Here is a 117,498-nt window from a genome sequence, read left to right as displayed (position 1 = left end):
CCGCTAAGGCCCCTAAAGACGGCACAACGAAAAAAAAATAAATAAATCCCGTCATCACGGATCCAGAAGTCAACGTGTCATCCGCGTCAGCTTATGATTTATATTTTAATCTACACTCCTCGACCTCCGTTTCGTAAACAATTAAAAAAGCGATGGATTCGTTTTTTTCCAGTTTCGTATCATTGTGTTTTTCCGCTAGACCGAAACGCGGCGGTCGGGATGGATAAAAGGCACGCCCGCGTATAATATTATGTTACGCGTTGCAGAAGAAGATTATTATATTACATGTTGTTCGTATATTTGAGGCCAATTTTCGGGGGTAATATGTTAGGGGTTGGGTTAAAGAAACGAGTACGTGTAATAATATATTATATACACTGTAAATTAAAAACAATTTCAAAAGAAAATGGAAGAAAAAACACACTTTAGTACATCATAGTAAGTGCAATATATTATATTACGCTTTCATTATAAAATATTGCTCGGATATCGGGGCCAATTTTTGGATGTAGTAGTGACATGAGTGCTCAACTAGGGTGCCTCGAACAAAAATTGAGAGTGCCTTGAAATTGTTTAAAATATAAATTAATCACTTATATTTTTTTCACAATTTAAAAAATAAAAATGATTTATGAAAGATATTATACCTATAATAACTAATAAGTGAGGTGCGTAGTGTGTGTGTGTGTGTGTGTGTGTGTGTAATATGTTCGGTTAAACGTAGCTAAACAAAACCGAAGTGTTAATATGATTTTTTAATCATAATATAAACACACAAATGAACAACTACAACTACTGTCTCCTATAATGCAGGGTGCCTCCGGATTTCTAGAAAATACTTTAGGGTGCCGCGAGTCAAAAAAGGATTGAGAACCTCTGGGTTAGGAGAGTTAACGCCTTGATGGGGGTTATGAGGACCCGTATTTCACGAGTACATAATGACGATAATACATATTGCACACTGTGAATTTAGTATAAGCGTTGTCGAAAGAAAACGGAAAAACGAAAATACACACTTTCGCGTGTATTATTATTATTTCGCCCTCTCGAAGTATACGTATTTAGGTAGTATATAGCTGTTCCATATACCGCGCATACCGCATTGCTGGATTTGCGATATCTAACACACACACACACACACACACAGCGCACGTTGCCTCATACCACGATTCGATTTCATATCGTACAATAATAAACCGGCTACCGTATGTGCACCTATATGGTATTATATTGGTATGTATATGAATTAAACTTGCTTGCTTCACAGCACACCGTGGCGTAGTCGGCATTTATCGTTCGCGTTCATATCACAAATTTTCTTTTGTCACACGCTCGTGCGAGCGCGCATTCGTTTCGGGAGGTTTATTTCGTCGTTCTGTTTTGTTTTGATATTTTTTTTTTTTTTTTGCTTGTCGTAACCAACAATAAACGAACACATACCTACGACGCATTACAATAACAATAACGTATTAAAAATATTATACCTATTTATATTGTATAGGTACGTTTTCTCGGAATGCAAAACTATGTATATATATATATATATATATATCAATACCCGTATATACCTGTACAATATTATGTGATACGAGCGAGCGCGCAGTGGGTTAAAAAACGCAATTAAAAACGCTGCTAATATTACCGAGGTACAAACTATACATTACCGCGTATTATATACCTACGTTACCTGTGCAGTGCCCGTGTGTGAAAATATATACCTGCCGAACACGGCGGCGGCGGCGGCGGCGGCGCATAACCGGGGGGCGACCCGCTGGTTTTCGGGCCGGCGGCCCATTACGAGCGATATATCTGTACAAAAATAAATATATATATAGGTATACAATATAATGTCTATATATATATATATATATATTATAATAGAATATAATATAAAAGACACATTCCGCCGACACGTTAAATTAGCTTTTGGATCGGACGGGCCGGAGGAACCTATATAATATTATGTATATATATATATACGGAGGTAGGTATATATACTGTGCAGTACAGCTGTTGCCGGAGTGCCTATTTCATTTCTGTTTGACAGTTAATGAAGAACGAAAAAAAACATGTACGTATATATATATATAACATCAGTATATAAACGTATAGGCCGATTGACGCTGCCGCGTGACCGATAATATTGTACACGTAACCGTATATGGGTAATAACATGTACCTACACGTATCATATCGCTTATTGTATTTACGACATTATTATCGTGTAAATTCCAATATAATATAACACCTAAAGGTGCAATATTAATAATAACATGTGGATCGGCTTTTGACAATTTTTGGGTGACGTGTGCAATTCCACAGAGAATGAATCGATTTTGATTATTTTGTATTTATTTTGTACATTTTTATTGGTAACAGATATTATAAAAACATGTACGGGATACTCTGAAAAAAGTTCTACGCGCTTATATATTCTAAAATCATTAGATTAAATTTTGTATTTTGTAAGAGGTAAAATATATCTCCAAAAAATGAGCGAAGTAATAACAAAAATAAATAACTATGGTTTTAATTTGGAATGCTAAGCTTCCCCTCCCCCCAACAGCACCATAGCATATAAATGATATCAAGAGGCTTCTGGAAGTTCAGTACAATAATTATCTTCGTTTGATTAACGTTGTCATTTTTACAATATTTCAATTTGTTTGCAATTTATAAGACGTACCTATGTAGTATGTAAAATATTGGAATTTAAAAATACTCATACCTCGTTTTTAAATTGAAATATCGTAAAAATCGAATGTACATACTCAGATAATGTTCTTGACTTTGTTCGATTGACTATGTTCTTGACTATGTTCGATAATAAGTCAATGCACTCCACACTAAATCGAACAACGAAGTTAATAATGCAAATATGCCATGTAGCGAGTTGGTCGGTGTACGCTGACACTAAGAGAGCAACGTGCGCTTTGTTTTTTTTCTCATAACTTAACATAACTTGCAGTAAAAACTTTCGTGCCTATCGTACAGTCCGTACAGTGATTCGATTTTGAAAATTTGGTTGTTTTTTTTGAATAGAGAGAGCAAGTTTTTTTACATATTGGCGAATAGAACTTTAATTTAAAAAATTATATTCTTATAAAAGTAGTTTGAATTCGACCAATTTTCACAAATTTTTCATTTAGCAACTCAACCAAGTACCGTATTCCAATGCACCCTGTCATCCTCTTTATATCATTACAAAAAAGTGAGACGTCTCGAGACGCTTGGCAGATGTGGAACATCGAAAATTATTCTTTATTTTAAAGAATTTTTAAAAAAAGTTATTGAAATCTGAACACTTTACGTGAGAATTTTTCCTATTAACGCATGTTTTGAGCAAAAAGTCGTGCTTTCCATTTTTATTTTTGCAGTGCTGTTTTAATAGCATTGCTTATCTAAAATATATCTAACGATAAGAACAAAAGTTTGGTGTGCCGGTAATGAGATTACATATTGCTTGAATTTGGTTCATTTAATAAAAATTCACCCGGGCAGCTCTTATAAAAAACCTTTCTTAAAAATCAAAATTGAAAAAACATTATTTTTATTTTTCATTCATTTTAATTAAAAATTATATATGATACTGTAAATTTAATCACGAAATAATCTGCATCTTTTGGAAGGGTGGACAAAGGCGTCCATTGCTCACTAAATGCAGTATGTCCCAAAAGTCTAGTTTAGTCCTTTATAATAGTACCTATCTCTGAGTGACCGCGATTCATAAATATATTTAAATGTTGTTTTTTGACCATCACCTATAAAAATTAATTGTTTTTCTATTTAATGACACATACATTTCCTATAGATCACTGTTGAACATTTTAAAACCCGTACTTAGACAACTAAAGATATAATTATATCTTTAATCACTAATTTAGATAATTTATGGGCGAAGGAAGTCTGTGCATTGCTATTGTTACGAATAACTTTTTTTAAGAAATGCCAGAAACTATAGGTATTGTTATAAAAAGTAAAATGAAAATAGAGCCCAAAAGATAGAATAAAACACAATCTTGTAAATAACTTTCAGATAAACTAAATACAACAGCGCTTTCCAAGTCCGATAATTGGCTTCCATGGATTTTACGAAATTTGTCTGCATTTATTATTTATTGTAATGTATATTACCTTAAGGTATTTCGTGCACCGGTTGAGCAATCATATAAATTGATCAGAAAGAGAGGGTCTCGATAGGAGCGTGTGACAGAAAGTCATGGTCCATGATAGTCATTGGCGTATCTGAGGAGAGCGATGGGCGGTCCAAAGGGGAATGGGCCTTGGTTTTTTTTTATGCATTTATAATTGTTCCTATAATGATATAATTGTCAAGTTAGTATTAAGTAAAAATAAGAAATAAATTACTATTAATGACGTCGAAAAAAAAAATGAATATTGCCGTAAAAAGAAAAAACTTACAATTACTTTATTATTTATGTGTTACACTGTGACGAGGAGGGGAAACTTTCATAATCAATAGTCGTATTAAAATAATTCCCCCCCCCTCTCCGTTGGACAGTCTAACAATACGCCACCGATGTGAGTTTGTAAACGAACATGAAAAACCGTATAGGCATCATACCTGTAGACCTCGTACGATTTTTTCCAAGCCACTATATATGTATATATATATATTATAATGATATAAATATTATACATAGGTATGCCGTGTGTGTGTATAATACATAATAATATACAAACTGTGAGCAGCTGATGCTGATGCCGCAACGATCGTAAAAATGCATACGTTTTTGAAAAAAAAAAAATATTAGAATATTTGAGGCTCAAAACTGCGTGAAACCGAAACAATATATTATTGTTATTATGATATCCACTGCAATACGACAATAATAATAATAATAATAATATTGTTATTGTTGTCGTCGTTTGGTTTTCGTTTAACATAGGACGCGTTTACGTGACGGGTACCCAAACGGAGTATAATACACGCGGTATCGGTATACGTATATAATACCACATGCCACGGGTGCATAATATTATTATTGTACTCCTCGACTTCTCAAATCATGTTTTTTTGACCTTTGTCATTATTCTGCAGGAGGACAGCATGCAGGCCACGCGAAACGCTTTTAAGAGGATGCGCCCGCACGTGTAGTCTCCGTCTGAACAAACGCGTATATAACGACAAATGTCGATGTCTCAACAGAACGCGTATACAGCTTCATTAGCTTAAAAATTAGAGTGAATCGACCCATTAAGAAACTTGATGGTAAGAACAATGGTCTGTAATCTTACTTTGTTTTTTTTCGATACTTCAATTCTTAAGCTAATTGTGAGCATTTTTAATTTACTCTATAATATTTTAATATACTGTATATAACTGTCGTAAAAACCCCACAAACACAAACAATTTTCTTACAATCAAGTTTCGTAACATAGGTCGATTCACTCTAATTTTTTTAAACTATAACGAAGCTCCACGTGTTCTGATGAACGTAAATTCGCTATGCAACGAACTTGTAAGACGGAGACAACACAACATTCGGATTCACAACTTCGTGATGTGTTGTGCCTTGTCGATCAAATCATTTTGTGAATGGACGCTATTTTTTTGGAATCGTGCAATAACCAGAGTCGCAACCGAGTGTACCAAAAATTTACTACAGCTCAACTTTTAAACCACATTGGTTACCAGTTGCAACCATCGTTACCACGGCCTCACACGACACGACACACGGAGTAGCTGCGAATCTAGCTCAAGTGATTCTCATCAAATCGACAAACCGCTGCAGTACCCATAGTACGTAGACATGGGTTAATACCACTCAAATACCAATAACATGGTAGACCGAATCGTTCGAGAATCTACCACGTGTCGATACAGTTTTCGCGCTTCAGTGCATCGCGTAGTGGTTTGTGTGGGAATATAATTTTAGGCACATATTATTATTATATACATACCTAATAGATGGTATAATACAGCTAAAGTGAAACGTCAAATGGTAAAGTGTTCACATAAATTATAATTAATATTATACTCATCTGCAGGTGTAGTACATAAACATTATACATACATATATATATATATATAGTGTCATAGTGTACAAGTGTACGTACTTATATTTTTATTTACCTTTTGTTTTAGAACAATGTATTTCGGATGCCGCCCTAGTATAGTACGTTGTAACAAATATAAATACTTGTAAAGAATGTAATTGTATACAAAAAAAAGCCAAATCCTTTTGTACTCGTCTTGTACATTTTGATGGTATGATAATATAGCCATATATAAGTACACGTACACTATAAATGGGTAATGTGAAATCTTAATATATATTTAAAAGCTTTGATAGGCATAATTTAAAATAACCGATGTCAGCGCAGAAATCAGTAACAATTGTTAATAATTTGACTCTAGTAATATGTACCTATACCTATACATTTTAAAATAGTTCTGCAACACATAGTTTATACATCATATAATGTCATCTTCAGAGCTAAAACAATTCAATAAGATAATAAAAAGATAGATTGATCAGCTAAATTTTCACTGGATAAACTTGTAATGTACAGTACAAAGTTCATCTTTTCCGAACTAATAATGTACCTAATTTTAATAAACTATTTTGTACAAATCTACTTTTGTTATGTTAGGTAAACATAATAATTTGATACCTACTGTAAACCATAATTATCCATACAAACATTACATAATTAATTTAGCAGATTGTCAAACCACTTTCGAAACCACAATGTTCAACTATTGTAGGAGCAACTTGATGTAAGAAATGTAATATTGACTAACAATTTATACAATTTTAATACTCATAGTGATTTTTAATAATTTGATAAAGATTTTCTTATAATCTAATAACTTAACGGTTGATTAGAAACACGTATTGTGTGTTTGGCAAGGATTTTGTAGCTAAAAATCCCAGGTGGTCACCCATCCGCGCGAGTTAGCACGCCGGCCGGTGTGTACACTCAGAGCGCATACGAAACTTAATGCAGGCACCGCGTGGCATAACATGTTTATATTGTATGATTTTAATTTAATTTATCATAATTTTGTCTAGAACTTAATCCTCAAAACAGAAGCAAAAAAAGGAGCGCTGTAGAGCTTTTAAGGAGCGTTATATCAATGTTAGTTGTACGCTGTATTTGTAATTAAACGTATCATTGATTATTACGATTTTCAACAATTTGGTGTTTATTTTCTTTTTTATAATTATAAAAAAACCGTAATAATGTTAATTCACATGTTAAACTGAATATTCATTTTCTTAGAAATATAATTATTTTAATATTATTATTATGAAAATTGGACATCGCAGAGGTTTAAAAACGCACAACTCAACTTCTATGGGTAATATCCCTAGGATTCACTTAATAAGGTGAAATAAAAATTCTGTGAATCAAGTATAAATAAATTAACATAATTGTTGTCAATAAATTTGATTCATACCTAATTTAATCAGATTTAAGTAGGTATACAGTGTACAAATAATGCAATAAAAATTAATTGATTTGTTCACAGTGTGCACAGATGTCAAATAGAATAGCCGTAAAATATTTAAATTATGTAATATAACTTACACAAACGTTTTATAACGCATAATATGTTTCAAAATATTCACAAATGTTCGAACGTTTAAGACTTCATGATATAGTGACAGTAACGAGTAATAGTAGGTACCTATAGTAGAAAGTCTTGTAAAAAAAACTCAATACATTCATTTTGTAATAGTTTGAAGGAGTTAAATGTATTATGGATGAGACACTAGCAAATATGAAGGAGAGTAAATATGTTACTTTAAATCTATATTGAATTGAGCCTTTCAAATTTCATGTGGACAAAACTGTAATAAGATTGCATAACAATCTAATATAATACTCCCCCCCCCACACACACACACACACTCACACACTGATCAGCATGTGTGTAATATATGAAATTTAGAAGACCCGCTCGTAATTTATTGTGTTATTATATTATCTTTTAGTATTATGCAAAGAAAAATAACTAGGTTCTAGTACTAAATAAATAAAAATAACTAGGTCTAATTTAATGCGAGACGATTACAAAAATAATGTTAACCCGTACTTACATTATAATTTATTTGGTCATCATTGTTTTCAAATCTCATAAGGTAATGCCTAGTTAAAATTCTGACGTTACCCCTACGACATACCGAAAAGTACCGAAAACAACCAAAAAATAATTACAATTTATTAATTAAATAATACTGTAATTTAGAGTGGTTATAATTTAGCAATTTTCTTTAAACTTAACACAAATATTTTTGAATAAAACTCACACCATTCGAAATCCATATCTAGACTAGCTCTGCTCATAAAAAAAAAATAATATATTACAATTGTTTGTAATAGTAAAACAAAAAATAGGAGGGAAAAATTTATTACTCAGTAATTACCTCACATTCTGGTTCTCTGGTTTTTTTCTTTCTCTCTATCTTTGTTCTCCCTCCGTGTGTATAAATGGGGGGTTTTAGGGCCCCACACGAACATGTTCTGTGAGTGGGGCTCATTATATCTCCAAAAAGAATTAGTTCATAAGTTAATAGATTTAAAATGTATGCCACGATCTATTCTATTTTACATAAACACATTTTTCATTTCTGAAATTAAAAATATTGTTTTAATTACCTCCTTAGAACACCAAATCGGGGTATCAATAGTTAATATTACAAGCAATAACTAAAATATTTTAAAAAAATCTTTAGGTATCAATTTTAAGCTATAGGTATATATTTAATTCTAAAAGAAGTTTTAAAAATGAGTTGAGTTAATACATTTTTAAAAAAATTATTAGTCAATACAGATAATTTATATATCTTACACCACTTGCCATAATAACATATTTATTAATATCTATCGAACAAATCATTTTGATAGTTTGTAATTTTGTAAGATTTTTAATTCAAACTTTATAAATGTGACAAATGGAAACAGGTAAATTAAAAAACTACGATACAACATTTTGTGGTTTATTCATATGTGTTTCTTAAGTAATATTATAAAATATGTGATATAATTAACTGTTTTTTTTTTAAATTTCTGTCCATATTTTAGCGAAAAAATGATTATTTTATCTTAATAAAGTAATCTTAAAATTCAATTAATATTAGTTCTTGAAGCTAGATTCCAAACTATTTTTTAGAGCTAATCTTATTTTCAGTTGTCGAGGTGACTCAAAATAAGTGGAGCTATGGATGATGTAAATTATAAAAAGTGGAGGAATGCTTTCCTACTCTGTACACCCTTCCATAAGTTGGACCACTGCTTATTATAAATATACATTTACGCAAATTTCATTCAAAAGTTTCGGTAAAATACAGAAAAGTAATAGATAACTTATATAATGTGTGTGAAAAACGATACAAATTCACTGTTTGAATATTACTTTTATAAATATCAAACAATATAATACTTATATTCAACATTCAAAATGCTTAGAACTCTTAAATTATATACTACATAAAAATAACACGCAATACAGTGTCGTAGACCTGCATATTATCTTTATAATCTTGTAACTATTTTTGAGTTGAGTTCCTTTGATGCCGTTTATAAATGTTATCTAAATACTAAATAATATAGAAATTGATAGAAATTCAGCTGCTATTCGAATATAAACAGATTATACACCAATCTAACAATAGATAATAAAGAATTATTTATTAGCTGTGTGGTACTAACCATGGACTACTATAAACAAAGGAGAAAAATATGTTTTTCACATACCCATGTTATAACTTATAAGTGATTTATTTTTAATAAAATGTTGATGCAATAAATAAATTTTGTTTTGTTTTCAAGCAACCATCTGTTTGTACACACATTTCAGTAAGCAACAATCGTTACAGAAGAAATCAGTTATCATTTATGATTTACCGCCAAGTACCAACAATATACATTTTGTGTAACGACTTTTGAAAAATTGATCTTTCTTTATTTTTCAAGCTTTCAACTTTAAAGTGAAAACAATCTATCTTATTTGCTTATAATATTTGTGTATAATTTTATGTCGAACACGTAGTACCATAGGTATACGTCATAATCACGACATCTTACACTGTATTACAACCATGGCCAATGGGCCCATATAGTATGGCACATAATAATTTGCATAATCTACGCATAATATATAAGATCAGAAGACCATATTTCATTCGAAAAGAGAACTTTACATTTTAATATTTAATTATAGATTGCATAGGTATAGGTACTTAGGGAGTTGTGGTTTTTTTTAAACCAAATAATATAATAGTTGTTTTAAAAAATATTTTTAAAAAAGGAGAAATAGAAGTCACTAATCAGTATGCACCATTTAACCAATATAACATTGTTGGTGGCGTATAGATCATAAGTCATAAATCACTCATAACCGGGGCTGTGAATAATAATAATAATAATATTCTTGATATATTAAAAACCAGTAAGGCTTATCCACGCACCTATATACCTAAAAATACGGACATATGCAAAATAAACTTAATGACATGTTAGGTACCTACCTATAAATTATATGCATACAATACTTAAAAATATTTCATGAAATGTATAAATTAAATTAAAAAATGATTCAAGAAAACAATTTTGAAAAAACGAATGAAAAATTATAGATATAGGTATATTTAAAATATCTCAATCTTTAATATTCAAATATTATGTATTGGCGTAAAACGCCATGTTGCCATATCCATTATTTCCTCCAAAATATGCAAAACCAGTTTTATGAGCTTATATATGCTTACGCTTGTGTTTCAAATAGTATTGAATTGCATCAAATATGTATCTCGCTTATTTTTGTATTCAGAATGGCATTCATCGATATCCTATCACAGCCTTGCACATAGGCAAAAATGCATTTTTTACTATTACTTAGTATAGGTCTAAAACAATGTTTTTCAAGCACGAAACTCGTTTCATACATCGGTATTAGAATAAACAAACGAAATTTTTACTTTTCATTTTTTTTTTTTAAGCATTTTTGGTGTTTTCGGGTCATTGTTCATTTTTTTTATGTATAAGATATAATAGTATTAAATGAGTAAATTTGGATCAAATTGTGTCCTACAATAAAAAAATTAAAAACCTTTCAAAATTTTTTATTTTGCTTTGGCATATTCACTATTAAATTCTGTCAACAATGGACTACCTAATGTAAATAAATCCTGAAAAGCGACACGTACTCAGTTACAATACTTAGCATTAAGTAAAATAAAGACTATTTATCGTTAACAAACGATGAGAAAATACATTTTTTATTTTATTAAGGCATTTTTGTAGTGCACCGATTGTTTTTTTAGCATTAATATAAGTGTCCTAGTTATAACCGAATTCGCGTACTCAGTACCTGACCGAGTTTATTGATGTGAAATATAGATAACATTATGGTACATCATCAATGTCTCGAGACTCGTAATGTACAATTCATTTTTGGGGGCCTTTCTTGTACAGTTGTAGTGGATACCTTTAAGGTATATGTCGTAGGTAGTAGGTATATATAACACGCAACTAATAACATAACTCTGTGTCGCCCACGCGTTTGAATAATGAGTTTTTATATTTTTGTCACACGGGAAAATACCAACAGCATATTTTCTTTTTGGGTACTATAAAAATTCCATTGAAAACACATTTTGAATAACAAAAAATATCGACTATATATATATATGGTTAACTTACTGTATGACACCACCGGCACAGTTGAACAACAACAATATAATAATAATAATAATAATAATAATAATAATACAATAGACGAGTATCACGAAGAACGCATTATAAAGGCGCATAAAAAAAAAAACACGAAGGGATGATAAACAACAATCGGTGGCCGTGGAGAGGAGACGATTGCGTCGGAACGCCTCGTCGGCATCCGCAGTGTATATACCGACGATAGAGTTACTTAACCAGTATTGCAGTAACCATTAACCATGTTTATTTTATTTAGATTTCCACAGTGTTTCGACTCCGGTCCCGGATCATCTGGCCACCACCGGCAGCGCCAAACGTTCGTCTATTTAATCGTTATGTTAAAATATGACAAATACAATACATTACGGAGGATTAATTTTCGGCATAAATAATAACAAGCACATGTTATATTATGATGCATGCAATTGTTTATGTACTGCAATATTGACCAATAAGAGCTAATGCTCTTTCGTCCCTCCCTATGTGATTTGCATTACTTACCACCAACGATGGAGCCCTTCGAATTTTTTCTTTTCAAAATATTCTTACTAAAATACCCAGTAAATCTCCGTGGACAATCCTGGTCTCCTCCTCGACAAAACGGGCTAACGAGATTAAATCAAAAACCTCAGACTACGCAAACTAAGACCACTTTACCAATCCCAAATCTCTCAAAATAACAAAACATAAATTTGCAAACAAATACCTTGTCCTGCAATGACATATTAATACATCCAACTCGGGGCAACCTCAAAAAGCTCAAACCTTATTCAATTTTAAACGTTTCAATCGATAGCTTTTCATGTTCTTTCTAATGCTCCCCCTCATACGCGCACAATCGTACCTTGCATGATGACTTCAACATGCCAAAAATATCAATAATATCCACCCTTGCACTCTCAAAGCTTATAAATTGGACGTAACGTCGAGATTGACGGACGATCCATTCACTCAAGCTGCCGCGTAAAGTAAACAAAAACGAATGTCAACCTATTCACTTATTGTATATTGTAAATATCTTTCATAAGAAAAGTAGGTACTTGGCCGACGGTAATTTATTTTAAATTATTTTAATTAAATAAATATATGATCAATACATAATACATTTCACATGTAAAAATTTACACATTTTTCATTAGTTCATAAATTTCGGGTTTTGGATACAACAACTTGAAAAGTGTGTGGTCGTTGGATCGACGTACAAAAGCACCAAAATCCCAGATACTTGCTGTGTGCTTTATTCCAGATATTAAATTTTGAACCACGTGGTTAAAAATCGATAAATGTACAATCTTAATCGATATTGGACAATAGCATTGTCTGATTAATTAGGGATCGGAACTTAATGCACTTAAAAAAAAAGCACTAAATATGTAATATGCAGCACTTATGGGCTTCAACAGTACGAAATATGTGCACTCGTTATTTTTTACTCCCAATTTTCACAAATACAAATATTTTGTAACTTGTACTAAATATTTATTAACAAAAATTGGAAATTGTACATCAATAAAGGATTTGAAAAACACGATACAATAAAATACCTATTTAGTGAAAACTATCAAAATAAATATACATCAGGTACAAAGTGTTTACTTATTTTATACTGTCAAATTTTTAAGTTATATTATAAACATAATATCATTCTTTATTGTTCTAAAATATGGCAAGACTGAGAAATATACTCTTATAATAGTACAAAGTAACTAAATTTCATGCAAAAGCATGCACCATACATACGCTTTTAATATTTGTTTCGTTATGTCGTGAAATTATTTTCAAGCTTACAAAAAACATGCAAATATGCAACAACTCCCAAGCCCCAAGAGTGATTACTATCGATCGTCAGAGTATTCGTGTTATAACATTATATTTTAAGTAATTAATGCTTACGTCAGAAACAGCAACCAAGTACGAGATCTGTCGGAACTTCGTGACTCGGGTGGATCGCGGGTCCATCGCTCGTCTCAGGCGAGGCAGCCCTTTTAAGTTACTCCTCTGGTGGATCTTCTATAGGTTGAAAAAAAGAATAGTTCGGAGCAAGCTTGATGACCTAGATAGGACCGACTCGATGGCAGAGGGCCAGAAAGCAGATCTTGTCATCCTGCTTGGCACTGGTCTAACAGATGGAGTCGCGGCAATAGCGTGGCCCGGACGCAAATGATCCTTCCAGATCTGGGGAGACGGCCTACATTCCTCAAGTTTCCTGCAACACAGGATTTTGCAAGACTCTGGTGTTTCAGGCACTACCTGTACCGGACGAAGCGCCTAACTTTGGTGCAATCGACGTTTCTTTTTAAATATATTTGGCGCTCATGTCATAAATTAGGTATAGGTACCTATGATTTTGTATTGGAGCTATTAAGTCCTATACTCTGATTTTGGAGCAAAAGGTAATGTGTATTTTTATATCTCTAGCGCTTATGCACATCATATTATTGCATAGTCGCCGATAGACGATCAGAAAATCATTTTCCGTATACAATTGAATCTCATTGAATTCTGTTTGAATTCAAATCGAACACATCCATTTCACTGACCTTTACTCAATGACGACACAGATACTCTGCAGGACACGTGTACTATACACAGGAGACTGCAGAGCGGTGTACCTGTGTACCTACCCGTTCCCGAGTTTGAGCACAGTTTCTCAACATCCGTCTGTACGGATTCACACAGAATATTCTAACTACAGCAGTGGTCGAAATCATCCGGTTGTCCGGTTCGACCGACACTGTCCTAAAATAACCGCTGCGGCTGTCATAAACCGCAGCATGTTGCGGTCGACCCGCACGGTTTATCACCGCTACGAATGTAAAAGGGCAATGTGTTCACGCACATACCAACGAGTAGGTATATAACACACTGATGATTAAAACCTTTGTACGTCTTTTGAAAAACTCGAGATAAGTTTTTCTCAATCGGCGACGACTGCGGCTCTCTAAAAATGCAGTAGTGTGTCGATAACTCATTTTCGTGCGCAATGCAGTGTCATTAAGTCTTGTTTGAGGCGAATAACCCGAAAAATACACAAGTCCAATAATTTTTTTTCATTTCTTGAGCGATTTGATTTATCGAGACACGACTGTATTCAAGTCTCGAGTTCGACCGTCATCGATTGTATGTGACGCGATCCGGTCAGAAAATCTATCTAGGACGGAAGATTTTTACCGACACACGATGAGGTACAGGTATAAAGATGCATATATGTATATTATAATAGTACGTAGGTACCTCGGAATATGAGACCATATGAACAACAAATAGAACAAATTTTTATTTCAGTAAATCTTTTTTTCTTTATTGATATTATAGTATAATATTGACCTTACAATAAAACGAATAAGTACAAAAATATCAATATAATGTGTAAATAATAATATATATATTGTTACATGTTAAAAGTTCGTAAATGTATAACCACTGCCTAACAACATGATGCGGTGGTTATCAACTTACAAATTATTATATGTGTAATTATATAATATGTTCAGATAACTAAGAATTTTTTTTTTATATAATAAAATGCTGCGCAAATACTTTTCGCGTCGCCGAAGACTCGCAAAATACGATTAACAGACATTGAAAAACGAGAAAAAAAATGTATAATTTACTTTTATATAATATATTATGTGTATAAAATAAAAATGGTTTATTAATGATGGCAATAGTATACCATATTAATGTGAATTTTGTTTAGGTACTATTATATTATGGCACAGTAAAAAAAAAAGAAAAACATAGCAAACATGACCAGATTGACTCAACTTATACATCTAATATGGAAAGTCTATGCGTTTATTGTATATAATATGACCGACATAGATTTAAAAGAAAAGAAAAACGTAAGCGTATTTTCAAACGAAATTTTAAGCGTTTGAGTCTTATCTAAGTCCTATTGTTTTCTTTACGGGAACACATAAAACTTGGCATTCGATGTACGAATTCGTTAGTCTATAAATATTTGTACTAATTATTACCATTAAAAAAAAAAAGTTAAAAAGTTAAATAATCATAGCTTGATTTTTACGGCTTGTATTAAAGAAGCACATGACAACATAGTGAATATAATAATAATAATATATCATATACATATACATAAAAACTGTAATATAACATTGGGGGAAAAAAAAAAAAAAAAAAAAAAACAGTGTCTTAAATCTTTACTCAATATTTTCTTTAATATGCCTATCAACAATATTATATCATATATATGTAAGTAAATATGCGTATAATATATATTTGAGGACATATACCTAATACAGAAACAGATGTTTTATGTTCTCTACAAGACCAAAAATATTAATATTTACGATTACGATATACTTTTAAAAAAAAAATTTATAAATATATAATAAATGAAAAAAATGAAAACATGGTATTATAATCTATATTATATTCCAAATATTTATTTGACTATTTCGGTTGGTAACAATTCTAAAATGTATTTCCACTTCCTTGCAGACACTCAACAGTCGTATAAAGGCTGTAGAAATAAATCGGGAGAAAATAAAAGTTGAAATAGCCGGTGTGGAAAAAAAAATTTAATATATATATATATAAATGTAATAATAATAATAATAATAATAATAAAAACAACTGCGTTGATAACAGTGCAAAACTATAGAGATTAGTAGCATTTTTTTTTTATGTTTTATTATTTATATTTATATAGAATTCAACTTGGGTAGTTATATATGTATATATATATATGTTATGTATTAAATAATATTATATAAATTTTTCTCTAAGCAACTAAAATTCACCAAATGGTATATATTTTATTATATTTTATCATATGTATTATACATAGAATATCATTATAATATTACATAAAAGTGTGTATGTGTTTGTGGTGCGACTTACATTCTAAAATAATTATAACGAGGCCGAAACGTTACGTTCCCCCCCTTCCACCCGATTCACTTTATCGGATTTTAGCCGTCGGGACGGAGTTATATTATATATTTTTACACGCGGTTCGGGACACATCCAGGACTTACATATTATTATATACGTTACTATTACTATTTATTAATATTAAGTATTATACGACTACTTCTACTACTATGGAAAAAAAAAAATAATAATAAAAAATAAATCAACTTGGAACTGAGGTATGTATGTGGTGTGCGTGTACAAAAAAACACGTTTTTTAAATTTTTTTTCGTGTTTCCTTATTATTTCGTCCCTCCTTGTCCGAGCCGTTAACCCACGTCCCGTCGGTATATATATATATATATGTATTATCCACACAACGAAGCTAATTTGGGGGGAGTGGGGAAGAGACAAATCTCGGGAAGCCAATGGCTTCACGCGGACTTGAGGCCTGTGGAAGACGTGATTTCTATCGTTTTTCTTCGTAGATTTCTCTCCGAATTTTTAAATAATGGATAATGGAGAGGGACAATGTGAATAATAGAACAACGGTGTATGCTACATACTTAAAAATACTTTTTATAAAACTCTTACCGTTAACGAAAAAAAATATATATTATAATAATAATAAAAATAATAAATTAATTAAATTATATCGGTATTCCCAGTGGAGCAAACAAATCTTAAATAACGGTAATTTTCCTCTTTAACCATATTATTTTTTTATTATGATTTTTGTACTCTTTGAAAAACGGTGAATATAAAACTAAAATTAAAATGTGTGGAGAAGCCTGAAAACTGAATAACACGTTCTTCGTGTCGGAATCGGAATCAATATAAGTATAAGGTATGCGATTGTCATTTAAATATAATATTAATTATTGTAAACAAAACTCATGTAAAAGTGTATAAACGTTCGGAAGTACAAAGAAAGCAAAATCGTGAGTGATATTTTATCTATCAATGGAAACTTGAGCTTTTTTATTAAAATATATATATATATATATATATATATATAAAAAAAAGACTGCCGACACAAGAGATCTTTAAAAAAAATGTCGCACCAACCATGTGCTAAACTCTGGGTCGGCGAGTCTACCTTAAACGCTAGAAAAAAAATTGTAAGTAAATATAATAAAATAATATGTAATAAAATATCTATCTATTTTGATATAACTTAAAGGTTAATAAAATTTTAGGAATATGTTGGTTATATAGGTAGCCTTACCGGCGCACTTTACTGTACATTTAAATCGAATCTCGGTGGCGTATGAACGGAAACGAATAAAATATAAAACACAATGTCGTTCGATGTATATTATAAGTATCCGCTAATACCCCTGCCGCGATCGGTTGGGATTCACAGAATCTATTTAGGATGTTTCTATGAAAATTGAATTTTTTTTCGTTTTTGGATTGCGTTGAGCTGTTTAATGAAAAATTGGTTTTATAATATTATATTATGGTATATAAACAATCACCATTACACTGTTTAATAAACCGGAGCTGCTGTGGATAATAATAATAATAATCTTATTGTAATAACATTATATGTACGGAAACATGAAGCGTATTTTATTGCCTTCCCCATTAAAAAATAATAATAATAAAGTCAAAATAATCATAAAACCTAATCTTAAGACTAAACTAATAATCTTATTACAGTGCTTCTGAAAGTCAAAAATCTTACCATATCCGAGTACCTTAAACAGTATATAGGTATGATATAGCGTTTTATAATTATTGTTGTGTGTAAAATGTGTAATATATATGGACCGATGATTTATCACCGATTGGTTTGGTTGCACCTAACAGGTGAAATTTACTGTAGTGGAGTATAATAATAATAATATAAAATCGGAATAAAAATTGTTTTGTTTTGTTTTTCTGTGCAGTTTTTTCCTAGCAAATTTTTTTTTTTTTATAAGTCTGACGACGATCTCAAATCCAACAGTTTGTATTATCGTCCGACTCGGCAGTCTTGTCGTACGGCTTTTCGTACATTTGGTAATCCAATTCTTTGCGTTGTCTCTTGTGGGCCTCGACCATTGCTTCGATCTGCTCTTGGCAAGTCTTCAAAACCTCCTGGAGAAAAAAAAACGACCATCGCGATTAATGAAAAGCCCTCCAAACGCATGCCAGTTGGCGGGGATGGAGTGGGGGCATCGTTTTAATCGAAAGTGATGACGGGGGAGGTTGAGGGACGAATGAAACGGATCGACAATTAATATCGCACTGCCGTGTGGGAATAATAAAATATTGCGACGGTTATTGGGGCGTGTTTAAAGCGAAGATTTAATCAATTCATAGTCATCGGACTTACCATTAGCGCGAAACACGAGGTCTGTGCAGACGGAGCAGGAAGAGACGAAGAGTTATTATTATTCAGTGTATAATATTAATCACGTATCATTATATATTATGTCCGTATACCTCTATTATAAACGAGTGTGCGGGGCGACGATTGGTGGGAGGGGAGAGCTCGAAATTTAAATAAGTGGAATGGCGACGAATTGCGACGGCGGCGGGGCAAAAGCAGGATTGTGCTGTTAATTAACTTCCGATTGAAGTCGAATGAAAACATCACACACGGGCGGCGATTGTAATATGGTAATAATAATAATTATTGTTACTATTATAATTATACGGTCGTCGTATTGTAAATTATAATATTATGCATATGACTGAGTCAGTAGTTTGCCTATATAACATACCTACGATGATGATATTAAAATATTTCCGTTTGTGTGTGCTAAAACGGATGTTTAGTACGCGCACTCGCTTATCATTATTATTTATAAATCATCTTGGGGGGAGGGATAATGAGAAGGAAATCTCACATTATGTTAACAGGTAGAAAACGAAAACATGATATTATGTTAAATTCAGAAGAAGAGATGAATTTTGGGGCGTACCCGCCTTGTAAGCTTGCGCAGTTGTGTAAACCATATTTGTGTCAATAGGCAGATTAAGTCGGTATCCGCGGATTACGGCAACGTTATTGGTTATTAATTTAATATCTAAAACATTACGATTTATTTAGGTGCTACAATCGCGGTTGTATAAAAGTTATACGTCCGTTCGACGTTCGACTAAATTTACGGAGTAATCGTTTTATATATTTTTTTAAAATATTTATACAGTATAATTATTAATCATAATTCAATAAATTATTATTAAACATAACTTTGATGTTTTTATATAATCTGCTTCTTTCTCTAACATACGAAGCGTAATCGTAATTCAGGAGGTCAAGGTAGGCAGTTGCGCCCCTACATTTTATAGTGAGGGCAAACATATTGTTTTGTCCCCGGCCCTGTTCAATCTCTAATTTACAAAACTACTTTTTTTTTTTGTGCACCTTGTGATTGAATATTATTTTTCTTGTGCATTTTGATAATAAATTATATTCTGTAGTCGTTAATGCTATATTAAAGTAGTACTTATTAAGTACTTATACTTAATGCTATATTTTCACTAATTTTATAATCCTACAAAACTTCAAGGACGCATGTATTATGGACGGATTTATTTTCGGCAATAATTTTTTCCTCGATAGAAGGGCGTCGTTTTCCTCTCCCACTATATTTTTAGAGACAATGGATAAAAAAATATACATTATGTTTCCCGCCACCCGAAAAAAATTACTTTAAGCTACACAGGCAAAATCGGCATGACATTAATGAATGTAACGCGTTTTATCAAAAAATGTTTTTTTACATTTATTTCGCATATATATGCGCGTATTCCAACCCTTCCCCGTCTACACGATCGATTTGATAATATATTATTATACTGTTGTTAAAAAAGGCTTACCTTTTTAGAACCAGTGATGGCGTGCAGCTTATTGAACAAGTCGTACTTGTAAATGGCCGCGTATTCCAGTCCATTGAGAGCAGCCGCGATGCTGGCTCCGGCGATCACGCTGGGCTTGTACGAGCAAAATTTATAGTCTGAAACACAACAGCAAACGACAAACGTTAATATATGTTTGAAAAATAAAATGTTCAAAATAACAATATGTAGTGCGAGACCTATAGTAATGAAATACAATCAAATAATATTATATTCCTATACTACAACGTCAAAGAATACCGACACACTGTATTATGCAACTACACATTATTATTCTACAATAAAATAATACATGCAAATGCGAGGTGGGTATAAAGCATGTTAATAATAATATTATTATACTACGACAACATCATGGTGTTTTGTAAACGCAAGACGAGAAAAATAACGGAAAAGACCGCGCGGCACAGATATTTCGCGGACGCATTTGCCGCGGAGAGGGAATCGTCGATAGAAACACATTTTGACAAACAATAAAATATTATATTATATGTTTTGCTCTCACGTCACCCTTCGGCCGAAAACCGCTATTAAAAAAAATACGACGGCAACCGTGTATTATGTACGAGATAATATTTCAACGTTTTCGTATATAATAAACTTTATAACGTTATTATTATTTATTATTATTACGTTATTATTATTGTTGTTATTATTATTATTATTATTATTATTATTATTATTATACACTCTATACCGAGACGCGGCGCCCGGAGACACGATCGGCACCGGCCTTCCTCCCCGCCGCAGCGGACCCCCAGAACAGACCCCCTCGCGCCCGCCTATTAACGGCGCTTCTCCGGGGGGCACTCGGTAACGAGACGAGATGCTTAGATGTATAATATTATTGTTATTACGACGTGTATATGCGTATTTACTATTATTAATATTATTATATTGTGTGAGCTCGTGTATAACCCGCGTGGACGCGATGTGGAAATCGACCGGTGCGTGTACAGTACATAAATATATTACACATTATTATCATATTTATAATACACTCGTCGCTGTTGTTGTTGTTGTGTGTGCGATGTATAATATAACCAACACGTGTTGTTTTTTCGGGGACTCGGACAATCCGTCAGCGGCCGGCATACCTATTATGCTTTTCTACATTATGTGTATATAATATAATATATTATTATAATACAAGCCGTCCGAGTGCTGTGCCGCTACAATAATAATAATAATGATGATACGATAATAGACGCGTGTGAGTATATAGCTACGTAAAATAATATATTACACGGAGCGGCGCGGCGTCGAGTTCGTCGACGACAATAAAAAAAAAATTAATAAAAAACTTGTCGGTTGAAAAAAAAATCTTGTACGGCTATGTATACGGTGTGGTGGGAATCTACCATTCATATGCTTATCTATATAGGGGGTGACTGGAGGGTTTGTGCCATCCCCCCGAGGATGAGAACATCTCCGGATTGCTACTAAGGCGCAGACGGTTAAACTATAAAAAAAAGATTATTTATTGCATTCCCTAACCTCTTCAAAACGGTCTCAATTGAAAAAGTTATACATCATAATAATTAGAATCACTTTCGAAACATCTAGATTAGAAAACGAACGATTCGTGCAAGCGGCGTTTGTTGGCGGAGTTCGCGCTGGTGGACCGAATATAGAGCTTGTCCCGTGTCGTCTGCAGGAAATCGTGCGGATTGCACGGCCAAAGAAATTCGTCGGAACTGTACAGATCGGAGGCTGCGGGATGGGGGGCAGCATATAGTTTTTAGACTGTTGTTTTCACTCCAATTCTCGTCGGACAACGGTCTAGTCGGGATACTCACACACACACACACACACAAACGCATAATAGTCTAGACGCCCGGGGCCAAAGCGGTTCGGTCTCTCTCTCCTATATACACCACGCATCTCTCACTCAAAGCAGCTCACACACACATACACACACACTATATCCCTGTCCCTCTCTCTTACACATAAACGCACACACAAACGCACTCACTCATTCTCTCTCTCTCTCTCTCTCTCTCTCTCTGTTTCTCTCCGTCGTATACGTATATGATATATTAATATATGATGCCGGTGGTCTAAATCATATGTTGCGCACCGCATTCTTCTCAACGACCGCCGCCGCCACCGCCACCACCACCGTCCTTTGTTTCGCCAACTCGATCTTTCTCCATGTTCTCTCGCGCGCGCCAGCGAGAGATCGCGCACACGCACGCGCACGCACTCGGCGGGCGCTCACTCGGGGAAGTCGGGTACGTGACTGAATTTTTTTTTATCAACGAAATATTATAAATAATTATATGAAATACGCGCCACGCCATAGGAGGGAGAAAAATATGTGCCCGTGATTACTTAATAAATCTCGACGATATGGGACCGCCGCCATCGCCGCGTTAAGCATAAAACGTATGTAATAAATGTGTGCTTGTGCGTGTGTGTGTGTGTGTGTGTGTGTGTGTGTGTGTGTGTGTGTGTGTATAATATAAAAACAATGCGACGCAGCGCCATAAATTTCCACTCAGACGCGCGAGCGTGCACCGGTACTGGTTAGTGGCCGTCACTTGTAGCGGAGTCGTGGTCGGAGGCGGCGGCGGTGGCGGTGGCGGTCGTCGGTAACGGTGCAGTGGCGGTGCGACGGTATTGTGGTAGCGCATAGCGTTGGGAGCCGCCGCCGCCGCCGGACGAGAGATAAACGATCGAGAGAACGTCGTGTGACAACTGACAACCCCCGGGAAAGAGGGGAGGTGGTGACGTACCGCCGCGCCGCCGTTCTCCTCCTCCCGCCCGACGAAGACATCATAATCGGCGGCGGCCACGGCGACGGAACACCACTGATGAATCTCCGCCCTTATACTACTACCACTCCTCCTGCCCACCACCCACCACCACCACCGACGACGGTATAATGCTCGAGGGAAACGATACATAATAATAATAATAATAATAATAATAATAATAAAATAATATAGAGGTCGTCTTCTTCTTGTCGGTGGCGCAAAACAAATTAAAACCACCGCCGCCACCACAACCTGCACTCTGATGATCGGGGGAACAAAATAAACGAGCTTCGCAAGAACAACTCGCCGTCCGCGTGTAGATCGTATTTGCGCAGGATACGAATACGGGAGACAGAGAGAGAGAGAGAGAGAGAGAGAGAGAGAGAGAGAGAGAGAGAGAGCGAGAGAGAGAGAGGTCAAAAACGGATTCGAATGTTTATGAGCGCTGTAGTGTTTGTTTTCTTATCGAGAGATCCAAGTGAAACCGCAATTCCGGACACTACATATTATTATGATATTAGGCAGGTTTTGTTGTTGTCGAGCATATTATAATATTACATATCGTGCGGATCGACGGGCAACGGTCAACACGGTTTTTCGGCGGCAATGGTCTGTCGGCCGGGTATATATTATCATTATAACATTATATACTTTTTAGGTATTTAGTTTTTTACTCGAATATTGCGCAGTACGTATTCTGTACGGCCATGGGATGATCAAACGGTAGACGACGGTGCACACCGCCGGCTCACTAACCGGAGCGGTGTATAGGATAACCTACCTACCACTTTCATATATGATTAACTGTTGCGCGTATCGTATAGGCGCAGGCAGGGGTCGTCTCGTTTACACGCGTCGTTTGGGCTAAAATATCGTCTCCCGGTTTCGTCCAAAAAACGTCCGTATACCGCATACCAGCACCTCCGCCGCCGTGTAATATAGAATATATATTTATATTACCATATTATATCGTGTATATCAACCACGCCACCGCCGCCGTCTAGAATAACCCGTGTATAGAGGCCAGCCACATAATTTCGTCGACTTTCCAAATATCGTTTCGCCGCGGTTCTCTTTGTACTCGTCCCGAGCGCGTAAACCGATTTCGTGAATGAAATGTTTGCATAATAATAATAATATTATCGTAAACCCTAAACCGTATATTAAACGTACCTGTGTACGTATTATATTATAAACCGACAGCATTATGTTAAATATCTCGATATTGTATTTCACATGCGATTTGACCAGAATATTCCGGTCGGCGATTAATATCTAACTCTCGTCTCGGACGAGAACAAGTGGGAGGGCGAATAATATTGTCTAATAACGTCGCGTTCGATTGTATTCCGATCGTTTCTCGTCGCAGTGCAAACACTACTCGTCGGCCGCATAAAATAATATATTATATAGACATAATTAAATTCCTCGGGAACACCGCCGAGCGATGTTTTTGTACACGACACGACACTGGTTAGGTTACCATTTGTGTGAGTTGCTGATGTGACGATCGTACATTATGCAAAGAAGCGGTGGAATTGTTAAACACGAGCTTGAAAAAAAACAAAGTAAAATTTAATCTTTTGTATTCGGCGCAAATCGAGCAGTGTTTACGACGATAAGTCTTCGTGTTTTCATCTTCCAAATAAAATTTTTTTTTCCACCGCAGAATAGTTTATGGCCAACAGGGTTTTAGCCTCCGGGATGATAATCGCATGATTGCCTAGACCACAGTTACCCAAAAATGCACGGGGTTTGGTTACAGCAAGAAAAAATCATCGTTTTGTTGTGGCAGGGTGCGCCATCGGAGGGTGGTTGGGTGGGAACGGTTAGGCGAGGAATGCCGAAGGACGATGCGGTCGACGACGTAGCGGGGGGGGGGGGTCAGAACGACCTAAGGGAAAAGCGATCGTCGAGCGCACAATCGTATAATAATAATAATTATAAAACGTAATAAATCCCATGCGTGGCCCCCTCCGCCGCTGTAGATCATGCGCAAACATCACGGACGGTTGTCGCGTCAACCGGTGGGGAAACAACGGGAGGAGGGCGGTGGCATTACTGCATGGACATAAAACGCACGTACAAAGTAGATGAAAAAAAAAAAAAAACGTTTGTCATAGTCAAGAAAAACGGAAAAAAGCACACCGAATAACACTTAAAAACGTGTATACTGTCTTCGATGTCCGTGCATAAATATACAATATAATATACAGCAACAAGCCCTTCCCATACACATACACATCGATCAGCCCAATCCCGCGGGCACACAATCGTACGATTTACTTCTGCATTTATATGTTACAATAGCGAGAATGAATGTAATGAACGCAGTCGTTCTCCCCAAAGGGCCCCCCGAGGACGACGTCTGGCGGGCACGCAAAAATGTAAGCCCTTGCGCAAGCACGTCTCGTGTGTCTGTGCGTCGCCCTTGGACCCGTTGCCGCCACCGCGTCGAATATATTATAACACAATGTACCACGCAGACACGCCAATCAGAATCGAGAGAAAACAACGAGCGGCTCGCGGTACTGGAGCTGTCAAGTCAGAGGACAACACACGCACGCACAACCCGTGTTTTATGATTTTATGTATGTCAAAAGCGTATGTTATTGGAGGCGCCAACTAGATCGTATTGTTATTATTATTACGTGGTGCTATTGTGCGTCGTTTTGTTGTGTGTTGTCCACGTCACGAGCATTATTGTGTATGAGACGGTTAGTTCAGCTGGTTAGACCGACCCACCAACGAGACATTTTTTTTTTTTACTCGATTTGTACGTTGTACATTTTTCACAGAGAACTGCACGGTCGTGGGGTGAGCTGACTAGCGCGCACCTCGCAACATAGTTCAGTGAAAAAAAAATCATCAAACTCGACTTTAATAGCCCAACGTATTGTATTTACGCCGGCGAGGAAGAGGGTATTGTAGAGTTACAGAAAACTGTGCACAAAATATCGTATTTATTGATATACTATACAACATTATAGCAACTCATTTAACTTTTTTCGAAATTAAAAAATAAGATACCAAATTGAAGCGAGTGTTCGGTATATACGACGTTTACAACATAATATTTATAACATACACGCGGTTTTTAGTATACCCAAATATTATGACGATAATGTAAACCGAAATGTGTACAAAAAAATCCGAATTCACTACATTGTAGTGATCATGTGTGTTCGTTCGTGTTTTTCATATTTTATGTTGTTTTATAATGTCTAAAATAATGTAATATATTAGTGAATAGTGATCATTAAATGTTTACGTGTAAGGAATTTATTAAAATATATACACTGTTTTATTATGTAGTCGGTTCTAAAATATTTGATTATACTTTCTAGAATTTCATTATTTGATGTTTGAATATATTAATTTTGGTCGGAAAACCTTGAAGCTCGTCCAAACAACTTTTAGTTAATAAACATTACCGAAAACAGGAATGTTTTTATAGTTGCCCAAAAATACGATTCACTGATAACTGACCTGTCACATCATAGGATAGTGAGACGTAGCATTCCAAAATGCGTACTTCCGTTTTAAATGTAACGTCTGATAAACTAAAATGCTTATCGCAATTAGTCGAGATAGAAAACTATGAAAAAAAACTAATTAAGTATGTCATCTAGAGATTTCACGGATAATAATCAGAGTCGAATGATAACAGTATTTACGACAAATGTCGACAGTAAGCCCATATATTTCTAATCTATATATATATATACATATTACATGCTCTCCCAAGGGCCCCCACATAAAAAATGTATACACATTTTATTATATGAGATACTCTTGTAATAAAATACACGTGTAAGCGGCTCGCTTGAATGTTATTAGAATTTTATTGGTCACATTTTTGTGATATTACCTTGTAACCCGCACTGTCTCTGATATACAATTATACGCTTTATTTAAATCCGACACGAATTTTTTTTTACAAATTGTTAATAATAATAAAACACACAAAAAAACTAAGAGAATGCCTCCAGAGATATTTCTAAACGATTAAATGTGAACGGCGCTATATATTTATCCAGGTTGTCCCTGATAATTTGGCGTTTCGGGTCTGGGTCATGTTGCCTGCAATTCAACCCAGATAATAATTGGGTTAAGAGTATTTGCAGTCATCACGGACGGGAAAGGTATTTGCAATAAAAAATAAAAATCAATAAAAAAAAATTACGTTGTTTTGTTGGACTAATACAGTTTTTTTTTTGTAGATAATTGACGTTCGGACATATGTGCAAAATGTTACCAAAGAACATTATAAAATATCGAATTTATTGTGTCGATCAGAATTCAAGCAAGTACCAATATAATATAATACTGTGTAAACTATTGAAACAACCAAAAACGTGTCCACTAAATATTATACCTCTAAATTATAATATTATGAATCGGTAATCAAAAAATCAAAAAGCTAATCACGGCATGTGTTTGGCTAAATCTATACACATTCCTGTACATTTTTTTAATACGTACACACAATGAATAATTAACAGTGACTACCGTTTTTGTTTTCATCACTTTTGCCCACACAGACGAATGGAATGGAATCAATGAGCTGATATTGGACTTGGAAAAGAGGGCTATCCGGTTTTTGTTTTGCCCAACTATAACTAACTGCTACTGATATGATTAAAAAAAAACACAATCGTGAAAATGTCGTTAAGCACTGGACTCGTTCTATTGCACGGTTAATATAGAACTTATAATAAGTATTGGTATCATACAACTGCAGTTTCCTTGTTTCTCGCCACGCGAATAAATAAATGAATAAATAATTTATAGTAAGTAACGCGTAGTATTATATGATTGTCGAAGTATAAAGGAAAATTACAGGCAATATTTTGTAAATGACCTTTTAAATATTGTCTTGTTGGATTTCTTTGGGCTGTACAAATTCTATACAAACGCACAACACACAGAAACATTGTGTGGTCGCAATGTCATAATATGTTTTGAGAATGTCAGTAGGTTTTCCAAGCTATATCATTACGCGACCGCCATTTTGTTTTTGGGAGACATCCAAGGGGGTTGTAATGCGGCGGCAATGTGAAACCGTTGCACCGAGCGTAATAGTAATAGTAACATATAGGTAGGTAGGTAGTACAATGCAACGCTAACAAGTTATTATTATGCAACGCACAAATCCTGTAAAAACAAGCGAATGTTTACGTTGAGCGTGCGTGTAAGAAGAAAAAAAGTGATATCACGACTTTTTTTTCGAAAGAGACCTTGAAGGGACCATATAATATATTATATTATGGTACTTTAGGTAAAGGTATCCACCAACTCCCGGACGTCTGGAATGTCAACAAAACCTGAACCCCGTTCAAGGACTATAGGTTTCCGAACAATGCCACCACAATGTCTCGACTATTTTCAGAAGTCCACCGTCGGCTGGCTATATTAGATCGCATTCCAATTTATCGGTAATTGTACGTGTGGCTTTTTTTTTCATCTTCTTTTTCATTATATAATGCATGCGTATATACTAGATATTATTATTATATATATGTATATACGTACAGTGTATTTATTAAACCGAAAAGGAGAAACTAGTTGCCCGGGCATCGCCACTGCAGCAGTGTCAACGTACTTTGCCTTATTATACGTAATTGACCCTCTTTGGATGCATAGTGATATTATAGAAGATGATATACTTACTTAGGTATATATAAATAATAAATATATTAAATGAACGATGTCGATCAAAATTTATTTTGCACACATATTAAGTACTGATAGGCATAAATACATAATAATATATTTATATATTATGTACATCCAAATGTAGGGGGCCAACATTTGATAATGCTTTAGTAGACAATAATATACTTTATCATATGTGCAGCAGTGAATTAATACGTTGATAATCAAAACTAACTATTATTATAATATATTATATTGTTTAATATTTTTTAATACAGTTGTAACCCTTTACCACGTGTATAGTATGGAAAAAATGCTGACATCAAATATTGAATTCAAGGTCTGAAAGGTTTAATAGATTGAAACGAAAATGTCTATACGTAATAAATAAAACGTTGTATGTTTTTTACAGGACCGTTCTGTCAAACATAATAATATAATACGTACATAATATAAACACGACTAAAACGTATCAACAACTCAATTGACGCAAGAGGAACATCGCTTAGCATGTTCGACGCGCACATAGGTTTCCTAATATCCCTAAGCTCGTATTGTCATATTGTTATAAAATATAAATTCAATGACAATAAGACGAAACAAGCTGTTAAATTAAAACACAATAATATTTCTTAATATGCAGTTTGAAATAATAAATTGTATGCGTGCGCGAGCGTGTTGTGCACTTAGTATTTTATATCTATATAATATACATAGATATATAGATATAGGATTATGCCGGGCACGGTCGTTATCCGAACAACACAAACACCTTTAGTCGGCCAGATAATAATCCTGGGAAATAAAAACGGATAATTAACACGAATAAAATTAATATTTATAATAATAAAGCCGGAGACCACCGCGGTCGCGGCTCTATATGCGTATAGTACGCAATGTTCCTGTGTACCCCGTACGGGCGCGGAGTTGCGGGGCGGCCGCGTTTGATGCCATCAGCATGTGTTGTGTGTCCCGCCGGGGTAAGACAACACACACACACACACACACACACACGCACACACATATTATACGAGATAACGACAACGTGTGACACAAAAAAAAAAACGCGTCTACTGCCGCCGATAACCCGTGAGTGTATTTTGTGGTCGGCGGCTGTGTGGTTTAATATTAATAATTATTATTATTATGATAGCGGGAATCAAACGACTACCGAAAAACCGCGTGGTAAGCGACGACAACAGAACGGCAGAGTCCATATAATATTATAATATTATGATGGTGATAATCTAGAAAATCTAAATCGTCGATGGAAATGTGATCAGAGTCCATTGCGTAAAATAATATTATAATAAGTGGACGAAAAAACAATAAAATAAACGTGGACGTCAAAGTAAAAAAGCGGCGCACGTTGGTATATATATATATCATAATCGTCATTGCTGCATGTTAGTGATTAACAAATGGGTATAATAATATTTATATAAGTGCACGTAACTATAATAATATGTGGTTCGAAAAGTTTATGGGAAAAAAATAATAAAATGTAGATGGGAAGTGTAAAAACTATAACCGTCACTTTTGAGTAAAAAATATAATATGGATTATCCGAGTATTAAGTATACATTTTTTTATTGAACAGACAGCAACCGGAGACGACAACCATTTAATTTACGCTACTGCTATTCGCACGGCCCAAACACGCGTTGCAGTCGGATCGAAATGGATTTATTTTTTGAGAGGCAACGTGAAAAATCTATATTATCATATATTTTGTAGTAAGTTTTTTTTTTATCCGCGGCTGTGATGTGATATAAGCCAAAAACTGGTGTGAAAACTTGTGCCCGATTATAAGATTGGAAACGGTAACGTTAAAACGATACCGCATTATGAACTATGCAGTGTATGATGTATATGCACTAAATTATGTATTTCGTGAAATGGGACCTCAACCAGTCAACAAACCGAAAAAATGTCATTATTTTTTTTATTTTTTTTTCATAACGTGACGAACAGAAGAGAAAAAAATCGACGGGCCACGAGCGTTCTGCTCGATTTTACGGTTTTTCACTAGGCCCCATGGACGTGCGTTGCTGCTGCAGATATGACATACGACGACACAATATCACATAAAAACCGTGCAACGAGCACACATGTTGGCCGGGCAAAGATATTCCCAAGATGACTTGTAGTATATTATGTGTAATGCACACACACAACCGTTGTATGTACGGTGCAGCAACACATGTACGAGTAGAGGAAGACATCGGAGACCGTATCGTATGTTATTATATATTATGATATATGGAAAAAAAACAAATTGAAACAAAAAACAATTTTTTTTTTTTAAAAAACAGAAAAAAAAGTCGAATATTATAGCGCAGTAACTCGGGTTTGTTTTTTTTTTTCACCCTCCCGCTAATCGAAAGCGCCTGTTCGTATAACATAAGAAACGCATAAGAATCTCGCTGCTGCATTATCTGTCTCGCTCTGTCTTTGTCTTTCTCTCCCCCCTCTCTCTTTCGACGAATCTAATACTGTTTTTAAAAACCATAAAAATAAATTCAAGGCATTCTCATTGAAATGTCGGGGCTTATACACATCCTCCATTCATTATTGTAAGCATTAACGATGAACGGCAGCGACAGGGCGAGGGATGAATATTTTTTGTATATGTTACGACATTTACACACACGCACTTCGGTTGACCCTGCGTCATTGAACTAGTCATCGTCGTCATCGTTGCGTCGCGTCTCGTCTCCTAGCTATTACTGCGGGTTCCCAGCGGAGAAGAAAAAATAATGATTTAATAAAACCTCCACAACCCTTATTTTTGTTTATATCCAAGTTGTTTGACCTTGCGGACAGATAATGAAAAACAAACCACCCGAAGGATTGTCGGTCGCACAAGCAGTTTCCGGTTAATAACGTAAACACAAACCACAATATATTATTCCGCTGCCGACGCCGCCATGTATATACATACATACACACACGGTTTTATGGGAGGCCTGAATAATATTATATTTTCGAAATTAACATTTTTCACGTGTTATACACATTTTCTAGGGACATGACCGTATATTATAATAATATACGCAGTACACATAGCAACGAAGCGGGACGACCGTTGAAATTATTATTTACGGGGCGACGGGCGCGGGGCGTCGGGCATAAAATCAAAACCAAGACATTAAGACACGACTTCCATAACCACCGCCGATACAATTATTTTAAGTACGCTTAAAGCGAACATAAACGTTCAGAACGGATATTATAAGTTACGATGAGTTGTTTTGTGAGTGTGTGCTTGCATATGCGCCACATTTATAATATAACGTACACCGCATCACCGTCTGTAGTATATTGTCTCGAAAATGTTTTATTGACACTTTTTGATGTTAGGTATGTAAAATAAATTTATTTTTTTTTACGTTTAGTATTATAACGACGACAGAGCAGTCCACTTCACACACACACACACACACACACACACACACACACACACACTGCGGGTACCTATATACTGTAGCACTGCTGCAGTGGCAGCAATAAGCATCAAAACGTTCGCAAAATGTGTAACAAATTATTGCCATCGGCAGCGGCGGCGGCGTCGGCGACTTAATAAACGGTGGGAATATATTAAGTAGGTATAATATTGTGTAGATGGTGCGAATATGATACATGGTGTGCGCGAAGGGGATGGTGGGGACGGTGGGGGTGGTGGAAATAATAATAATCACAATAACCATATAATAATGTCGTCGTTATTGTGATTATTATTATTATTATTATTACTATTATTACTATCATTATTTTTATTAAAAATCATTATCATAAAAAAGAAAACCATATTTCATTCGGCACGTTTCCTTTGAGATTGTTGCGTGGCGTTTTCCACGAAGTATATAGGACGTGAGAGACAATGAGACGCGTTTCGGACGATGCGAACGGCAGCGCGGTGGCGGTTAGCACACATAATAATATATCAGCTATATAATATAACGTGTACGCTGGGACCACCTCTATACACGGATAAATGTCGTCGTGCAGCAAGAATCGGCCGCCTGCGATTTTTTTTTATCATCATTATTTATCGTTTTTATTACGACGTGCACTATCGACCGTGCGAATCCGGCCGAGGATTAATATTGAAAACACGGTCCGCCGACGACGCAGTGGACACCGTCCGATAATAATATAATTGCCGATCGGGTCTTTCCACATAAAATCTATAATACTAAAATACGTCGAAAGTCAAAAGGACGAACGCCTCGTTAGCACGCCGAAATCGTAATATGATAACGTCGGCTGGGAATGAATAGGATGTGTTATTGAAATCATATCGTGAATGCTCGGCACCGGAGAAATTGAAAGAAAAATAAGTGTTTAACGTAGGTTAAATTATTATGTTTATTATGTTATTATTATTATTTAATTTTTATTATGTTCTGATATCTATTGTAATATCGTCGGTGATGTTGTTATGCGGTTGAAACAGCGTTTACAGTTATTATTTAACACAAAAATAATTTATAATAATACAACGAAATGCCGACTAGCTTACGGCGAGGGATGGACCTCGAAAGCGACGAAACAACTCGACACGTTCACACGCCGTCCCACGATTCCCTTTGTACGACCACCGCTCCATTGACTTTGTGATATTATAGGTACTTATTATTATTCTTTGTTAAATTTTGGTACATATTATATAATTATATGCAACGACGAAGGTATAATTTTGTCGTTTTATTTATTAATTACCATGTTACTACTATCGTGGCGCGGAGAGGCAGTCGTCACACGCTTCGAATATTTTTAATTTATACATTAGTTGTTAAGCGTCAGGCAAATCCTCGGGTACAAATCCGAAACCCTTTTGCAGAGTTACGCGTCTACGTTTTTATTCAACTCACATTAAACACACACACATACACACTTGATGCCGAGATTTATCCGAGATAAGATTGCTAGCACGGTTTAAACTACCACCGCTCATCGTAAACCGGTCCCTCCACATCATGCCGCAATGCGAGAAACCAAATAAGGTCGAGATAATCGAGTAAACGTATATACATAACATGTATATAATACCCGTGAGTGGTGTCTTTATATAAATAAACATAATATAATTAATATTTCCTTCTAAATATTTATAATTCACTTGAAACACTTGTCTCGTTGAGCTAAAAAAAAATCAAAAAAAATCGCAATCCAACAAAATATATAGCGGACACGCAGGTCAGGAGAAGACGAACAATACGGTACACGGCAGACTTGGTACACTTGTGTGGCCCGGATTAGGTAATTTCTTACACAAAACAAATGGTTACAATATAATATATGCAAGTCCCCACATAAGTTAATTAAAAAACACCTATGATTTATAAACTCCTACATGTCCAAGAAAATAATAAAACAGGTAAGTACGAAAGTTAGAGCAAAAACGTAAATTCTCACACGCAAAACTAAATGCATTATACTTTGCTTTGTGCACCATGTAATGTAATCTTAAGCCATAACCGTCTTGATTTAGATGTATCTTTTACATGTTATGAAGTTTCTAAAATGTCTCAAGCAAATAACCATATTAAAAAAAAAGAATCGATTTTCTACACAGTATGACTCAAAAAATAAATGAAAATCAACGAATAAAAGCGAAAATTATGTAACAACCAATTATTATAATAGGGTACGATTTAAAACTAATAAACTTGTATGTAAGACAGTATTACTATGTCAAGTGTTTGAGCTTTCTCAATAAGGTATATAATACTGTACTTTTAGTTATTACTTATTGATATCTATTATTATACATAAATAAAATCGGTAACTATATGGTACTAGGTTTTTGAACCTACAGATTACAATAATTACTGGACTGAATTGAACTTATTTACAATCAAGATGGCAAACAAATTAAATCACATCACCAACCGTATCTTATATAAACGTGCCCATCACAGCCCTGAGTCTGATTTAACATGGTATGTGCGGAAATAAGTTTTAGTTTGCAACGATGTAAATATCATGAATTAGGTTGGCATTTATACATAATGCATACAATATTACAATTTAGTTTGTTTAGATTTAGTTATTCCCACCCCCCTTTAGAAACCACAGGTACGCCACTGTGCACAGCATATCAATCACGATACAATATCGTGGTGTACCCAAATTACAATATTATAATGTAGCAAAATTAATTAAATATGTATATTATTGATACGACTTACCTCTGGCGCACATGCCGATGAAAGTGCCGCAATGTTTGATAACAACGTCCACGAACGGCTTGGCCGTGTCCATGTGCAGTCTTTTAAGTATATACCATAGGAAGTCGTGAGCCGTGATAGCGGACACGTCCCATTTCAAGATGCTCAACAGGAGCATCTCCCACATCTGTAAGCCAAACGACGGTCTTATAGCTCATATACAATGTTTATACACACACATTAATAATAATAATAAAAGTAATAATAATAGTAGTAATAATAATCAATTAACCAGACATTTGACGACTACAACGAATTATGGCCTACAGAGTTCCCACATCGTCATCACGCGCGGTCTCGTCGTTACCGCTGCAGCAACAGGCGGTTGCCGAACAGCGGCGTCCGAGGTATGCAGGGAAACGTTTATAATATACGCGTTCATTCGACTACACTGTACTACAACACACCCCGCCGGGTGCACACATAAATCACATACTGTTTAATAACATTTTTTTTTCTATAGGCCCAATTATTAATGTGCATTACACTCATTACCGTCCGGTAAGAGAGAAAATCACCGTCGCATCTAACAGAATAAAACAACACGGATACACCGTGCGGCAGCGTGTATGACGGTGGTTGAGAGGAAACCCCGGCGGGGGTTCAAAAGTCAAATTCGTTTCAAGCCAAACAACACTTGTTACATTGAATATATAATAATAATAATAATAATAATATAATTTTCTCACATTTTTTACTTCGCTTCTATTCAAGCGTATACCGAGAATTCGAAAATCACTGCAGCCCCTAACACCGGTCGGCGTGCTGTGTGTAGAATGATGTACAATAAAATATAAGCGAGAAGAGACCCTCTCGAGACCTACCCGACATCACTTACAAACGGATGCAGTCCGCGTGTGTATATATTATATGTTCTTTTCGAGGGTCGGCGGGACTCGGGACAACGAATTCGATTCAAGACCAAACCAGGAAATAATAAATAAAATTACATTATGAAATACAATGTTACGGCGACCGTCGCAGAGGAGGTTTCGTTGTGTGGTTCTTTTGTGTTACACGTTTCCCGCGAAGATAATATAATAAGATATGATATACAGACGTAGTGCGCCGGGTGTACTATACTTGCACGGCGTTCCGTATAGACAATTTAAGTGCTTTCAAGAGCCTGCATTTTTGACGGGTTCTTTTTTTCACCGGCTACAATGATCATTATTATTATCAACGTGTGACGTGATGATATTACTATATTTAGTTTTGTTCTTGCGCAGACAATGGACACCACTACGGTGAAAACAATAATTTCATTCAAATACGAAAAGATTGTAATAATACATTACATACGAAAAAAGAAATATATAATTAATAAATGTTATCTAGTTTGATATTTTTCAACGTTGAACTACACATTGTTGTTTATCTAAAAAAAAAATATCGTGGGCTTTGTGTTCGTTAATTTATAGTTTAATTTATGCCGTTTCGGAGAAAACCGAGTGTAGAAGAAAACATATATTTGGTCACACAAATTACTATAAATCAGTAGACGGCCAAGACGATCACTAAATAAATAAGGGTCATTAAAAATAAAAGGTTCGTTAAATCACTTCTGTATGTATACTATGCGAGGAGTAACAACTTATTTTACGGTTTGAAAAAAAAAATGTATAATGTATAGTTTAGAGTTTCAATTTTTATTGGTTTGTAAACAAAACCATCGAGTTTATATTATTCAGGTATATTATTACTGGTACACAAAAGATAAACACAATTGATTTCGAAAATCGTTTCCAAAAACTCCGGTGATATTTTGGCATTCCTCGCTAATGAACGCGATGGTAAAGAAGAGTATGCGGTGGCGGATGAAGGGGAGGAGTAGGATGAGCAGGAGTTAACTATTATTATTGGAACCGATCGACGACGATTGATCACAAACCGCGTAATAATATTCTAACGAAAGATCTATAAGTGATAGATCGAAATTGTATAAAAAAAAAAAAAAAGAGAGAAGAAGAAGAAACCTGGCCCCCAAGCCAAACGTTAAGATGAATATTTTAGATAACATTGTCCGACGCCTATAAGATTTTTTCCCTTTAATAGCTCGTCGCCGCCACCGCCGTGTAAACACCACGGGGCCGTTCGATTTTCTATACAGACGTATTATATATTATGTATATGATATATATCTACAACCGGCGGCCGACCGACCTTCTCTCCATATACCTATTCTATTACTTACTACTATTATAATATCTCGTATAAAATATATGATGTAGGTAATAGGTATATACCTCCAATACATTATATCGCAAGCGCGAGTGTGTGTGTGTGTGTGTGTGTGTGTGCTTACACCGTTTCCGTCGTCCCGCATATTATAATAATAATAATAATATGTACACGATTGACGGAGAGATGAAAAAAACAACGCGCACATTAAATTATATTATTATTATTATTATTATTCGGCGCGCGCGCGCACACGACATTATATATAGTATTCTCGTTTTTCTTCTGCCGCCACAACAGCCGTATAAAACCAACGGGAGAGAAAAATAATAGCGCATAATATGTGTATGGGCACATTGATAATAAAAAACAATAAAAAGAATCCAAGTCGCACGTTCGGGTCCGTCAGTCCGTCGCTCGTTAACGTGGCTGTCCACACACACTCGCTCATAGCGCAACAACTATCTGTTGCACACCTCACATACCGCTGGAGCTATTACAATATTATACGTACCCATATACATAATATTATTATTATTATTATTATTTTTATACGAGAAACATTATAATTCACGCGTCGGACGAGCCGTGCAGGACTCCAGAAGCCGATTATAAAGTAAGTATATGCGTGGCGCGTACGACGCGCACACTAGTGCGTGCGGCGTCGTTCGATGATCGACAGGCTACGCCTCCGCACGCATAATAGATAGGTGCCTGCATTCGGAATATTATAATGGACGAGACGACGAGAGAGAGAGAGAGATTTAGCCGACTGCGATATAACAGCGATTTTCAAGACAATTTTTACGTAGGTACATGACAATATTAAAATATTATTATATTAAACGCGAACACGGATTTACCCCGACGCGTCCGGTACGGATACACCCCACGCGCGACAGGGACAGGTGTCGACTTTTGTGTGACGAATTCGACAAGGACACACTGCAGCTATTACATATATATACATGTTTTGTATTGTATTATTGTAAGACCTTGGCTTTTGTCCTCGAAAACCACATTATATATACCACGACCGCGGTTGTCGCCGGCGCCCGTGGGTTTTCGTCGTCGAGTGTCGCGCGGCGATTGGACGCGGGGCTTTCGTGTAACAAGCTCGAGACCCGCGGCAGCGTACCTTTGTAATATTATTATATGCGTTTAATAATGAGCGACGTGACGGCGCACGCGCACTGATCCACCCGTTCCATTCATCTCGAACCCGAGCCGTTTTCGATTGACGACTGAAGACACCCATTCAAGGTCGACTTCTCTTCACAGTACACACAATATACGTATAATACAACCCTTTTTTTAATAGTGTTGTCAGTCAGACCGGCGGCGGTCGTCTTATCCCGCAGCATTAGTCTAGGGAATATACATATATAATATGATATACCGTCCCGACCGATGGTAATCGATTGAACATGGTGCAGCCTATCAGTTCTTTCTCACTCTTTTTCTGTTTCTCTCCCTCTATCTCTATCTTTCTCTCCGTATCTCTCTGTTTCTCTCTCTATCTTCATCAAACGCTACGCAGGGATCGCGAGGGAGATATGATATTTGCGAGTTTGACAAAAAACGACGGATCCGTATATTATGGGAGTGTATAAAATACACAGGCGCACACGGCGTATATAAGTACATAATTTCCTCGCAAAATCCAAGAAAAAAACGGTGTTATCGCGATTGAAAATGTCTTGTAGATTTCATTTCTCGATTGCCAAATATTCATGTGAAACCCGATTTCGTTTTACCTTCGGGACCACTCCTACTAGATATATATATATGTATATATACGATCGGTGTATTATTATGTTTGATGTCGCACACACAACAACTGCAGAGGTATGCCACCGCGATAGTGCTGAAAATGATATTAAATAGGTATGGGTAGGTACATATAGTTATACAAATACACCGGCAGAGGTAGAAGAGAGACGGAGCAATGGGAAGTGGACGAGGAGTAGGACTTTTTGGAATGTGCTCGGTCATATTAATGTACATATTGTTAGATTTTTGTCGAAAACGACGATGACGATGATGGTGGCGGCGATATTTGAACGAAGTAATAATAAGGGGGTTTTATTAAAGAAGGGAGAAAATATGTTTACAGAGAACGACTCGGCGGCGGCGGCGGCGGTGGCGTACAATCATTATGGGTGTGGTGGTTGCACACTTGCACCACTATATAATACGTATAATGTATATATTATATATACATATACACAGAGGTATATATACGTATATGTGTCTACCTGTCGTCTTGTTATTGTTATTATTATCCCGTGGACCAGCCGCGCCGGTGGTGGAGCATGTAGAAAGCATAGTCATAATATACAGCTATATACCTAACCGTAAGCTATAAGGGGAGTCGTCGTGGTCCCCGCGAGCACGGCCGCCGTCTTTCCGAGGACACAGAAAAATAATAATCACGACGTCGTCGTCACTAGCCGAGTCGTATTTCTCGTTCAGGGTGTATAATATTATAATAAGCATTTTTGGGCATTATATAGGGCTGTACATTGGAAAATATAACATGCATCACCCACAGAGGGTGATATCATACAATATAATGTCCGAAGTCTGTGTATAATATAATATACAAGCAGAGCCGTCGATTCATATAAGCTTAAGAAATCGAACAACGCGAGTTTTGTTTGACCAATATAGTGCATTGATACACTGCTGTTGTATAAACGCGTATAATGCCGATCCATTCTACTATCGGATTTTTCCAATATCGTCGTACCGCTACATCCTTTTTTTCATCGTTTCGGTACTCCTCGGTGGGGGACTTTAAAAACCAAAACACAATGACTATACGATCGAATACACAATAATATAAATAACGTAGGTACACTATCGCCAAACGTACCTACCCTACCAATAATGGTACACACTCGTATTTAAGTCCTCGGCGCGGCACAGGAGACGGAAACGAAAGAGAGGACGACGATTTCCGAATATTCTGAGAGTGGAGATTGTTTGTTTGTCCCCGAAAACGTGTATATAGATTTACGTACATTATATATGTATATAAAGGTAAGTACTACACACGGCAAGCGTTGTAGATGTGATGATTTTCAATTTATTTCTAATGGGAAAAACTCGTAAGGCGTACCTACCTTTTGTAAATACATTTCGAACGCGTTATATATATATATATATATATGGTGTGTGTGCGTGTGAAGCATATTATAAATATTATACGTATATAGATCACACCCTACACGGCCGAGTAAATTCAAATAAAGAAAATGAGTTCAAAAAATGCATCGATAAATTTATATCGGTACTTACTAGCTCTAAAACAAAATAAATACACTCCACGAGCGCTTGTATATAAGTAAAAATTAATTTTTTTAACGGTAGATATGAACACTTTTAACTTCTAAGTATAACAGCTGCATGTTTCATAATATGAAAAAAGTGATTAGGTATAACCGAACATGTAGGTGAAATCGATATTATTATTACTGCATTAAATTTGGCTTTCGATTACGATAATATAGCATTCAGAAAATCGATTTCAACGCACCTAAACCTTTTCTGGAGATTGTATGTACCCACAATGCATAACCTCCCCACAAAGGTACGGCAGATGATAAAATAAATCGACATCGACTCCAAGAGCGTTGTTGTATCACAAAATATAATAATAATGATTATTGTTCGATACAGGAAATAGAGACGATGACGGTATAGATATTAAATATTACTATGTACTTGAAAATTATTCGATTATTGTTTTTTTTTATTTTATCATATAACCACAGACCACCGAAATGAAAGAAATAAAACCAAAGATCAAATGATTTTATAATGGAATACACAATATTATGTTGCTTTTTTTTATTTTTGGTTTTTAAAACGGATGTAACAACAATCATTATACTGCTATTTGACGATAATGCATGGTGGTGTTTCGACATCCGCGACGATTGACAAATTAGAAGGCTAAATTATATAATATCATACACCGCAAACACATTGCATACAATAATGTTCATTTTTTATGTTAAGAACGACAATAATATAAACTCCCTCGTCATATTGTAGACCGTGTATAGTATGTGTTTTTTTTATGGTTAATATTTTCGGTTTTTTATAATATATACGCACAAAGCACACGTTTCTGTGTATTGTATTCGTCGTTGTCTGGTCGTTTCACACGAGAAATTAGCGAAGTTATTACACTGATACATTATACAGCTTTGATATTATAATAATTTATACATTATACTATCGAATTTACGATGGTATTTATATTTTCCACTAGAGCGACGCGCAATGGTTTCGGCTTAACTTACGGTCGCCTCGTTACGATTTAATTATGCACTGGAATATTGTTTCTTTCCCATTGAAATCGTCATTGGCAATAAAAAACTAACAAGCCTCGTCGTTATGATCTCGGAGGCGAATAGTACGACGTAATTGTAAGACATATTATTCAATACAACACGGACTGAAAAAAAATCATCTTTTATTGGTAAAAGTAGTGCGCGATGAAAATACTGGTGGCACGGACGAAAACTACGATTTTCGAATATTCACGATTTGACTAGTTTTTTTCGAATTTCCTGAAATGACCAACATCTAAGGCATTGTTTGATGTAATAATATTTCAGTTGCTATACATCGCGCAAGACGAAAACTGTCCAAATATTGAAAGTATAATATGAAAACCATAAACGAAAACTTCGGCGGCGGACTGGGTAGACAACAACGACGAAGACTGACTGGCGTGAAACGTGTGAATACTGCTAAATTCGGTCGGGTCCCTTTGAATATACCCAATAACAGTATTATGGTAGACCTGAGCGCGAGGCACAGCCTTTGGAGGTAATTTTTTTCTGAAATAACCCAATCTATTATATGAAATTTCGTTTTTAGAAAATAACCCGGAAATAGACGCCCGAAGAAGTCACGGACGAGTTGCAAGAAATGTTGCAAATATTTTCCTAATTTAATCGTTTTACAGTTAATTTTATATTTTTATTACTGCACTTCATTGTGTAACGTAGAAGGGAAGGCGCAATCTTTGTTCGCACTAAAGGTACCTTGACAATTAAGTCTGCGCACGACTATATTCGTGTGTACATACCAGTGCGGTATTGAGTATGTTATACCATGTACAGCATAACCGCGGCCGGGCAATGCATAAACTTTCGACAAGACTGAAGGCGAACGATGAACGCGAAATAGTTAACACCCGAACGATCGAAATGTATTACATTATAATTTATAATAATCGTTCCGATGGTCCGACCGACGACGGTTCGCACACGACGCGCCGAGAATGCTAATGAGAACACGTTGCGCGCACGGTGTATACAATATTATAATAATAATAATAATAATTTATAATGATGAACGCCGCCGCAGACTTGTATTCGTAATATATATTATTATAATACATGTGCGTACGGCGACGGGGTCCCAGTCATATGGTTAGTACCACATATTTATATATATATATAAAATAAAGTATGTGTACGTATATATGTATACAAATTATATGCATATACACACGTGTATATACATACAATACACGTACAAAACATATACACATTTATGTATTATACTATATGGCCGCTGCTCCGCGTGTGTACTTGGAATGCGTTTCATTCATAAAATTTATCTGACAGCCGCACCGCACCGCGCCGCACACGATCGTCGTATCGCCCCGCCGCCGTTACCCACTCACCCCTCCCACCCGCAAAGACGCACGGCGCGCGAGCCACGAGAGTCGGTGGCGGTGAGACGACCGGTGTACGATTATTATTATTATTATTATTATTATTATTATTATTATTATTATTGAACGGACCGTCCGCATGACGCGCCGCCTCCTCGTCCTCCCACCGTAACCTAATCGTCCGCCGGCGCGACGCACTACCGCGGACGGATCGAACGGTTTTGACGAAATCTCGACGAGACGATCGCCCGATCGGACCGCACACCGTGACTAGATATTATGTATATTAACATTATTGTTATCGCAATATTTACTGTATAATATTGTAGAACGATGATAATAATATTATGTAACGCGATACGATCGCGCGACCGAGTTTCAGCAATAAAAATAAAAATATGTTGGACAGGACGTCGTCGTACACCCTCACGTGGCGTCGTTGTGCCCCTGCCTGTTGTACCAACACGCACGGAGTACCAAAAACGTACGCTCAGTAGTTCCAATTGTGTGTTAAATATCAGAGCAACATGTAAAATATTATTATTATTAAAATATTTGAATATATTATTAACTAGTTCGAAAAAAATTAAATATTGTAAAAAAAAAAACACACACACACACACTGCACTGTAGGCGTTTTACGTCGGCAGAAGCGTTTTCCGACGATTTTCGGATAAATAGAACCGCCGCCGACAAATTTACTATGCGTGTATCGAGTATTGTACTATTGTGTAGTTTGTATATTATTATTTAGCTTATAAATTATCATACCGCGTTTTTGTTATTGTAATACGCGTAATCTAGTGAACGGCGACGACGTTGTTAATGACACTCGTCAGAGACAGCCAGAAAAAAAAGCAAAAATTTACACTGGGGCCAATTCGCAATGATATATATTATAATAATTACTCGCCGGAAATGTCTCATCAGACGACCATCGCGCAAGCATTCGACCGACCGACGAGAGGCACCGCAATAATAATACACGGAATTATTATGTCGCAGACGACACAATCGCACATCACGTGTTCAAATATTACCGAAAATCAATAGCAGTATATTACTGGAATATCGTGTGAATATCATTTGATTATTAATTTTTAAGAGTTAGCGGGTACTTTGAGCACTGTGTAAGCCCGGTAGGATTTCAAAAACAGAGCAAAAAAACACATTTTTTTATTATTAACCTTAGCGATTATTGCGACACCGCCGAATCGAATTAGAAATCATCCCGCTAATTTCGCGAGAGTGATGTAACCCAAGAAGACGTATTTTGTTTGTGTGTGTGCATAGTACATTGGTTTTCAATATTGTTTCAAAACGGCGCGGCATAACATGAAAAACAAAACGGACCTATTTTTAATGGGGTTTCAATCACGAAGTGCACAATTAGGCTGACTTCCTGTTGGCAAAAAATTATAATTTATGCACAAAAAAAATCGTCTATGATGTGGGAAGCCCTGTGGTAAACTTCTGAGGGACGAATTTTTTAAGCACTCTATTTTTTGTAGTTTAATTCAAACGTAACTCATTATAATTTAAAATACTTCGGTATTTTCCATTTATTTGCATCAAATTAAAAATTAAAATTTTATTTTGTAAAACAAAATATTTGGGTACTTTGAACAGGCTACAACAAGGATGTAACATATTATGATGTTCGGAATAATATACGTAGATGACATTGCGTGCATGCCAATGTTGTACCAATGCACAATTAACGTCGATTGGAATTTTTTCAAGGTAAATGCTCCGTGTTGTTTTAGCGAATGTTTGTAAGAGAAAAATTATATTTTAACTTAGGATTGGGAAAACTGTTTTCCCTTGTGAAGAGTGCGGATAAAAATACTTCAACAATACGTCTATGTGGTTATATTTAAGACAAGAAATCAACTACTACAATATTGCAACAATAAACACACTTTCATGTCGACCATCATCAATTTTTACGTCAACGATAAAACCAGTCCGAAGATACACCATCACAACTGAATTGGATACAATACAATACGTGAACATATGAAAAATATTATCTCGCAACAATTTCATTACTACTATAACTCTTGATATTAACCGGCATTGTTTATTTCTTTATTTGTTATCAATGTTTCACACGGTATAATAATAATATATAATATATGTATAGGCATTGTCCATTGACACTGTTCAACAGAGTTTTGAAAAACGATTATATATAGTTGTATATACTTTTATACAATTTATTATATCGTAAGTGTATATCCACTGAGAGAGGATACACATAATAACAAATGTGCATTAATGGAATTTCGAGAATAACAAGTTATCATAAATCAACGTTTCGTCCGTTTGGGTTGTAGGCTCCAGAGTAGTTACAAGAAAGCGACAGAGAGAAAAAATAAATATGGAGGAACATAGTACGAGTTACCCCAGGGTCAGGTCGAGAGTAGAGTTGCACCCTTAGGCTAGCAACAACGCCCTTAAATAACATACACTTACACACACACACACACACACACTCAAACACAAGGGCATTGCACAACAACAAAAGCCATATATTATTTAAAATTGTCGGCATTCTTTCAAAAACATTCTTCACCGGACCTTAATAATTAATAGATTCGGGGAAAAGAAAAACGATATATGGCTGCGAATATAATATCATCTGTTGCATATTACTATACTGCTATTTCTACCCATTAACTTGACCTAACTGTGACGCGACTATTACTATAATATTACTTTTACTACTACGACTACCTGCGTCGCGTACATACGTGCCGTTGTCCATTCAATTCCATCACTCCGGAGAGGGTGAAGGTGGTTGTCGAGTCCACTACCACAATATGGCAATAAGGTGTATTGCTGAGCACAAGTTATACTTTCGAAAAATCAATTACTCGACTCGAGATTCACGCTCTCTCGTTCTATGTCTCATATCTCTCTCGCTGTTGATTTAGTGTTACTAAACGAGATGGCGAATGACGTGCGTATGAAATAGATAATAATTAAATTAATTAGCAATGTTACTCTGCAACTGTCGAAGGTCATCGCTGTTAAATGTTTGTACTTGAATAGTATTGTTTTTATATGCTTATGTATACATATATATATATATTACACATTAAACATAGGTACGCTGCACATTGGAAGGTACGCGTATCGTATAACCCGCAGCCAACAGAACTGGTCTTCGAACGAATAATAAAACACAAACAAAAAAAATGTACTAGCAGTTTTAATCCCATAAATAAAAAAATAAAACCAAATTTTATATCTAAAACTGGTCACGTGCTTTTTAGCACAACATTCCTTTGGAGTTTGTCCATGTATATATTGATCTCTCGGGAGTACATTCTACGTAAACTGTTAACATGTAATATTATTATGTGCCCGTAATAAAATCGGATTTCAAATATTTTTAAAGTGTTTCCCGACACAAACAGTGATCTTAAATTACATTCTGAAAAGCGGCACAACACCATACAAAAACGTTATAGGTATAAAATTATATAGTTTGTTATGCATATATATTATAGTATATTGATGTGTACACGTACACGATGGAGGTTTTAGAGTAGGCAACAGCGGCTATGGAGTGCAGCAGTATGTATACTGCTGTTGTAAACTATTATTATTTTATATTCGTCAGTCGTGTGGACAAAGGAAAAATAATAACGTTTTAAGTGTGTGCGTCCCGACCGGAATGCCGTAACCATCAGCAGCCGTTGCCGTATATAATAATAAATGAATGAAAGCCGAAAAAACGATAAATACACTAGTTTTATGTGACACGTTTTTTTTCTCGCCCTCCTTTGACCGTTCACGCACACTGAGACAAGGACCCCGACCGGCCGAGAGAGTTTGTTTTTACAGACGAACAGACATCGTCCGGAAACATGAATGGACCCAAACGGGAAACATTTACGCAAAATCGTTACACACGCCATTCATTAAACATTATACAACTACACACACGTCATAACCAATGAATAACACACACATGCGCCCCAGCAGCACCACACACGCATCCGCATACGAGACGCACACATTGTATAAGAACGTCGCATTTCGTATTCAACACGTAGCGTCGATGCGTGCGGTGTATCCACACATGTTTATCGAATATACAATTTTTTTTTTTTTTTAGACTACGGTGCGTGGCGTGAAACTCCAAATGTACGCCGCATACCGTAGTCGTCGATCACGTGGCTTCGATCGGAGACTTCTGAACTGTACGCACAAAATAATCCGTATACTTACGCAACAACGTTTCACCCTCCCAAGAGTCGCGTACACGTGTGTATTCAACAAGAGGTCGTGTAGTATATTTTTCCTACGAATACACTGCAGACAGGTTGCGAACTGTGGGAGATGTACTGCAGATAAGACACTATTAAGATTTCTCCTAACGTTTCTGCTAGACTCGTAGGTTGTACTCGAAAAAAAAATTTTTTCGGGACAGTTTCGGAAGCGAGAAGCTGGACGACCACGACGACGAGCTAACCAGAGGCGGCTGTACTAACGAGACCTGGGTTACAGTCGTGAGACACGTTTACCGTCAATTAGAGGGAGACACGACTCGCGCGCGTACCAAATACACACTCACACTCACACACACACACACATACACATACATTCATCATTATACACGACTCCCGGGTCTAAGTTACGTATCAATTTGACGAACGGCGGCGGATATTAATGCGATTTAAAGTGCGCGCGCGTACGGCTAGATATTATAATATACGGTGCAGCCCGTAACGCCCACCAAAAACGAGTCATCGTGTGGAAAAAGAAACCGAACAAACAACCAAGCGCCTCCTTAAGGACCACGCGTGAGACGAGATATGTGGCTAGTATAGGTATTATACACCATATTATATTGTGCGTATACGATATTATTATTATGGCGGCGGCGGCGGCGGTAATAACAACCTGCGAGGCTGCTCTTGGCGTGTCCGAATCGATAAACATTGTACTCGCGCGCGACACGACTCGTAGGAAGGCTTATTGAAAGGAGAGAAGAAAAAAAACAAAGTGGCGCGAACGCATTATCACGATTTCCTTATACGTGGCGGCAGCATCTAAGCACAATAATAATAATAATAATAATAATAAAAACAACAATACACATCGGCTGTAGCGTGTATTATACACAATACGCGCGTACTATATACGACAACGGCGGACCTGGTCGAGAAATAATAATTTCAATAACAAACGGGCATAGTGGCGCGTCGGCGACAGTGTTAACCATATACGTGTATAATATGTGTATAACAATCATTTCGTGTGTAGACGGTATTTTTTTTTCGGGATGTGGGCGCAAAGGGGTATAAACACGTATTCGTTTTTTAAAATTTTTTTTATCCTAGACGCCGAGCGCTAAGACTGCTCTGCTCAGACTATATGCGACCAGCGATACGTAGTAATAATCATGGTAATAATAGTGTCGTCAATACACCCACCCGCGGGGCACAAAGCTACAACAGGACAACAGCAGTAATACCTAGTAATAAAAAAAAATATATAATATTCCGAAGACGCCCGTCAGACACCACCACACACACGCGTGTACGCACGCGACCCGACCCGGTCCTTTCTCTCCACGTATACTAGACTCCGGTCGCGTCGAATTATAATATTCGACTTATCGTCGTCGGTCCGATTGAAAACAAAACAAAACAAAAAAAAAAAAAAGTAAAAATTCCAACCCGAACATTTCGGCGGCCAGGAAAACACGACTACGGACCGCATCCGGTCAACGTCGCGCGCTTAACCAACACAAAAACAACTCGTCTGCGGGCACATATAAAAGGTAAACAATTTATAATACGACGTACGTCTGCGTGTTTGTTGTTTTACGACGACAATAATAATAATATAGAACCGATCGACGAGATTTAAAAGAATTTCGTTTTTAACGGGACTGCATAATGAGTATTTAACATTCTGTGCATTACGACATTATTATTATAATACTATTTTTTACTCTATCGTCCGACGCATACCCACCGATACTCGATCTGATCGAGCGGGTTAATCGACAATAATATAATATATATCTGTTGCCTAAACCCCACACACGGCGCGTATTGTGGATTGGTCGACCTTTAAGAGGGAAGGTATTTTTCTTACAGTGACTTTGACAGATTGATTATGCTAAAACATTACTCGACAAAGACGACAACGACGGAGCGTTTCAATGCGGACATTTTTTTAATTTTTTTTTTTTTTTTATCAAATCTCAACTAATAATCCACAATTGTATACGTCACGGTCGCGGTGTCCAACAGCGGCGGCGGCGCTTCGTTCTTGAAACGATTCGTTTCATCATGCGTTCTACGCGTTATTTTTATTTCTATTACGCCCCGCGCCCTCCCGAATCCCGTCTCCTTTACAATAATAATAATTATTATTACCGTCGCCTTTTGTTCGACAGAATCCTCCCACGACGACACGCGGTAATAATAATTTCGGTTTTTCGACCATTCTCGTTTCGGTTGTTATACATAATATACATATACAATAATACAACGTGGTAGTAGTGTGAACGAGCGACCGATCGTTTCTTCTCCTTCAAAAACACTCTCTCACTCCGTCTATAGCAGCACACTTTACACCCATTGTGGTGTGGTCTTCTGTGCGCGCCCAAATCACGAAGGACATACACACACACACACACACACACACACACACACACACACTCGCACGCGCGCGGGAGATAGAAGGAATTTAAAAAACTGGCCATCATTTCCTGCGCCGCCGTGGCGTATACACCACACGCCACCACCGCCCTTTATTAGCATAACTTCTATAAAAAAAAAAAGTAGGTACACTCTCTCACGGCGACGATAATCGATGACGGTGGCGGCTGCGGCGAGGTGGCAACACCACTACTCTCGGTCGATGATAATTTATTCGGATATTTTTTTTTTTTTTTTTGTCGCCCAATTTCGTGTTCGTCTGCGGTGGCGGAATCTAATATCTCTAACACAAGCACACTCATCACACACACTCCGGAAATTTACCCGTCTCACCAGCCGTTTATCACATCCAAAACACACGACGGTAAAAGGATTCGGTCGTAAAGTTGGCTTTAGTATTTATTTTTCAATCGATACACATTGTTTTGATCTCCCCGAAATGATCGCGTTCACTGTTGTTGTCACATCGAGATCGCACGCAACTGCGACACAAAAATAATACGATACGCGCGAAAAAAAAATAATAGCCGAGCACGGTATGACACTAACTACTAGCTAGCTAGGTCGGTCGTCGGTCACACCACACACAAGATTCGCGGACGTCGGAGTAGCCCGCACAACAATATTAATTCCAAACGGCGGCGGAGAGATCTTATTTCGTCGCCACACATTCACGTGAAAGGGGTATATCCCGAAATTACGCTTTCCCCTTTGACCTCCCCCACCCACCTTCGTGACGCAAGACTTACTTCAGAGTTTTTCGTATTTCTGCGCGTTATAACTATTGCTATTTCTGCAAACCCCAACCGGCGACCACGCCAGATAGTTATTGGAAATCTATTAAAATATTATAGACGATCGATTAAACGTCGTATTCAAATATTTAAACATTCTAAAACGGGTACATGGATGGTAAATGGAAATGGAACTACGCGAGGTAATCGCCGTCCGACTGGTTTTTTACGTTTTTAAGGCACGAAATCACATACCTACACATACCACCACAGTACCACAAATGGACAGCGTTCGTGACGTAGTTTTTAAATTTTATGTTTTCTAACCGATTGAGTCGAATATATGGCAAGCAAAATACACGACGAAATGAATTCGATGAAACATACATTATTTTTTATCATTTCCAAGCACACGAATATAAATAAAATGTTTCTTTTATCCGAGCCAAATCGACCAAACGAATATCAGTTTATTTGTATTTGTGTAATTCATCGTTAAAATACGTTGGCGGTCTGTGTGCAACACCGAATACTAAACACTACGCCGATTTACTTAAAAAAAAAAAAAAAACCGAAAACAAATTCAACAAAGCGTGTATTTCATAATTCATAATGTCTATTATGTTGTATACCGAAATGAATGAATCCACTGTGCATAATTGACAGATTTTTTTGTGAAAATAACATCGAGATTATAATAATGCGTTTGAAATAATATCTGACCAAAAAAAATAACTAATAATAAAACTCGATTTCGTTTTTGTTCCTGATACCGAGATATTTATAGTTGAAAAATAACTACAAAATATGTTCGGACTATTGGATGCATAAAAAACAAACACATTATTGTTAGAACGAATTTAACAGAAAATACCCTAAATATCTACTACTAGAGAGAATATAAAAAAATATTTAATTTCGATTCATCGAACACAAACAAACGATTGTACGCAGAGACGACACCAAAACAATGGGTTTGCAATGACAATTGACAATGAGCTGAGAGGGAGACAAGAAAACACCGACCATCGGGTTCAATATTATGCATAATGATAACTCGAACGGGAAAATATAACGAGCATACGACTTACCAACAGTTCTTCAGAAGTAATGGTATTGTCCGTGTACAAAACCAAAAGGTCGACGGAAAGGCAGTCGGACTCCCGAAGTTTAGAACTGACCAACAAGCAAGTGGTGCCCAGAAGCTGTAGGTGATTTTTATTGATCGGATTAACCGACAGGAACCTGTCCATGTAGTTGACGGCCAATGGAAAAATGTCTTCTTGGCACTTTTGCTCTTCGCAGACCTGTACAACAAAAATAACACACAACGTTTATAACAGCACCAATTAAATATAATAGACTCATGAACATGAAATATAGTATTATAATATGTCTTACGGAATAATCAATTTAAAAATATATTTAATAACACAACGCAGTTTTTATAATTATTAGTAACTAATAACGTTTTCGATTTGAACGCCCGAGTACGAGACACATAATTATAATATTATAATCATATTATTAAGCGCATGAATTATACGCATAGGTTGGTATATAGGTTTTCGGAGAACGAGAACGCAACCGTTCAATTATAATAATAAAAAATAATTGCGACCAACTGTACTCGTGTACTCAGAATTCCAAATAAACCAACACCTATTATTTTGATTACCATTTTTATCGTCATATTATTTTCAACTAATTTGTGAGCGTTGTTTATTTACACGAGTTATTTTTCACTCGTAATCGCCGTTTATCATCTGTGCACCGGAAAAGAACATTGATAAATACAAAATGTCTGATTAACAATACTTATTATATGTTTTTTCCACAGTACAAACAACCTTTGAAGTTTGAATACTAAATGAATAAAATATCATGATACGCATGTACAATATACGGAGGTTTTTTTTACTAATTTCAGCGTGTAACTGACTAGAAATCAAAACGTCGCTCTTACGCGCAGCCGATATTGGAACAGTTATTATTAGAAGAAGTGAACACTTCAAATATGTCCATTGTGGCATTGTATCGAAAAGAAAACACAACACACGACCGTCAACGGAATAACAAAGATTGAATGAAGATAATAACACAAATCCATATGAACATTTATAAAAAAATATATTACGGCACACCGTTGCTCAGTTATTTGATATTACATCATATAAGCTGTAAAACAATATAATCATGAAATTATCTGGTTTTTTTGTCGAAAGAACCGGTGTCGTGTCGCCTGAAGTCAAATCGCCGTTGACGTTGACGAGTAGGTACCTAATTACAGGGTGCCAAAGTCGAGACACGATTACACACGAAACACACGTCGCTCCTACCCGACGTAATAAAATTCAACACGTTTTTGATGAAAAACAAAAAAATCAGGAAGAGGACCATCATCCCTTGTTTTGATGTGTGATGGGGTCTCATTGTCTCGGACAATACCGGTGGAGGCGGTCGCCGCGATTCACACACGCCGCAAACACTATGCGAATGAACAATACGCCTTCGCGGACCATTATATAATAATATTATATGCAGGTATGCTATTGCGTTGCACGGAGGTAGGTATACATACACATTATTATTATGTATTATCGGTGAGGTACTCGACTACACAAGACGCGAAGTGGTTGCGAGCCGCAGTGTTCTCGTTCGTCGTGTAAAATCATTAATGGGGTAGATAAAATATAAATAATTTTTACGACAACCATGGGAAGAAACCGACGGCGGCGGCGGCGGCGGCGGCGGGTTTTTGTATATACAATACACAGTTTCCGGGGGAGCACCGTTTTGTTATTTGGGACTATATGTTCTCGGTATATACGCATAGGACCTGTAACATGCACACGCAGCGTAACGACGACAAGTGGCGGCGTTTTCGGACATTTCCTTTGGACCGCGCGTGATATATGCGTCCGGTCGACCCGTTCGCAGGACACGAAAAACGACTATACGAGGCACTAAATTATACAGAGCGCCGCCGCCGCACACGTGTGTCACGGGGTGACGGCGGCGTCTAAGACGGGCGATCGGACGAGGCGAGAAATTAATTTATAAATTAGGTAGAGAGAGAGAGAGAGACCTGGACCAAGACTGCGGCGATAGTAATAATAATAATAATACGTGGGAATGCTATGCCGCATATGTACGTATATATACTATGTATATGATGTGTGCGTGCAGCGATCATAACGAATATTATACACCTATACTACCACCGATGGAATGTGCCTCCGGGTGGCTGGCTGGCTGGCTGGCTGGCTGGCTGGTCGAGAGGAGTATTTATCCGAGTCCCAATCGCGAGGGATGATATATACATATTGTGGCGTTTCCTCGATCCGCCGTGGCGCGGCAGCAGTCAATTACCCAAGGGATAACGACGACGTCCATTGGCTTGGCTCGGAGGTGAGAGATTTTATTGCGAGATTGATGAGCATCTCAGAGGCTGTATATTATAATGTATAATGCGCGTTCGGAGAAGATTGTGGGTGGAGCCAGGTCGTCGTCGTCGTCGTCGTCGTCGTCGGCAGCGGCGGCGGTGGTACCACTAACCGGGTTGTTGTCAGAGAGACGAGGGGCCCGGACGCCGACAATGGACGTTGGAATGTTGTTAAACCCGAAACGCATGTACACGTAATTGAAGGATAGGGTTTTCGGGTTGTTTCTCTTCGGTTTTTTTTTTAGTGCGTGTGTCCGTTCCGTTTTACGGCGCCCGTGGTGGGGAATAATAAATTAGAAAATTAAAACCCGACGACTTTTATATAAGAAATAGAATTTTAATCACCGACGCCGATGGTCGGTCGGTCGGTGCATGCAGCAGACGAGTGGCGCGGGAGAAGGCAGGGGAGACTCGTTTGTACCGTGTGCGATGTACTTACCAGCGATCGAAATCGATCTGTGTTGGCAGTGGCTCGAACGGAAAGAAAAATCACACTCTCGTTTCCGCGGAAATTCGTCACCGTTGTCGTCGTGACTGCATGGCGATTTCGGAAATAGACAAGAATTGCCGCGGGGCGTCATTATTGATCTATCTATCAATCGCGGGTGTCAGCAATTTGAATACCACGTAGAATTACGTTTTAATTAAGTTTTAAGAAATTCGACGACACGCGGACGACAGGTAATTTACGAATAATTTGTACCAGCTTGCTGCTCGTGACGGCGACGACGACGACAACGTCGTATTATCATTATAATATAACTCGAAACTTAAAATCAAACGACTTATAGAACAACATTCGGTGTAAATTACTAGCATGCTGCAGGTTCTAGGATCACGTGTAATTGGCACGTTGCCACCGGGCGTATGGAAAATAAAAAAAACGCTTAATCAAAATTTATCACTCCCGTACAATTGATACCTATAGGTATCATAATATATATATATATATATATATATATATAAATATATGCAGTATGCATATTATACGAATATCCTACTGGAAACACACACGTGCTAATAAAAAATTTAAAAAAATAGGAAAATATAGCAAAACACATCTTAACGCGTTAATATATTATTATTACGATTTTATTATAATATAATATACCTGATAGGACTTATTGGGGAATGAACTCGCGTCGACTGGTTATATGTATAATATGAAAAGAGAACAGGAAAGTATCAAAAAAAAAAAACATTAAATGCGCGTATACACGACGATACGACATTGTCTTTGTGCCGAAAATTGTGTGTGTGGCAAAAAAATTTCGTTGTTTCGACCTTGTCTATTCGCGTATAGATATTTTTGCGCGTCTACCCAAGGTCCGTACGTGCCAATTGAAATATTTATCCCACGTGGGAAGGGATATAGTATTATATACTTCCGCGGCTGGAGGGGAGGTATATGCGTTTATACAGCCTGTCAACGAATTAAAAAACGCCGCACGACATAATAATAAGGTTGTGCGCAATTACCTAGTTCGCGTTTACTTTATTTACCAAACTCGAGTTTGGTCTAAGTGTCCGCGTAATACATTTACTGTTTTTCATCTATTATAATATTTTATTCGATATGTGAATTATTGTTTCGTTCTTGGATCGATACGACCAAACGCGCCGCGAGCTTATCAATAGACGCAAAAAAAACGCATTCTTAATAATAAAAAATTAAGTTCGCCGCCGTCTCGACCAGAGTAGAAAATCGTCGCCATCAGTGTACGAACACGCGCGTAACGTATACCACCATGCGCATAAACGGTCGTTAATAATAAATAATAATAAAACATATCGAGTGACCGTATCCCCCCCCCCATGTCCCACACACCACACATCCTGTCCACTGATCTTCGTCGTTCAACGACGATGACCACGAAATAAATTATATTAATATATTATATAAAAATATTACCCATGTTTAGTCGATACACACACACACATCGACGTATACCGATTTTATCCAAGGATAATAATACATAATATTATGTGGCATATAATATTATTATCCGTCGTAACCTCTCAACTGCATTGCGGCGGCGGTTAATACACGCCGTCCCCAGAGGCGTTCCGAATAAAAAGAAGGAAAAAAATTCCAAAAAATAAAAATTCCAAATGGTTAAAAACAATAAACAAACGCGTTCTGTCGAAAACTCGAGCAGTCCCACCGACGGCCGCCAGACGACGTATTTGAATTTTAAATAATATGCGCGTCGTTTTAATATTATAATACTAGGTTCAGAAGATTCGGAAAGAGCTATTAATTTTGTTTTTCGTATCGTTTTTTTTTTCCTGATAATACATAACCTCGATCCCCGAGCCCGTTATTAGCCGTGTGTTGCGTGCAAATAATAACAGGTGTCAATAACTCGTTGCCCGTCGGTCTAATCGTCGATCGTCGTCGGCGGCGGTGGCGTGGCGACGATGACGACGACACGACTAAGCTTTTCGCGAATCGCAGCCGGCAGTCTTTTTATTTTTACGAATGACATTTAGCACCGTTTTCGGCACACGTTTCACGAAAGCGGTTAGCGATAATACTCTACAGTAATCAAATCGAGATCTCGTACGCGCGCGTCATTGTCAATAGAGTCGAACGCCAAAAATATAAAACTAATATTATGACACGATTTCCGAACAATAACGCGTGGCCCGTCGTCAAGCGAGAAGCGATAAGATAGTCTCTCTCCGCGGCTCTGTTTCTATCGTCGCACACCGAAAACCCATTGACGAAAAGAACACAAACCGAAAGCGTCTATAGCAGTGACAGTGCCGTGTGGACTCTAAAAATATACGCGATTTATAATATTTTAAATTTTTATCTGCGGCAGTCGCACAAAACCGACGAAAAAGTCTAAATTATGACAAAAACATAATATTATATTATTATAACGATAACGATGATCGTCTACGAACGTACGTACGTACGTCATACCCGAGTGTCTAACCTATTTTAACATTGTAATTTCATGACCCCCAGTCATACCAGTCAGTCGCGGTGGCAGACGGGAATATCATTTTTATCAAACGTGTGCGGAGTTTGAGTTTGCAGCACTATTCAAAGCTAAAATCAATACATCGTACCTATTATTACAACTGTGTATTAACTAATGTATTGATTCGTTATTCCTAAATCTGTTGAATGGGCTCTGTGTAGTTAAATTGTAAAATTAATAGTCTGCGAAAATGTCACTACTGGGGAATAATAAAAAATAATTTTTCTCGGTATCTGAACAATAATAATTAAAAGCCATTTTGTTGTAAATTAACGTCACATTATTAAGACATAGCTGTGCACAAAAAAGGCTCCGTATGGGATTTACGCCCACAAACGCTTATTACGCCTGCAATGCAGTTATCGTTCGATTATAATAATAATAATAATAATAATAATAGTACACAATGGGCGAATAATGTAGGATTAGCCGTTGTATAGGTAAGCACGCCCAGCGCATTCTCGATTGTTATTCACGTTCCGGCGTGCATAAAAACGAACAGATCGACATTTTCCGTGAACGCGAAACAATAAAATGCATTTTCCAACGTACACGTCGCGTCAGCGCGATTGTAGTCGGAACAGTAGACCACCATTTTCGTATAATAAGCGCGAACGGTTTTTTAATTTCTTTAATGCACGTCGATTATTATATCTAGCGCAATTTTCAAAACAGCTCCGACGCGAATATTTGTGACGTATAATATAATTATCGACGTCTGCGATTGATAATAATTATTGTCCGTTCACATACGACCACCTCCGCAGCGTAAAAGCCCCCCCCCCTCCAACTACACCAACACATCGAGACTTACTCCTATAGACGATAATAAGTTATTATTAGTTATCACTACTAATAACGTAGGGTTACACGACGTTAAAAAAAAAAAAAAACATTAAGAAATTAAGAACAAGGGCGGCGAACGAAGAACTTCTATATTGAATTGATTGCGTTGTTGTCGACGATCAAAACAGGAAAAAGATTCGTCGTTTGCCACAATTGGAGGATATCCGAAACGGAAAATGCAAGCGATAACAGCAAGGACCGCCACGCTACACAGTCATTTCAGTTCCGTTTCGATTTTTTTTAATGTACGAATATTAACAAATATTGTTAACATTTCGAATGAATACACACATTGACCATCGCGATTAGTGATCGACGACCAGCGACGAGCGACGTCGCGGTCGACCGGAAATAAACTATTCGTCTAGGAAAGCGCAACATTGATTACGAGTTTGTATACAAACAGTGTTATGATTTGGTACAACGACGACGAACAACCATTTATTATTATTCTACTTCGCTAAGTCGGCGCCAAAAAGAATAATATTTTTAAAAATAATTGTAGGAAACAGCTGAGCCGACCATCAGTATTTTCATTTTTTTTTCTACGTAAGTAGCAATGCTTACTCCATACGTCTTAGTATCATTAATTATACCAAAGTTGCCAATGTGTTAAAAACGGAACAGATAAATAGAAAGAAATAAAAACGCCAAGTCATCATATAAATAGATTCTTTTTCATATTGTTTTCATTGTGTTTATGTCATGTTTACATAAAGATACGTAAATATTAGGACGGTCAGTATGGTGGCGACAATTAATGATAAATGCGTCGCTTAGCTAATAACAAAAAATTAGACTTTTCTCCGATGCACGTCGAATCATGCGTAATAAATAAATAAACGCGGGGAAAAAATATCGATATCGAAACACCGGAGGTTAGGTTAGAGCGTGTAAGAAAATCACTCCTACCACAAACCGCTCCCAACCGCGACCACCACAAAAACCATTAACCAACACTAACCACTGTACATGACCACATCGCGTACATTAAGTATTATAATTTATATTAAACCCGCGACGATCGTATACAACAAAAATTATAATAATATACATACTCCTCGTTTAAAAAAAATTGCGTTTTAAACGAATGTTAATGATATGGGAACACTTTTCGGGTGTGTAGCACAACTCGTACGTCGTAACTCGCAGACATATTATACGGCTGTCGAATGTCCCACGCACAATAAAAGGGCTGGAGATAAAACAGTTATGAATTTATGATATTATTATCATTATGGAAGTCATCGAAAGAGACGAGTTTCGTTATTCTCAAACACAAAAACATGAATCGATAAAATATTTCGTAGATGTGAAAACAACATAACGTTTACGATCGAAATATATACTTGATTCGATCACTTGGTCTGAGCAGATAACGATCGGGCAGTCTGTAATATAAGGCTGGCAACACACGAGCGTTATTTTATCCGGCGACATTTTACACCATGTAACGCGCGGTGAAAACATCAAACAATTTATTGCAATATTATTGTCGGCGATATCATTTGGATTTCACGTTGGTCGTGTGCGTATAGCATTATTTTCGGAAACACAAATTATATTTTAAGAATATAGACTCGTTCGACACAAACACAAATTATATTTTAAAAATATAGACTCGTCCGAAACGTAAACAAAACCATCACAGGCTTCGTATATTATTATTGTTTCAAATACGATATGGGCACCTATGCAATACACGGTCAAAAACGGTACGAAAAATACCAAGGTTAGGTGTTACCCGTGTGTGAGAAAATTAAGAATCGAAGTAGAGATATCGCTTTCGAAGTGAAATGTTCCGACTGGGAACACGACGGGCGAAACAAGAGGAAAAGATTCGACGTCCGTATGCGTGGCGGCGATCGGAATCTGTACTCAACTTGAGCTGAGAGGAAAATATGAAATAATAATAATAATAACATTATCTCGTCTGTGTATCCGACGATGCCGCCGCCAGAACACGGCCGCGCGCATCCCTGTAATTAAAACGCGTCGCCGCGACGTAATTATTTATCGAAAAAAATCCGTCCAGTATTCCGATCTACAGACCACATTGAGCATACGACCAAGATCGAATCACCCGAGGCAAAAACGTCGTTTTTCTTACACTCGTCGGCCGACCACGACGACGTCGTTTTAAAAGAAAATTGTTTTACGTCCGACAATCGTCGGAAATCCGTTACCGCCAATTGCCCGTGAGCGGTGCACGGGATCACGGTACAGAGGAGTCAAAAGTTTTCAGGAGCGGATACCGCGGTTAGGTCCCGGTTAATCGTCCCGCCGAACTGGAGAGCCGTTTTGTAAACATTTTTTACGAGCGTAAGACCGCGCTTTTTGCGGGGTGGGTGAGGGGAAATGAAAACTCTAACACCCCGGCGAAAGGGGCACCTTTTTGCCGGCTCGACGAGATACATGATAACTTATCACGTGTGCCAAACAATCGTCGATAGTGCCAATTATAGCAGAGACGATAAAATCAAACGGAAATTCGAAACAAATAATCGTCACAATTTTGTTTGTTATACGACTACGCTTATCACACACACACACTGACTGCTACGGAGGGAAGATCGAAAATGTTGATAACAAAGGGCGGTGGCCGGGTAACGCGACAACCAGTTTGGTTGGCACTCGGCGACGACGACGACGACGACGGCGGCGGTGGACCGAATTGTTTTTACGTCCGTTTATAGTCGTTTTGATGGATCCATTCGTTTCTTTTATGGTTTTTTTACCATTTCTTTTAGCATTAACGACGGGGGCGGTCTGTTCTCGCCGCCGCCGTCGTAATGTCTATTTATTTTACTCCACGAAAAATGAATGTGAAATGTAACTCTAATAGGAACGATAACAGGAACTGGGAATTTATTGTAACATTTATAAAGCGACAATTAAAATCCACCCAAGAATATAAAGTCAATACAAACAAACGCGAACAATTGAACTATTTTATAATTATAACTCGTATATATTAGTATAAATATTATCGGGATCTATTTTTCGATCGCTGCTGTCCTTCGGTTTTATGCGATCTCACTCGAGTTTTAAAATAAATCGACACGGACGTGCGGGGTTCGAATATCATACGTACAGGAAATCCCATTATCGGCCGATTTTCGTTTTTATAAATAACGACACGAATTGGTTTTCGTCGAGCTGTAAAAAAAAAACCGACGCAACGAGAAAACCGAAATAACAATTATAATAAAACGGTGGTGTTCCAAGAGGAGGGGGGAGGGATGTGTGCATTAATGGACTGGGTCGTATTTTGTTTCTTTCGCTCTATCATGTTGCGCCGCCACATACGTCCCAATAATAAAAAATAAACCCGCTCTGCTGGATAAGATAATATAACAACGAGATGGCGTTTATACGGATTTCAACGGAATATAAAATAAACTTACAGGGGTACACACGCACGCACACACACACTGGCACACACGATTTATTGGATTTGATATAAAATACAACTCGCCACTCGCTCGGCGACGACCTACAAGTACACGGCCAACCACCGACCGCTGGTCTGAACACTGAATGAAACCCAGGCGACTCTTTTTTTTTTAATAGCCATGTATGTATGTGCCACACCACGTTCTCTTTCATACTCGAGCCTCAAACCGACTCCGGTGTTTTGTATTTGTGTTTTGTATTTGTGTTTTATATTTCTGTTTGAAATCATTTCTAACACCACCGCCGCTTGTGTTCAATGTTATAATGTTATATAATTTATAATGAAGATTAATTTATTGCATAGATCCGTGAAGATTTTCTGTTTAAAATATTATCATGCATCGACGGCGTAAACGTTTTTTCCGTTTTCATTGCAAGACAACATGATATTATTACATAACGTATAGAACCACCGATCCCATAAAATATTATGTTTATTCTGGTGGATAATTGTATCGATGAACGAAAACAAAACGAATCATTTAAGTGCGTCCGAAAACTAGCAGGTCCAATAAATACGATGGGCATTATTTTGGTACCACTTATCAATCAAAGTCTGTTTAATTAATGATCCGTCGGCAATTTAAATGTTGAACCAATCTAATATTTCGTCGGACAATTGATTCATAATTGTTATTAGACGCACACGACGAAATGCCCAAACACACAACGCTATATTATACTGATATGATTACTGATATGATATTACGTAAAGCGAAAATAAATGATCATATAGGTACTTGAAATACTATCCCGAAAACAGTGCTCGACAAGCGTTCGATGTGCGGTTTTTTTTTAGTATCACCGAAAAACCATATCTCGCGAATGGACGAACGACCAGAAAGCGATTGTAATAATAATATAGTAAAAAAAATAGCAAATATTGTTGTCTAAATAGAATGACAATATTTGGTATTTATGGAACTACAGCGTCATAATATTCCGTATTATTCTATAGTGACTGCGTGATAATGATAAAAAAATCGTAGGAACACACGAGGCGATAGTTGTAGATAAAATACAATAATCATTATGTAATGTAAGCTGCCGGTGAGCTGGTATCGCGGGCGCGCGCTCACACACGCACACACGCTCGGAAACACGTTTCAGCCACACGACGACTTTGACGACAAAGTACACACACCGCGTAGCAAAAAAACTTCAAATTTGTCTTTAAATTTTAGTATTATTTTTATTTGTTATGTTTTTTAGCGATAACTGGTTTCGAGAATTTATATGGGTACCTACAACTATTGGCTGTATGGCAAACACAATAATACTAGTTACCACTAACCAGCTACTACTCCACTCGCACAGTGCGACAACGTCGCGCGTACATTCAGAGAGCCTGGTTCCCTCCCCTACCCGCCCGACGAACCATAGACACCGAAATACCTCTATTTTCGCTTCTCCGCCTCATTGCAGTGATTAGCGAGAGCATCCCGGAAGGCCTCGGGTTGTGATCCCGGGTACACAATGAGTAAATATGTCTACGACCGATCCACCGGTTTCGTGTAGGTACCGCGGACCGGACAAGCGTGAACATATTTTGACGACGACGAGTTGGTCTTGTTATTATTATCCATCGTATACGACGCGCGTACTCGGTGGTCCGGACGGCGGTCGGGTGAGTGGGAGCGAGTAGGCAGCATGATCCGAACGACGAAGAACCGCCGCCGTCGACTTGTTTTAATTAATTCATTAATTCATAATAATATTATTATCGTCGTTCATTACACAGCACGTAATAATATTATTTTAGTGCGTCCCTGGCAAAGTATTATATTGTATGGATTGAATAATATTCTCCGTGGAAAGCACTAACGTGTTTATGTGACTGACGAATTAATATTTTTCATTGATGAATTTGGGTAAAAAAAAAAAACACGGACTTACGGACAAAATTATTTAATTCGCGATACGAAAAGATGTACTCGAGTTTGAAATACAGCTCCACCATGCTACGAAATCACTCGGTTGCTATTTATAAACCATACAGATTTGGAAAATAATTATTTTGGTCGTCGTTCAGCGTTCGATATTATACAATTCTATTGAATCTAAAATACATGTTTCTTGTATAATATTGTAATGTGTTCATATTATGAGTGTTACTACAAGCTTAATATGAACGATTATATTATTTTGAAGAGATATTGAATGATGTTCAGAATTGTATTATTGCTTAAAAAATATGTAAATATAGCTATGGTGCAGTATTACAGCCGATAGATTACCAACAGTATTGATCATGGGTGAAGTCACTGTTCGCTGTTATGGGCCATGATTCATGATAATAACGAAAATATAAAAACTATTATTGAAACACATACAAATTTATTGCAATCGCTCGTAATCACGTCACAACGAAACGCATTTTTGAACTATTTGAAAACTGACGAAAATGACTGCTTCGAAAGTCTAAGCTGACCAGGCCGGAACCTATGTATGTTTATCTAGTTTCTTATCTCGTCCGCCGTAAAATATAGGTATCATAATAAAATATTACCAATATAATATAATGTCAGAGTGTTACATGAATAGATTCGGTTAAACTCCAAAGTATATGACGCACAATTCGATATCCACGTATACGCGTAAGGTTTATCAATATATATATTATGAATAGGTTATTTTATAAGTCAAAAATATTAACCTAACGAAAGAAAAAATGCAATTTCGTAGCACCGGACAAATAGAAATTACACACGTACGCCACAGAAACTCCGAATTAATCGTATAGCGTTTACGTTTTAATATTGTATTCATTGTTGTATTTCGACGAGTTCACTCATAGGATACTCAGCAATTGAAAATTGAAAATTTTATCTCTAAGTCAAAATTACACGACCCGTCCAATGTACAATAATAACGATTTGATAACTAATCAAAAACATAAGCGCAAACGACAAACGTTGGTTGAATGCATTTAAATCGATAAAGCCACGAACTGGGCCGAGAATAACACTTATTATTTTTTCAAACAATCACACGAAATATCGTATCCGGCGATAATCAAAAAAATGATAATCTCTTATTGAGAGTTCAATTTGAATGTTCGATAGAGAAAACGACTAATTTTTCTTATCGCATTCACCAAACGAAACACCCGAACGGCCGAACAGTAAAAATATAATGCATACAAACAACGTTTATCGTGATACACTTATCAATATGCGTAGCAAATGTGAAATTACGATAACATGTCCATAAAATAATAATTAAAAAATATTTATCAGAAAATAACACAAATTCTGGAAAATAATACTGTTATTATGTATTTATTACCCATCATAAAGCACGTAAACCATAACTACTAACAGCTACTCGAACCAACATTATCGTTTCGACGGGGGTCACCCTTACATTGCAATACTTTTTCGAAAAATATACATGGCCTCCTGTTTATTAAACACTGAGCACTGCTGTCGTTCTAAATGTCATTATTAATTGTTTACACGTAGTTTGAACAATCAAGTTTTATAACTGTTTAACTAGAACACAAAATAATAGCAATAATTGGGTATAATATTATGTACAACACGCATTTGAATACTTCTCGAATTTACGAAACATAATCGTGCCATTAAAAAATCGAACGAGCGCGCGTTTGTATTTGATGTTTATTTATGTAGGTATATTACGTGTTCGAAAACTTCAATTTTGTTTTCATTGCCTCGGGACACTTCGAATTTTCGCTTTCTGTTCGCGATAATTGGGGTGGAGGGAACGATTTTTGTATAATAATAATTGAATAAATAAATGATATAAACTTACACACTTAAGTCAAAACAGTATATTGCCCATTTACCTACATAAATTTTAGTAAAAGCAATGTTACAACAAATTTGTTGAGATTGTTTATGTACCTACGACAAATATTGTTCAAACTTCGCAATTTATTTTTAATAGAAACACCAACAATTTAGTAACAGTTCTAATAATGGTTATAGTATGTAAATTCATACGGACGAAACCTGCCTCTGACGACAAATAAAAAATGTCGAGTTTCCAAAAATAAAACGTAGTATTTAAGATAATATATTTTTATTTTGTGTATATCAAACGATTTGCCATCGGTCTACTATAATAAGTTGCACGATACTCCGACAAACAAATTGAATATAAACATCGAAACAAGGAATGTTTTAAAATTCCTCAGGGATACAGAACTTTGCAAAAAAATTTAATAAAAACTTAAATCCAAATAATATATATTTAAATAATTTAATATATATTTATTAAGTATAATGCATAATGTATTACTATCAATTGTATATACAACTCCTTTCCATTTATTGTATTATTTATATTACCTAGTTATTACGTATAAATTTATATTTAATGTAAACCTTTTTAATTATATAATTTATTATAGCCTTATTGTTTTCTAATAAAAAAAAAAAATTGAATATAATATCCTATGGGATACTCTAGGGGTCTCGCGATGTGGTGTCGCCCGCACGAGGCGAGACGGCATAAATCCGCGCGTTGCGACCGATGAGGTATTTCTAAACGAAAAAACCGAAAATATTTAGAAGTTTTTAGACCGGTATTATCGCAGTAAACAAATATTATCATTGTCTCGCGCATAGAGCATAATAACTCGCAGCCAAAACTACCCGCCGTTGGGAATTCTTACGCCAAACCGCGCGGTCCAACAATATTTCTCACGTCACCCGGTCAAACAAATAACAACGAATTCGAAGAAAACAATGTGCTCATACACGCGTGCGAGGGGACACCGAGTAGAGGAATATATACGATTTTTTTGCCATTTACAAGCGAAAAGAACGCGAAAATAAAAAGCAAAACACTGATCGTCGGCAGTGTTTATTTTTTACGTTACGTGTGCAACACACGAGGGCGGAAAAAAAACCCAAAAACGATATTGTGACGTCTCTCGTAGGCTGCAGAGCTTAGCTCTAAACGAAACCGACATCGACGACGTTCCGTTGTAGCGAACATTATTATAACGGCATTTCATTCAATTCTTCAGCGTGTTTTTTGTTTATTTCCGAAAAAGGTCTTTTGAATTATTCAAAGCCGGTAATACAGTCAGGTCTCGTGTTTGCCTTGTCACGGATAATGTCCTTAAAGATTTAGTCCCTGCAGAGCATACCACCCGCTGCTGAACAGTTATAAATATATTTTTTTTTATCGACGTAAACGCGACGATTTCGGTTATATTGTTCGCCGCCGAGGAAAAAACCCGCGGATAAGACATTGCAACACTATACTCTATATTTGTCAGAGTACAATACTATACAGACAACTACGGGCTATCGTGACAATAACAAAATACACGTGTGCGATGAATGATGGATATCGAGATATTATATAATATTATTATTAGAACACAAGTTGGCGAACCACACACGCCGCCGCCGCCGATTCACGTACAGTCGAAACTATCTTACAAGGACGATAAGGTCCCTGACGGAATACGTTCACGGCGGATTACTAAATCATTAAACGTCGATACATTTCAAGGTGGCGTAATGTGCGTGTATAAACAATTGTTTATCGTTTTAAATGCTTCGAGGATCGCAATACTATTACCATACTACTTCACACACGTCGATAAATAAACGAGCAAGGATTCTCGAAATGAGAACTCGAAACGAAATGGCATATTACAATAATATTATACAACAGTACACGAACAGCTGATATTGTGCACGTATCGTAATACGTATACACTTTAGACTTTAGAGTGACGAATATTAACGATAACACACACAACACGCCAGTGTTGTTGTAAAGCGTTGAATTCGATTTTGCACAGAACCTAATTTACATTTCCCACAAAATTATTTCCAAATAACTTATTAATCAGCATACGCGCAATGATATCGCTTTCGAAGTTTTGAACGACCAATGATAGGTCGCTTAAACAAAAAAAAAAAAAAACAAATGTAAAATAGTTAATAATCGTATAATAATAATATGTAACTCGCGATTATTGGTAGTACTGGTTATTAATAATAAACAGTCGGTCGCGCTTGGTATCTGAGATTAGCTGTACGATTGTAAAATCGTATTTTTATTAATGGACAAAATGTTTCTACAACAAATCAATGGGCATCTTGCACCAATGCGACGTCTGTTTTTCGGGTGGTCTGTTCTCACTTGCTCGTGCGCGCGTATTATATTACATAGTAAATAAATAATGATAGTCTACAGGACCACTTTCGAAACCTCCAATGAACGACGACGACCTTGTGCAATTTACAGCTTAATTATGTATTATGTAAAGAATTATACTAATGGTATGATTACACGTTTGTGTGAAAATATTTATTAGTTTCAAAAATTTAAAACATCAGGAAGACTCTTTTATTTCACGGCATAAGAACCGACGAAATCACTACAAAAAATACCGGCACGATAATTATTGCTATCCTGGCTCGTTAGCGTTTAATGCCGTCCCTCCGTGCAGATTCACCAACAAATTGAACTCAATAAAAACGTAAAGATCATCTTCTGCGACGATTAAAACCGTTTTATATTTGAATATTCATGGACGCAATATATTATTATAAATTATAATATACCCGTAGCCGTACGGCTGACTAGAGTTTGTCATTTTGACCACCATCGGTATACAGTGCCGTATCCATATATTATATTATGCTCTTTTTAAATTCTAATAATTTCATCGAGACGAGAGACCTTCGGGGGACACGACGCATTCATAAAAATGAGCACCGCAGCCGAAAGGAAGTGACGAAGGCCACTGAAAGCATACGACGGCCGCGGCAAACTACTCATAACATAACATATTATGTTATTATGGGGGGCAGACAACCAAAAGACAAATACAATTTCGTACTTTGCCCTCTTTCCCGGTCAGCTCCCGTTTTCCAAGTCTCGTCCGACGATTGCGGTCGTGGATCGACCGAACTATATGTCATCACCCCTCGAATACGATAACCAACCCCTTTACGGCGCACTCCAATCATTCGACCTGCGGGAAAGTTCAACAACCATCATCGGGCCGTCAACGTCTCTAAGCACTACGCGATTTGGACGATTCGACTGGAAACGCAGCAGATGTTTCAAATAGTTCCCCCTCCCACTGGCCCAACACCGCCACAAGAACTACGCGTCCCCGTCCACGAAACCGACTAAAACGCAATAAGGTGTATAATGTATTTTTTTTTCGAAATGCACACACGCACACGCGGTATGTAGGAATATTCAAATGGGAAAATTAAAATTATTTCACTACGAGTTACTCGGTCGGATGTGTGTGTGTGTGTGTGTGTGTGTGTGTGTGCGTGTGACACATGCGTAGCGACGGCGAAGGCGACATGAATACCATTATTGATATTATTATTTGTGATCGTAGTCGACACACACACACAGGACGGCAGAATGGGACACGAAAATTCCTAGGCGTATGTTGCGAGCGGCGTAGCACACATTTTACGCGAGTTGCCTATATCCGGTAGTAAAAAAGGCGGTGTTGGATTTCGTACGAATCGCGGATTTCCAGGAAGAATGTTATAATAATAGCATAATATCGACATTCGACGAAGAGTATAACAACAACAATATCGTATTATACACGTGCGATGGGAAAGCGAGAAAAAAAAATCGAACATTGTTGTTTTTCTCTATCGTCGAAGAGTTCGTTGCCGTTGCCGCCGCCGCCGCCAATGATGACTTTCACGAAACCACTCGATAATAATAATTATTATTATTGTTCGTATGTACGATTATTGCCATCGCCGCGATATGATAATCAGCTGTTTTGCGTCAGAGGAACCCGCGCACGTGTATGTGTGTGTGTGTCATGCACACCTCGTCCGATAACCCGAGAACCGTAAGAATTTGATAGCGCGCGCTCTCCTTCTCGCCGACTCCACTTTGGTGGTTCACCTGTCGCCCGCCTCCGCAAACCGAGCTTTCCTCCCCCCCACCCCCCACCCACAACTAAACACACGAACCCGCGAGATTGTAACACGACGACCGTAGTGAGTAATTTGGGAACGATAATAATATGTTATAATGTTTTAGAGACGAGCCGATTTTAGCGAATCATCATGATGTATTATTTGCAATCGTGCCTGCACAGTGCACAACCGGTGTACACCGATATTATTATTGCATATTATGACTCGTGTGTAACCACGAAAAAAAAACAATGGCAGTCCAATATTTAGATAATATCGGGTAGGCACCCGTGTTTTCGAAATCAACACGAGCCGCGCGAGTAAATGCAAATCCACGATGCGGCGCGGAAATCATTCTCGGAATCTCGTGCGCATCTCGTATATTTTACAATATAATTATTGTCGTCGGGTAATTAATTCCTCTGTGACATTTAAGCGCGCGCGAGGCCTACCACGACCACAACAACAGGCGAAACCCACTCAACACTGCGGGCCAAACTCGGTGTTCAGTAACAATTACGCGCGCAGTTCTCGTCCCCGAAAGTAAAATTATTCGAAATAAAAAACAAGAGTGCGTAAAACGCACGCTGCGGCGACGAGCACACGGCCGTAAAAAATTATACGGTCGATTATTGACGGTGACGATCGATATTATTAATATTATGATAATGAGCACACACGGTTCGCGCGATTACGCGATAACGATTTCGGATACGGCAGAGAACCCACGAGTACGCCCATTATTCGTGCCGGGGTATACGAATATTAGCGCTGAATAATTCCATCGGTCTGCGCTAAACACATAAAATAATAACGATTTTATATTGTATATATTTTATGTGTATATTTTAATAAAATATTATCGTGCCCGTTATGTTTACTAATAATGTATTCCCGCACGAGTGATCAAGGTGTCGGGTGGTGATTGCACGTTTCTGAAATATAATATCTATTAGCCGCGGTATTTAAGGATATTATTCAATATACAACTCAGCCGGTGAGTGGGAGGTGATCATTTCCCAATGTACGAGCATACTTACTTATCCACTATCTATTAGAGTATTATAAAACAAAATATACATTACCGAACTAAAAAAAACACCCTAGTAGGTGTATAACACATTGGATTCGACAAAACACCCAAACGAAATTTATAGTTAACACTACATTTTGAAATATGTACGTGTTTTTAATGTGATGTAAAGAGAACTCTAAAGTTTGTTGGGAAGATTCTACACCCTACAGGGACGGTAAACCTATTTTCGAGATCTTTTAACCGTCCATTTAGTTGTACGCGAAAATCGTCAGAACTACTCTAGTCTTATAGTACAACCGACTAACCAAGTCAGCAATAATCGAACTACAATATAATAAGTTATTAGTATAAGTATTATAATAAGTTATAGCAAGCAAGTTGTGAGAAAACTATAAAAGCCAGCGGCAACTGTTTTTGACCCTAAGACTCAAAAATTCCTTAAATATTAACCTATTCGTCGAAAATATATATTCGTTCTCGAGAGCCCGGGATCTTTTTCGTGAGGGGGTGAGTGGGGGTTTTGTAAAATTTGTACGCATCAGTGGTTAAATTAAGCACAAACGGCGACATGATACCTTTTTTTTCGACACGTGTTCACCGTCGAACATTGGCCTGAGGGGAACACGGTGAGGGTCCCCCCACCACGTAATGACCTCGTAACGACGCGTCACCGCATACCTTATGCATGTGTGCGTGCGAAAACAGCTGAACAAATTATAGTCTTTTTTTAAAATTTTTTTTTTCTACTCATTAATTAGACGGATTCGTCCGATAAAAAAGAATAATATAAGAATATCGCATTGTGACAACGACATTGTGTATGTGTGTGTGTGAGTGTGTCCTCTTCACTCCTACCACCACAACCAGCCTTCCCGACCGCGCGCGCCGAGCGTCACGCGGTGCAGTTTTTTCGGGCGATTTGACTTTGGCTCTGCCGGGTGCCCGAGTATGTATATTAGTATTCGTCAACACCGCATCGAACGATGCCGCCACGAGAGTTTTCGTCTAATACGTCCCTACAACGCGCATCGATGGTGATCTATACACTACCGATATATTATATAGGCGTTCAGGAGAAAAACCTCCTCAAAAACACCTAGTCACGTGTTTCGTGATGATGATACACGGTCGTATTTAACACAAAATAATATCATACAGAATAATGGAGAGTCCGAAAAAATACTGAATTAATATTAATATCGTCCGGACGGTTTTTAACAATTGCTGCAATGAAATGATATAATGCACCAAACCAAAACGTATAGGTGGTATATTATCCGTTTTACGAGACCGGCTCATTATTTTAAACGATGGCCATTAAGTACTATTTTAATTGCAATATGTACATACGTTTGTCAGTGAGAAAAAAACTTTTACGATAGATTTCTTGTTTGCCTTTTAACAAACCAATTAGTAATAACAATTATAATTATCATGATTATTATTTTTACGAAGTAATGCAGTCAATGTATTCCAATGAATATTAAAAAAAAACCTGTTTACGTTTAGTTGACAATTTAATATTGTAATAAAATATTACATATTTTTAATAAGGCTTTTTTATAATTTAATTAGATATGTTTGTAAACGTGACCATTAAATAACATAATTACGTGAGACCAAACGGATTTCTGAAAATGGAAATGTTTTTGGGAAATTGATCATACATTTTTAAAATTAAAATCAGAACATCTATAAGTACGAGTTGTTTTTTTTTTTAAATATAAAAACATGTATTATTTAAAATAATAAAATGGAGCGTATTGTGGTGTTCAGCGCTTAACAATAGCCACATTTGTAAAACTATTATACGGGGAATTGACCTAACTCGTTTCCTAAGTCATAAACTATTTTTTTCAGAAGAATATTTTTAAATTACCAACAGGTAGGTTCATCAAAAAAAACCATATTCTGTTCCACACCAACAACACGCTACCTTCAACTTACAGAACGTCATAAAATTAATAGGACACTATAATAAAATAATTATTCGGGAACATTATGTATGTGTACTCACACACACATACGGTCACACTCACATACATCACACAAACGCAGTCACTGGAACTTAATGAATACGTGAAAGGTATTTATACACATAATATATTATATTATTACAATTATTAATAAAATCTTATTAGTTATTACACACATATTTTCGGCAATAAGCGGAGGGGAGATTTAAAATTTAATTCGCCGCCTCTAGTGTGTAACCTAACCAGCAGTTTACCCAGGACCGGCCTCTTTGGGCGTTATATACGACGATTGCGTATAATTTAGACGGGATTTACCTTCCATCGTCGTCGTTATTGACAGACACCACTTTTGTTTTTACAATACTCGTCGAAACTGGAAATTAGATAAATAACACGAGGTAAATAATATGTTACACAGATTGGTATCGCACAATAATTTTGAAATATTTCAATGCGTATGTGATATTTTAAATTTTGGGTTCAGTTTCACTTGAAACATTATTTGGAAAGTTGAAGCATGAGAACATTTTGTCTGCCGCAAAATCATTAGAATTTACCTCAGGCCTACAAAAAAAGGAAGCATTGTTGTTCTACATAGGTCTCCTTTAAGATTCAAAAACCGTTATCTACCCCACAATTGAACCGTCAACGTGATTTACAATCGAAAATAACCTGCTTGTGTTCTTTTTTTCACAAACGCATAGTTTAAACGCGGACTCCCAAAAACATTCTCTGAAAAATCACGTCCTATAAACAATTTGGACCTTTTGGGGAGTGTACACGCCCCAGCACCTGTCTGGCGATTCCTGTTCGATTGAGTGGCTGCTACAATGAAGTCTGGAAATCATCTGGAAATCGTATTTTTATCGAATTCACCGAAGTACAAAACGTGTTCGGCATATAATATGTACAATATGCGTAATATAATAAATATTACAATGTTACAGTGTAACCGACGATTAAAAGGTCGTCTTTTATAATATACAAAGAGTGAAACACACATTAGCTAATCATGTTGCATTTTTTTTGGCTTTCAGCCAAAAACAAAGCGTGGGGCGATTATTTTCGAATTCGCTACTGGTGAAAAATATAACGACCAAACGTTCATAATGGTAAATACATACGGTTGGTCGGACATGAAAAGCTCGTGTTTGATTAATAACATTAGGTAGATTATCTTTATTAACTTAGCGTTAGTAAAATACCAAAATAAATTTATCGAAACATAATATTATATCGAAAACATTTAAAAGGTTTGAATAAAATACTTACACTCCGGTAGTCAATGACATTTACAAAAAATTCAATTTTAATGAGAAAATATCACTGATACGTTTTGAATCTAAATCGTTAAAATATTTAATCTTATAAAAGTTAAAAAAGTATATTTTCTTCTAAAACTGATATTATTAATGATTACAATTGATGTTGCGTTTCAAGATAACCGTTCGATATTAGACTAAAATTTAAAAGTTCTACAATATTTTGAAATAGAAACCAGAATTCGGTAAGAAATAGCATATTTCAACATCAAATAAATACATACTATTTGTAAATAAATATTAACTATAGTATATAGCTTATTAAATATTTGTGTATATTTATAAGACACTATATTTTGGCTTTAATTGATGATTATTTAATCTGGAAATGATCTGAACTTAATACATTAGGTAGGTATTGTGACACAAAATGATGGAAGAAAAAAATCAAAAAATCTTAACGAATTAAATAAATACCTAAGTAAAATTATAAATACGTATACAAATAGTGTAAAACATTTCGTTACGAAGTTATGAGACCTTATGAAAAATGAACAGTGATTATATGATTATAAAAGGAAACTATAGTTAAGTGGGGAAAATTGCATGTAGTAATGAACCAATAAGTTTTAGATAAAACATATTATGTTATGTACGGGATTTTAACATATTCACTTATTCCACTTAATATTAAAATGATTTGAGCTGTTACTAAATAATACTACTTAAAAATTATTAGAAAATCTGAAACACAATTTTAAATACAGGCACCTAAGTTTATTTTGTCATTTACGTGTCGATAACCGGTACGATTGTCGGATTGTCACCAGTTGCCTTTTTAAAGCACGATTGGGAATAGTGCGGGACCACCCGACCACTTGTTGCGTGTAAAAAACAGCTGGCACAACGCCTCGAAAGCAATATATAATATGCCTTCTCCATTCAAACGATTCATTATATAACCCTGCAGATCATAGTTAGAAAATAAAAAAAAAGCTCTTACACATTAAAACAAATTGGCTAAAAATATGATATCGTTATTTTTACCAAATCAGTTAATAAATGATATCAATTTTTTTTTTTATAACCGGCTAAAACTTAATTAAGTATCGGAACCGATACATTTCTAATACTACGTCAAAAGTTTAGACAAGGTAGAAAAATTGAAAACGGGGACGCACGTCGTGCGCTATACAAAATTATACAATATTTACATCTAATATATTATTTGGCTATTACTACAAATACAACTTAAAAAAAATAATATAGTCAAGCACTTAAACTACTAAATACTGACCTCCCACATCCAATCAACCACGATCTTCCTCAGATTGGCCGTGAGGTCGCTCTGGACGGTCGCCAAATAGTCGGTAGCCGGCAAGCATCTGATCTCCGACTTGAGCATTGTTTCGAACACACGGTCGTCCAGCAGCAGAGTTGGGTCCTTCTGGGCGACGCTCTTCGAAGTCGATTCGCAACACAACAAGTCCATGGTTGATACGATTTTGCAGCGGATGACGATTTATGGAATCTGCGTATAATATATATTATCAGATATATTATAGTGGTAGGTATCGGTGTACGTGAGCGTGTGTGTATGCGCGAGCGAGGTGGACACCGTACGACGAGAAGGAACAGATAACCACGAGGTATAAATATATTTCAATGTAGAGTACTGTTTTGTTATTTTATTTTTTTTTTAAATCGTAAGTCGAAAAAAAAAAAATTATCGGTTGACGATAAAAGATCGACGACGGCGACTGAGACGTAAGGCAATACGCGCGGGTACGACAGCGGCGTGTGTGTGTGCGAGTGGAGGAGCGTATGCGTAATGAAAGCGCGCTGAAACGTCCGAACCCGGCAACGGACCAGGTCAGAATGCGTGTGCCGGTGTGCGCTGCGCTCGTCGTCGGAATCGAATCAGTATCAGTGGGACAGTGTCGTGTGTGTGCGTGTGTGCGTGCGCTTGTGTGTGCGCGTATGTGTGCGCGTGTGTGCGAGTATGTGCGCGAGTGTGCGCGAGTGTGTGCGTACGCGCGTGCGTGCGTGTGTGTGTGTGTGTGCGCGCGCGCGTGTGTCTGCGTATAGCGCCGGCGAACAGTGCACAGTCAAAGGAGAGGCGCGCAACGCACACACGCGCACATGTACACTCGCACACTCGAACACGGACGCGCGAGCTCGGGCGCGCGCGCAGGCGGGCAGACCCTCGACCGTATGCGGTGGTAGGTCCCACCAGCGATACATAAAAATTCTTTCACATGCCGAAAAAAAAGAAAAAATAATAATAATAATAATAATAAATAAAATACGAACGAAAAAACCCAGGACTGCGGCGGCCGAAGCACCGGTTTCGTGTCGCCGTGTGAGCGAGCGCGGGAGAGAGAGAGAGAAAGAGTGTGATTGAGAGAGAGAGAGAGTGAGAGAGAGAGAACGAGCGAGGAGAGCACGTGAGAATGAAAACGAGAGTGTGTGGGGGGGCACCGTGTACGCATTACAAAAATTATTATTATACAATTACCGCCGCCGTGTATATTGTATATTATACACATTACATCTATTATAGGTAGGACGACGTGTATACAGGCATACAGCGTACCTATACACCGTGCACCAAAGCACATCAAACTGTATACCACGACCGCTGTATACCACGTCACTACGTCTACACTTGACGCATATATTATTGCCATAATAATAATATTACGCACACGTCATTCGATATTTCCATACGGTTCGGCAACACTCGTCAAGGCAAATCAAAAAAAGGAAGAATTGAAAACTCGATCCCTTTCAAAACGTCGCTTGCAAACGACATGGGTATATAAATATATATTTTTTTTTTACCACAAACCAAAACTGTGGTCAGTGTCTTGAAAAGCCTTTCGGCATGTGGAAATTAAGTTCCAGAGATTCCCAAGTATCCGTTTTTAACTTCCCGACTTCACTGTCAACTCACAGTCATACACAGGCAACAGGGTATTTGTGCTGACGTTTAGATTTTTTTATTATAATTGTACAAATATTATACAATTCGAGGGATTTGATTTTTTTTTCTAAAATATTTCTGTCGACGACGATAGTCAACTTTTGATACTTCTTTCGATTATTGTGTGTTTGACACCACATCATAAATCAACAGCTTTTTTTCGACTGCAGTGCAGATAACTTTTTTTACAATTTTTAATCTTTGAATATGAAAATATAAAATGTGAAACTTACCGTTTTTTATGAGTATTTCAGGTCTTTAAATGTAACGAAACGTCCTCGTGTTAAACAAACACTACCGCCGAACAATTTATTTTTCAAGGCTTTTATTCAAATACATCTGTTTATAATAATAACGCAATGAAAAAAAAACCCATTGAATAACAGAAAACGTCGTAGTCGTCGCCCGTCGATAACAGGACCGGTCAAGGTTAAAACTGTATAATCCCTGTACTAAATGGTAAATATTAAAAGCCTATCAAGTAATTTTTATCTATACTTCAAAAATCACTTTTCTCCTTAGTCATTAAAGATACTTATCAGTTCTTACCAAATGTACATTTTAATATTTCAATTCATGTTTTTTTCACAGCTCCCACAACTACAACTATGTTGACAAAAAGGTGTTGAGTCATACTACACCAAAGTACAAACACAATGGCTTTTAGATAATAAAACTAAGTATAATATCATAAACCGTGGCTATCATAATTATTATATTTTATTATAATATTATAGGAGATTAAAATTATAATATTTTAATTTCAAACATTTTATAAGTAGAGTGTAATTGACAATCATTCGAGTTTTGACCGCATGTATGACAACCTCGTGTCGTCAAAGTTGAATAATATTCCACTTTAAGCAACACGATGTATTAAAAAGATTATCACTGCGTTCAGCCAATTAAAACACTGGGATCTTAATGCCAGTCGTGTTAAATTATGAAAGACACGATGAAGCGTAATTATTCGTCTTTCGCGTACAACAACTAACCACTTACCACGCGCACACAGTCAACCTAGAAGAAATGAACCACATGATAAAGATGTGCTAGGTAAAGTGACATCCAAGTTTTGGTCCAAAATTCCCTCCTCCCCCATTCGAAATCGACGCATCCGCAACAATGTTCCGCTAGTCTTATTATATTGTTATCAATTTTGGTATTTCACACGGCATGATAATAATAATAATAATAATGTGCGTATCGTGGGCGTCGTCGGCACCTGTACAATATTCTTACTGGATTTTTCCGAGAAAAATTAGACAATAGAATGTGAATATTTAGACTAACATCGTCGCACCGTGGACTACATGGGCATTATTATTATTCTTGTGATTGGGTCAGGTATTATAATATAGGTCGTATAGGTGGTGACTGGTGAGTAAGTATAGCTTGGTGCCCGAAAGTAATTGTTGGCGACTCAACGTTTGTGTATTATATATACAGGACGTCGCGGTTAAAATATATCGAGTCGACCGATGGCAATAAAACGCATGGCCATACACATCGTCGATTTTCTTTTGTAATGTAATTTTATGGGAAATACTTTTACGGTGTGAATAATAATGCAAACGCGCCCGTAATAAATTACACTATATGCGTCGTGGTTTCGATTTTCAAAGGGAATCGTATAACTGCGTAATAATAATATCGTTGTTGTACAGTAGGCCGTACGCGCAGTAAACAGACCAACGAATCCGAATGGCCCCGAGCCCCCCACCCCTTCTCCACCAAATGTGCCTACCTATTTTAGTGCAGATATTGTATGGAAATGAAGGCTAGGAAGTCGTAAGAGTTTGGGTGTTTTTCTATATTAGCTGCATACCAAGCTCGAAATTCATTCAACTTAACTTATTGGTGCACAATAAAAGTTTAAATAGGTAGCACATTTAAAATGCCTGTTTTTGCATGTTTCATTTGTTCTAGAGAAATGCGTATTTTTTACTTTTTTCTTTTATATATGTAATTCCATGCGATATTAATATTTTCTAACAAAAAATGTACGTTTTTCTTTTATTTACTCAATTGTTGCAGAAACGTGGGTATTTTCTTATTCTAAAGATATTTTGTTAACACAACTTTTTTCTACGGTGTACCTACGCCACAACCTGCACGTATTATTATTACTTATGTCCAACAAATTTGTTCACCAAATGTCATTAGTATTTTTAAAACAAAATTATTTTGTAACAAACTAATATACCACTATGTAAGTATGTAACCAATAATTCATACATTTTTTTTAAATATTTTTATGTGCATTTTTCATCGATTATATCATGACTTAATAAACAGGCATGTCAGCAAATTCGCGTATTTTTCCTATCACTGCGTAGGTATGTATGCCCTAGACTTGGAATAAACAGCAATTTACATCCTAATTATTACATCGAGGCATTGATAAAGAATTAATGATTAATTAGTTTATTCTATGTTTGGGGAACACTTTATGCGCAGAGCGATTTTGCTGACACTCTAGTTGATTTAGTCATGGATTAAATTAAATTTTATCACAATATTTCTGAAAGCTAAAAAAATATGATGTTGATGCCCTAAAAAACTATACAAATTCCCTACAAAATTGTTTATTACATTAATGATCTAAGTAAGTGCTAACTCCTAAGGGTCTAAATACTTAAAAGACGTTAATGAATATAAATCTATTATACGTAATGAAACTAATCTGTTTATTGAGTAACAATTTATTCACATACATGATTTTTATGTTACTTTGAATTTCCAAACTGGTTTTAACTGTGAAAAATGTTGTTTTGAAGTATCTTTCATAAAAAGTTAGGTAAAATTAAATTATTCGACCGGTGGAAAATATAATAATGAAAAACAATTAACTCGTCAATGTTCTATCAATCGTTCCTAAAAAAGCCTCAGAACTAAAAATATGACCCCAAAAGTCACATATTTGACCTAGACACAAAAAAAATTCAAAAAATGCAAAATAAGAACTAGTTGTATGGATTCATATTCACATTTTAAGTAAGAAATCATCGTCTATGACGAGGTTCCAAAAAAAGATGCAAAAGTCATCCATCTATTTCCGGGCCCTAATTATGATAATATATTCTAGAAATATAGACCGGAGAGACCAGACTGTTCGCGTACAGTAAGTAAATAATGGGCAAATAGTATACGCACACAAATAATTGACGACATAAAAAAATGTTTATCGTTCATTCGGTTAGCGTAAGCTGTAGATAATAATATATTGTCAATGTGTACAATGTAGGTACCTACACTCCATCTCCACGATTGCGTCGCCATTACAGAATTACCCTAAAATAATATTATTGTACATTAAAATAATTAATATCATGTGTGTGTGTACAATAAGTTTTAAGGACGGCCGTGTAGTATGCCATTCCGCCATATTATACATACTACGCAGGTTGCAGGTACCTGCTACAACGATGGAAATTAAATTAACGACGTGCAGGCAGCAATGCAAAACTAACGTTAGCACTCTCATTAAACACAATAATATTATAATTTATAACATGGGTACCGAAACCAATGTCCAAAACTACTGAATATTATTATGCAATGCGCTTTATATATTATACAAAAGTACATATCATTATAAACGGTCGATTATGAGGCGCGTCTTTGTGCGCGATAACTGGCTGGCCGGCCATAATAAACACAATTTTATTCTTATATGTACGCCATACATAATATAATACGTATTGTATGATGTAGGTTTTCGAACTGTTGATTATTTTAATGAACGTTTCGGCTGCGGCTCGGTGACACTGGATGTGACACCAAATTTGATAATTTACGACGAAAAACTATTTAACGGGCGCGCGCGCGCACACGACGTTCGTCGTTATTAGGACTTTCTATACGCATCTATCGTCGTACGCGTCTTTTACATAATACGTACATAATAATGTATAATATTGTACTCTTCGCGAGCATTATTTTAATTTACAACACCAGGCACGTTAAGACAATGTTTTTATTTTTTTTACTTTTATTATGCACACACACAACAATAATATAATGTTATATAAACCGAATCGAAAATATATTTCACCAACATGTTTATGGCTGTTGGCTATTGACCATACTGGCTGGCGAGCACGTATTTTGTTTAAAATAATATAATAAACATAATTAGAATGATGAAACGCTTCTTTCAGTTGAGCGTATAAAATACCTACTTCGTTAAATGGTTTCTGATACGAAAAACGTCGTAAAAACGTATTATTAGCTTATATTATTATAAAATAGTCATAGTTAACCATTAAGTTCGCATTCTCCACTCTCACTCAATTAGATCCGATTTTTTTTTCTAATACATACTATAACGAACGTTCTTTATAGCTTGTATTATCCTCCAACATATTTTCAAGTCAATGTGAATTCAGTGTTTTATTAGATTATCGAAAATAATAAATTCAATTGTTCGGGGCACGGACAAAGCACACGATATCATAATAGATAGGTTACGTTAATAATGTATTTAAATATTTTACTTAAAAGTATGCGTTTGGTGTTTTTCAAGGTGACGAAACGAAAAACTAAGATATTTCAAAAAATAGTATTGATCGCTTACAGTGTCATTGGTATGTCGAGTGTGAATAATAAAAAAAAGCAAATACAATTTGCACCAACTGTTAAAATATTTCCATGATAATATCTTTTATAAGACAAAAATGTGATGAAAACCCGACGTATTAACGTTGTATTAAAATTATTGCACCATTCTACAAATAGGTTCTACACGAGATGAATACGCATCATTTATTTAATATTTTATCACAAATATATCTCTAATGATAGTTACTATAGTATGTGGTAGGTAGGTACACACAAGTGTTTATTATATTTACGTCGTCATGTCGTCTGATAACACACAATACATTTGAAAAAATCATGAATATAACTTATAATAATAATAATAATAATAATATAAGTAAAGACGGTAAAGTTTTTGACTTGTATAGTTGAATGGTTATGAATAAGTCTAATTTGTTACCGTTTCAACGCAACAGCTGTACACACGGACACAGTTGCATACGAAATAAACTCAGTAAAAGATAATACAACTTTAAATGTGAATTATATTTGACAAAATAATATAGTGACTTTATATTATTCAATGAAACTGTACACGAATCTTTTGGACGAAACCTGTTTTCACTTTAAAAGGGTCCACGGCATGTATGTATTGTTATTTATGTCATAAAGAATTCAACCTAGGCACAAGGGACTTAACAGAAACTTGTTTTCGTTTTCAAGACGCGACGCTCAGTGATTTCCATTTTTATCAACCAAACACCGCCACCAGAATTAGTGATGCTAATTGAGTTACAGAGAACGGTATTGAGAGGCGGGGGTACTCTAAAGGAGTTCTATAATATTATATTGTTAAAGTTGCTGTTTGGGCAGCTATAGAAACCTAACCTTTCACAGCGGTCAACAATATGCATGACGCACTTAAAAACAATGAGATTAAAATTCTACATTTTAAATTGATAATTGATTATTATTAACAATTGACCTTTTTAATGGTTATGATGTATTATTAGTCGAGCAACATAAAAAAAAATATATTTTTAGACTGGTGGACTGCTGCAAACTATATTACTCGTACGAGGATTTTTTAGTGATTTAATTTTATGACTTATAGAAATGGTTGAAATTCAATAGTATAAAGTAGGCCTATACCGCGTATGCAATATCCATAATACCTTGCAGAGATAGTAATTATTTCGAATACTGTTATTATTTTTGTTCCTTTTTGTAAACTTGCCATGAACATAATTCTCATTGTTTTACTTTCGTGATTTTTAAACGGTATACATAAATGTAAATTATAGTAAATTACAAAGAAATAGGTGTCTATACCTTAATTTATTGTGTAAATCATGTTGTTTGGTTTGAATGTTTCATGTTTAGGAGAATCTATGATGATGAATTATAAATATTATGATATAATATTGATTATAAATAAAATATGGCCCAAACATGTTAAACATTTATAAAAAGTTAACTATAATTTCTAACCTAGTGGTAAAAATTAAAATAAATAATTTACAATGTTTTGTACTTAAATGAAGTTACTAATTTTTGGTATAGTATATAAGTATAAGTCAATTATAAAACCTAATAGAGAATAAATAATACTCAATAATTTTATAAAATTGTATAGATATTTCCTGTAGTTTTTTCAGCATACATTTTGAGTAGTTTTGGCGTGTTAGTTTAAGTTAAACGAGTTTCATTAATTGTGTCCAAACGTACTTCAAAACATGTTAGAAGTTCAAATTCAAAACGTTAGGTTAGAAACCTTAGTTTAAGATCGTTTTTCGTAAACCTACAGTGATTTTATTTTATCATTGAATTCAAATTCAACACAATATCCATTACAGTGACTCTCTAGATCAGGGATTTCAAACCTTTTTGTACCAGCGTGTCAAATAAAAATTTTGGTTGGATTTTGTTTTCCCTGCGTGTCAACTAATTCGATAACCCTTCAATTTTTTTTTTCAAAAACTTTAATATTATCAAACGTATACATATTCGTGTGTGTCACTAAAATAGTGTGAGCGTGTCACTCTGTGACACGTGTGTCATAGGTTCGCCATCTCTGCTCTAGATACTTAATGTGCAGTAAAACGTTAACCTCATTTTTCTTATAAGTTGTATAGCTGATAAGCTTTAGTGTAGGTACATTCAATAATTTCAAATAGTCTCCGTAGAAACATAAATAAATATCTCTTCTAAAAATGACACCACTAAGATCTGGATCGTTGTTTTGCATTTATGGATCGGTACCCGTTGAGATTGAATTAATGTTTGTCATTGTTCCTACTATTGAATCTCCATCAATCGTAACCTGCTACATGATGTGTCGGTGTGTGACAACTATGAAATTGACTATTGTACATTTTATAGAAGCCCTCCGGACAGTTTATTGTTCTACAGATTAATTTGTGCAGTTGCTAACCGACATTTGGCAACATGGCACAAAAATTAAATTAATTCAACTTACGGAATCGTGTTATGAAAAAGGCACCGCCGATAAGTACTCCGTGCCCAATCTTATACCTACTATCCATGTCATGTCAAATTATGTAATTATTTTTGATACACCAATTATTAATTCGTATTGCATTTCAAAAACATATCAATAACCCATTAATCGTAAAGTGAAGAAATTAATGTATTATCTTTCTTTCGTAATAAAATCTATTGTAAATTGTAATAATCTATACATTTAAATTCTAGTCGTCAAATAAAATATGACGTGTAGTGTATTTGTATCAACATTGTATAAGCCATACTATCTAGATTAATTATTATTTACGATTTATGAAATGAAAAATAAGACAGTTAAATTTTATATCATATCATGATAATTACTATTATATTGCACCTAGTATAAATCTTCATTCGTATTGGAAATCCAATTAAAAATAAATCATGACTCCTAGAATTCAAGTTTATTAAATCTCAATGTTTACCTATATATATGAAACGTACAATAACACATTGTCTACGTTTTCTACATTGTCTACAACAAGTAAATAAAATAAAGCGTAATTAAAAATCATAGCATTCAATATTTTACGATAAATCATTTGTTTAACTATTTAAATCTACCGAGGGCGTTATATGTATTTGATTATATTTCATTTCAAAATGCAAGATTATGATTCTGATGTTGGGTTTTCATTTAATTGTATATTCCACTTCAACCGGCATTAAGCTATTCGAATTAGAAATTTAGTACTTTTCATCGTGGCGGTAAAAAACTAAATATGAATAGATCTCCATGTTGTCCTCGTATGTTTTGTTTTTGTATAGTCTGCTCAAGTTCAAATGTCCAATGTACGTATCTAATCATTGAATAATTTTTGACGTTGTTATAGTTAATATAACTACTTTTGCCTTCATAATGTTATAGATTTTGAGCTAAGCGATTAATGCATTGATTTTGCAACGATATGTGTTTTCAAATTTTTATTTCATATTACTTTTGATTTTGTGTTTGTCACACTTTTTGGAGAAGTAAAAATACTTTGATTCTCAACATTGATTGTTGTTTCTAGTAGCAAAGAGGGCGTAGTTGGTACTAGAAATGGGACAAAAGAAAAAAAAATTATTTTTAAAATTACAAAGAAAAATAATTTACGGTTAAATTGACCAGTTTACACAAAAAAGTTTTTTTTGACAAAATTGACTACGTTTTTATGGTGTAACTCGAAAATAAATAATCGTACAGCACCTGTCATTTTTACCGAATGATTATATTGGCATTTTCTATACATGGTATGATTTTCAAAATATTAAGACTCTTTTTACTTTATTTATAGAAATTTGCAATTTTGGTCTCTTTAAGTTTTTTTTTTTTTTAAATGTCGATAAAAATTTTTTTCTTAGTCAAAAAGCTTGAAATGTTATGTAGAATTCTTCATTATAATAAGTACAGAAGTTCATACTGGAACCAAAAATCTACATCAATTTTCTTTTTATAGACATTTTAATAAGTTCAAATTTGGCCAAAATTAGATATTCAAACGACAAATAATAATTTTAGTTATCGCTTATTGTAATTTAAAAATATATTTTTCATGGAGATTTCAAACTTTTACGTCGGCTAATATATATTTTTTTCTACTCAATATCACGATAACATTTTCAAAACATTTTTAAAACATTTATATTAAGTTTATTCTATTTCATATATGTGTATAATAAATACCACTAACTCATTCACATCGTACTAAGTCGGTATTGAATCAAAAGCGAATAACAATAATATATGACACAGATATTTTTTAATTTGTTTTTAAAGATGAAAATAATGGGTATTGGCCATACAATTTAAATTTATTTCTTCTAATAACTAATGAGATAACCACAGAGTGGTTACCATTCAGCATCTAATTATACTGTTGAGTTATTTTGTGGTGGTCAATAATTGACTTCTTAATATTCATAATAATCGCGAAAAGTGATAAAGTTAAAACTACGAAGAGCAAAATCTAACAGTATAAACATCATCTTATAGGTAAACGAATAAGTTTTAGATCAACGATTTGAAAAAAATAGGTAATAAAATCAGTCAAATTATGAAAAACAATAAAAAATACAGAAAGATTCGCCGAGCATTTTCAACCCTCCCTCTATTTTATTGTCCCACGAAACATTTATTCGAATTCTGATTTTCAGTTTTTAAATTATATTTAAGGATCATATTTTTAAATACTTAAATTTGTTTGTATAGGTACCATTTAAGGAGTGTTTTGTAGATAAGCCAACTTTTTTTAAATGAGTACCATGCTTTTTTTCCTGTTAATTTTTAAGCAGATTTAATTTTTGAAAATGTTTATGTATTTAAAGAGAAATTTTGTTTTGAGTTATTTAACTTTGAGTACTAAAGATGATATTATGTTTGAAAAGTAATATGTGATATTCTGATAAAAAATGGTAGTAATTAATATTAATCTAATCTTACTATCAGTTTGTAAAAAATACTTGATCTTTTAGGTATTACATACATTTTATATTTTTGTAAAACCATTTTTAAGGACTATCATATCCTTAATGTACCTGTAGGTATGTTTTAATATCTCAGAGGTTACTCGTTAAAATTTGGTCAAAAGGCGTTGCCCATGTATTATATAGCTATATAAAAAAACCGTTTTTACCCCTTTGAGATCGAATTTTGACTTAAGTATGTTTAAAATCTTAATATTGATTGCTTATACTAACCATGATGAACAAACACTTATAAATACTTACAATTATAAATTAACTGTTTTATATCACAGATAGAAAATAGATGAATCTGTTTTAAATGTAAAGCGATAAGCGTGATGTCTCGATTAAGGAAAATAGGGAAATACACGCCGATCAAACACATAATTAGACAGACAAAAAGTTATAGTTGCATGTCGCTGTGGAAACCCATCACAGGTCGCCGTGCTGTAAAATATGTATATAGATATGCTATTTATACGTAAAAAATTTGTTTTTGCTGGTTTCCACCCCCATTAAAATCAAAACTTTGAAAAATCCTTTCTTAGTGGAACTTGACATTACAATATTAATCCATCTTCAAAATTTCAATTCGATAACTCAAATAGGTTCGGCTCTGCGTTGATTATTGCTAAAGTAACTTTTCTTTATACATAGAGATTTTATTTTCGTATGACCATAGGGAATGCAAATATAGTATGGCATATATAGAACAAATATTAAAACCCAAGTTTTATTTTATGTCTGATAATTTACAATCAAACAATTATTTACCAAATGTAGCAGTTAGAATTCGAATAAATTAATATAGTTATTTACTTTCTTATTAGTACCTAGTATGTTAAACTTATTTTTTCAAAAAACATCGCATATTTCATTACTTATTTGGGCTATTGGCTAGGATTCATATAGATTAGAATGTTTCATTTGCAGCAGTGTTCTTAAAAATCTTAATATATATAAATCTCGTGTCACAATGTTTGTCCTCAATGGACTCCTAAACCACTTGACCGATTTTGATGAAATTTTTTACTCCGCGTGTAATTTGGTCCAACTTAAAAGATAGGATAGTTTTTATTTCAAATTTTTTAATACATTAAATATTTTAATTAATTTTTTAATAAATTAAAAATTTATTATTATTATTATTTTTATTTTTTATTTTTTTTATATTTTTATTTTTTTTAATATTATTATTTTATATATTTAATACTAGCTGACCCGGCCACGCGTTGCTGTGGATAAAGTTATTGTTATATTACATTATAGTAAACAATCTAAGAGGAACAATAAGAGAACATCAGTCACGGAGTCCACTATGCTTTTTCACACAGATGGTATTTGTAAAAAAATATTAATTATTATTTTCAGTCAAATGCCACCGAAAAAATCTAACCTCAACAACGCGAGCAGCAAAGGGGCACGACGCAAACGTGTTGAAAGAGCTCAGCAATTACCAGAACAAATCGAAACAAGAAATGCAGCTCAAAGAATCAGGACTGCAGAAAGTCGTGCACGAGAATCTCAAGAACAGCGTGACGAACGTCTGCAACAGAATATTACGAGAACAAGAGCGGCACGAGAACGAAACATAGCTACAGTACGAGAAAGAGATCGACAAAGGCAACGGATCAGCCGCTCATTAACACGTGCATCATTCGTTCGGCTTGCCTTTGAATATGCACCAGATATTAACTACTCAGCGCATTCAAAAATTGCTATCGGTGGAATGGATAAAGTATGTCAATATTGTCAGGCATTGAAATTTCGGAATGAAGCAGCCGGCATGTGCTGCGCATCAGGAAAAGTTGTGCTGTCACCTCTACCCGCTCCGCCGGAGCCTTTATTATCCCTTCTTACTGGCAATTCAGATGATTCCAAATTATTTTTGCGTAAGATACGCAAATTTAATTCTTGCTTCCAAATGACGTCATTTGGGGCAACTAAAATTTGCGATCGTGCATCCGATGGACGTAATTTTGAAACTACATTCAAAATTCAAGGCCAGGTGTACCATAAAATCGGATCACTGATGCCAATGCCTGATAACAATCCGAAATTTCTTCAAATTTATTTTATGGGCGATTGTGAAGAGCGTGTGACGACTCGGTGCCTGTATAATGTTATTGAACAAGCAGAGGAAAGAGCAATTGTGATATTATTGGAAAATTTTTTAGAAGATCACAATCAACTAATTCAATTGATCAAAAGAGTTTCGCCACGATTGCAAAATGACAATTATCAAATCGTCATAAAAGCCGACAAAGTACCATTAGGTGAACATGCTGGTAGATTCAACGCTCCAACTGTTGATGAGGTTGCTGTTATCATGGTTGGTGATCCAGTTGACAAAAGATCTATAAAAATTACACGGCGAGACAACACTGTCAGTACGATTTCGGATCTACACCGTTCTTATGACGCACTACAATATCCATTGATATTTTGGCAAGGACAAGATGAATATCACCTTAATATCAAACAGTATGATCCAAATACCGGTAAATTTGACAATTATCTATTTACTTTCTTACTGTATGTATAGATTTTAATTTCGTATTGCATTTTATTTTTTATTTTTTTAGGTGATTACAGAAATAATAAAGTTAGCTCAATGAACTACTACGCACACCGAATAATGGTTAGACAACATCAAGACAATTATATCCTTCGATATCGTCAGCTGTTCCATCAATACATTGTTGATATGTATGCTAAGGTTGAAAGCGAACGCTTGCGATTCCTTCGATTTAACCAGGCAAAACTACGATCGGAAGAATATATTCACTTACGAGATGCTGTTGCTGGAAACATCGATGGAAATTTAAATCCCAATGACATCGGTAATGCTTTCATTTTACCTTCAAGCTACATCGGCAGTCCACGGAACATGCAGGAATACATACAAGATGCGATGACTTACGTACGTCATTACGGCCGACCGGATTTATTTATTACATTCACATGTAATCCGAATTGGGAAGAGATACAAACTTTACTATTGCCAGGACAACAAGCCATTCATCGTCATGATTTAACTGCACGTGTGTTTAAACAAAAATTGAAATCCTTAATTGATGTTATTGTTAAATATGAAATTTTTGGTATCACACGTTGTTGGCTTTATACGATAGAGTGGCAAAAGCGAGGTTTGCCTCATGCCCACATTTTGGTTTGGCTTAAAGATAGAATCCGTCCTGAAGAAATCGATCAAATAATTTCAGCCGAAATTCCAGACCCATTAATTGATCAAGAATTATTTGATATTGTCACCAAACACATGATCCATGGGCCATGCGGTGCTTTCAACAAGACGTCACCGTGCATGGAAAATGGAAAATGTAAAAAAAACTTCCCAAAGCCGCATACGAATGACACGATCACGGATATTGATGGTTATCCAATGTATCGCCGTAGAAGTACTGAGAATGGTGGCCACACATTTACAATGCTACTGCCGAACTTTCCAAATCAAGTTGAGTTTGATAATCAGTGGGTGGTACCATACTCACCACTACTTTCAAAAACTTACAAAGCTCATATCAATGTTGAGCTTCGCAGTTCTGTTAAATCAATTAAGTATATTTGTAAATATGTAAACAAAGGCAGTGATTTGGCCATATTTGAAGTACAAAACATAAATAAAAATGACGAAATAGCACGATACCAAATGGGCAGATACATTAGCAGCAATGAAGCTATTTGGCATATTCTCAGCTTTTTTTTTGGTGTTAAATTAAATTGAAATTGAAAGTATTTATAATTCAAAAAAATAGATATTAATGTTTAAAAGTTTAAGACTGTCTGCCTTGCCTATCTCATTCATGAGTTTAAGCGTCACATGTTATTTACTGTATTATACTGTAATATACTTATATTTGTTATAAAATTAAATGGAAATAATAAATCTGATAAATTTTTATTTTGTACCTATTGATTTCTGCTTAATATCAAGTGTAAGAACATTTTAATTAATTGTGTTCAACGTACTTCCCCTTCAAATCTCAATCCAGTGAATTTGTATACCAACATCAACATTTTCGTCTTTGTTAGTAAATAATGTCATTGTACTAAAGGGTTATAGTAGTAGAAAGTCAAATAAGTAGATCACCATATTTTTTTACAAATACCATCTGCGTGAAAAAGCTTAGTGGACTCCGGGACTTTAGCCACAGCAACGCGTGGCCGGGTCAGCTAGTAATATTATATTAATTCAAATTATATTTTAGCTTTCATAAACAGTAATTGTATTATTTTTTTAAATTACCAGAAGTTACTTTTTTACTTTATGATGGTTGAAAACATTGTTAAATTCATTGCCTATTTTCATATTTTATAATTTATATTTCATATTATTTGCAATTATTATTATATTATAAATATTTATCCATCATTATATCATATATTGTTTTTATTAACTTATTAGTCAATAGTACTGCAGTAATGACTTGTGAATATATGTATGTGGTATAAATATAAAATAGCTTAGTATTAGTCTGTCTTAATTCAGAAAATATTTATTTTCGGTACCCGAAACTATTGTTCGTACTTTTATTATTATTTATTATACACAATGCCGTTTAAGTTAATACAAATTTGTTAATACATTATATCATTCAAATTAATATTAACTAATATTACATAAAATATGTGACTTGTTTTTGAAAATATTAGTTCAACTTACCCCCCACGACAAAATACCGCGAGTGAATAGTATGGGAAAATAAATTTCCATTAACAATATAAATAAGTATATTATAATAAAATATCCTTGAATATAATGTATATTTATGCATATAGGCTGGTAGACCGTCACTGCTCAGTATCGTTTTTCACCGTATACAATGATTTATCATTGAATTCAAATTGAACGCATCCATTACAGTGACCTACTCAATTACGTGATACACTTGACATTTTTCCTGACGACTGGTTAGTATAAATTATGGACTGTGAGCTAATATTCAAATGTTGAAACAATCTATACGGATTACCTACATCGTATTATGTCTATAGTGTCTAAAAAAAAAAAAATTAAATATTTTGTGGTGGAGAAACTCGTCAGTAAAGCATATCGTACCATGTCTGAGCTCGCCACGTGATTCAAAACTCAATACTTAGATCACTGGATAGCGAATCCTGTCGATATTTTAACTACATTTATTTTGTAATATGGTGTTCTTGCGGGTACATCGTAATATGATTAAATTATTTATATTTTATAATCATATTGTTATGGTAGATAACCAGAGGCAGTTTCAAAAGGAAAAAAAAATGAAACAAATAGAGATCATAAGAATCAAAGAGGAACTTTGTATAGTGACCGGAAACTAGCAGGGCGTGGCACCGTTTACCAGATGACGATTATTATTATTTACCTACTAATGTAGAGAATATGCGTATAAGCGCACTATAGGTTCAGTCTAAACACTCTAAACTATAAAATGCATACTGAACATTACTCTTAATAATAAATTATTGAAAATATTAAAATGTCATTAGTATATAAGTGTACGATCGATATTCGTTAAATGTGACCATACTATAGAAATAAGTAATAACCATATAATAATATAACAATTAACAATGATGGTACTGAGAAAAAAAAAGATTCCTTTATTTAAAAAAAAATTAAAAACTGCTTACAATTGAAAACCACAAGGCAATAAGAAACAAATGAAAATCAAATCTAAAGACATAATAATATGTAAAGTATTTGTATTATTTCAGTGACCATCATCGCATAGCAGCAGCATGGGAAAATGTTGTCGAACAATTATTTTTAACAATTATTAGTGTAAACGTTTTACCTGAGAAAAAAAATTCCATACATTAAATCACTTATTAAAGTTAACAAAGATTTGTTAATGCGTTTAAGTAGGTATACTTATACTGGTAGATGAACTACAACACAAAAAGTATTATAAATTCAAAACCATTTACCAAATCACTTTTACGAAGGCACCTACCAACTACCAGTGCACCACTGAATAAACGAGTCGTAACACTCGTAAAACAAAATTGCTCACTCGAATCACAAACACCACGCACACGCCACACTGCGTGTTACAACTATTTTTTCTGACATTTATTTCGGTGCCCGCTTCTTGCGTCCGAAGTTATATAATCAGTAGGTAGTTGCGCCTGAATATAAAAGGTCACAGCCTTTTCTTAAAAACTTGTTGCGTCCCTAAGTATAAGTATATCGATTTAATAATATTTGACAGACGGAACGATATTAATCATAGTTTGGATTTCCTATTAGGTACTATGATTTCACAACAATCACATAAAAATAATCATAACAACCATACAATATAGTCAAATATTATAAATTGTCAGCAAAAATGTGTTTCATGCGATGAGACGTCCAGCGGCGTGGTGAACTGAAAATATTCCAGAGGCAAGTAACATAGAGGCCGAAGTGCCCCCCCCCCCCTACTATAAACCCAAATAAATGTGGGGAGGGGATGGCTTAACAAAACCCTGTTTGAATTTGTATCAGCTTAATTACAATAATATAGTGCTCGAATATTAGTATCTTACTCATATTATACAGTCATAGTAAGTATTATACATTTACATAATACCTAAGTATAATTGGCGGGTGTTGAGTAGTGTAATCTATTCGCGGGTCGCGACACCCATCCCTCAACACTCGAAAAATCCCATAGACAATTGCCTCTGAAATCACCCTTCACCACGCCACTGGAGACGTCCACGCTGCACGTAGGTAGGCACATAATATATTATATATATAATACTATAGTTACAGTATATAGGAGGTACATACTACATTTGACTTATTATATACGTATGTACATCACTATGTATGACTATTACGTGCATGGCTGGGCGCAAGTCACCTATTGAATTCATTACATGTTTATTATTTACCTTTTTTTGGGGAGGGGGGAGGGGCGCAATCGCGCCTAGCGCATGTAGCCGTTCATATTTATTAATAATTAATATTTACAGTCAATATCATAATAATATATTTTCGTATTTATACATTTCATTTTTTCAAAGTCTACCGTGGCTAACGATTACACTTCTCCGGACGTGAGTTGGAACCCGCAGAGTACTTGTATGCAGTTCATTATGATTTATGATACTCTTGTTCTTGCATAATAATTGTACAGTTGCCGTACCTACCTACAATTGTAAAATCCAGCGTATTCGTTGCGATCGTTAAATTTAGTAATTTCGTTCCTTGTTAGAATCTCACAACCAGACACCTCCACGTGTTTTGTGTAAATTATTAGGTCAATTATCAGCCTAACGTGTGTGGGTACTAGTTACATATTATGATGTATTATAACCCATAAAGTAATATTAGTATTGTTCGTACAAAATGGTAATTAGTTATTCGGTACACCGACATACACACGTTATTATTTTAAACTAATGACTATACCTACCTATCTACCTACATAATATTATAATAATAATAATAAAACCTACTTGATGTATTATAGTCGTTGTGCCATCGCCCAACGTTTTACGTTATCGTAAATTTTAACAGTGGCAATTAAACTCACTACTGTTGTTCGCCTGTATCCACAATATTCCATGCAGAATAATAAAGTGCATTAAATGATTACAAAATAATATAATATAGAATGGTCCCGACGAGTGTATTGTACTTTTTATTTATTTTTTATCAATTTATCGGTAATAGGTTTCTTGCATCGGAAATGTTATTCAATGTGGGTTAAAAAAGAAATACTCGTTATTGAATGATAAGACTACACATAGGAATAGTAATATAATGTTTAAATAACTGAATATGTTATACAACATAAAGACATCATCGGCGATGAAATTTAAATAGTTTTTTTCTTTAATTGACTATACTACTCCGCGTTTCACATTAGTACGAATCATTTTGGTTAATTAAAAGCCGCCAATAGCCAGAGTAAAAATATCTGTTTCCATAAGATCAAGGCGAACCATAAAATATATAAAAAAAAAACACTAACACCCATGTACGATGTGTATATACGTATAGACCATAAAGCGATTAATTTGTTTGGGTCGAAAACATAATATAATATTATGCAGCAAAATACTTATTTTAATCGCTCTACAAGCCGTTGGTAATTCTTTATGATATATAACTACGTGATAAATGTTTATGAATTAATTTTTACATCATTTCCTTTAAGAGATAATAGGAAGATTCGTTTGCCAGCAACAAAACTGGTGTTGATAAGTGAACTACATAAGTACCTAATTCACATCATCATGCCATATTTATTATTACTTCACTATGTTACAGTTACATTAATAGAAATATTTTAATCACAAATTTACAACAATTAGGTGCCCATGGCACAGCGATAATGTTAAAAGTAATTCCAATTTTCTCGGTTTTAATTAAATATATTGTTGGGCATCGACAATATTGTTTATCCTGAAAATTACTGTTGAGTAATTATTTATTTTTAATACATCCTATGGTTTTAGTTTTTGCATAGTACAAACGAATAGAAGAATACCAATAACACTTCTATAGGTACTTTGGCTTTATACAAAATTTGGATAGCGTATAAATTCCGCGGCTGTTGACCGTTTCACTACACATTTTTATTATTTATTTATTTAAGGTGGTTAAAGGCATGTTAACGATGGTGAACATTATAAAAACCAGGCATAGCACTTTTCAACCAATTTTGGAAACACGACGTTTATCGTTTCTATAAAATGGTTGGTTTATTATGTTTTGTTTTTCACTTTTTCGTTAATTTCTTTTTTCTTGATGGGTTCTTCTTGATTCAAATAGTCTTGTTATAGATAACAATTAATATAAAAAACTTGGCCATGTTTATATCTCGTTAGCTGCAACTATATACAATTCTATCACTGCAAATACTTATACACTGTTTACAGTATAGTGGTTGAGTAGTTCCTAAACATTTTTTACATTTTGGCACATTATTAAAAAATACCTATTAAAAGTCGCAGCACACTTTCTATACAATATATTTTGTGCTATTGGATATATAACAAGGGGCTTAGACCAAATGGTTGTAAAGGGTTCCTAGTAACATCAACCAAAATCAATGAACTTGAAATACGAGTTTGTAATTTAGATTCTGAGTGGAAAGATGGATATATTTGATTTTTTTTAAATGATGTGATGTTTTTTTTGTCTGAAGACACTTTTAATATAAACAAAAATGGAGTGTGGTGGTGCATTTAATAACGATTATAGAAGTTAACACAAGCATCAGGTAAGTACACAACGGAAAAAAAATAAAAACGAAATTTCCGAATATTTACCTACAATATATTTATCATATCCCACTATAAATTTTTCAAAACAAGATCGAGTATACTTCAATTCAAGCACAAAATTTAGACAACGAATCTCAAAATGTGTCCTAAAATTAATTTAATTCATTCATTCTATAATAAAATCTTTATAATTATAATAATATAGGTACTTGACATTTAAATTTTAAGTACCATCCTAACTCTTCAGTAGTAAATTTTAGTTTTACATGTGTACTCAATGCAGAAAAACAAAATATATTATTCGAGTATTGTTTAAACTTTAAGTTTTTATTGAATTTAGAGCTTTGTAGAAAAAAAAATTAATCAACAATTTTTATAATTGAATTTTCTTATAGTTTTATATTGTGAAAAACGCATCGTCAAGTAAATTAGTATTGATTGTATTCTAAATACATCGTCTTAAGCAAAACAAAGAATTAGAACATTTGAGAACATTTAAAAATCTTCACCTATAATTTGTAAAAAATAAAAATTATGTTTACCATTCAATATTCATAATTATTATAATTTATAAATAAGAACGGTATTTTATGTGTTATTTAGATGTAAACAATTAAGTATCATATATTCGAAACGATAAATTATAACAATTAATAACCAAGTCAGGTAACAGTGGTTAATGATAACCCGCAAAAAAGTATATCAATGAATAATGTACCTTATTAATATTATTTTGAAATAAACTTATCTCGATAGTTTTTGATTAACAATAATTGTTAAACTTATGTCGAAATTCCTCCAGTGGGAGAGTTCACCATTCTGGGAATCATATCTTTTTTTACTTCATTATAGATATCACATTTATTTAATATTCTGATATACAGTACGTCAATAAGTACCTTAGTACCTGCATTATATGTGTAAGTGAGTATAATGAGTTGTGCGATAAAAAAAAAATTTTAAAAATAAAAATAATAGGCATACTCATATATGTATATTAATTGTATGATGTATAGATTAATTCTTGGTAGGTACCATTGTGATGCATATTATAGTCTACACTTATACACAGTATACATTTATATAACTTAAAGAGCAGAACATTTAAATTTAAAAAATAACTAGCATAATTATTATACATATATGGGTGTTTCATAAAAATGGACTGAAATCATTTAGAGATTATTTTATTAAAGAAACTAAAAAAAAAAATATTTTTATATAGGTGTATTTATATTAATGTTTTGTATATTATATTCCTAGGTACTCCGATTTAAGTGTGAAACACAATATCGGGCATATTATGCTCACCCTGGCTGAGGTTGAAAACATGAACGGTACTTTTTCCATGTTTATAATGCGTTTTTAGTGCTAAAATGCGTTGCTCTGCATTAAGACCCACAGTGACTTACCCAATACATCAAATCTCGTTAAGCAGGGAAAATCTCAAAGCGAAAGGATCACAACAAAAATAAAATCAGAGCCACCATGAAAACAGAAAAAAAAATACCACTCCTTTACACCCTTTCTGTGCTTATGAAATACTCCTTAAATTATGCATATTTAAATATTTTTTTAGATTCTGAAAAGTGCTATGAATGTTTACTTACTCTTAAAAACTAAGTCTGTAAATAATGTTCGTTCATACTGTTCATAGATTCTTGTGTTGGGCCTGTGCGTTGAATACGTTTCACTAAATTGTAATAATGTAATATTGACATTTGATATAATAAATGTATAATGCACTAAATACTAATACAATGACACATAATTAAACATGGGAAAACATAAATATAAGTGGGGAATAAACATTGAAAAAAGTTGTCGGAAATCAAAAATAATTGAACCTGCATCATTGTCCATAAGGGACAAATGTCGCCTATTATTGCCCCCCCCCCACCATGAAAATCAAAAGTCATCATTTATTTTTCTCAAATAATTAATTTTAAATCACTCCGTGTCTACTAGAAGAAGTATAAAAGATTAAACTCTTTAAAAAAAATATCACAATAAAATAAATTACATTTTGCATATCTGTCTCAGAAATTAAAATGGCTAGGTACCAAAATATTATTTAATTATATTCTGAACGGTTCATTGTTAATATTATATCAAAATATTATCATGCGTTTTACTCTTTTATAGTTGCTTAAGTAATAAGTAAGTATATGTATATTATATGCGGGTATAACATGAGGATATTTAGATACTATTTTCAATAAAAAAATAAGCAATTAAAAATGTTAAGTTTGTGTTTAATGTACCTACTTATTTTAATTTTAATCTATTCTTTGTAAGTGTACATTACTGATAATTATATTGACGAATTCACAATTTTTTTTTTATCTTAGTAGTTATTGTTTGTGGTTTGGGAAGTGTTTTGAAAATTAAAGAGTCATCAAAACTGGCGAATATTTTTTAATAGACATTACTGCACAGTTATTTCATATCATTTCTGAATATATTTTATAAGTGATGCTTTACGATACTTATCTAATATCTACCAATTATGTATATTAATCCGTTACCTGCATACATAGAGTGTATTCCCCAGTCAATATTTCGAAGATACCGATTCGGAACTTTGTTTATTTGAAGTTTAATTTTTAGATTAGATAAACTTAAAATAAAATGATTAAACATTTCTGGGTTTAGTGATTTTTAAATGTATAAAACAAATAATTTTAGAAAAAACCGATGTAAATATTTTTAAAGTCAAAGGTTTTACAATGAAATATTGAATATTAAAGTTGCAACTTGCGAGAAGAGAGAAGATACGTTGAAAAGTTATGACTTATGAGCTATTATGAATATTATGTATTTAATATAGTTGTGAATATTGTGTGTAAGGCACGGCGATATGCATTACACACTGTATAAACAGTCACATTGAGTGCTTGTGTGTTTGACTAGGAAAATAAATAGTAGAGGTACCTACTCTGATGAAACAAAAAAAAAAAAAATAATTGGACTAGAAAACTAAACGATATCCCATTTAGGTACACCCTTCAACATACTACCGCAAACCGACAAAGTGACAAACATTTCATATTTTAATACAATTTAAATATACAGTTTTGACATTGTTACAACATTATAACTCTTAAAGTAGATAAATACAATAAGGTTCTACAATAAATTATAATTATAAGAAGGAGCCAAGGAGCATGTAGGAAAAAGCTGACACTAAATGATATGTGTAATCTTTTTCAACAGAATTAACTTAATCTTAATATAATTATCATTGCAGACGAACATTTTTTTTTAAATTTTCAATTGATAAACTCCATCTGTTTTAACAACATTTTATTTTTGTCTTCTTGGATAAATATTCGTAATATTCCCGTCACAAGGCTATATACATCTATACTTACAACTGTGGTTACCTTTGTATTACCGTACAGCTTATATAAACAAATAACTATTATGACTGTATAAGATATAAATACTTATTTAAAGCTAATGGCAATTGTTGCCAAAGCGATAAAAAAAAAAAATAATAATAATTCTTATCTTGTAAATACTCTTTATTATCAAAAAAGAAAAATGATTGAATTTGTAATCTTGTAAAAATTCTAAAATAAATGAGGTATCACCTTACTAATTATACTAAAAGTATACTAATTCGAAAAAAGTAAGGATTAGTCAAGCACTATGTATACATGTAACTATTCGTATATTTAGATTAAAACCATACGACCAAACATTAAACATGTTCAAAAATGTCAATACGTGTTAGTAAGGGATGTTCATTGTTCAAAAACATGATAAATATCTGCCATCAATTATCAACAATTATTTTAGAACTAAACACTTGTAAAAAAAATTATGTTTTCGATACTTCTATGATTGATAACTTGTATGTGCGGTATAGACTAAACTATTGTATAATAATTAATATTATAATGTAAAATAAACATCTAAATAGTTATGTTTTATTAAATAAGCTTCTCTAATTGAGAAGATTTCATTTTCCTAGGTATTAACCAATATTGATGCAAGCTTTGCTTTTTGGTTGGGTTTTGCAATTTTATATTTCTTTTATATTTATGGTGTACCCATCGCAAGAAACAAAAACACATTATTATTATTACTATATAATATACATCAAAATTCATCTTTTTCTTATATGATTTGTAATTCAATCTCACTCTAATATTTACCTTTGCTCTCACACTATACAGCCATACAGTTTAGGTCACTTTTGTAATGTCACCTCCGTAGACCATAGGGCAGGGATGGCAAACCTTTTTGTACCAGCGTGTCAAATAAAAATGTTGGTTGGATTTTGTTTTCCCTGCGTGTCAACTAATTCGATAACCCTTCAATTTTTTTTTCAAAAACTTTAATATTATCAAACGTATACATATTTGTGTGTGTCACTAAAATAGTGTGCGCGTGTCACTCTGTGATATTGAAATTGTTTAATAACAAGTGTATAATTTTCCATTGAGTATTGTCTAACAACAATCTGTCCGATGTAATTTTTCCCCACAATTGGGCGCAAGGAGCAACTTAACGCACTTAACGAGTTCCGATCGAGCTTTAGCATCCCGGGAAAGCCCGCCTACTGAAACTGTGCTTTGTAAATCATTTTTTTCACGTGTTTGTATACAACAATTGTACAAAATAAGGTACAAAGGTACTAGGTAGTGCTGAATAATTTTTGGATTCTAATTAGATTATGTCAATGCTGAGGTAACGGACCTGACGGCTGACAGAATTTACCACATCGGCCAGCCTCTGGTGGTTTATAATTTATTAGTGTACAGTATATACGACGTAACTACTCTTATTATAAATTAATTACTTTTCTCTTGAAATATTGGTTGCCTTGGGTTCCTTAAGTAATTTTTGGTTCCATGTTCCACTCGTCATAGTAGGCCTCAGACTACATTTATCTTCAGAAGTGACTAATACGCCCCAAAATAGAATTAATTATGAAAACAATATAACGAATTAAAAATCAATTTTTTCGTATCACCAAACTTTGACTCATTTAAAATACATAATATCATATTGTAATTTGATACTTGTTACTTCAGAACTATCAGTGTTTTATGTTGTTTGTGTATTGTATTTCATTACTTATCCTCATTTTATTATTTGCATACGTTTGATATTGATAATACTATCTAATATTGATGCAATCGAGCCAACTAGTCTTTATAATAAATTGATAACATTATAAAATAATTTAACAAATTAACCTTTGACTAAATTAAGGCACTGTTATAATCAGAGTGGACAATAAGTTGATAACATCGTATCATTTTTTAAGATTATCTAAAACTCTATTTCCTGTTACAAATGCGTTAGTCATCTTCGATAAACTAGTCACGTTTTCAAGAATCGCCCCCTGGCGTGTTTAAAATTTAAATCTGTAGCATTATGTATACTGACATATTGGGAAAATTATTTTATTTTTGTGCCCTACCGACAAGACACATAAAAACCAAAATAAAAGTTTCTTATTAAAATATTTGATTAATTATATAATTATTAATTTTTCTCAATATATCGTCTTAATACGGATTTGACGACTACAAGATACACAATCATTGTTTTAATTATTTTTTAGCTGTCATCCAATAAGTGATACTATGGATTTGTGACAGAGAAATGAATGCAGATGAAGTAAAATCTTATAAAAATGCAAAACGCCTACATAGGTATATAATATGTCCAATGTACATGTATTGCGCCTATACGACTGTAAATTGGTTTATGCATTAACACATTGTGTTCAAATTGATTTTACTTCAATATAATATAGCTTGTATCGTTGTATAATAATGATTAAATAATCGTTTTTTATGAAAATTGTATTATAAAAAAATATGAAAATAATAATTATATCTATATAGGGATTAGCCTTAGCCATAGAAAATTGAGAATAAAAATCTTTGGGTCAGCTGACCTCCCAACTACCTGCATGGATGTATTTATTATTTTAGATCAGCTTATATTAAGGATTTATAAGTTTATCGATTATTTTATTATTATTATATAATATTTCTAAGTGATAGTTATATTATCACTGAACCATTGTAAAATTATCCATTTCGAATATTCAAACTAAAAAATTAAGGTGTTTAAACATCTGTCATCACTCGACAGTCCAAAGGCTTTTTGTTTTTACTACAGTTAATAGTTTCAATAATTTTTGATATCTAGGTTATGTGTTCCTCATTTCCAGCTGTATACAGTTTCCACCATGTTTGATCACGTCAGTATTTTTTTATATCAAACTAATATTTTTGAAATACGATTGTGGAACTATTATTCTGTATAAGTGTGCTCCAATTATTATAGTTATAAATACCAAATATCTCCTGTTTATTTTTAAATTATTGTTTTATATAATATTGCATTTACCTAGATGTGACGCACACAATGACTTACTGGTAAATCGAATTTTTTCTACCTGGATCGTCAATAAAAAAATGTATTATACTATACTTACTGTTTAAAATAATTTTTATATTTATGTTATATATTTAAGAAAACGCTAGGTGGGAGGGGTGCTCCAAAGTTTAAACGATGTTCCAAGAAGTCTCTAACAGCTGAATTAGAGTATTAGACTATAAAATATACAATTATCTACCAAGTATTTTTACACCGTTATGTTGTTTCTGTTAACCGTTCGTGTAAATACAATGATATATGACTTATATTAGTTACCTATTTAAAATTTCAACTGATTTTTAAAATTGCTTTTTTTAATGTATTTTACAATTAATTAGATCATTTAAATTAAATTAAATATTTGCTATATATATTATATCATATTTACAAGAAACATGTAAAAATTAAAAATATGTATTATATTACAAACTATCTCATTATAATGTCTACGTAAAAGCATGTTCTGTGCACAGAAAACAAAAACCAAACATAACATATAGGTCTTACTTATTGGCTATGTAAGTACCAACCACAGTATATTTAATATACCGTAGTACCAACTAACAAGTAATATTATATTCAATAATACGAATTATTTTAAGTTGTTGTTTGATGTACATAATGTACAGTACATTGTACATTCGTATAGAACGTAACGTTAGATCATAAATAATTGTTATATCTACATGTATACATTTTATTGATAAAGTAGCTAAATTTACATACATTTTAAATTTAAATTAAATTAAATATTGAATCTATTTTAGATACTTATAACACATATTATATACAGTGTGCATGGAGGTACTATGCATTGACATATTATGCATTCACAAGTCAAATAATATGAGTAAAACCAACGAATCTGCTTAAACAAAACTTTGATAAATGTTTACCTATTATACCGACCGATTTAGATGACATTTTTTTATGGCAAATGCATTATTCAAATATAATTAATAATAAAAATATAAATCGTTGTGGGTACCTATAACAAGTATTTTAGATATCGTTATAATAGTATATAATACAAAATATCAAGTTAAGTTGTAATCGTGATAACATTATTGAATCTCCTTTAAAATGAAACAAATTTCACATTATCATGCATTTAAAAACGAAACAAATATTTGAAAAACACAATATCGCTACATGTAATACCTAATATACAGGTATTATTTCCCGGCGAGATTTGGAATTCGTTTTTTTGGATTGTATTCTCGAAAACCGGTTTTATGAACAAGCTATTGTTTATAGAAGAATGTCACAAGTAGATTAATTTCATATTGAAGTAATGTATGAAAGAATATAAACAATTATTTTTTACATTTCCTAGAGAAATATCTTCTTTATTCTACACATAAAACATATAAATATAATGTATTGGAAATTATTCAAGTGCTTACATTTTTTCAGTACTAATTATAATTATTCAGTGTCTATTATACAGAATAATATTGACAATTTTATTCTAAATAAATAGATTAACAACATTTTTTAAATTGTATTGTATTAAAAAATTATTTAGACAATTGAAATTAAATTTAGAAAATTGTATAATATTTCCAATATTGTTTTATTCAAACTGAAATTTGTATACGAATAATGGAATACACAACTAAAGCATAAATTCGGCGGAACGATACAATTTCACTATAGCTGTATTTATTTCAAAGTTCAAAAGCAGATATAGACGCAGATATAGAATTGCATAATAAGTATATAATAATTATTTACCTCTATTATAATTTCGAAGTTTTATTATTATAAAATAAAAATTAATTAATTTTTAACTGAATTGTTTTATTATATATTTTCCTGTTTAAATTTTGTTTTCGGATTAACATGTTATAAATAATATTTAAAAAAAAACAAATAAGTATAAAATATACTGAACATGGTAGTCGTAACTAATCAATAACAAAAGTAAATATTGGCTAAAAGTCAATGAATATATTTTTGTAGATGAGCACATTATACATTAACGTATTATTGCTACTAAATGAATAATTCCGATTTGCTTGAGGTTTTAAGCAAAGGAGTCTTGAAATGGAACTATGTCGAGGATATCACAGACGTCGAAGAACAAGTAATATTTAAAAATAATACTTAAAGTCGGCTTCTCACATTTGCAATTTTCATTCTCATGAAGTAGAAAAGAGTATGACATTTTTTATGTCCAACACTTCGTGCATTTTACTTATATTATAATACATTCACAATAACTCGCATACGTTTGCAATGCGATGGATAAGATTTGTACAGTTGTTTTCTAGCTTACTTAAAAGTTAAAATATCAATCTGCAAAATATTGTAGAACTGTGAACTTGGCTTTGAAAATTAAACAATTTTTCGGAAAATTAATTATTTTGAAATTAAACAAATCATGCATTTTTTTTCACAATTCTGTTACTTCGTGCACAATTTAATTTACGGCACTAACAAACTAAGCACAATATATGTATTTCAAAATACAAATTTAATGTCACAATAAAAACCAAAACGATTTAAAAAAAATTACAATACAACACTATATTTCGAAATAATGATATTTTCTATATGTACCTATTGTTAACTTGTAACTATTATACTTACACCCATATAAAATAACTTTTGAAAAGTAATTATATTATATACAAAATATATACTTCTTGGTTGAGCTTTTCAACTTTGCAGTGCAACGACTTTATTTAAGTACAACAACGATTTGTAGTTTAATTCTTTTTTTAAAAATCGAAATATTTATAGAATAATGACGACGAAAAAGATGACTGTAGAAAATCTATACTAGATGAAATATTTCCTCCCAGAGTATGGACTCGAGTTGATAATAATAACAAATTGATAACTTTGAGACAGACAATTTCCAGAGAACCGTCAAACCGAGACGGTGTGTTCAAAATGATTGTGATATTAAATAATTTAGAGAAGTTTTATAGTTTCAAGCAAAAAGGGCTATGCGAGACAAGAAACTCGGTTTACAATTTTTTTTTCGGTAATATAAAGTTTATGTATATTATAAATATTATATAATATACCTAGGTAGTATGTATATTTGTGATTTTTCTAAATTACTTATTTGTTATTATATATATTACGAAAAAGACGAAGTTTTGAGACAAGTCATAATCATGGATGAAGATCTTGGAGCAATTTTATTCAGGATTCACAACGAGTTTAAGAATATGATTTTTATCTTAAAATGTATGTACGATAAGGCGGTGGAGGCGAATGACTTGACCCGGCGTTCATCGGTAATTGGTTTATTATGACACAGATACCAGCTATTTATCTATTTATTTATTTAAGTACTTAATACTGTACCGTGAATAAATATAGATGAATTAGAGAAGCCGAGACGGTACAGTTATGATAGTATTATAATTTAGTTATCAAGTACTTCAATCGGTGTTATTACACCCAATCGGCCTAACCACCACTGACAATAATAATTTTTACTTAAGTAGGTCCTATTTTCATTTTTACAATACATCGTTGTAAAAAAATCGTAGTTATAGTAGGAATAATTGACAACCAATTTTTAACAGAGCTAGTTTTCTAACAGTGGATTTTTATTCGCCTTTGTTTTTAATCAACAAATAAACTGTAAATAATTTATGTAGTACGAACCTACAAACGTAATTTGTACTAAACTATAATATGCGAAATATATACGTGCTAAATCGAATACCTACACGATGATTAAATATTAAAAAGTATACTTCCAGCAGCGGTCGTGCAATGATTAACTACAACAATAGTTAATGTTGACCGGAACATCGCGATAATGAAATATATTATAATTTGTCATTAATTGAGTCTACGGTATAAAGGTAGTGGACACTGAATAAAAATTCCACGATTGTAATCAAAATGGCCCCTAATCTTAGCGCATTAACAGTACTACTAACACTGGTTATTGAGTTTTTAATTTTTATTCATGAATAAACATTTAAAAATACAATAGGTACCGATAACTGCCAATAGCCCTGTTAACTGCAAATTCCAAATGTATTTAGTTACAATGTGGTAGAGTAGGTATTTTAATGAGTTGAATGGGTAGCATATAGGTAGGCAAGCTGTATTCAGTAGTATACCTATAAGTGGGCACTGCACATCTGCACAATTATAATAGCTAATAAGCATAAATCATATTCCAAATGGCCATTTATGTACTCATTTACAGAAACGTTTGTGTTAGGTATTATAAAATATTCGACTAGGAAACATGTCTCCAACGTTATATTATGGGGTGAATTCATTATAGGCATCGAACGAAATATTAGGTATACCTACTTAATATTATTATGTTGAACGATAATCTAATCGGTACCTATAGGATAATCAATAGTGTCGACCACCTGTAGGTGGTGATTATTTCTTTTTAAACCAAATTAACAACATCGCATTTCTGGAAAACATTGAGAAAAGTCTACTCTTATTTACCACGGGTTAAAATAAAACATGTGTACGACATAATAAGTCAACAATAAATAAATAATATATACTTAATATAAATAGGTTCTTTGTGTCTTAGTGTCTTTTATAGTTACAGCTATAAATTTAAATAAAAAACAAAAAACCTATTTATTTTAATTAAAACTATGCTTATTATAATTAGTCCAAAACTGATGATAATGTTTAAAAATCACACTTTTGAAATACCAATGAAATAGTTGATCATAATTTCAAGCAGGTGGCTAAGCTACAAAATTTTTTTTTTTTAATAGGTGTTTTTTCAATGGTAGGTACTGATTTTTTTAGCAATTTTATCGAAATGTATACAAATATCTTTAAAAAGTAAAGTATGATCTGTGTTCGAATTCCAATCCATAGGTTACATTGAGTATATGATACAATTGAAATAATTATATTTCGACTTAGAAATATAATAATAATAATAATAATAATATTTATTGCTAGTAAAAGAAATGTGTACAAAGTATGATGGATGAAGTTACTAACTTTGCTCTACACTAAGGTAATACATATTATCGTAGAGCAAGAATACTTATCTAGATGTAATTTTAAACATGAAAAAAAATATATATATAATGAATAAACTAAAGAATAAATTTAAAATAATAATACAATTTAAAATTAAGAAATTAAAATTAAAAAAAAATTCACAATTTGATATTGATAAAGAAGGAATACAATATAACTTAAGAGTACAGTAACAATCATGATTTTATAAAATATTATTTAGCCATTGAATATTTAGAATTTTTTATAAGCAAGTTGTTTAATAAATGTTTTTAAGTTTACTTTCACATAAATAAAAGTTTTGAACTACACAATATTTTGCATGTGAATATTCCATTTTAAATTTTGATCAATTATTATATCAAGGTATTTAACGGATGTATGTTTTAATTAGTTTAGGGCAAGAACAAGACTTAGTACTGCAATCAATTGTATGAATGATAAATTCTGTTTTATTCGGTGCAGTTCTAGAATTATTAGTAAATGCAAAACATATTGATTTATCAAAATTTATCTTAAGGTCATTATTAGAAAACCAGCTATTGAGTACTGCAATATCTGATTCACTTTTTTTCCAAGTTGATTCCCAATTAGAACTAGATATTATAACTGCAGTGTCATCAGCATACGAATAGATTTTTCCGTTTAACCAAAGTCTGCCTAATGCAGATACAAACATAATATAGAGAATTGAAGATAACACCGTGCCTTGAGAGAGTCCTCTATGGATTGTACCTATTTCACTTAGAGTATTACCTATTTTAACCTGTTTTTACCTTCTAAATATGATTAAAAAATTGAGTATGCTGATCCAATAACACCAATCGACTATATACAATTCAGTAGTTTTGTATGAGGTATACTATCAAAAGCTTTACTAAGATCTAAAAATATACTGATAGTTTTGTTATGGTTATCTAAATTATCATTTACATCAGTTTGCCAGAGCATCTTTTGTACCTAACCCTTAGATAAAGCCATATTGTGAGTTGGATAATAAATTGTTTACTTCTAAATAATTTATAAGCCTAGTTTTGATTGCTTTTTCTAATATTTTGGAAAATACGTTCAATAAACTAATATAAGTAACTAATATATGTCTATAGGTCTATAATTATTTGTGTCAATTTTTGACTTTTGACTATGTCATATACCTTTAATATTAAATACACAATTCTATACATTATAACGTGTAACCGCATTGCATATTTAACAAGATCAGAGTTAAGAAATAAAAACAATATTTTTATAATATTATGAATTTTTCATTCATTGAGGGTTTGTAAAAGCAACATATTAAGTTAAAAATAGTAAATCTAAGCATATTTTACATTTTAAATATATTATATTTCATTACTAGAATTTACGATGTCTATTAAATTGCTAAATTTTTAGTTAATATATGTTTAGTAAAGTTTTGTTTTTATCTATATTCCTATTATATTTTTGGGTCTCAGCATCTTTTTTTTTTGTTACGAACCTGCTAACAGGGAGGGAAACTATGTTAACATTAAACTTAAAAGTTCCAAGCTTGTCAGTGGGACTCAGCCTGTAGCCTGTATAGCTATTAAAATAAAATAATTTAACTCAATATCATTATATTTTAGGAGATCGATCCTGAATTGTACAAAGAAGTTGAAGACTTGACAAGAATCAATAATGAATTAATAATAAAATGTAGACATTCAAAACAGAGGCATTTAGAGAGATTAAAGAAAAAAGAGTCTGGTGAGGATTATAAATTCCTAATTTCGTTGAAAATGAAACATAAAATGCTGATGAACTACATAAAAAGATCTTCTGAACAACTCAAAGTGAGATAATTCAGTGAATTCTTTAGCTAATAAAAGTGACCTGTTGGAAGGCACGATATTCTAAAATATTTACTTTTAAAAGCAATTTTTTTTAATTGATCGTATACGTCTTATTAATAGCTTGGTCATTTGTTACATTGATTTTAATTATTATAATTCATATTTATTAACATATTGTATGTAACAACGAAAAATACAAAAACCTTTATATAAAAACGACATAAATTAAATTAATTATATTTAATGTTTGTATGGTGAATAATATAAAAATCAATGACGTAGTAATTATTATAATATCTTATAATTTCTATATATTAATTATAATAATAATTATAAAATTATAAAATTAGTATCAAATTTAAGGTATAGGGGTATATGCGAGTATTGAATACAGATTAAACGTTAGAACAAAGTTTAAAAACGTAAAACAAATTAATATTTTACCCAACAAAAGTTTACCTTTTTATGATTGTTTAAATACCTAAAATATTAATACTAATATTAATATTATTATTATATATATATATTAATATATTATACACTTGATATAGCAGTACAGTTTTTATTGTATTATATATTTTGTAATTTCTGTATACATATAGCGACCTGAGTCATGTAGCCTTATTTGATATAAAGTCATCGACTATATAACTTATAAAATATTATAGTAATAAGTTACTTGGTACAAACGGAGTGGCGTTTTTCGGCTATTTAACCGGTTTTAAAACTTTAAGGGACAATAATTATTGTAAATAAATAAGAATAATTATAAGCCACATACATTATGGAGAACCATTGGTTTTGCATGTTCGCCTCGTTGCCTTTGTGCCAGGTTTGACCTAACAGCAATCGTATGAACACCATGAGTACGTACCTACCAATATCATATTATTGATAAGTATTTTCTCGTTACAGGAACAGATGAGTATGATGGCGCCGTCGACAAAGACTTCCTATCTGATCCAAAGTAAAGTCAATTCCACAAAGTTGTAATGGCTTAAAATCAGGTTAATATTTTCTAACCTTTTATTGCCATATTCAATTGCACCGATGCCAATTCGAACTGTGTCGTTCATTGAATATTCAAAACAAAGTAACAATAAAAATTTTTTTTTTCAAAGAGTGTTTTTTTTCTTCGTGCATATAACAGTGAAAAGATGTTTTGAAAGCATTAAATACAATTGATATAGTATAAAAGTCGCGCAAATGCCACGTATAATATAATATCATTTACTTCAGCTAATAACAACAGTGCCTATACACGAATATGGGAATATTGAGCTTTAATTTAGGTTATGCTCGTGCAGATGACTTCAAAGGGATTCACAAAAAAAAATGGCCTTTGAGTATCAGACTTAGGTACTTTGCCACTTTGGCTATTTCGGGTTCATCGCAGAACACTGAATAGCGAATAGAAGGAATATCGATGTATATTGGTATAATGGACGTGTACATACCAAATTTACAATCACTTGTGGTATTTATTTTTTTTGTATGTTTGTCTTTTTTGTAATTTCCAAATTCCAAACCATTTTCTCTTAAAAAAAAATACTGTAGACGCGCGTGTATAAAAACACAAGGCGTGTCTTGTTCTATTTTTTTTTTCGACAAGTGAAATCGACGTGAAAGAATAGTTTAGTGTATGGGCACCGCGTTTCCCAATAAAAAGTAATAAATCATTGTCGACGTATAGGTGTACATTATTATTACGAACAGCATAGGTGTCCACACTCGACATGATTATTAAAATATGAAACTACACGATATTGTTATGTTAACAGTGCTAATTTAAAATAATAACAATCGTATAATATTCTGTACACCATAAAACAGCACGCGCTTAAAAATATTAAAATGGTAAATACCACCAACTAGACACTATACACCGATGGAATTATAATGGGTTGCTGATTTGTTAAATCGCACGGCGCGGCGTTTTTTCAACAATGTACAAATACCGCGTTTGTTCATTATAGTTTAAAAGCAAGCGGGATAAGAACGGTTATAAATATTACTATCATTAATTGTTGTAAATATTATATTATACCCTATTTGGTACAATAAACGTTTTTTTTTTTTTTGGATTTAGCGTCGGTACATTTTTATAATAATATGTTAAAATGTATAAATATTAGGCGACCAATAAACCTGTATAATATACTTTGTGTAATTTTAAAAGCAAAATCGTACGAAGCCGTCTCTCGCGTTCTTAATACCCTCGTTTCAAATCCTTATAACGATTTTAAATTTTTTTTCATTTTCATATTTTGTTCCTAAATAATTACCGATAATTATATATATCTTCTAGTTATTACTTCCTAGACCATTCATAGTCGACAACCTCCTACTGTCGTATTCCACTATTTATAGTTTAGTTTTTGAATTCAAACTACTTAAATTGTATTGTAGTTTTCAAGAGTTACAAAAAAATGTTAAAAATGTGTAGAATTCGGACCGTTGTCTGTTCAGTTTTAGGGAATTCAATGAATGCAGTTAACAATGTTCACATCGCGTATTCCATTCCCAATAACTGCACAGGTAGCTTTATCTAAGTGTCTTTTAAAATGCCTATTCTAAATGATAATACTTTACTAAATGATTTTTAATAGTAAATGACTTATCATTTGTAAATTAGTATGTGGGCATATTGTGTATTGTATACGCTATTTACTAATTAGGTACTTATGTACCATACTACTATAGGTAGGTATTTATATTGTATATTAGATATTGAATTCCTATTGCTAATTGAGTATTGCTCATTTTCTCATGGTTCTAAATCGAGTTGTTTATAGAAATGTTTCAAATTGAGTTTTTTGAAATTTGGGTGCTTAGAAAATGTAATGTATAATAAAATAGTGAATAATTGAAATAACTTTTGTCATAGTTGCAATTCAAAACATGAACTAGGCCGATACATCTACTTATATTCCTTCTTAAAAACATACAAATATACAAAATAACAAACCTACTACTTAATAGTTAATAGTCACAAATATGCAAGGCTGCAGGGCTAGTTAACTAATTTTTTTAATTCGTTAAGTGAGGTTAATAAAGACAAGTTTAAGTTGAAAGTTACTTTTCTTTTTTATATAACTCGTTAAAAGTTAAAAGTTAATTTGAAAAAAGATGAACTTTACTTAATTGAAATTAAGTTACTTTTTTCATGTAAAATCAATTATTAAAACTTTTCTTTAAAGCTTCAGAAATAACATAATATAGGAGGTCTTAATATTTTTTTTTGAGTGTATGTAATTGTGCTCATTACAGTAGGTACTTGCATACTTCAATCAATTAAAAAATTCAACAATACAAATAAATTATTTTAATGAATTTTTGTTACTTACAAATTATTTACCCGTTAATCGTTTCATAAATTGTATATGTAGATAGTTGTACTTATTAGTTATTATGTTATTTTAATACATATTGAAATCTCAAATACAGATAGAATGCTAAACACTTGTGACAGTTTACAATTTAGAACTTATATAGAATACAAAATATGATAAGTGTAATAACATAAATAGTATTTGTTTTTTCAGGGGAGTTTTTTTTTTGTATATATAAATTATAATTATAATTTTAAATTTATGGAATTATATTAGGAAAAATAAATAAACTAACGTCACTTTAAAATAAATTAACTCTGTAACTTAAAAGTTAATTTAAAAAAACAAACTCATTAAGTTAGAAGTTACTTATGTAAATAAAAGTAACTCGTTAAGTGTAACTTAGTTAAAAGTAACTTAACTTTTTATCTTAACTTTAACTTTTTAACTTGTTAATGCCCAGATTTGCAAATATGCTACAAGTGTTCCGTACAAACTGTACGTGTAAAACGATTTTGTCCGACATCTACACAGGTACGTCAGACGTAGACAAATGGTCAACGTTAAATCTTAAACATTTAATCTATCAAAAGAAAATCCGTTGACACAACAACATAATAATATGATAATCAAGATGTCGGGTGATCCATTAATTGTGTGTCCACGCAATCACTATTTTACATATCTAATTTAAATGTTATCGGTCACGGAATAACATTTTAGAAATTGTTAGAATTATTTAGACGACATATTACAATATTTTTACCATGGTAATTTTTAAGTTTTACTGTTTAAATGGAAAAATACATTTTTAATATCATATGCTCCGAAGAAGAAAGTTATCTATACATAAAAATCAAGTTTCAAACGATTACATTTAATTATTAGTTATACTACGTTTTATAAATATTTGAAGTTTACAAGAGCAGATTAAAGTGGCACAGCTAGAGGAGGTTGCCCCGAAAAAGTCGTTTGAAATTCGAATTTATAAATCGGTGTACCTACCCCGAAATTTATTCTGCTGTGAAATATGACATATTAAAAATATATATTATCATTCAAAAAAGTAAAAAAATAATAATTATTAAAACATTTTTAAAATTAGTTAAATTATTTAAATATAACATTTTCAAAATAATAAAAACTTTTCAAAATAATGACCGCAGACGCATCACCTTGTATAGTAATAATATCTTGTTTATATTATGGAATTATATAATATGAGAATCACATTGCCAATATTATATAGTTTTGATTGCACTTGTGTAATTACAGCTTACTTTTTTCAGTACATCTACAGTACCAGAGGAAATCATTTCAATTGGACGTGCTCTCGAGTGTCGAATTATCGAAGTTTTTTCAAGTTATTTTTTTTTTAGTATTCGTGTAGCCTTCGGACGCAAACGCAATGACGGCTGAATAATAATTAAGTGGTTTACTACATACAAATGTCTCTCTCTCTCTCTCTCCACATATATATAATATAATATATTATATATCTGATATATAATAGTACGTCTATGTATGCCTATATATCTATTTCTAGTATAAAATAGCATATCATACTATATATATATTTGTTATGTATACTAATGGTACATCCGTCACGTGGAATCACGAGAATTGAAAGAATTGTCCACCGGCACGTTCAGTTGTACGTATGCGTATGGGTACATACATATAAGAATACGAAAGTATGTACACGTAACGACCGTACAAGTCCCCAGCATTGCCCAATGGCTGTATGTCTGCAGTGTAACACCGATCCGCACCAGAATTAATCGAATTTTCCTCTGGCAATTAAAAAAGACGTTACCAGCCTTCTTCTTTACAAAAAAAAAAAAAATAAACATAAAGTGACGCCCTTGGGGACAAAATAAGATTTGAAATCCCTGCGTCAGTGAGTCAAAAAGTTCCAATAATTTAATATGCCAAACATAATATTGTTATAACATAATGATATAATAATTATCTATGGGTTCGTAAACCATAAAATCCAATAATTTTACCAATAGTTACAACCAATAGTTTTCAACTGTTATATTAGATAGCTGCAGTTTTTTTCCGCCGATGAACTCGCCAAACTCGCCACGGGCCCGTTTAAAACGTATGAGAAGTATACTATCCAAATAAATAGCTTATGTATTTAGTGTACCTGTAAAAATAATTGACGAGTATAAGCCACAAACACACGCCTGTTTATGATGTTTATCATATTATCATTCATCATTTACACGGCGATTTGCAGATTATACAGTCGCGCGCCATACCTACCTGCTTATTATTATGGGGGAAGTACGTTGTAAATTACTTTGCGCTTAGTGTTTATTTATACATAAAGTTTTTTTTTTTTGTGAACTGTTATCATTATCACTGGTGCGAGATTTTTTACACGGAAATCTGACCGGGAGTCTCACAAATTACGGTATCCGGTCGTGAGTAGGCGTTTTCGTCATGCATTCACGATAATAGTCAGAATTATTCAATTTCAACTTTCTATAACAACCTGTTACACGCATCATTACATTAAATACTCAATTATATTGTTATGAATGAACAAACTCGAATTATTGCAGTTTATGTTTGCCTAGTGTTCTGCAAATCTATATTTGGTATGCACATGCAATATGTTTTTGTCACGCAGGTATGAATTATTAATTAAAAGTGCGAATTTATAAATGCTCTAAAAAACAAACAAATATGTATATAGATACATATATATGCAGTATGCACCAAACAGTTCAAATATGCACTCAAAAATTATCAAGAAAAAAAAACAAATTTTATTTCTTCATATATCATAATAATAAACATTTAATAAATAATTATAAAACAATGGCCAATTGGTCTGACATCTGAATCGATATTTTCTTATCTTAATATGTACCGATACCTATTGTAACTGTCGGAGTGTTGGCCATATCCGGGAAATCTGTATTATGTACAAATATTTATTTACGAGTATGTATTAATAAAAATTTAAAATTTAAAAACCAAAATTCTTCTGGAGTTTTTCCAAAATTACTAGAATATTCTAAGTGGTTCAAATCGTTAAATAAATCCCTAAAAGCTCATAATGTCAAATTACACAAAAACTTTGCACCAAAAAAGTTTCATATTTCAATCTCTATGATATGAAACAAATGTTGTGTTTATACTCGGCATATCATACAGAAACCAGCAAAAATATACGATTGGAAAACTAACCCATACTTTAATATTATTATAAATAAAGGTATGCTAATAAACTTATTAGTACTTACCACTTTACCAGTTAAAATATAATTACTTTCGTATTTTTGGCGTTATTTAATATTTATAGATAATATTATAAAATGTTCATAAGTAATTTCATCTATTACGCAAAAAACACACCTTCAATTTTTGCGGAAGATAATAATTTAATTTTTTCAATTATTTGTATGCGAGCAATATACTTTTGATTACGTCGTTATAAAATCATCGAAATGTAGGTTTGTGGACTAAATATTACATCAAATATTTTATGTAAATAATGAAATACACGGCTGATAAAAATTGGTGGGTCGTACTGCCGTAGTTCATAGGTTATAACTATTATAGGTACCTATATAAATAATAAATATTACATTTTGTTGTGGGTTCATTCTATAATTTCATTTGAATTTATTTAAGAATTATGATGTGTGTACAAAACCATAAAATATTATGATTTGTACAAATAGAAAATCATTCGATTTTTTTTCAAAGTTAAATCCATTTTCTTTATTTGTTTTAATTCAACAGTCAACAGTCTAAACACTCAACAAGTGTCTCACAAAGGTTTACTAATTTGAAACGATTATGTAGTAACTACTAAGGCAACGCATAGATTCCGCCACCATTTAAAATTATATAGTAAATAATAGTGGAACACTCACAATCTGTATACTCTCTACGTTTGTATATGTATAGCAGTACTACTTACTGTCTTAGTATACTTCGGCACCATGTTTTTCTTCGTGGTTACCACTTACTCGCCTTCTACGGTGGTTCAGTCCAACATAAGTCACATATCAATATTTATTTATAATGCATGGGCAAATATTAATCTAACGGAGTTCCTTAGAGAAGCCGAACCCGAATTTTAGACTTCTTCTTCAATCTTCTTCTTGACCTTTTATATACAGTGCGGCGGCAAGTCGTTTGATAGCTTGGTACCCACTAACTAAATACAGACTTAAATATATGCATACAAATAAGTATAACTATAACTGGGGCTTGGCTTTCTAGGAATTTGGGTGGTACTTTTATCCGATAACTCTGTACTCAATTCTGGTATTGAATATAATCTGTAGAAAATCGAGTTTTGATATTTTACAATGTTTTAATGATTTTATCATTGCATAAATACTTCTTAATTATATTACCTAAAATCATAATAATACCTCAACTATATTTCAATAAATAATCAAAAATCGTGTTTAATAACGAAGTTATGTGATTATTAATTTGGTATATCTTACATTCTTACATAGATAATAATTCGTACCAATAAATCCTCATAATTAATGAACACAACATTTATGACTCGTAAATATTGTGTTTATACTATTTTGATAAACGCAGAATACTAAGTTCCACTTTGTTCAAACATGACGTGGTATCTGGCGTTATATTTAAACATATTTTTTTAATATTGTTACTATGAACTATAGTTTTTTTTTTGTTCTTAGAGTTCTCAAAATATTTCTCAGTTTATTTTCGACAGTTCAAGTCAAAATTACTATATCAGATATTCACTTTACATACGCTTACAAGTCACTTTAATGTCATCATGTTAAATTGCCTATATTAATTTCCTTAAAAAACGACCAACTGCAGCTCCCTTAATATACAATCATAAAGAAATATCACATTTTTGACATTCCTGACAAAAACTGCTGTGGTCACATCGTTAAGAGGATGTTAAATTCCATTAATAATAATATGATAAAAATAATTTTAGAAATGATTTTCACTTTTTAACTTTCAGCACTGCTAAACGTAACATTTTATTTTAATAATTTAGTATAACAAACAATTACAATTTTAAATGTTACAGTGTTTGAACTTTTTAATTTATTACAAACGTACAAAATGTTCAAAAGTAAAATTGTTCTTTTATACATGCTGTACTGTTACTGTATGTTTATACTTTACCTTTTCTTATATATATATTTTTTTTTTGATTTAAATCCGTTCAGTAAATCTCAAAAATAATACAAATATTATAAGGCGTACGCCTATATGCTTAGAAATTGACTACGTGTTTTCAAAACACTGTTTTGAATTTTTTCATATAAAATTTAAATGATATCGTTCGCTATTTGAATATTATAATAACTATTTTGATATTGATCATATATTTACCATTTTATTCTTACAAAAACAATAAATATTATGGTTTTGTCAACAGGAATTTCATTTAAATATTTATACTCATTATTAAAACAAATAGTACGAGGTACACGTTTTCTCGAATCTTTTAGAATGTTAGATAATAGATAGATATAGTAGTAAAATGAAATTATAAATTGGAAAATTATGCATAAGTATTAAAAATAATATTGATCCGCATAACTTATAAGTGACGTGTATAAAAAATATAAAAAATAAAGATTTCTAGCTTGTCGTAAAAGCCTAGAATTTACGAGAAACTGAATATTTTAATTTTAAATACCTCCCTGTCCATAAAATTGAATATCTAAAAAGTAAAAACGATCGATTTGGAAAAAATTACTTATTCGAAAATGAATATTGGCTGTCAATAGTTCGTAAACTGGTGGACCGTGTTCTCAATTACATATCAATAACCTATTAAAGTTTAAGTAGAAAAAATAGTTGGTATAATTTTATTAGTTTATTATAGGCTCACTTGGTAGTTGGTTTCAATTGACTTTAGCAGATATTACATGTTTAAAATTT

General features: G+C 33.9%; 3 protein-coding genes across 3 annotated transcripts; 2 read left to right on the top strand and 1 right to left on the bottom strand.

The window, feature by feature from the left end:
* Positions 1 to 16,750: 16,750 nt before the first annotated feature.
* LOC111034827 (G1/S-specific cyclin-D2-like) lies at positions 16,751 to 75,231 on the bottom strand. The gene is made up of 5 exons (XM_022316213.1): positions 74,592 to 75,231; positions 51,471 to 51,686; positions 35,036 to 35,201; positions 20,383 to 20,519; positions 16,751 to 18,651 (listed from the first exon to the last, which is right to left on the bottom strand). The coding sequence occupies exons 1-5, from the start codon at positions 74,784 to 74,786 to the stop codon at positions 18,508 to 18,510; spliced, it is 858 nt and encodes a 285-aa protein (XP_022171905.1). The 5' UTR covers positions 74,787 to 75,231; the 3' UTR covers positions 16,751 to 18,507.
* Positions 75,232 to 86,958: 11,727 nt separating this feature from the next.
* Positions 86,959 to 89,890, top strand: LOC111034871. Its single transcript, XM_022316274.1, has 2 exons — positions 86,959 to 88,294; positions 88,379 to 89,890. The coding sequence occupies exons 1-2, from the start codon at positions 87,112 to 87,114 to the stop codon at positions 89,536 to 89,538; spliced, it is 2,343 nt and encodes a 780-aa protein (XP_022171966.1). The 5' UTR covers positions 86,959 to 87,111; the 3' UTR covers positions 89,539 to 89,890.
* A 13,553-nt stretch (positions 89,891 to 103,443) lies between these two features.
* LOC111034839 (33 kDa inner dynein arm light chain, axonemal-like) lies at positions 103,444 to 109,295 on the top strand. Its single transcript, XM_022316232.1, has 5 exons — positions 103,444 to 103,530; positions 104,190 to 104,436; positions 104,547 to 104,695; positions 108,035 to 108,241; positions 109,157 to 109,295. The coding sequence occupies exons 1-5, from the start codon at positions 103,444 to 103,446 to the stop codon at positions 109,232 to 109,234; spliced, it is 768 nt and encodes a 255-aa protein (XP_022171924.1). The 3' UTR covers positions 109,235 to 109,295.
* Positions 109,296 to 117,498: the final 8,203 nt, after the last annotated feature.

Source organism: Myzus persicae, unplaced genomic scaffold, assembly GCF_001856785.1.
Source record: "Myzus persicae strain clone G006 unplaced genomic scaffold, MPER_G0061.0, whole genome shotgun sequence".
NCBI lineage: Eukaryota > Metazoa > Arthropoda > Insecta > Hemiptera > Aphididae > Myzus > Myzus persicae.
The sequence above is the reverse complement of the archived record's forward strand: the minus strand, read 5'-3'. Positions and strand labels throughout refer to the sequence as shown.

What these genes read in the sequence shown, in the direction of transcription:
- LOC111034871 (XM_022316274.1), top strand. Translation starts at nt 87,112, where the DNA reads ATGCTTTTTCACACAGATGGTATTTGTAAAAAAATATTAATTATTATT. An exon ending in ACAGTATGATCCAAATACCG is followed by an intron (nt 88,295 to 88,378) that starts GTAAATTTGACA and finishes TTATTTTTTTAG; the next exon opens with GTGATTACAGAAATAATAAA.
- LOC111034839 (XM_022316232.1), top strand. Translation starts at nt 103,444, where the DNA reads ATGAATAATTCCGATTTGCTTGAGGTTTTAAGCAAAGGAGTCTTGAAA. An exon ending in TCACAGACGTCGAAGAACAA is followed by an intron (nt 103,531 to 104,189) that starts GTAATATTTAAA and finishes AAATATTTATAG; the next exon opens with AATAATGACGACGAAAAAGA. An exon ending in GATCTTCTGAACAACTCAAA is followed by an intron (nt 108,242 to 109,156) that starts GTGAGATAATTC and finishes TTCTCGTTACAG; the next exon opens with GAACAGATGAGTATGATGGC.
- LOC111034827 (XM_022316213.1), bottom strand. Translation starts at nt 74,786, where the DNA reads ATGGACTTGTTGTGTTGCGAATCGACTTCGAAGAGCGTCGCCCAGAAG. An exon ending in TGGTTGATTGGATGTGGGAG is followed by an intron (nt 51,687 to 74,591) that starts GTCAGTATTTAG and finishes TTTGTTGTACAG; the next exon opens with GTCTGCGAAGAGCAAAAGTG. An exon ending in CCATCACTGGTTCTAAAAAG is followed by an intron (nt 18,652 to 20,382) that starts GTAAGCCTTTTT and finishes TTTTTTCTCCAG; the next exon opens with GAGGTTTTGAAGACTTGCCA.